The 114370-nt window shown below is 44.7% G+C and overlaps 1 protein-coding gene and 2 long non-coding RNA genes across 4 annotated transcripts; 2 read left to right on the top strand and 1 right to left on the bottom strand.

Annotated features, from left to right (window-relative positions):
• Positions 21086-80970, bottom strand: ARHGAP20 (Rho GTPase activating protein 20). 2 transcript variants are annotated; one of them, XM_021380100.1, is made up of 15 exons: positions 80622-80970; positions 70751-70836; positions 53523-53693; positions 47564-47716; positions 45712-45753; positions 44330-44414; positions 41472-41549; positions 38212-38278; positions 35793-35975; positions 30109-30287; positions 27099-27260; positions 25760-25869; positions 24843-25032; positions 23944-24055; positions 21086-22215 (listed from the first exon to the last, which is right to left on the bottom strand). In XM_021380100.1, the coding sequence occupies exons 1-15, from the start codon at positions 80952-80954 to the stop codon at positions 21152-21154; spliced, it is 3015 nt and encodes a 1004-aa protein (XP_021235775.1). In that variant the 5' UTR covers positions 80955-80970; the 3' UTR covers positions 21086-21151. The 2 variants fall into 2 exon arrangements, with proteins under 2 accessions (XP_021235775.1, XP_021235785.1); XM_021380110.1 differs by having other exon boundaries at positions 47564-47713.
• On the top strand, positions 27272-31115 carry LOC110389528. Its single transcript, XR_002433279.1, has 2 exons — positions 27272-27909; positions 30357-31115. It is a non-coding gene; the product is annotated as an uncharacterized LOC110389528 (long non-coding RNA).
• On the top strand, positions 81124-87101 carry LOC110389525. Its single transcript, XR_002433278.1, has 3 exons — positions 81124-81208; positions 82701-82787; positions 84273-87101. It is a non-coding gene; the product is annotated as an uncharacterized LOC110389525 (long non-coding RNA).

Below are 114370 nucleotides of genomic sequence, written 5' to 3'. Positions count from 1 at the left end.
CTGACCCTGTCCAGTTACAGGACAGGATTTGTGGTACTGGTGTTTCTAGCCTTGTGGCAGGACATGGCTGCAGGGTCAGCAGGCACCAGAGGCAGCTGAGGCCCTGGCCGCTTTGGCTCTGCCTCCAACAGGGTTTTCTTCCCACTGATTACAGACTCCTAGAACAGTTTGGGTGGGAAGGGACATTAAAGCCCATCCACTTCCACCCCCCCGCCATCCGCAGGGCTGCCACCCAACTGCTCAGGCTGCCCAGGGCCCCATGAACATGGCACTGAGTGCCTCCGGGGTTGGGGCATTCATAGCTTCTCTGGGCAGCCTGTGCCAGCGCCTCACCACCCTCTGAGAAAATAATTTTCTCCTAACATCTATCCTAAATCTCACCTCTTTTAGTTTAAAATTGTTCTCTTTATCTGCCCCTGTGAAAAAGTTGATCCCCACCTGCTTGTCAGCTCCCTTTCAGTACTGGAAGGCCACAATGAGGTCTCCCCGGAGCCTTCTTTGATCCAAGCTGAACAAGCCCAGCTCCCTCAGCCTGTCTGCAGGAGAGGTGCTCCAGCCCTCTGGTCTTAGATTCCTTGGAGATGTCATTCGAAAAAATCCAAAAACTAAGGAGCAAATTATGTATGATGTTTGTGAAGGCACACAATTTCAATAAAATCATCAGAAGATTTTACACAACAAATTTAGCAGGTACTCAAAGTTTATGCAGCTGCCCAACCACCTCTGCCCAAATATCCTGGCTTTATTGGTCTTTTTGACGTTTTGGAAATCAATGCAATGTTAAAAAGATCTTTCATAACCTGTAGCATAGGGTCACTTTAGGACATCTTCAGCAATTATCAGATTTGGAAAATGTTATGAGCCAGCTTACCAGAATTAAGTAGTGCCATGGACTGCTCAGCCTGGAGAAGAGGAGGCTCAGGGGGGTCCCATCAATGTCCATAGAAAACTGAAGGGACAGGGAAAAGAGGACAGAGCCAGGCTCTGCTCAGTGGTGCCCAGTGCCAGGACAGGAGGCAGTGGGCACAAACTGGCACACAGGAGGTTCCCTCTGAACGCTGGCAGCTCTGCTGTGCTGTGCAGGTGCCCAGAGCCTGTGGGGTCTCCTCCTTGAGGATCTTCCAAAGTCACCTGGACGTGGCCCTGGGCACCCTGCTCTGGGTGTCCCTGCTGGAGCAGGGCTTGGGCAGAGGGACCCAGAGGTTTCTGCCAGCCTCAGCGATCCCGTGATGTTGTGATCCAGTGAAATACAAGGTGCAGCCAGAAAGCAAAATCCATTCAGCTGCTCTTTTACAGCCCTGTGCATTGAGCTGGGGCATTACACCATGGTCAGGCCTTGAACATACCTTTGCGGGATATTCAGTGTCTCTCTGATGAAGAAGCATGGTAGTAAGTACACACACCAAGCATGAAAAGAGGGCACGTGGGCAGTGTTCAGTGGGCAGGTGGAAGCTGCGGGGTGTGAGCAGGGGGCTGGCGGTGCTGGGGCAGGGGAGGCTCTGGGGGGGAAGCAGCTGGGCTGGCTGGGCCGTGTGTGCTGGTATGCACAGGCACAGCGTGCTCTGGCAGGAATACTGCAGCTTTCACTTCTGAAACAGCACTGTGACTTGTATCAAACGTAATTTATCTCAACGTTTTTGCTAAGCCAAAACATTGTGGTCTGTTTGTTTTGGAGGGACGGGGCGCATGCCGTGAGGACGGTCTGCAGGCTTTTTCCTTCCGTCCCTGGATTTGGGTCAAGTGTTTACAGATTGAGGCCGACGGTCAGAGCAGCAGCCAGCGAAATGTGTTCCCAGGAATGAACTCAAATAACGTGGGTCTCCCTTCAGGCCTGACGTGATGACAAATTTTCGGCACCCTCCTGTGTCTAGAGGAGGAGGAGACGCCCCATCCCGTGGTCCTGGGAGGCAGTGCCTCATATGGGAGCTGCCAACCAAAGCTGCAGGTTGGGCGCACAGGCAGCACTGGGCTTGGAGCCCGCGTCCATCTCTCACTTGCGAAAGATTTGAAGAAATGATTTTGCTGCACAGGCATTTCTGGTACCTGACCCTCGGAGGAAGGTTAACTTTACAAAACTCCAGGACCCAGGGGTCCAGCTGGAAGGAAGCAGAGATGTATTAAACCCGTTATTTATGGTGAGCGCGGTGCTTCATGGTGCTCCAGGAGAGGCCCCAAGCTGCTCAGCTGACAGTGCCCATTCACTGCCCATAGAGGCAGTGAAACGCTGCAGCAAATGCCCTGTGGTTACTCCACACTTTTATCCCAATAATTAATTCCTCTTGCCAGGTAATTGGTTTTCCCTCTTCGCTGCTGTGCCCAGCCTCGTCCATTCGTCCTGCGCCAGAGCTGTGGCCACACATCCCCACCTGGAGCATGGGCAGCATGGCAGGAACCCTGTGTTCTCCAGGAGCTCCTCAGACTTCAATGTTTCATCAGAATAACCTGGGTTATTTAAAATACAGAAGCATTTTCTGCTTAAATGTGCTTTTTTCCCCCCCATGCAACCCTCAGATGCGGGCTGCTGGAACTGAAATTGCTGGAATTGCAGCAGAGGGACATCCCAGCCCCTGAGCCTTCTTCTCATTGAAAGATGAAATGACTGCAATCATCATAATTAAGCTGGAAGAAAGAAGAACAAAAGTGCTGAAAGCTGAAGCAGTAATCCTGCGCCAGCCCACTGTCCCTCTGACAGTCATTAATCCCCTGGAACTGAACCTGGATGAACCTTCCCTTTCCCTCCCAGCTACCACATGCCTCATTTCTGTGACACCACTTGTTTTCTCTCACAGCTCTTTTCCTCTGCTGTTGAACATTCCTCTGAGATGAGGCCTTCCACCTTCATCCCTGGCCAAGCCCCCTTGCCAGCTCCCTGGGAGGTTTGTGTCCATATGTTCCTGTGTTTCGGAGCTGCAGCTACACCGGGATCCTGCATCCTCTCTTTCCCTTCCTTCTCTCCAGTCTGAGTTTTCTAGGAAGGAGCGTCCTTCTTCCAAGCCATTACCAGCTAAGCCTGGGATGGAGTGAGAGCATCCAACTGGTTTGGATATGTTTGGTTCAAAACTTGGTCAGATAGAGCCTGATGCTGTGCAGCTGAAATACCACCTGTGACCTGGTACGTCCTTTGGCTTTTTAAAGGTCAGGTGGGACAGACTGCTCCAGAAGCAGAGATTTCAGTCCATCATTCCATGGTGGACAAAAGACTGGGTAAGAGCCAGCAGTGTGCACTTGCAGCCCAGAAGTCCACCACCATCCTGGGCTGCATCGAGAGAGGGGTGGCAGAAGGGAGAGGGAAGAGATTGTCCCCCTCTGCTCTGCCCTCGTGAGGCCCCATCAGTAGTACTGTGCCCAGGCCTGGGGCCCTCAGTACAGGAAGGATTTGGAGCTGTTGGTGTGGGTCCACGTGGAGGGCCACGAAGATGATCAGAGGGCTGGAGGACCTCTCCTGCAGAAGACAAACTGAGGGAGTTGGGCTTGTTTAGCTTGGGGAAGAAAAGGCTCTGAGGAGACCTTGTTGTGGCCTTCCAGTACTTAAAGCAGCTTACAAGAAGGAGGGGAACTGAATTTTTACAAGGTCTGATAGTGCTAGGACTAAGGGGAATGGCTTTAAGCTAAAAGAGGGGAGATTTAGCTTAGATGTTAGGTTAGAAATTCTTTACTCAAATGGTAGTGAGGTGGTGGCACAGGCTGCCCAGAGAAGCTGTGGATGCCTCATTCCTGGAAGTGTTCAAGGCCAGGTTGGATGGGGCCCTGGGCAGCCTCAGCTGGTGGGTGACAACCAGCCCACGGCAGAGGGTAGAGACTGGATGATCTTTCAGGTCCCTTCCAACCCAAGCCATTCAAGGAGTCTATGTATCTGTGAAGTGCTTGGAGGCTGTTTTGGTGAAATGAAAGCAGACTGAATTAGGGAAAAGGAAGGAGGTATACATCTGATATCTATCAGCAAAGATCAGTCAACACTGAGAAAATTCGTATAGAAAAGGTCCTCCACCTGAACGTGTGTCAGATTGCTGCTTCTCAATAGCATTTGTTCGTAAGGAAATAGTACATCAATAAATCTAAAATTTGCCCTATGTCAGTGATTTTGTCCCCAGCTGGTTGGGGTTCTGAAAGTGTTTTTGTTGCTTTTTTTTTTTTTTTTTGCTTTGCTTTGCTTTGTTTTGTTTTTTTTTTTTATTGCTGCTTGTGTGTTTTTCAAATATTGTTTCCGCAAGCAAGGATTTACTTGAAGAATTGGTTCAAGGGTTGCTCTTAATGTCGAGTTTCTGGTGAGATGAATGTGAGCCAGTGTGTCCGAGCCTGACATGAGCTGTGTGGCCACCATGGTAACACATTGCTATAGAAGGCAAGACTTGTGTCCTACAGAAAGAAAAAAAGTCTGAAAAAGCTTTTCAGAGATCATGGCTGAGAAAGAGAAATAATAATTGCTAGCAGACCACCTAGTTGGAAAAATGGCCATGTTTATTATAGAGAACCAGCCCTTCCCTTGAATCAAAGCAGCAAGTGCCACTCTGAAACCTGATCAGAGCAATGGCTTTACTCCAAACTAAGGGTGTTATTCGGTTAGAGAGGTTGAGGGAGTAAGAGTAGTTGAAATCTCTCAGATTGTAAAGAAAATACAGATCATACAATCATAGAACCATAGAATCATTTGAGTTGGAAAGGACCCTTAAAGGCCGTCTAGTCCAACTCCCCTGACATGAACACCTACAGCTCCATCAGTTTGATCAGAGCCCCTTCTGGCCTGACCTTGAACGTCTCCAAGGACAAGGCACCCACCACCTCTCGACCTGGACAGGCTGGAGAAGTGGGCCCATGAGAACCTAATGAGGTTTAACAAGGCCAAATGCAAGGTGCTGCACTTGGGCTGGGGCAATCCCAGGTATTTATACAAACTGGGGAAAGAACTCCTCGAGAGCAACCCTGCAGAGAGGGACTTAGGGGTCCTGGTGGACAAGAAGCTGGACATGAGCCAGCAGTGTGCACTGGCAGCCCGGAAGGCCAACTATGTTCTGGGCTGCATTCAAAGAGGAGTGGCCAGCAGGGAGAGGGAGGTGATGGTCCCCCTCTACTCGGCTCTTGTGAGGCCCCATCTGGAGCACTGCGTCCAGGCCTGGGGCCCTCAGTACAAGAAAGACGCAGAGCTCTTGGAACGAGTTCAGAGGAGGGCCACCAAGATGATCAGAGGGCTAGACCAACTCTTCTGTGAAGAAAGGTTGAGTGAACTGGGCTTGTTTAGTTTGGAGAAGAGAAGGCTCCAGGGAGACCTCATTGTGGCCTTCCAATACTTGAAGGGAGCGTATAAAGAGAAGGGGGAACGATTGTTCATGAGGGTGGCTAGCGATAGGACAAGGAGGAATGGTTTTAAACTGAGACAGGGGAGATGTAGGTTAGACATTAGGAGGAATTTTTCACACAGAGTGTGGTGACGCACTAGAACAAGTTGCCCAGGGAGATTGTGGATGCCCCGTCCCTGGAGGTGTTCAAGGCCAGACTGGATGTGGCTCTGGGCAGCCTGGTCTAGTGGCTGGCACTCAGCAGGGGGGTTAAAACTCAATGATTTTTGAGGTCTTTTTCAACCCAGGCCATTCTATGATTCTATGATTCTCTCTAGGCAGCCTGTGCCAGTGCCTTACCATGCTTCCTGTAAAAAATGTCTTCCTTATATCCAATCTAAATGTCCCCTCTTTTAGTTTGAACCCATTTCCTCTTGTCCTGTCACAACAGACACTACTGAAGTCTTCCTTCTTACAGCTCCCCTTTAGATACTGACAGGCCACTCTCAGGCCACCTTGCAGCCTTCTCTTCTCCAGGCTGAACAGCCCAGGCACTCTCACCCTGTCCTTGTGGATGTGTTCCATCCCTGGGATCATTTTTGTGGCCCTCCTCTGGACGCACTCCAGCAGGTCCACATCTCTCCTGTACTGAGCGCTCCACATCTGGATGCAGTACATTTTTTTTCCATGAAAGCTCTTTCGGTTGAGCATGGCAATTGCCCATGGCTTTTGGTATTTCTACTGTGAAGCTGCACCTGGATCTGTATTAGCTAGTTCCGTAGTTGCTCTGGCAAGATCTGTCTCCATTTGGTGTCTGTTGGACATGAGGTATCTTGCTTTTGATGGTGAGATTGTATGAGTGGGAGTGCCTGGAGGGCTGGAGAGGCTGTGGGTAGAACAGGTAGTTCCAAGGAAAGTTATTTCAGCTACTTTGTAATTAGCTAGCTTTCTTCAGGATGTTCTCAGAAGGAGAAGGAATCTTATGATCTTAGGTGGGAAGCTGTTTTTTTTTCCCCCGTCAGTCTGCGTGAAGTACATAAATACTCAGATACAATCATTTTATCATATCAAATTAAGGAAATTAGAGTGGGAGGATTAGAGAAAGTTTTAATTACCTCTGTCTCTGTATCCAAGGTTTTTCTGTAATGAGGACAAATCTTTTCACCTCCATAGAAGAGCTCACAAGGATCTCCTCTGCTGAGCCCCAGATGCTGCAAACCCCATGGCTGTGGCCACATCTGCTTGCTGCAGCAGACAGATTGACTCTTAATCTCTTCAGTTCAGGATCTTGGCTTGTTTTAGTTGTCTGCATATGGAGAGATTGGTACTGTGCACCTCTGCTCACAGGGCTGTGTAACCCCTGCTGCCTGTGCTGCCCGTGGAGGGATGCTGCAGCTCAGGAACGGTGGGAAAGCACACTGCCAGCCTTTAGCATTAAGGCCCCATGTAAGGGTGTGATGCATTTATCCCTCCAGCACCTTCCGTTTGGCAGTGTCCACAATGACAATGCAGGAGGAGAACTGATCTAGGGAGTCTCTATGGTTCATTTATTTCCCTGTCATCTCTAGTTCTCTGGTGTTGGCCTCATTTTTTTTTTTTCTTACATTTTTAAGGACCAGCCTGGTACTTCACAACACATTTATCTGCTGCCCTGGGCTTGCTGTGCCTAGCTGTGGCTTAGGGTGACTCTGCATCTTATATCTGGTGGATGTCTGTGCTCAAAATTTTTACAAGTCCCAGTTTTAGCAGGGACTAAGCAAAAAGATGCCTCAATATGTCATAGAATCATAGAACCATAGAACTGTTTGAGTTAGAAGGGATCCTTAAAGACCACCTAGTCCAATCCTCCTGCCAGGAACACGGACACCTACAGTGCAATCAGGTGCTCAGAGCCCTGTCCAGCCTGACCTGAGTGTCTCCAGTTATGGGGCATCCACCACCTCACTGGGCAACGTGTTCCTCCTCTGCTTAAACATTGTCCTTTGAATGAAATATGAAGATCCACCCAAATTTACCCATAGTCTCTTGTTTCGTACAGTTTACATTCGTAACTGATGGGTGAGGTCAGTGTGTGTGTGTGTGTGTGTGTGCTGCTTTCCTTTTTTCCATATTATTACAACCCTCTTCACAATGGTGACTTCTTTCTGCCTTCAGAAATGATCTGTGAAACATGGCCACTATAAATATGATAGAGTTGAGAATGCAAATGTGACATTCACTTTTGGAGCCAAACTTCAAACAGCAAATGGGGTAAAAAGGGTAATACATTAATTGTGTTATTTAAATGTATTTAGTGGATATTGCTGATCAGTAGTAATGACATTATTGGGAAGTTTTTGTTACAGTGAAAGATAAAAATAGAATTAATGGCTCCTGAAGACAATTACTCTTAAAACCATAGCTTGTTCCCCATCTCAGGAGCTCAGAGAGATGAGGGAGCTCTTGAATAGGGCCAGAAAAGCTGAATAAGAGGAGACGTGATTCTTGCTCCTGAGCCAGGTTTCTCCCTGATAAATTCCACCAACCCACCCACTCTTTGCTCTTTCCCCTGCTAGATGAGAAGGTCACCCCTGGGCAGCCCGAGGGGTTGCAGGGCACCTACGCACGCAGTAGCCACCTCAGTAGTTCAAAGCAGGGCTTACGTGGTCGGTTGTGGCTGCCGTTGCCAAGGGGTGGGCTGCAGCCTGCTGCTGGCGAAGAGCCCTTGGGCAGCTTCTGGGATGTGCAATGCACCAAATTTCTCCTGCTTTTCTCTGTTGTGTATAGGCTGCTTCTGGAAGGATTGTGACTGCCCTTCAATGCACTTCACAGATGAAACAGAGGTAACCATGTCTGGAGCCAGTCCTAAATCCCACCTAAAACAAGATTTTATCTGAATTCCACCTAAAAGTGCCAGAATTCCACCTAAATCCTAAAGAATCAGTTAGCTATCTGCCTCCTTCCATTCACTGTGATAGCACCAGTTCAGCTGGTGTCTCCCTGCTTGAACCTCAGATTCCTTGTGTCTAAAGTTGGGAGTGGGTGAGTACTTGCAGCGTCCTGCTTCGGGTGCTCCTCTCTCCCCTGTTTTACTGCGGTTGCCGCTAACTCTGAAAAGCCTGAGAAGTTGCTACCTACTTGTGATCTCTCAGCTGACACCACCACCTGCCCTGGAGATCACAACCTGCCAGTTAGATGGATTTGGAAACTTCCCACAATGAGCCACTTCTTTCTCTGATACAGGCACAACTAAAGGAAATGCATTTTTGCACGCTTGCTGGTGAAACATTAATGCCTTAATGAGCTCTTCTTTGGGATGGCTTGTGTGATTGCCTTGAACAAAATCAGTAGTTGTTATGGACTTATGAGGCTCGCTTGGACGTGATGTCTTCTGTACCATTAAGGCAGGTCCCCACATAGTCATGAACATCCTTTCTCTGTACCATGTCCCTGGGGCTGTTGTGGATGGCAGAGCCTTGGTTTGCAGCACTTCCTGCAGTAGGATTTGCAGTAAAATGGTGCAGGGTGGCTCGGAAGAAAATCTGAGGTGGCAGTGACCAGGTGGCTTTCAATGTGAGTTCAAACTGAAAGGGATTAAACCAAAACTGGAGGGTTGCTGTTGGTGCTGGGGGAGGGACACCGTCCCACCTTGCTCTCTGCACTGCTGAGCAGCATCCCCAGATGTTAATGAGCACAAGAGCAATTTTGGCCTCAGAGAGCCCTGCAGCCTCCCTGACAGAGTGAAACAAGCTCTTGGCTTAATGAGGAGATGGGCTGAAGGCATTGCACTGTGGCTCACTCATTAGCCTGTGGCAAGGAGGGATAAAGCCAGAGATTTGCCTGGTTAATCCTCCATCCAAAGCCTCTGCAAGAAGGAATGAGAAAATGAAAAGATCTGAGAAATACCAATAAATTGGATTGATGCGGTTCGTCAAATGCATATTATAGAAATGTTTGAAGATCTCCCTGAAATTATCATCTTTTAGAAGAAGACTTTAGGTAATTACAAAGTCCGACAGGCAGTGAGTAAGCAGCCCATCCCCACTGCTGGCTGCCCACTGGCACAGCTGTACCACGTCACTTCTCCCCTTCCCCAGTGGAGCATAATCACAGAATCACAGAATCGTTTGAGTTGGAAGAGACCCTTAAAGGCCATGTAGTCCAACTCCTCTGCCATGAACAGGGACACCCACAGCTCCATCAGGTGCTCAGAGCCCCATCCAGCCTGACCTCGAGTGTCTCCAGGGATGGGGCATCCACTACCAATCTGGGCAAGCCTGGGTGAGGATCTGCTGAGGAGTAAAGCTTGCCATAGAAGTGTCTTTTCTGGCACTCCTGAAACAGAAAAGAGAAACGTTTCATAATCTCCAAAAGGAGTATTGAGAAGAAAGGTCCCTGTTTATTCTGCATGTGAGCCTCACATCGCTCTGGAGAGCCCCCTGGCTTCATGGAACAAGTGCCCTGTGCAGCTACCCAGCACGCTGCTCGAAATGGGACCTGGTGCTCAGCACCTTGCTTGCTGGGGACGGGAGCCTGCTGGGAGCCCACAGGCTGCAGAAAAAAATGGGAGGACTTGGGGACCCCCAGGAGATGGTGACAAGTGTTCCTCCCCGTTAATGCAAATGGATCCTCCAATTGTTGTTCTGAAGGCAAGCCGCTGAACAGATTGCTCTGGCCTTCACGTTTTCCTGCATTACAAGATGAAATTGCTCTGCTTCTGATGCATTCCTCTCCTTGTTTTAGCTGATTTCTCTGACACAGACACTCATCTCTTTTTTTGCCCTGTTGCCTTCTGTTTGGTGCACAGCTGACTGCCAAGGGTAGACACTAATGGTCACTGCTGAAGCATCTCCTCAATTGGCCTAATTAAAGAGGAAGAGTTTACTTGATGAGACATAAATAACTGATAAATTGTGAGCTCCTGTTCTGGTAAAAAGTTACCCAGATCACCTGTGAGAGGCAGAGGAATGACATCTGGGGGGAAAACATGTGTCCCCCACCCAGCCCACTGCTCTCTTGCTCTGAATGCACACGTGTGCTGGTGGCTCAGAATCTGTCCATTTCAAATATAGGTAGAAATTTGAAAAAAAAAAGTATTTGATTCAGAACAATCTATTGAACAAACAGAACAAATAATAGAACAATCTGTTATTAAAAATGCTTATTGTCTGTCTCTTCTGCCTGTCTTCTGAGCAGTTTTCTTTTTAATTTCTTACTCTGGGAGTTGCCTGGATAGCAGGAGGTGGAGGAGGCAGTGGATACCCTCTATCTGGACTTCTGATGCCGAATAGCACAGCATGCTTACAGTGGACAGGAAACGTGGCATATACAAAAGGAGCACTGGAAGAGCAGTCACCAAATGAGAGCTCCTATGGGTGTCTGCTCAGGAAGCAGCTCCGTGGGGCTTTCTCCTTCCCTGTTCACTTCTACATCTCCAGAGAGTGGCTCAGTTCTCCAGGTGTGCAGACACCTGAAATTAGGGTTCTACATCTTGAAACAAATGCCAGCAAGAAAATCAAATATCAAAATGACCTGACAATGCCTGACCTGCACTAATAACAAGACACCAGCAAGATGAGGTTCGGCCCCGAGAAGCTGTAGGATGTCCATCACAAGACCAGCTGTCTGTCACAGAATCATAGAATGGTTTGGGTTGGAAGGGACCTTAAAGCCCACCCACATCCAACCCCTTGCCATGGGCAGGGCCACCCTCCACCAGCTGAGGCTGCCCAGGGCTCCATCCAGCTTGGCCTTGAACACCTCCAGGGATGGGGCACCCACAGCTTCTCTGGGCAGCCTCAGCTGGTGACTAAAGAGTTTCTTCCTAACGTCAAACCTAAACCTCACCTCTTATAGCTTAAAGCCATTCCTCATTGCTCTATCACTATCTCCCCATGTAAGAAGGCAGTCCCCCTCCTGCTTGTAAGCTCCCTTCAATTATTGGAAATCCTGGGCTCCAGGCAGACCTCTTTTCTTCCAACTGTATCCTAGGCAGCTATCTCTACAGAGACACATAGCACATGAAATCCCTATGTCCTGCCCTTTGCCAGAGGTACATCTCCCAGTTCAGGACATGCTGGTCCATGTGTCACAGGGCAGTAGATGATGGTTCTGTGTGCTCCTCCATGCAAAGCCTTGGAAATTTCTCAACGAGCAGAAATGTTGTAGAAAATCACGTGGAACTAAATGGGACATTTAATTCAACATGAAATGAAAGTCAATGAAAAGTTTGACTTTTTTTCTCTTGATTTTTTTTAAAGTATGTAATAAATCTGTTGTAAGATCTGACATAGAATTTCATTTTGCTTTTTTCTTCCAAAATGTCAGAAGAAAACATGGACTTTCATTAATAAGGGGAGGAAGACCTTCAGTGCTTTTTAAACTGAAATGATGAAGCAAAATTGATGTGCACTTATGAAGTATTTCAATTGAACTTAAAATTATATTTTCTTTGAGAAAAATATTTTGACCACAAATCTTCACCCACTTTTGTTTGAAACCCACAAAATCACCTGCAAAGAGCATGGTGTGAAGACAAGCTGTGCAACCACCGGACACCAGCCCCATGCCTCCTGTTTAGCTTGCAAAGAGCTAAGATCCCCAATCTCTCCCACAGCAGTAATAATAATTGCCAGTATTGCCAAGCATTTGCATTTCTAGTTTTACTAAAGCTTGGCATTTCAGATGAGAGACTTCCGAGAGCTAATTAGCACACAGACTCATTAAATGCTAGGAAATGCGATAGGTAGATGGAGCATCCAGGCTGTTAACCCATTTCCCAAAGGCAAATGCAACTCTGCCTCTTTCAGCTCTAACCAGAGCGATCCAAATCCTTGCAGCTGCTCCAGGAACCCCTTTATAGTATTGACCTCTTCTTGTGCCGGGGATCCTCAAGCTGTGGTGGTGAGGTTTGGGGGGCAGTGGCACATCCCCTCCTTGCCGTTCCAGCCCATGTCTGCAGAGAGAAAGGAAACTCGAGGGAAGAGATGGCAGCTCCATGCTCTCATTCTCCTCTTACTCTTTCTCACAACATACAGAAATGGATGTGGCTTCGTGTGGAAGATAATTAATGATAGTAAATAATATTTCCTTGTGCTAGGAGTGAATAGTGCCCTCTATTTGGACATCTCATGGTGACAGTGCTCTGTATTTAATTCAGCTTCACAGTAAAGGCTCACTGAATTATTCATTGCAAGTAAATGATCTGAAGAATGCAGCCTTTTTTTTCCCGTTGGCCAACCCCATCAGCTTCCTCTGCTGCCCTTTCCTGCAGACAGCAGCATCCCTTCAGCAATTTGTGCAGCCGACCCTCAGCGCAGGGCTTTTGTTAATTGTGAGCATGTGTGCGTGCGCTGGGGGTGGCAGGAGGAGGGTAATGACCTGTGTGTCCTGCTAACGGGGCGAGCGAGAGAAACGACAAAAAGCCATGCTGAGCACGCTCCTCATCTGTGAATACACAGACACACACGTACACATACCCAACTTTTCACACACTGGGGATTAGAGTGCATGGTGCTGTGTGGAGTCCGGAGTGGGATTTCATGATCTTTATGGGTCGCTCCCAACTCTGGACGTTCTGTGACTCTGTGATTTTACACATGCTCCAGGTACGACCCGCAGTAAGTCTATAAAGAAGAGATGCAGATGGCACACTCTTGGGCTGATTTTGGTGTCAGGCTCCATGTTACTTACCAAACTCATCCACGTTGTATTTGGACAAATATAAACCTCTCCTACACAGCCTTAGCCAGTAAAAGGCAGAGGGCTGTCCCCCAGCTGTGCCCAAGGAAGGAGGCAGAGCAGGTGCCATCTCCAGCCCCAAGTCTGCATGGGCTGCCCTGTCCTCATGCTCCTGGATCCCACCAATGGAAGGAGTTGCTGCTCCGAGGTATTTGGTCAAAAAGCTTTGATTTCATCACTGTTTGTGATGTGTCTGGCAGTGAAGCCCCCGGGTTGAGTGGCACTGGGCAGCCTCTCAAGGACAGCTCCCATGGGGTCTTCCAGAGCTGCGCTCAGTGTGGAAGTTCCCTCTCCAGCAGCCCGAACATGGGACCATGGCAATCCATCATTGCATCTCTGGTTTAAGTGTCATGGAAAATAAATACAGGATAGACAGGCAGGAGTTTTTCAGGCTTTTCAGACAACATTTCAGTTTGCTGCTTTTTGTTGTTGTTTTGTTTGTTTCTTCTGAAGAATAAGGTCACCTTTGTAAGAAGGCCTTGTTTTTCTGTTGAAAAAGATCATTCCAAGTGTATTTTTTCCTTTGGAAATACATAAGCTGACAGAAAAAGAAATCTTATGTGCATGTTTTTGTCAGTTCCTTGTAATCAATAACACCCACGTAAAAGAAAAAGCTGAAATTGGGCATCAGCAAGGGAACAGGCTGAGACTGTAACATTTGGGCTGACCTATTTTGTACACATTTGCTGAGAAGAAAATATATGACAACAATCCAGGCTTCTGCCTCCAGCCTGATGCATTACCTTGGATTGGTTGGGTGCTCAGATGAATGCCCCTTAAGCACTGTGTGAAGATAGCACTGAGACACGCTGACTGGGGTCCTGGCTTCACTGCCATCAGTGGGGACATGGTGCTTGGGAGATGGCATCAGCTGGGGACATGATGCTCAAAAAAATGGTTAGAATCAAGTTCCATCATCCTGAGAATGAGTCTCCTAAACCTGCCCTGAGGACCCTATAATATGCCCCTGTAGGATGTGAGATGTTTTCATTTTTGTTTTGACTTGATTGAAGAGTGAGAGGCTGACAGTGATAAAATAGCAGAGCTTTCAATAACAAAAGGACTGCGTGTTCCTTCAATGATGGTGACAGTGAAGGTTTGGTATCTGAGCTACTTTGTCTCTGGAAAAGCAAGATATGTCAGGGGCTGGAGGCTTACTGGTGTGTAAGCATTACACCACGGACAGTCTCTTTAGCAGGGCCTGTTGTGATAGGACAAGGGGAAATGTGTTCAAACTAAAAGAGAGAAGATTTAGATCGCATTTAAGGAAGTTTTTTACAATAAGGGTGGTGAGGCACTGGCACAGGCTACCTGGAATGGTGGTGGGTGCCCCTCCCCTGGAGATATTCAAGGTTAGGTTGGACAGGGCTCTTAGCACCTGATGGAGCTGTGGGTGTCCCTTTTCATTGCGGGGGGATGGAATAGATGGCCTTTAATGTTCCCTTCCCACCCAAATGGTTCTGTGATTCTCTGATTCATTAAATGGCAGCCCCAGGTGTGATGAGCACTCTCTTCTATGAGGCAGAGGATCCCCATGCCACAGTTTCTCTCAGAAAACAAAAGGTGCAATAGACTTCCTTCCATGGATTTGGCTTATTATTTATTCATGATTTTAGGAGAGTAATGGATATTTCCCCCTACAGCCGGTGCCTGCATTGCTGATATGGCTGTGAAGAGAAGGAAGTGTCTGTGAAGCAATTCAGGGAGAGTGCATCTGCTTGATGTGAGTGTCTAAACACAGGCAGAGAGGAGCTCCCTGTGGGCTCCCTTTGGGCACCTACTCCATCGTGCTGACCACACTGGGAATGCAGGCAATTTCCTGAGGGGAATGCTGCATTAATGCTGGGCTACACCGGGTACAGGTGGATTTGCATTACCTCCTGCCTGACACCTTCCCTTTGCCCGTGGTACGGCCTCAGCCTCTCCTCCCCTCGCAGACACAAGGAACATCTTTGCGGGCAGGCGAGGCCCAGCCCTGAGCAGGGCACCTTCCAGCCCTGCGTGCAGGCTCCCTGTCTCCTGGCTCATTTCATGGCACAGAATTGTTGAAATAAACCCCACGCTTTGGCTTTGTTATATTTCAGGGCCTGATTCTGGGATGGCCATGGAAGAAAACTGGATTTGGGAGCGTTCGTTACTTTATGAAAGCCTACAAATTCCTAGCAGGATGCTAAGTAAAGTCATACATGGGCTGTATTAACGCTAGAAATATTTTGGAAAGACAGGCCCAGCTAACAGCTGGCTTCACAAGGGGACCTGTTGTGCCCCCACATTTTGTGGGTCTCCCAACCGTGCAACAGAGCGGGGTTTTGTTCACAGACCTGCGGTTTTACGGCCTGTTTGAAGGTGAGAAAGTGAAGAATTTACATAGTAAACATTCTTGGCGAAGCCAGAGCCTCCAGTCTCTGTGTGATAAGCTAATTACTGTGCTGCTGAGTTTACACACCTCAGACAAGCATACTGTAAACTCATGTCCCAAGGCAAAAAAAATGCAAAAAATTCAGACTTTGGCTTTGCCAAATGGTTTATTGGACAAATTCTTCATTTTTTTAAATCTGGACAGAACACACAAGTACTGAATACTTTTTCTTAGTCCTTACCACAATAAAAAAAAATATTTGCTAAGTCTCTACTTTATAAAATAATAGATAGATTTCTGCAATAGAAATTAATATTTAGAATGGAAACTTGATAGGGAGCAATTTTTCCAGGAACGCGGGAACATCTGGTATGGTCTCTAATTTATTTAGAAAATAGGCACGTGGCCTCTTGCCTAGTGAGGAATTTAAGCACATAGATGACATTATTGCACTTCTCTGGGACTATTTACACATCTAAGCCAAGCCCAAGCCCAGGCATGCTGCTAAGGTTCACCTTGCAGACACTTAATGCAATGGAGCTGTGAAGGATCAGGAGCAGAAGTCCTGTGGGGAGTGGCTGAGGGAACTGGGATTGTTCAGTCTGGAGAAGGGGAGGCTCAGGGGAGACCTTATCGCTCTCTGCAGCTGCCTGGAAGGAGGAAGTTGTGGTGAGGTGGGGGTCAGCCTCTTCTCCCACATAACAGCAATAGGATGAGAGGGAATGGCCTTAAGCTGCAGCAGGGGTGTTCAGGTTGGACATTAGGAAAAATTTCTACTCAGGAAGAGTGGTGAGACATTGGAACGGGCTTCCCAGGGAGGTGATAGAGTCACTGTCCCTGGAGGTGTTAAAGAAACATGGAGATGTGGCACTGGGGACATGGTTAGTGGGCATGGTGGGGATGGGCTGATGGCTGGACAGATGATCTTAGAGGCCGCTTCCAACCTTAATGATTCTGTGGTTCTATGGAGAGGCACAACATCATTTGGATGCTCACCCTTGGAATGGTTTCTTTTGGGCAATGAAAATTCATCAGAGATTGTATAGCTCTTAGAAATAATTAGTAGGAGTAAAATTTACAGACCTGGTTTTGCCTCTGCACATTTCTGTAAATATTTAGTAGGGAGACAGCCATGGAAGTGTTCAGATGGGCATGAGCAATGAAGTGCTTCTTTCAGTGCTCTGATCCATGGTGACTCATTTCTGCTTGAAAAGGAGACTGAGGCATGAACATCATTGGCTGCCTGCTCACCTTAGGACCCTCAGAGTCAAAAACACTAGTAGAAACTGGACAGTGGTGTCAGACATGCATTTTGTAACCAGCTGTGCCAACAAAGCACCCAACCACTTCCTTCCTCCATCTTCCTGCCCTGCCAAGCTGCCTTGCTCAGCTCTGCAACAGGGACAGCTCGTCTCAGTGCCTTCAAGGGCATTTCAGCCAAAGCTGGTTTGTCCAAGTACAATATTTTCTGTTGGTCACTTGCATTAACAGAGGAGGAGGAAAAGGATGAGGAGTTGAGCCTTCCTTCCCCTGTAACATCAGAATTACAGCTGCCCTACAGAGCAGATTTGCAGCAGTTTGACGGAAATAGTTTGTGACAAGAGAATCAAGTGCAAAGAAATAATTTCTGCATTGAAAACACCTCTCTTACATAGGGTCACTGAATGGCTAAATTCTGAAATATTCAACGTAATGCGGCTGGCAGTAGCTACCAGACTGTTTGTCCTCGAGGAACTGCTGACATTTGTAGCAAAGCCATTAAGAAATCCAGACAAAATAAGGCCTGGAGCAAACCTACTGTTAAGGAAAAACCATTACGGAGTGAATTGTACATATTTATAAAGCACAAGTGATGCCCAAAACCTTTAGGCTCTGTGCGACAGCCACATCCTAACAGAAATGTTCAGCACCTTTAACCAACTGCATTTCCCTGTGGACACTGGTGGATTGATTAGTTTATCTCCACAGTGGCCTCCATACAGAGATGCTGTCAGCTCAGAGAGAAAAGGGAAACCTTCTGTGAGGGAGAGGAAGCTGTCTGGGATCGCACTTGCTCGGGGCTCTATCAGCCAGCAGACATCATGGGAAAGGCCGAAGTGTGCTTCAGTTGGGTCCTCCTCCAGAGGATCCCTCAGACCTCGTGAACACATCAGGTCACACAGTGATGTACGTGAGGTCGTCTCCCGACTGTACTGTGGTGTTTGGGGTCCAGGGTGTGTGTAGCTGTTATGTACTGAAGGAAAATACATGTCATAGGCATACAATACTAATATAAAGACAACCTGAAGATTGGGTGTAAGGCACAGCTTTTGCTGGTTTCTTAGAAATTTTTTAGATTCTTTTAAGAATCAGCAGCACTGTCTGTTCCAAAAGACTTTATTTAGGTGTCTGAGCCAGCAAACTTTTGCTAAATTTCCCCAGTCCTGATGAATAGCAGTGAACTGCTGGGATACTACTATCCTTCCTCCAGACGTGACCTATGTAGAATTGCAAACCCCTGTCAGGAGGTTGGACCAGAGACCTCCTGAGGTCCCTTCCAGACTAAATTATCTTGAGCCCCTATGTTTTTATGGATGAAATTCAGGCTCTGGCAAATAGAATAACCATCTTTGTGCACATACTGCTGTGTCCTTCCTAAGATGATGGGAGGTTTGGATTGGGCACTAGGAAGAATTTCTTCTTGGAGAGAGTGGTAAAACACTGGAATAGGCTGTGCAGAGCAGTCCCCATTCCTGGAGGCATTTATGAGACGTGTGGTTGTGGCACTAAGGGACACAGCTTAGTGATGGGTCTCAGTAGGTCAGGTTGATGGTTGGACTTGATGATCTTGAAGACCTTTCCCAACCTAAATTTTGTTATGGTTCTATGATTGTAAGACCAGTCACGTAAATGGAAACGGAACAGAGGAGGCAGGTAAGTGCCAAATATCACAGAGCTCACTGGGAGCAAAGCTGGAAATGAAATGTAGACCACCAAATCCTGGGGCAACAGTACATCTCCAGAACAAGGAAGAAGTTGGACCAGCAGGTGTAAGCAGAAGCCTGGTGATTGGAAGCATGGCTGAAGGACAGCTTCACACTGAAGGTCACTTTCCTTTTAGTATTTCCCAGATTATTAAAATATGAATCCCATCTCAGCTCCCTGGGGTGCTCAGGGGAAAGACCAGCAGAGACCCCGGTACATCGACATAGGTTCCCCAACAACAGCACACCTGGAGCAGCCACATACTGGAGTCCTCAAGGTCACATCTGACACTCTGAAAAGGCTCAGTAAAATTTGTTTTAGAACTTAATAGCATTTAATTCCTTTAGTAAGCACCACAGACAGTGATTTTCTCCATTAGTGCTCATTTTATGACTGCCACAGAATAAGCCTTGTGCAGCAGCAGGGTGTATGTCTTTCAAGACAGGAGTGTGTATTAAATTGTGCTGGGTCTGCATCCAGCTTGTTCACCATATGTTTAAATTTGAAAGCACTCTAACATTAGCTACAGCTCAAAAGCAGACACATAATTTGTTTCACATCGAAGCACTCTTGGATATACTTTTACTTCAGCCTAGCAGAGATAAATGACTTGCTGGAAGATACCATTTCTAAGACAGAACATTTATATTGTAGAGCCTAGAGATTTTTCTAAAGCTTTATTATTGTTGCAATGAATCAGCATTTGCTCCTTGATGTAATCTTGGCAGCGTGGCAATATACTTTCTGCTACTTTGAAAAGAAATGCGGAGTAGCTGTTTTATTTCAAAATAACATCATTTTTTTGCTTTGAAGGAGGTACATGTGCAGAGCTATTAGATGACAGGTATCAAAATACACACAGGGGATTTTGCCTTTGGAAGGTGACAATTACAGACCAGATTCTGCACAGTACCATTTTTATTAAAATAGCTAAATATGAAAAATGCGAAAAAGAGAATTTGCAGTGAAATACTTGAGGTTGTAAGCATGCTGGGATAGTACCAAGTGCATGGTATTTTATTGCATTACGAGGTTGCCTACAAACGCCTCTCTGCTCACTGATATAACCACGTGCAGGGTTAGAGACCCAACCAGCAAGTCTTCAATTCTGTTTTTTCAGGTAGGGATATTTCTAACTTTGTTAATACCCACCCTCAAATCTGCTGGAGATTATCCATTCTGATACAGAGCTAGCAATCTTTGTAACTGATAACAGCTGGAAATGGCTTATAGCACTGGGCAGTGTTTGCATTTTTTCAGAAGTGCTGAGCAATTGGGGAGCATAAGTACCTTTACCAGAGCGTAGTTGAACAGAATAGGACCTGAAACTCCAGGACTGGCCAGGACAAACCTGCAGTGGGGGAGGGCTTTTGAGAATGGAAGGCTAATTAATGCATTTATGCAATTTCAGAAGCACTGTATGCATGCTCACATGCCCAGATGTGTTTTCTTTAATCTTGTTGTTTCTTCTTGCCTTCTCCGTAATCCTGCTGATGTTAAAGAGTAGGTATTGCTCCTCTCCTTCCTTTCTCCCTGCCCTAATATCTATTACCTGAAGCTATCTCTGGACCTCCATATTGGTAAGAGTGTCCCATTAGCTGGAAACACTCTTTTTCTCCGGAGGAAGAGCACAAGGGTAGGAATTCCTGTTTGAATCATATGAAAACTGCCAAAAGTTAACAGCATGATGGCATGCAGTATGACTGATTCCTCCCAAAAAGGAGGAAAAATGCTGCCATCCTTCTCTGGGCAACATCCACAGCAGCATCACTGGGACTTTTGCTTTGGCGATAGCTTGTAGAACTAGAAAAACCACCTGAAAACATTACAAAAAATATAAACTGAATGGATGACATAACAAATAATATTTAATATATAGCATCGAATGCATACACATCAGTACCAGTGCTGTAACAACAAAACAGAACTCATAAAATTAGCAGCAGTTTTTGCAAGTACAAAAATACACATTTTTTTCAGAACATATATAATAGCAAAATTTATCAGGATATATTATACAAACTCAAAGCATTTAGATAATGCAATACTTTTAATATATTATATGATGTTTTAGGTGCTGCATAATAAAATTACATGTGTTCTGCTTGCCATATATAATGCCATTTACAGCGATGTTAAGAAACTATTCACAACTTAAACATGAACAGAACAGCCAACGAAGCACAATAAATGATTGAACACACGGAGTTGGGAGGTGTTAGATACAAGCTTCAGCATTTATCTTTACATATTTTTGAGCTTATTTCTTTTCTTTCTTTTGCAGCACAAAAGAAATAACTACACCTATCGAACGTACCTCAGAAACATACAGAAAACAATACACTTGTTCCTTGGAGGACAATGAAGGTCATACCTATCAGTTTCAGAACAGTAGTATAATACCACAGTTATGGGATCTACACTGACTTTGCACGCTACGTCAAACCACACACGACTGGGACTCACATGGGCAAGGCTCAACACACGAGTGGTCATGGGGAGTCCCAGCAGGCACCCTGCTGCCCGAGGGGCCCTGAGAGCAGGGTGCTTTCTTACTTAGTGCCTGGGACCTTGTCAGATTTTCAGGAGGTTTCTGTTTGCTTGCTTTCAGCAATTTGGATTATTCTTACAATACTCTTTCGCAAAGCTTTATGTAGGAACGTTAATGGTTTCCTAGAAAAAGAAAACCCATGAGTTCAGGGACTGCTCAATTGAATTTGAACAACCTAGATATTGAACTTAAAATGAACACGCATTAACACTGAAGGCATTTTCTTTACGGTGTTTATTTTAAGTGTTAAGATTCCTCTGCAAAAAAAAGCTTTGATCAGTCTCTTCAAACTTTGGATTGTTGCAATCCTCTCCTAGACCTCCTCTTTGATCTCAGATCATGAAGTCTGTCTCTTCCTGCGACTGTCAGAGGTAATGGCTGAATGTCAGGCTTAACCAGATAGCCATCGACTCCTTCGGGAAGTTTCAGGGATGCCGGCCTGCTGTTGGGCTCCAGCAAACCCCCCTCAGCCAAAGCCTCAGTAGGCCGTGGAGACGGGGGCACCCTAATGGGCGCAACCAAATAGTCATCAGGGGACTCAGCAGCAGTCTCTTCATGTTTCTTTACTGGCTGAAAAGTGCTGATATCAAAAGGGGAGGAGGTTTCAGTTGGGGTAAACACAGATTGGTCTGAAAACTGAGAGAAAGCACTGTCCAGGGAGCTCATTGATGACAGAGATGGAGATGTCCCAGGAGAAGACAGGCTAGAAGAGCTAAATCCTGAGCAAATATTTAATCCTTCTGGCGTTGGAGGCAGGAGGCAATGGGACAAGTCTTTCTTTTCAACATTTTGGTTTGTGTTGTCACTTTTACCAACGTTAATCCCTATGAGCAAGCTCTGATTGATAAGCTTTTGTCCTTCCATTTGCAGTGACCGAAGCTGATGGAGATAGTCTTCATCTTCGTAAGAGAGGACAACATCACAGCTGGCTTTGCGTGCTGCCTTCTCGTGACCATCACCAGTGTGGGCAAAACCGGAGGCAAGGAGGCCGATGGCGGGCTCTGAGGAGCGCCTGTGTCTCCGTAAGGTTTTGAGGACACCTGAGGTAGTTGCTGAAGTGAAGCCCAATGCACTGGAGCAGAGAGACTCCTTCTCCGAATTTTCTTGCGACGAAAACTTACGGTGTACCTCAACAGAAATTGTCAACTGTTTTGATTTGGTTTTACTTTGGATTTCATCCACCTCAGTCTGCTCTGAATCGCCATCACTCAGGGTGAAGACAGACTCCCTGCTCCTGTTATCCTGATCTCGGTTCTTGATCCAGTCGCTGGAAGAGGAATCGGCTTCATCATTTGCCTCGTTTTCCAGGCTGTCGTAGGAAGAGTCATTCAGATGGAGGGAAGCCACATCTGCAAGGACAAACCAAGTGGTAGCATGTCAGTGACCGAACAACCTTGCTGGCATGCAGCTGCATTTATTTTTGCAAGTATCCTTTAATTTTAGGAACATTTGCCATTTATTAAAGTCTCTTAAAACAGAAATGTCAGTAATTTCAGAAAAAAAATACTGTCTAAAAAAACTTGAAAATAGTGGTAAGTTGCAGGTCAGCTAAGAAACACAGGGTAATGGGACAAATAAGGTTTCTTTGTGTTTTGGTGTTTTGTTCTTTTTTAATGTGAAAGTTTCAGTAGTAAAAAATTCCAGCTTTGAACAATACTTTATATATAGAATATTAAATCAGAAAATTATTGTATGTTTCTGTTACTGAACAGTGAAAACATCATTTAACCTTTCCTTCCCACTTCTATACAACTGAAGAAAACAGGGCATACTTCATTCAGCTAAGCCGTGCACACATGTACCCTGTTCCATAGACCTGATAATTGGAATTACATTAATCTCTTTTGCTCAGGGCTATGCTAAGCTGACTTATCTCACATTTGCAGCAAACTGAGTTGAGGTATGGGTAGTTATCATGCCTCAGTGCCTGCCTGAAAACGTCCTCAGACACATTAACCTACCATGGGTCTGAGATCTCAGTCCCACTACACCATCACAGCTGAGGCTGGCAGGGACCTCTGGGTCCTGAGACCCTGCAGCATTTTGGTGTCCCTCTGTAGTACTGTCTCCAGCAAGTCCATGTTTCTCAGGTACTGAGGGGGCCAGAACCGGACCCAGCACTTCAGATGTGACCTCACTGGTGTTGAGTAGAGGGGAAGGATCACCTCCCCTTGCCTGTTGCTGATACTCTGCCTAATGCAGCTGAGAACACCATCAGCCTTCTTAGCAGCAAGGGCATATTGCTGTCTCAAGGTCATGGTTCTACATTTGGGTGGAGGGACAGGTCAAATTTCACCAAATTCCACTGGAGGTCGTGCATGAGGAGTTTTGGACAGCAACAGAGTCAGTCTGGTGTGCCAGGACAGGTGCCATTACCACTTTCAGTGTAGGCCAGTTGTACCAAAATCTATTTTGCAGAAATCCGGCTTTACAAATCATTTAAGGAAAGACCTGAGCCTCCAGTCAAAACTGATGATCTGAGAGGTCAGGTGAGAAAAAGAATGATATTCTGGAACATGCTGCATATCAGCCAACTGCTCTGCTGATCATTTTCAGTCCCTACTTCTATGACTTCCCTGTGCTAGAAGCAAAATCTGCCTGTTTCATCAAACATCTGGAGAGCTCTCTCTTTTGATAATAAATGATGCTTTCAGCCCTAATATAACAGAGTGAGAAATGTATTATAACTCTTGTTGATCACTGACTTTCTGATATACTGAGAAGACACTGTCTAGGACACAAATTCAATATTTGAGATGAAATCTTCTCACTCTCTCCCCCTCTCCTTCTTTCTTTGTTTCCTTCCCCCCCACTTCCCCATAAGTTCTTTCTCCCATTTTGTCAACATAGTGGCTCAGATGACTGGAATAGGAGCAAGGGATTCTTAGGGAGAGCAGTTCGTGGTGTGGCTTAGTTCTGTGGTGAGCTGAATCACTGAATATCACCAATACTTTCAGTAAGGAAAAGACAACAGCAGTATATGGGAACACCATGTGGAGAGGGAACAGCCTCCTTCCCTGGACTACGATCGATCTTTGTCTGGCTGGGATTAGCTAACAGGATCAAAACTTCATTACCTGAGCCATTTTCTCTCTTGCATGTCATCAGGATTTCTCCAAAGAGGGAGTTAATCTCCTCTCCAAAAATCTTGCAGCAATTCTCAGTGAGGAACTGCACCAGACTAGAAATCTGCAACAAAGGAAAGGGAGAGAGATGTCCTGTCACATCTTACATCATTACATTCAGGGCATACTCATCATACAGAGGAGGAATACAAGCAAGCTACTCATCTATTAAGTGTTTAAAACAGTCTAAATGGAGAGGCTCACCTCAGAAGACCTGTGGCAGACCTTCCCTTGGTGGCCAGCCCTGAGCACTTGCCATGAGCCATCCCTGAGCTCTCTCAGGCATGCTGAGCTAGGGCATGCAGGGACGTGGCTCTGCAGGTGATGAGCAAGAGCCAGGGAGAGCAAAGTGGCACCTCCTGAACATCATCCTGCCTTGTCTGCTGTGTCTTGTCTCTAGAGTTGTTTTTACTAAATGTTTCCCACATCATACCAAATTCCACGTTCTTCAGCAAAAGAGTAGCTGGTAGATGGCATTCATCCCCTGTTATATCTTTCCCTGATGCCTTTTGCAGTCCTCTCTCCCATCTATATCCCTTTGTACCCTTAACTAGGGTGCAAATACTACTGGTTTTCCTGCATACATCTTTTTCATTTTCACTCTGTCCTGTTAAAATCTGCCACAGCCGGGGATCTTTTTGATGACAGAAGTCCTCTACTAACACACTGTGTATTTCTTTATGATGTCTCTCCCCTTTTCTCAGGCAGATAATAATGGATTTATTCTAGAGCCCTGATAAGAGGATGAGCATTGATCTGAAGAGGTACCAACTATTCTCACCTTTGGAACCAATAGACTGTTTGTACAGGAAGATGGTTATTTGTGTTTGCTACACTGCAGCATCTCCTACCTTTTTTGTGAATTCACTTTCTATATCAGGAGTTGAGGAAGCAGGAGGCCAGAGCAGGCTGGGTGCAATGCAGATGGCAAGATTAAATGCATTCATTTGGTTCTCTTCAGATCGCATTTCTATACCATGTAGTACTCCAAAGATGTAACGTAGGAGAACAACATTAGCTCTGGGGAGTTGCTCTATTAACCTGAAAGCATATACAAATGTCATTCTTCAAATTACTGACTAGAAAAATTAAAAACCTTGAAGATAACACTGTATTTCACCTAAGTTGCTGGATACTTCACTGTTCACTTAACCAAACAGTTCAGTTGTCACTACCCACCCTCTAGTTGCTATAGATATGTACGCATGGAAATATGCACCAGGTCCACTAGCGTACAAAGCTCTGTTTCCCATAACATGAACTTTGCCCACTTTCTGCTTGGCATCTCCTGCAGTGTGGAGGCTTCCATTGTCACTGAGCTCCAGTGCTTCATTTACAATTCCATCTTCAAAACAGTCACTAAAACTTGAGATGAATGAGGGGGAAAATATGAGGAACTGATTTTTGCTCCTCTTTCCCCCAGGGTCCCCATTTTCCCTGTGGATAACTCTGGCTTTGGTATCAGGCAGAAAACCAGGTCTTTGACATCATATTTATAAATACTACAAATGTTTTCCGTGAAAGGATATTTCTTTTATTTACTTGCATCCACAAAAGGCAGAAACCTGTTACAAAAGAGAGTCGGGATTTTACCCCATACAGGCTCTCCATTAAATATATATATAAGTTTAAATGCTCTGTCATATACAAAGATATTTTAGCATTTATTTAAATTTGTGGGTTTTTTAATTGCAGGTTTTGAGTGGAATGTTTGGGCTTCCACATTCTGGGATATCATTTTATACGAAGAGAATATAAGTAACTCTACCTTTGGATGCTTTTTATCTTCTCTTCATTATTTCCTTGATCCATGACAGAGACCCACTTATCACAAAGCTGGGATGACAAAATGCTCCCTGGGATGTTGCGAAGAAAATCCTTATCCAGAGGAAAGAAGAACAAAATGTGAACAGCTGTTCTGGAGGGTGGGAGGAAATAGGAAGAAACTATGCAGATACAAGAGGGTGTTTCAGTGGGGCAGCACTAACTGACAAGAATCTTGATCCACACAGCAACCAAAACCAGCAGAAAACCGCCTCAGATAAAGAAGTACTTTGGATTATGCTAAAAGTGACTTTTCTCCTGACCTGTCCTCACTCTTTCTTATCAGCAGAGGTATTTGGATGCTTCATCTGCTGTTGCTGAATTGAAAAAACCCCTGTAGTGGGTCCAGTTATTTTGATACTGTGTGTCTGCATTTACTTATCACTTGAATTCATCTGTAGCCCCTGTTTATTCCCCTCAGCTGACAACTTTCAACACCAGCAGACCATAAGCACTCCCTGCCTGCCTTCCTCTGAGCACAGTCCCTTTTGGTAAAGGAGTATTTACACTGGTCAGGGATAGTATTCCAGCTCCTGCCTCCTAATACCGCAAATAGTGGCAGGTAAACTGCTGCAGCTTGGGAAGAAACCCAATTCCTGCTTCCCAAATCCCAAATCCCAGCTTCCCCAACAAGTTAAGGTATGGGAAGCAATAGTTCATACAAATAACACAATCACTCTTAATGTGATGACAGTTCCCATCCTCTTAAATGCGTATCCTAAACTACCAGCAGCAATGCAGTGGTACCTTACCCACAAAAACCTCTCATGTGGCAGCAAGAGAAATGCTTTCTTTGTTATACTTCTGCTATGTCTTTTTTTGTCCAAAGCAATGTTTGCTTGAGAACGGAGATTACAATTTCTTTTAAGCTAAAAACTACAGACAAACAGACACACTACAATAAAACGTGAAGATAGATATGCTCCTTGTAGCTGATATTTTACTGAAGGCTTGTGATGCTTTTTGCACAAGCAACATCGCTTTTAACATAGAAGCTTGTAAAAGCTAATCCATGAGAAAATGAACTGAGATTTTTTGGGCAGCACTCGCAAGGGTCTGTAGTGAAGCTATTACTGATGAATAAAGAAACAGGACTGCAAATCTGCCTTTCTGGCACTTAACTGACTTTCACGTGAGGTTAAGAGAATTATGTGAATGTTCCAGCCCACTCTTCTTAATTCAGCCTAAGTCCTCTCCATCCCTGGCAAAAAGCCCTACTTGTTTGTACCCAAGATCTGTGCTGCTCTCACCCAAGAAGGCAGAAAGGAACATTCTTCATATACCTTAAACAAAGATGCTGTCACAAATATGGATTCGCAGGCTAAGTCCACTTCAGCGCCTGAATCAAGCTTCTCCTTGAGCTCTTTGCAGGTTTTTGCACTTCCAGAGCGTCTGAAAATGCCCTCAGTGGAAGGGCCTTCTTGGTACAGGAGGGAAAGCATGTCCTAAACAAAATTAAAAGGCAGAGAGGCTTTCTCAGAAACAAGTTTTACCACTGTAATGTGGTTTTACCACTTTGGTCACAGGCAAAAACCTCTGAGTCCTCAAAAAGCTCTCTATTCCCACACAGGTCAAGGCCAAACTGCACAGCAAAGCTATGGCCCGGGGCGCTGATTTTGGTAGACACCGTGCCACCGCTGCTGAGCACTGACCTCGAGCACGATCTCCTCCAGGATCTGGGCAAGTTTTAGCCAAGTCATTGAAACAAATAAACACTGTGGTATGGGAAAAGGCTACTGTCTACCTAATGCAGTGCCCTCTGCAGGAAGACAAAAATCCTCCCTGCTCACCAGCCTGTTCAATCTTATCACTGATCAGAGATGAAGATTTCTGCTCCAACTGACAACTTGACGTCTAAAAAAAAGGAGATTTCATCTACTTGGAAAGTGATTATTTTGTTTATATCCACCTGCGATTCTTCATCAGATCAGATCTGGATTATGCCCATTCTGCAATTTGGGAGAGGAATGGCACCCTGCAAGCTCAGGGCTGCTGGTGAGGCCAGCTGCAGGCCTGGACTTGGCTGCTGGCTCGTTTGGGCTGTCTCTCTGACACGCTGATCACCTCTCCAAAGATCTGCTCTAAGAAAGACAGGTAATGGCTTTAAGTTGCACCAGAGGAGGTACAGATTGGGTATCAGGAAAGAATTCTTCTCAGAAGGAGTGGTGAGGCACTGGCACAGGCTGCCCAGGGAGGTGGTGCAGACACCGTCCCTGGAGGGGTTCAAGAAACATGTGGATGTGGCACTGCGGGATGTGGTCAGTGGGCATGGGTTGATGGTTGGACAGGATGATCTTAGTGGTCTTTTCCAATTTTAATGATTCTGTGATTCTATGATTCTAAGCAATGTGGGAGTTGTCATGTTTATCTCTTCTGAGGGAAAACACATGCACACAGTCTCTGTAACTATGTGCATGCACACAGTGGTCTGAGGACTGAGTTATCAAAAGGGATGGCAAGAAAAGGTGAACTGGGAGAGAGCCTGACATCACAAAACCAAGTCACTCTAGCAGTAAAGGCTAAGCAAAGGCTTCTGGCTTCTTTCAGAGTCTGAGCCACAAAGCAGGTCTTCCTGGCACACGTTAATGCAGATATCACTAATGGAAGCTGGTTTTTTAATCTTTACTTTCTTAATGTTTCTCTCTCGCTCCTGTAGATGTGGAAAGTGATGTGTGTGCAGCAGGAGCACCTCTCAAGGCAGCAGGACTCACGTCCTCAGCTTTTCCATTTTCTTTGCAAGGATTTACAGCTCTGCTGTCAAAACAGCAGTCCCAGTGCATAAACAAACACCTTTAAAAATATTTGGAATAAAACAGCCACAAGATAAAAGTAGGAAAAAAAGTAGTAAATCCAAAAGATTACACGGAGGAAGCTATTGGTGTAAGATAATTCAGTGAGGCAATGGCTAACAGAGAGCCCTTCAGCTGTGAAAGCAAGTTCGGAGCTTTGCAGCAGAGATATCAAACACGCCTGCAGCATTCATTCCTAATATCTCCCTTCTCTTGCAGATAAATCCCACACAGTACCTCAGATGAAGTTTTCCATTCTCCAGAGATGCTGCATGAAATCAAAAGCAAGTTATATTTTGTGGCATAAACACAGTGTTCTAAGATTCAAAACACAAAGTCTACCAAGCTCTGATTCTATACTTAGTAACTTTGCACTTTTTTCAGATACAATTTTCCTAATAGTTATGTTTTGGAGAAATTTCCAAAATGCAGCTTTGGCTCCTCTCTCAAAGGATGAGAAATAGACCAGGTCCTCACGAGGTTCATCTCTAGAGGGCTTATTTAAACAGTGATAAAAATTTACACTGCCCCCTCAAAAGAAAATACCAAACCCACACTCTCAAAAGACCTGAAAAGTCCTGGTGTGATTCACTGTTCAGGAAATGATAAAGCAGCACACCAAGCACAAGCTTTGGAGACAAACACATCTGTTACTGTAAACTGATGTAACCCCATTGATTTCACATTGTTCCAGCTGGAAGTCAGCCTGCTGAGATGAGGGGCTCAATCCTGCCGGGCTCATGGTGAGCACTACTCCTATCCCCTCGGCAAACATTTCAATTGCTGCATCAACAACAGGGCAGTCCTCAGGACACCTTCCTGACCCAAAATCATAGAATCACGGAATCATTAAGGTTGGAAAAGACCACTAAGATCATCCATTCCAAACATCAGCCCATCACTGCCTTACCACTAACCATGTCCCTCAGTGCCACATCTCTACATCTCTTGAACCCCTCCAGGGAGGGTGACTCCACCACCTCCCTGAGCAGCCTGTGCCACTGCCTCACCACTCTTTCTGAGAAAAAATGAGGACTCAGAGTGCTTGTCTGCCCTGGGCTGGGTGTCTCCAAGAAAGGCTCTGAAATGGTTTGAGGGCAGGTGGCATTTCTGTGCAAGCATGGGCTGCCTATGTTGGACAGCAGATATCACCTGCTTGGGGCTGAGGATTTTACAAAACCTTGGGAGTGACTTGAAAAGTATGCATGAATACGGTGTTTATTTGTACCGCCTAAGTGAGGATTTGGGAACCAGCCTTATAGTATGAGCTGAGAAGCAACAGCCCAGAGCAGTCACATGTTTCTCAAGCTGTCTGGCATTAACCAGGCCTGACCACAGCACATGTTAAAAACCAAAGTTTTTGCTGGGAACCATAAATGAGGTTTCCTGCTGTTTTCTCTGCTTGAGTAATTGCAGTGTCCCATTTCCACAGCATCACCACATTTTCATTGGCTACACAAATAAATTCCACCACTGTAAGAGCCAGCCCTGTGCCTGGACTCACCAGGAGAGGCTTGGGCAGGTTGTCGTCCTCGCAGATGGCTGTTAGCAGCAGGCCAAAGAGCTTCCCAGGGGCAGCAGATGTCGAGGAGAGGGGTGCATTGTCCAAGTGGGTGCCTGGGCCACGCCAGAAAGCCCAATTTATGATTGATCTTTTCCTTTTAAATGACTTCTGGCTCAAGTCTGGGAAAAGAGAGAGGTGTTTATTAGAAGAAATGCATTTCAATTCTAATTCCAGTATTTGCTTTGCAGTGGTTGTCATGGTATCAAAGGAAAAAATGTCATGAACTGAACCAACATCCTGGCATCCAGCTCGGCCTAATCCACCATGTGCATACCTGTGCGTGTGACTGCGGCCCAACCATGCTCTCAGGAGGATCACCAAGAGCCACGCTGCACGACCCAACCACTGCGTCAGCACCTTGGCCTGAGGACTTTGCATGCGGTTGGCCTGTGCTCAGGGCTTCATTTCCCATCTGCAGGTGTGAAACCACAGACCCTTCTCTGGGAAAAATGCATACACGAACACCACCGGCCTCCCCTTGGCTGACGGTCCTGAGGTACCCTAGCTCCCCCCACACTGCGACAAGCTCAGTTTGTCTTCGACTATTGTCACATATTTCATGACACTGCTGATTGAAGCTCTTATTTGCAGTGTGTAGAGAAGGAAATACTGATGTTAAGGTACAAGAAGGCTTTTTAACACAACCTCTCTGAACATTAGCAAGTTAAATGCTTCTTAACAGCACATGGGAAACTGTTAAGGGTGGGTTGAGACCACTGATGAGGAAAGAGCTAAATGCGAAAAACTTATTCCGGTACATTTTTCCTTTTCTAGAAATCTTCAAAGCCAGTTGGCTTTGATTTAGTTGCTCACCTATCTTATGCACCTTTGTATTAGCTGGTTCTTTCCCTCAGACATTCTGTTTTCTGCTGTTGTGGAGGGCAGAGGGTAGAAGCAATGCTTGCAGAAGTACAGATTGCAACATAATACCAGATTTTTCTCTCCTATACTTTGTTATGCATGTTTTTAGACCGAATTATGATTTTTGTTATACATCATTCCATTCTGGAATATCACGCTCCCTTAGGGAAGGGGTGGAAGGCTTTTCATTAGAGATTTACAGGATGAAAAGTTACAGTTTAACTCAAAATGTGAACATATGAATGCTAAAGCCTGATGAAAAAATCCTTTCATAAAAAAATAATGAGGATATACATTTTATGCAGTCCAAAGCTCCATGAAATATAAGCTTGGCAATGTCTGTGGCTTTACTTGACACATCATGTTTTGGGAGAACATAAGTACAACTTTCAAAATAATAATTTTTCTTTCAGATGAGCAGGATATTAGCACGTGACTATGGCTTGCTCCACTTGGAGCTCTAGATATATGATCACAAATATAGTTTCATGTTTTTTTTTTCTGGCAGCTCTATAGATCTCAGCAGAAGTAAAAACTAAGGAGAGATTCTATTCTGGAGAAAAAAAGAGTAGCAGAAATGAGAAAAAATAGTCTTAAAATTAGGAACTTTTCCTAATCTCTCAACTCTTGAAATGGACAATGTGAGCAAGGGGTAAATGTGACTAAATGCAGCTCTTCTGGGACAGGAGGCAAAGCTTAATCGGTGTTCTTCAGCAGACCAGGTCAGAAACCAACAACTAATGCCAAGCAGCGAAATGCCACCTCACATACAAAATCAGCACTCACTGAGCAACAGAACTCGTCTGTTTACCATCCCTATTTCAAAGTGGGGAGAGGTGTCAGGGAAAAGAGCAAATGGGAAGAGGAAGATGTACACTTTCTCTTCTTGAACCTGTGCAGAGTTACATTTGGTGCACAGCCTCCTCCCAACCAAGACAGATGCAGGTTATCACTCTGTGGAAGACACAGCTCCCATATGGAGACACCAGCGTGCTCCCCAGGGCCTGCTGTGGTGGGTTATTCTAGCCCAGAATCAGAAGAAAAGCAACACCACTTTGGTTGCCCATCTTGCTTGGAGCTCACAACAGCAGCCATCTGCCTAGGAATCAGCTGGGCTCGTATCTTACGCACAGGGAATTTGGTCTCTTCATTGGCAGCGTCTCAGCTGCACAAGTGCTGATTTCCTCTTCTCACAGACTAATCAGGAACTGCCAAAGAAAACCTCAGATCTACTTAGAAACACAGCGTCCTTCCTGACCAAATCCTTTCAAACAGTTTTCAAAGACCTCCTTTCTGTATTGAGACCAACTTGCAGAAAATTTACTCTCTCTTTTACCAGATGATTAACTAACAACTTGGATGACAGACGAGTCACTGACAGCAGTCAGCTCGTTCAAGTCAAACTTGAGGCAAATTAGCATTCACAGTATTTTTTAGACATGCACTCATGAACATGACTTAATGGCTGTGTTCAACAGCTAGGTGCTGGTTCTGTTATGCGTTGTAAAGCTGGAGGAGGGAAACATTGTGGTGCTCCTACGCAGTAAATTCTCCTGTAGGTTTTCCAGCTATCTTGACAGAACTGCTGATACAACTGCAGCAGTACAGTTGGTGTCCACACAGCTTTTTATCTCACAGGACAGTCAGTTGTCAGTTGTGTCCACTTGTCACCACCTGTACCGCCTTACATGGTTCAGCCAGGCAGTTTCATAGAATCAGAGAATGGTTTGAGTTGGAAGGGACACTTAAAGGCCATCTAGTCCAACTCCCCTGCATTTAACAGGAACACCTGCAGCTTGATCAGGTTGCCCAGAGCCCCATCCAGCCTGACCTCGAGTAACTCCAAGGATGGGACATCCACCACCTCTCTGGGCAGCCTGTGCCAGTGCCTCACTACTCTTACTGTAAACAACTTATTTATATCCAATCTAAATCTCCCCTCTTTTAGTTTGAAATAATTTCCCTTTGTCCTATCACAACACACTCTGCTAAAGAGTCTGTGCCCCTTTTTCTTATATCCCCCCTAAGATACTGAAAGGCTGCTCTCATGTCTCTCCAGAGCTTTTCTTCTCCAGGCTGAACAGCCCCAGCTCTCTCAGCCTGTCCTCATAGCAGAAGCTTCCCCTTGGTGTGTCCAGTCCAGCAACACCATGGGGGTGGGCGTACCACAGATGATGGCAGGAGGAGGATGGGCTGGTGGCACACAGCTGCTTGGCGTCACAAATGTGAGATCCTGGCCAGGGTAACAAGTGGTTAAAAATCATATGGTTTTGAACTTGCCAAGGGTGCATGCCATGTCTGCACTGGCGTTACAGGGAGAGGTGGCTGAAGATGCTGCTCAAACTTGGCTTCCAAGTTTCTGGTTTTATCACATTTTCAGGAAAAATGAACAGAATAATGTTCATTTAGAACAGAATAATGTTAGTGCTCAGGTAGCACCACCACCAGAACAGCAACCACTTGCTGAGGAGCAGGGATGTTCCCTCCTGCCTGGGATGAGTTTCTCTGTAGGAGGGTAGGAGTGTAATACAGCATATGGGCATCAAAGCATGGGCACACAGACCCTCCTCCCCGTAAACTGCCCTATACTTGGTGTTGTGCCCAGTGGTCACCCAACAGTCCCTCACTGCTTGGCTTGCTGACCTGAAGACAAGCCCCAAACCAGATCATAGCCTTGGCTGGCACACAGAAACCTTTCATCCTTTTCCAAAACCAAAACAAGTGAGAAAGAGGTGGGAAGAGCACAATGAACAGCAAGGTGATCTGGTTTGCAACAGCCAGACCGATGCATTACTCTAATAGGTTCCATCAACCATGGACTGGAGCAGGTAAGGCACAAGGACCCACAGCTTCTCCTCCAGCCGTGTGGCCTTGGCCCTGCTTAGGTCTCACAGGCAGCCCCAGTGCCAGGCCGCCCCCCACCTCACAGCTCACACCGTGCTGCCGACATCACATCTGTGCTGATTTGCATTCCTGTTTTCTCTTGCCAGTCAATGTCAGCTGCCAAGCGGGGCCTGTAAACCTAATTACACCCCTCTGCTAGATTGCCTCATTCTTGAAATATGCTGTGAAGTAATACATGATACAAATTACTTGGAGACGGGGGGTGAAAGAGTGTGGAAAGGAAATTAATTTATATAAAAACGCAATCAATTTCCGGAATAATTTGTAATAGGCACTGATATAGCCTTGCTACATTTAATTTCTCAAAACATTACAAACGGATTCTACCCATACATTTTGGGAGATCTTGGCTATTGAGGCTTGCAGAGTATAGCAGAGTGCACATATATTATTTTTATTGATATGGAGACATTAACAGGGAGGAAGGGCAGAATTCCCAACTAAGCTTAGCATGATAGTGTGTAAAGCACAATAAAAACACACTGTGGGATGCATCCTCGTCACATGGTGTTTATAGCCTAACGCCCCAGCCCTGTAAAGATCTGCCCATATGTTCTATCCGTGAGCAGTGAGCAGTCACTGTATCATTGACAACAGAGTGCAAAACAGAGAGCAGGTGCTCATATTTTTGCAGGACCAAGGCCAAAAGCAGAAGAAAATATTACTGTCCTCATCTTACTCAGGGAGAAGTGAAATAATAAAGAAGCTGTATTCCCTCACTTCGTCTTGGTGTCACAGAATCACAGAACCATGAAAGTTGGAAAAGACCACTAAGATCATCCAGGCCAACCATCAACCCATCTCCACCACACCCACTAACCATGTCCCTCAGTGCCACATCTCCACATTTCTTGAACACCTCCAGGGAGGGTGACTGTACCACCTCCCTGGGCAGCCTGTGCCCGAGCCTCACCACTCTTTCTGAGTAAAAATTTTTCCTAATACCCAACCTGAGCCTCCGCTGGTGCAACTTGAGGCCATTACTTCTCATCCTATTGCTGTTACCTGGGAGAAGAGGCTCACTTGCACATCACCACAACCTCCTTTCAGGCAGCTGTGAAGGGCAGTAAGGTCACCCCTGAGCCTCCTCTTCTCCAGAACGAACAATTCCAGTTCCCTCAGCCACTCCCCAGAAGACTTGTGCTCCAGACCCCTCACAGCTCTGTTGCCTTTCTCTGAACACTCTCCAGGGCCTCGATGTCTTTCTTGCAGTGAGGGGCCCAAAATTGAACACAGTACTCAAGGCCTGGCCTCACCAGTGCTGATTACAGAGGGACGATCTTCTCCCTGATCCTGCTGGCTGCACTATTGCTGATACAAGCCAGGATGCCATTGGCCTTCTTGGCCACCTGGGGCCATCTGGGCACACTGCTGGTTCATGTTCAGCCAACTGTCAACCCCAGAAATTCATGCCCAGGCTGAGCCATGAGAAGAGTACTGGACAGGGAGGTGGGGAGTCCTTGGTACCTCATTCAGACAGGAGGTGCTGAATTCTGTGCAGAAGTGAAGTCTTGGCTTCTGTACCAGACAACCACCCTGCCTTCCCACAGAGCACAGAAAGGGCTGCAGGGAGAAGTTCCATTAACAGACTTACAGAAACCTGCAGGGGTCTTTCTTTTGCTGGTTTTAGAGCAACCTCTTGACAGGCAGCTTGTCAAATTGTAACTTACAAAAACGGCACATGGGCAACAGCATGCTCAAACTGGGGAGAACCAGGCAGCAAAATCCCTGCACAGCTGGCACAAACATCTGCCAGCTGCTCCTCACTGCCCACCGTCCATCCCAGCACGCTGGCTTCGTCCAGCACTGCCAGGCCGCGGGCAGGCTATGTGTTTGGGAGGCAGCGGCAGACCACGTACCGTGCAGCGGCGGGCCCTCAGCCAGGCGGCTTGGCTTCAGCACAAACTGGCACTGCAGCTCCTGGGGCAGCTGCTCCGTCAGGAAGGAGCCCTGCAGCTGCCTGGGGCAGGCACAGTGCTTCGAGCCGTGGGGCATCGCATCACGGATGTGGCTCATCTTGATCCCAAAGGGATATTCATGTCCTGTGCAAAGAGAAACTCCCGTCATGTGGGCTGGACGGATGGAGGCTTGCACAGCTCCCATCTACCTCAGAGGAAAAGCAGATTTTGCATGCTGGTCACAGCAATTTCTTAGCAACCTCAGAACGGGCACTTTTCTGCATGTTTACACTGGCATAAATCATACATGGGCTGATATGGAGTTACTGCATTCAGAGTAACTAAACAGATGTAAAAGTACCATCAGACCTACTACAGCTGTATCACATAAAAGCCCATCAGAAAAACACAAGTGACTGTTTGTGCATTCAGTGTTTATTCTTTCTCCTGCTTTACGTGTGATGCTGAAGGTTTAGGTTCTGGTTTCTCATGTGGTTCTGGCAAGAAATGAGATTTTGGGAGCAGTCATCTGTCACATTTTAGCTGAGCATGCAAAACAAAAAAAATCCAGTATGAAAGTGGTCCTCCCTGCCTCTGCACAGTAATGAAGCTAGGAGAGACACAACTGCATCTCCTGCCTGAGGCTGAGGAAGGAAACATGAATCCCAGGGCTGCTGCAGGTGAGCTGCATTCAACAGCACCTTTTGGGACTGTGCAGAGGCAATCTATTTCTGGAGGAGCTTTCAAAAATGCTGGCAGAAAGATATGTTTTGAACTTGTCTAAACACATGGCAGCTAAAGTATATTAAATCTGAAATGTATCAGTTAATTAAATTAGTTATCTTGTACTTAAATTTGAGTGCCGATAGCGGAAGTAAAGCTATTTGAGTCTATAGGTAGGGTGAAACTGAAATATGGTCAAACTGATTCAAATGTGCACCTCTGATAAAAGCCAGCCTTATCTGATAAACCTTCATGTAAATAACAGGCACAGCATCAGTTTAATGTCAGATTCTTCTTTTCCAAAGCTTGTACCTCAACCTTCCAGTGAGAGAGGGTCAGTCAGTTAGAAAGGTCTTCCTCATTTCTGAATGCTCTGGCTCTATATTTAAAACTACAATTGTGATTTTATCTGACTGAGCTACACATAATAGTCTAAAAGACAAAGTTCGGTACATTTCAAAGACAAAATAATTTGCAATGTCCATAAGGTGTGCAGGTTAGACATGTCATAATTATTAATGCTGTCTGGCTCCAGCAAAGCATTTGTAGCTAAGGATGCTTTAAGAAGGAATGCTAAGATCTACAGGAATTAGATTTGCAGGAGAACAGAAATTCCACATTTTTTTTTCTCATTCTAATTGTGTGTGAACTCAATTAATAATAATATGCTATATTGCATAATGGATATTGTAATGCCAGACTTCTGTGGATGAAAGGTTCTTAATAATGGGAGGGATTTGTTCTCAGAGAACCACAGGCCAAAATCAAATCAGCCCATCCCATCACTTCTCAGCTTTGGGTTGGTTTCTGGTGATAGAATATTTAGAAAAGCATTTTAGAAAGTGAATAAGAGCAGTTTGCTCCTAGTCAGAGGGGAGCTGTCAGCCAGTAAGAGAATCACAGAATCACTGAGGTTGGAAAAGATCTCTAAGATCATCCAGTCCAACATCAACCCATCCCCACCATGCCCACTAATCGCGTCCCTCAGTGCCACATCTCCATGTTTCTTGAACTCTTCCAGGGACAGTGACTGCACCACGTCCCTGGGCAGCCTGTGCCAGTGCCTCACCACTCTTCCTGAGAAAAAGCAAGAAGCATTTCCTAATATCCAACCTGAACCACCCTGGTGCAACTTAAGGCCATTCCCTCTCGTCCTATCACTAATACAAGTCTTCAGAAACACAGGTCTGCAAAGGACCACTGGAATCAGGTGAGCTGTGGAAACACAGAGCAGTTCTCAAAACTCTGCTGAGCTGTGCTGAGAAGGAGAGTAGAGTAAACAGTGCTATGGGACTGTAGGAGGAAATATGGCAAAGCTGGAGCAGCTCCACGGGAGGAGGCGGCTGAGGGGAGAGGTTGGCTCTGGGAAAGACAGAGGCTTGTGCAGCCAAAAATAGCAAAAACAGTGCAGGAATAAATGAGCTTTTTCTGTCTCAGTGAATATGACACAATCAGACACGTTGCTCTTCAAAACTAAGGATCAGCATCTGCTTAGCTCCCTAAATTGGCAAACTTTGTGACAGGGAAATAAGAGGAAGAAAGATGGAAAAAAAACAGAAAAGGAAACTGCATGTCAGTATTCTCTGCATTTCTTGCTTCCTTCAGCACTAAAAACAACAAGTGAACGCTGAAAAATAAAATGATGTCTTCAACATACCAATAAGAGGGTACGGGGCGTCTTCTCTTCCTGAAATCACCCACAGCTTGTAGTCTTTTTCAGAGCCCTTTGGAAGCAAAATCAAAAATGAGCTTGCCAGCCACCACGAACAAGTTAATGTCGGCTTTCTCACAATATAACGATAACCTGAACCTTGCCACTGCCATCAACAGAGCCCCATTTACTTCCACAGTGCCCAAGTTTGCCACCATGCAAGTTTCTGAATTCTCTGCCATAGGGAATGCAGCCCCCTCACCTGCACCCATCCCTTGGTGCCCAAGGGACTCCTGGCACTCAGCACTGCCCCAGGCAGCCTTGTTGGCCCTGCTGCGCGGCTGCTGGGGGTGCAAGGGCTCGGGAGCATTGGAAGGTGCTTTAAGGCTGCTGAACCCTCTTTTATAATTCACAGTGGGGAGGATAAATTTACATCAAAGGAGACAATTTCCAGAGGATTGCAGAATATGAGCAACTTTGGGCAAAGCCTGTAAAACTGCTGATTTGAAAGCACGTTCTAAATATTGCCTTCAGCATAAATATACAAATCAATGTCACAGCTTAGTTCAAGGAGGAGAATAGCGCATTATTTCAGACATGAAAGTAAGGCAATAGAGACAGAAAGAATGACATTTAATACAAACCACTTTCAGGAGGAAGGGCAACAGCAAGTGGATAAATACACCGTATGCAATGTGAACTATTGCACCTCAAATGCCTTTTCAGTGAGGATAATTAAAGTCCGAAAGTTTTCTGGCTACAAAAGGTGATAAATACCCCAAAGCAGTATTAAACTCGACAATTCAATCCTACCTCCTTTTAAAGGGATTTGCCCACTATCCGGCATTGTCTGGACCTTTATGCAGTGTCCCCAGAGCTCCTGAGACTCTCCTGCTTGCTGCACGCACCGCTGCAGTGCCGATACACCCCATTAAGCCCGTGCGGTTCGCTCGCTGACTGACAGAGCTCTCTGGGCCATATTAGCACTGCTGTTAAGTCAGCTAGCAGGAGGCAGAAGGAAAATAAACAGGCTTTGGAGACATCTCTGGTGCCTCAGGGCAAGCCGCCAGGAGCAAATAAATACAGCTGAGGAGCACAAGAAAAGTATTTACTTTTCCTTTTGAATATATATATATATCTGAAAGGGTTAGTTACTGGGAAGAGGGGGCAGGGAAGGGGAAGAATCAGGCAGTGCTCATCTCCCGATTGCAAATGTTGTCCTTTATGGGCTTTATGAGACCATTGGTCACTGTAACTGTGTTCCAGAAAAATCAGCAAGCATATCTATGGAGCTGAGGAGCCCAAGACCCTTCTTTCTGTTCCCCTTGAACATCAGGGAGAAAGGCTCGGTGTCATTTTGCAAAAACTGGTTGTTGTTATACCAGAGAAACCAGAGGTAAAAACCCCGATGCATGAAAACAGAGCAAGCTCAGCCAAAGTAACAGCCCCGTTAACCACACAACACGGGAAATGTAGTTTTTATAATTGCTATTGAAAAGTCATACAGCTCCTTTCAAGTGGTTCTCTCTGGACATAAAAAGCCCCTAGAGATGGTGCATAAGGAAAAGCTCCCTCGCAGTCAGAGCAGTCCTTCGGGGGAGCTGGGTGATATATAGACCACAGCTTAATTTATTTAGCTCGTCTGATTTTATTGCTAATCTGATGATCTGCCACTAATGAAAAAGGCTTTATGCTATGCAGATGCAGTGAAAAGATGCAGTATATTACTCTGAGCAAATGATTCCATGGGCAAGATTGTACATCTTGCAGAAGGCTTTCTTTTTTTTTTTTTTTTCCCACTTGAAAGAAAAATGTAAAGAGGAGGAAAAGCTTGATAGTGCTACATACAAAAGAACACAGAGCTGAAACAAACCCAGCTCCTCCTTCCGTGCAACCCAAACAGAACATTCTTTTTTTGGTAATACCATCTTCCTGATTTTTCTGTAAAAGAAATGAGGAAGTGCAAATGACACCCATGAAATGGGTAAAAATGAAATGTATCGCAGTGCAGACTCACAGCAGTAATACAGTGCAGTCTTGATTTTTGGCACAGACTGGGGCAGACAGTGGGCTTGATTTTAACTCGCATCATATCCTCTTCACTTCTGTGAACTGCAGAGCTACCTCAACTGGACAGACCACGGGATCCTGAGCTTGAGCCACAGCCCTGGTGTAAGTGGGATGTCGGAGCCATAACAGAGCAGAAATTACTGTGCCCAGGAACAACCAAGCTAGCAATGTAGTCCTCTGGACACACTAAAAGCCTGTACAAATTAGGGATTAGGAATGCTAGGGAAGGCAAACTCTGAGGTTACTCTAACTTGGGCAGGCGGTCCCAAGAAGCTTCAGGGAAGCACAAGAGTGGCATTTGGTCATGTTTGACTTCTCACACAGGGCTGCAGTAAAGGAAGCCCTGTCAGATTCTTTGCATCTAGATCAACATAGCCACCAAGACCAACACACTGAAAAACATCTTGTTACCCAGGCAGCCGACTGATAGGCCAGTAAAAACCTGTCATCCAGGAGCTTCTATGACCATCAGCATCAATCAGAGCCATGCTGTGAAAAGATGGGATAAAAGGGCTAAGGAAGTCGGAACTCTTACCCATGGCACTGATTCCTGCTGCCACCTGAGGGACTTCCTTTTCTGGTTTAGGGGAAAGGGAGCCCGTTGTTTAGGATCTACTGGGAATTGCTATATGTACCCAGTGCACTATTTTGAGGTAGCTCAGGTAGTTTCAGGCTGTTACTTCAACTGGTTGTATTCAGATTTTGTGCGATCACTTGGTTACTCTCATATCTCATGTGACACCAAAGATCTGTGGGTATTTACAGGGTCTGATCTGGACACTTGAGAGCAGTGCTCATGCTTGTAGTCTAGGGACACAGCTGACCACACATTTCTACGTATTTTGAAACTGACAGACAAGCAGGTTTCCTGCTCACACTCAAGTATGCAGAAGGAGCTGCATCAAACTCTCATTTTTTGTATCAAGACATCTCCTCTTACGCATCAGCAAAACGGATTTAAAAGCAACTTCAAACATGACTGATTCATTACAGGGATGGGAGCCTTATCCAACGCTTCTAAGGTGTTTGATGATCTCTGGAGGTCCGTATATTAACAAAGTATCGCTTCATTTCAACAACACTGAATTGCTAATGATAAAGGTTTTAAGTTATGTTCATATCCTAAATCTTGGAAAAGGTGCAAGAGAAGATTTGATTATTAAAAGTGACTCATTGAAACCAGTGCAAGTACTTACAGAAATCCCCAGCTGCTGCAGGGCCATGAGAATGACATCATTGGCTGTATCAACATTGGTTACATTTAGGGTTTTTGACTGTGAACAGAGAAAAAGGAGAAAGGCAAAATGGCATTAAAAATTTGGATTTGCACAGAGTATCTGAAGTTCAATAACTGCATGATTCATTGCCAAAACAAAAGGGAGTTAAAATTTTGCTGAATAAGTATGTTATACTGCAGAGAAAGACTCAGCTGCCTGAGACAGAGGTCTGACTCCTCTGCCTTGTCACACACTGCCTGTATTCGCTCCCTGCTTCCCCAAGAGCTCCATCAGAAGGGCACAGTGCCATGTCTCCTGGGGACAAGATGCATGCATGTCTCCATTGAAAAGAAAGGAAACATTTCAGTGAGTTTTTTTCACTGAAAAAAGACGTCTTCATATCAATTGTAAATCACTTCCTTCCCTTTCTATTGAAGAACTCCTGGTAAGAGAACACTGTACATAGGCTGTTCTCTATATCCTTTGCCACTTTCTATGTAGTCTTCACAAAGCTAGATCTGGCTTAATACCAAGACACTTCCTTTTGGGAATGTATCCCCCAGTTAAAAACACTGTCCCTCCAGCACCCTCCTGCCTCTGCTCAGCAGCAGTACAGAAGAGCACGGTGGGCACAAAGGCCCACTTTCTACATAGCAACGGTGAGACTCAGCACCTGCTGCCTGGTACCAGGCTTCCTCCCGCACCATGGGACACTGCTCTGCACCGACACACTGCATGTCACACATTTCAGGCACGCCAGGATTAACAGCATTCCCCACCCCACTGCAATGCACAGCACCACTGCCATCACCTTGCATAGGGAAAAGCAGGTGGGGAGAGCATGTCCAGAGCATCGTTCGCCAAACCTCCCAGACATACTCAACGGCCCAAAGAAAGGAGGGTGGCAGAGCCAGGATGTCAGTGCTCTCTGCCAGTCCCATTGCCTGCCACTCTGTGCAGAGTATCAGTTTTATACTGGCCATGCGATGTTTAGGTGAAACAGCCGCCTGACATTCTGCATTTAGACAAGATCTGAGCTGTACGGTGTGTAAGTCCCTGATGGTAACAAGCTGCCATGGCAATCAAAGGAAAATAGTGAGAGTACTGTACATCTTGCTTGAGGACATATCTGAATGCTCATACCATAAAAAATTTAGCATTTGCCCAAAGCACTGACATCTGGCTCTCAGCAGTAGGTCAGTACATTTGCATAAGTTTTGCTCTGGGCTAGAATATAATAAAACGGTTTATGCCTTGTGTTTACCCTTCCCTACCCTCCAAAAATGAAATATTTCTTGGACAACCCCAGCTGCTGTAGTACAGGCAGCAGAGTGCCATAACAACTATTTGCATCACAAAGTTTCCATCTGCTCCTCCACAGCTTTATTACTGGTAATAGCTAGGCTGCAGTGTGTCATTTCTAGGACTGTCAGGATCAGAAAACTATATTTGGCACATGAGCTAACTATAACAAAAGAGAAAAGATATATCAAATCCCCCCAAACAACCCTGGTACAAGAGTGTAACACCTGGGTGCAGGTGCGTTTTATAGACATTTACACCTGCATCCACCTTGATGTGCAGTCCTTCATTTGAACTACCACAATTATTGTTCATTAACATTTCTCTTAGCAACCCAGTAATTCTATCATAATTCACCTTAACGATTTTCTGAAAAAGGCAGAATTCTTCATGCTTCTCTTAATGCAGGTACAGAATTCAGTGTTGGGCAAAGACCTCCAATGAAGTCTAACTTCGGTGAAAACTTTCACATCCTTGAAAATGCTCTTTATGCTTCTGAGCATTCTTAAAAGTACCATTAGAAAGAAAGGACAAATGTCTAAGAAGCCAAGGAAGAATGGATGGATTATCACTGAATACCAGTGTATCGCTGGGGAACTGCCTACCTAGAAGTATTTCATATAAATTCGTTAAAAATGGCTCAGTAAAAAATGTGCAAACCGCTTTGTGGACAGTCTTTCTCTACCAATTTACTTTGTGCCCATAATGAACCAAAATCCCCAAGATGATGAAAACCACATTTAAGGCAATTTCAGAGTGTTCATATACACAGCTTTACTGATTTATGGTCATTACAAACAATAAAACACATTGCAACTTTGCAGAATTGAATGAAGGCAGCTGTGGGTTTTAGATCAGTTTTAAAAAGCAAAAAAAGGAACACTGTACATGCATTTCTTAAGATGTTTATGCATAAGTTCTTTTAGATGTGTTTTTGGAGGGTTTAGACTTATAGTCTTTAGCTTGTGTGTTGGATCCAGTACTTAGAATCATTAAGGTTGGAAAAGGCCTCTGAGATCATAGAATCATAGAATCATAGAATCATAGAATTAGCTAGGTTGGAAAAGACCTACAAGATCACCTAGTCCAACCATCAGCCCATCCCCACCATGCCCACTGACCACGTCCCTCAGTGCCACATCTCCACGTTTCTTGAACACCTCTGGGGATGGTGACTGCACCACCTCCCTGGGCAGCCTGTGCCAGTGCCTCACCACTCTTTCTGAGAAGAAATTGTTCCTAATATCCAACCTGAACCTCTTCTGGCACAAATTGAGACCATTCCTTTTCATCCTATCACTGTTACCTTGGAGAAGAGGCCAACCCATTTTTTACTAAGAACACTGTCTTTAAAAAGGAACTCGCTTAGTAAAGACAGGAAGCACACATTTCAGGGCTGCATATGCCCCATCTTCTAAAGGGGGGCAAGATCCTTAAAGGAGGTAGTAACCCAAAAGAACCCTCCCATCCCTGAAATCCACAGGATTTCCAGATGATGTAGATTTATGCCCTTAGATTAGCTCAAGAGCACTTACATATGCACAGGTTCCAACATCCTTTGCAATTATCTTCAGAGGAATGCTTTTAGGATAGTCTTTTTCTTTCTCTTCCCTTATTCGACTGCCAAAACAAATGCAAAACAAGTGAATTTTTAATACAGTAAACATAAAGACCAGATTTAAATAGCAATCAAGCAGAAACTGAGTAGGAAGCAGATCATTTTCAGATCTACTGCAATAGAAAGATCTCAGAAGAAAGGAAGGCCTCCAGCATGGTTTGAAAGGGACACTGCCCATGGTTCCTAGTAATGCCTTGTTGTGTCCAAGCTGCTACATTACACAATCAGTGTAAACAGCAGAAGAACCAGATTTAAAATCCACATGTAGACTTCCCTGCAGTTTTCATTTTAAAGAGCCCATCAACATGGCATCACTCTGCTTTAGAATCATGGAATCACAGAATTGTTTGAGTGGGAAGGGACCCTTAAAGGCCATCTAGTCCAGCTCCCCTGCAATGAACAGGGACACCTACAAGCTTGATCAGGTTATGGCATAATTCAGTGATTCTCTGAGACCACGACAACTACTTATGAAGGATGTGAATTCCAGAAAAGAGACACCGCACAGGAGGGACTACACAAGTAGGCCTAACTATGAAGAACGGGCTGCACCACAGTCGGGACAGTTTTAAACAAAAACTGAGCAAAAACTACTAATCACTGTGATGTCTTAGGCTGTACTATCAGCTTCTGCTGAAATCAGTTGCAGTTCACTGTCCAGAACAGTAAAAAGGACTGAACAAGAGAAGAGTGAATTACAAATCCTCCCCAGCAGGAATGATTTGACCAACCCTGTGAACTGTAAAGAATCAAATGCAGACAGAAAATTTAGGTGTAGAGTAACCAAAATCACCTCTGGTAGTATTCTGTTCCACACGTTCACTGAGATGAGAGCTCTGTTTACCCAGACCCTCGTGTATATCCTCTGGCATGGGGAACATTTCACAAAACCAAAGTTAGCCCCACTGTTCTCCACTAACAGAGGATATGGGCAGCCATGAGCAGCAGTTAGGTTAGAATAGAGGTTCCTGAGCTGGGCTTGGTTAGATAACATCAATGTCAGAAGAGCCACAGCCTCAACTAGAGTGAAGGTGGCAGCAGTGAAGGAAACACATTACAAATAGCTTCAGTTTTCTGTTGGGCCATGTTCAGAAACACGGAAAAGAGTTTCCTCCCTGAGTAGCGACTGGTGCATAAAGGGTACATGCAGCCTTCAGCAGGGAGAAGGTGTGGACTAACTTTTTTCTTACTTTGAAATAGCTTATCTACAATGATAGCATTTGCACCACCACTTAGGAATCACTGGTCTAGATGGATGGGACTTTTTTCAGTGCCTTCAAAGACTCTATAATAAAGTACCTTTGCAAAAAGGAGAGCCATGTTTCCTTCTGTTCTGCAGACCTGCAAGAATTATAGAAAAAGAGGGACAAATCAGCTGTCATTCTAATAGCAAAAGAACCCCTGTTCAAACCACAGTGAAATGGACTGCTTCTTGGTTGCAAGTTCCACAAATACATACAAAAAATAAAAGGGTTTTCAAGATTTGAATGAAAAACCCGTTTCCCTGCAAAATCAACAGGAAAGCCTGCCAGGGAGATCAAAAGCTCCAGCTCTTATCTTGATCACAGAAATCAAAGCTTTACCATGAATTCAGTAAGGAACTGATGTCCAAAGAGAAGAGCAGTCCACTTAAAAATGAAAGCTTAATTTAAAAGTATAAAGGTATTTCCTCAGGTATATAGGCTTCTTTCCATTTTCACTGTTTATTTCTCTTTTTATTTACTACTTAAATAATACTTTACCATCAAATTATAAAGTACACATAAACCACTGCACTTAGAAATGCTTAACTTTGAACTTTTTTACACTTATCTTGTTTTGACACTTTCAAGGATACAAAACTACCCAGGTAAATGTAGCTAACAATAGGACAGCACAAGGAATTAAACCTAATTTTGTGCGAACTTCCTTGATCTAAATCCTGCCCCAGATGGAGTAGCTGCTACTCCCACTGCTACTTATGCAAATCAGGTTCTTCACATTTTCAGAGCAGGCATTTAGGGAACTACAAATCTACTGAATGATGCTGCTTCAGGGGCATGCGCTTCACAAACACTAAAACTGTGATTCTGCTTTGCCTGCTTCAGTTCTGTAGGATATGCTATCTACGGACTCACACATAGTGTTTTAGATTTTCTATGTGCTTCCAGACATAAAATAATTTCCCTTCAGTAGATCTCTGACTCTGGATTGGTGTTATTGCTGTCATACTCGCCTACTTTCTAATAGCTATAAAGGATCACATACCATCTCCAGATCAAAGCTCATGTTTATTGGCAGGAGTTCAATTGCAAATCAATAGAAAACTTCTGCTTTGTTCCAGGATTATTAAGGAAAAAAAAAAAAAAAAAGAAGTCACAAACAAAACAAACAGCTCAACAAAGAGCAGTTTGTGCACAGCACTCTCTTTGGATATGGACAACATGACATACAAATCAAGCCACATGCGTCAGCTTTTGCTCTCGGATGGTAATGAGGAAAATGCATTTTCCAAGATCCAGCCACTAGCTGGGATTTAAGGGTGACAGAGCCTTCCGCTGAGAGTGAAATTAGCCTAATCACTGACAGTACCTCTCTATAGCCCTTATGTGTCCTACAGCCAATGCTGCAAAGGTGAACCAAAATCTTTCAGTGATTCTGCTTCAGGAGGAATTTTGACATTTTCTCTGGCACAATTTAATGAAAAAGAGAAATAGGAAAAAGTCAGTATTTTGCCCTACGTCTCCTCCAGTACACGCACTTCTGCTTGAAATTGTCCTGCAAGGGTCTCTTTGATCCTATCATTAGCTTGGTGTTTACTATTTCTAGTTCATTTTATTAATTAACTGAAGTGTGCGACCAATTAAATCCAAAAAAAAAACAAAAAGAGACTTCCAGCTGAGCAAGTCTGCAGCACAGACAGTGCTTTGCCAAATCACATATTCTCTCAGATTTTTTTAAGTGATAAGGGAATACCACTGCTACATTTGCAGAGACTGAAGATGGGGCATGGAGGGTGACCTGCTCACAGCAGTAGAGGGAACTACTCTAAGAATCGATAAATTCTTTGTTCCTATATTCATTGGTGCTGAAATGACTCTATGGCTGTCTCTACCTGTCAGCCTAAAAACATTTCAGTAACTTGCTAAATAAAACGTACCTTGTTTCTTACCTGAAATTTGCCACACAGTTTGTGGTGGGCCAGCCCAAAACAAAGGACCTTTCTGGGTCAGTGCTGCCTTCGCAGACTTCTTCTGTACAAAATGCTGTCCACATCTCACAGAGACGTGCTTGGCACTTTAGCTTGAAATGAGAGTGCGACCTGCTGGAAGAAATTCACACATTTGTCACACACGGGGATACATAACAAGACAGGTTAAATAACTTAGAATTTCCTCTTGCTTTGGGCACATCTGAGAGGAATTGATGGAAAGAGCACTTCTGCTTTAGTTAAAGAAATCAATATTTTGTTTGGGTTGCATGTGAAAATATAACAATTTCTGATCTAAATGAGATCAACAGAATTGATATGTGAGATAAATAGGTTGCCTGTGGCATCCCTTGACATCTTGCTTTCTGTCAGAAAACTGCCCATGACTGGAGCTCACCTCCAAATCCCAGGCTGGATGTGGCTCTGGGCAGCCTGGTCTAGTGGTTGGCAACCTTGCACTCAGAAGGGGGGGTTGAAACTAGATGATCTTTTAGGTCCTTCTCAACCCAGGCCATTCTATGATTCTGTGAAATTTCACCACCAGGCAAAGTCACTCTTCGAGTGACTTTACAGTATAGTACGATCGCTTAGCTCCAAGATCAACAAGTATGGTGACTGCGAATAGCAACACCTTGGCCAGACTGAATAAGCTAGTCCTCAGGAAAGACTTGACAGCCCAGATCATGTCAGGCCTCCACAAACTAGCTACAGGACTTCACAGCATCACAGGATGGCTAAGGGTAGAAGGGACCTTTGGAGGTCATCTGGTTCAAGTGCTTCCTGACATTCAGAGGGAACCTCCTGTGTGCCAGTCTGTGCACAGTGCCTCCTATCCCGGCACTGGGCACCACTGAGCAGAGCCTGGCTCTGTGCTCTTTGCACCCTGCCTTCAGGAATTTATAGACATTGATGGGATCCTCCTGAGCCTCCCCTTCTCCAGGCTGAGCAGTTCCAGCTCTCTCAGCCACTCCTCACAGCAGAGGTGCTCCAGTCATCATCTCGGTGGCCCTCCATTGGACTCTCTCAGTATGTTCATATGTCTCTGATACTGGGGGGCCCAGAATTGGACACAGCACTCCAGATATGACCTCACCAGAGCTAAGGAGAGGGGAAGGATCACCTCCTTTGATCTGCTGGCAATGCTTTGCCAAATACAGCTAGGAATACTATTTGCCTTCTTCGTGGCAGAGGCACATTGCTGACTCGTGTTCAGGAACACTGTTGACTCATGTTCATCTGTCCATCAGGACCCCCAGGTCCTTTTTTGCAAAGCTGTTCTCCTGTGAGAACACTTCCTGTGTTCTCAAAATATCTACTTATTTACAAAGAAGGTATCTTACATGATTTTCCTAAACTTCTGAAATTTAGCTTTTCCTGTATTTTATCCTGCTTTACCTTAAAGTACATTAAAGCCATGAGCCAGCTGTGCTAGCAGGGAAAGCCTGAAGAAGAAACGGTCCTTCCTTGAAGGCCCTTCTAATTCAAGGACTGCAAACAAGAGCTTGTCAGCTCATCGTGCTGTTGCAAATGTGGATGGAGACAGTGCCAGGCAGCATGGTGATTAGTGCTCTATAAATAAATATGCCAGGTAAGCAGTTTCTTAGGACTCTGGTACACAAAGACTACCTTCTTGGAGATTAGTCTCGTTTACAAGGTATTTGATTTAGAATAGACTGAACTAATACGGTCTGAGGCATGAAAGCACCTGGAGTTTGCAGCTTTAAAGAGGACTGAGATGAATTTACAGTACCTCAATTGGTCCAGCTGACACTGTGCTAACAGGTGTCTCTGGACAGAGCACTGCTGATAGCCCTGCCACATTCACAGAGATGGAAAGGAAAGGACCTCCAGCACACACCACAACAAAAAGGTGCACTTGAATGAGAACGTTATAAAATAGGTTAAAATACCTTCTCAAGTTCATGTATTTTTTAAACCATATCATAGTGTTTCCTGCCAGCTGCACATTTCAGTTCTCTTTAAGCTATTACACTTCGTTACCCTGTCCAAAAGAAGCTTAGAATATTTCAATATGCTCATCATCAAGCCAGTTTGTGATCTAACAGATAAGATGAATACAGAAAGGGCTGTAGCAGACTGTCCACAGAATGAACTGTAAAAATGGAAATTTACAGCTAAATACAGACATGAATTCTAGTGTAAACGTTAATAAATGGGTGCTTGGCCTGACAGTACCGTTAAGACTGGGGTTATCCTGGGAATAAGCCTGCCAAGGCTCCCTTTCTGCTCAATGCCTTTTCCCCAGTATTCAGTACAGTGAACTCTCTACAGGCTGCTTCACTTCTTAGCATTTACAGTTCATAAAGCCAAGCCCCTGCAGTGCCAGCAGCAGGTGTTGGCAGGGTGAAGCACAGAGCTACTCTCCCCGTTGTTCCTGATGTATATCCTTACCCTATTTGCCATGCCTAGTCACAGCTCTCAGCTATCATCAGTATTCAAGTGGCCTGGTTTCTAGAGGCTCTGAAATGGGAGCCTCCATTAACATCTAAAGGGCCTGAGGTATAATTGTATCTCTATCTGCCACATCCTTTCTGCAGTTCGTGGCTTCTCAGTGTTGGTGAAAGGTGGGTCGTCTATTTAAGAGCCAAGGCATTACCTCTAGAATTGAATTTATCATTACTGACTAAGGTAGAAGCATGGCTGAACACTGGATAAATGGAAAGACTATCTCATTTTTTAAGATGATTTTTATCTACGATCTTTTTTTTTAAAGCAGTCCTGTAAATATCAGGCAGATCCAATTTGCACAGAAAATTCATGCTCATCAGTGGTGGAGGTATTGATGTACCCCAAGTTGTCTTACCTCTGCAGAGCAAACTCAGTTCTTTTGGCTTTCTGTAAGTGGCAATTGGATACCTTGAGGCCGTTAACAGATGGAAGATTAACTTCTCACTAGATTTGCTAATCTTCTTAATAGGACCTTCTGACAAAAGCATTAATGGAACTAGTGGGCAATCGCTATCGTAATTCCATGTATTTACTCAACCATTAATTTCTCTGTCCAGCCAAGTTTGGAAAATAATCCTAAAATGAATGTGTATATGTGTGTGTATGTGTTACGGAGAAGAAAGAGGAAGCCATTTCCTTCCCTTACAAAAGCTTATGTGAGAAACCTTGATCAGTGAACTGAAACATCCTTGAAATATTTACTCTGCCGAATTAAAATACACACTCTCTGGAAGAAATCTAATCAGTAAATGGAAAACAGCATACAATTTTGCACTCTTAGCATTGGTTTAGTGAAAAGAAAAAAACTACCCTTCCAATCAATTAATGCACAGCAATCCGCACACGAAGGCATTAATTGAAGGGACAGGAGAGAGACAAGCACAGAGTATTAGTCTTATTTTTCATAAGCTGGGTTAATGGATGAACTGAAAAGATAACAGTCTGCATTTCAAAAACGATTAGAAAGTATCAGAAAATGGACCAATAGGCACCTTGTCCAAAGTCACACCAGATCAGCTGTGGAGAGGACTCACCTCCCCACATTTCCATGGGAGCAATGCCAATTTGTTCCTTTTAAGCAGGAGCACAGTGCTGGGCAGGACTTCACTCAGCCAGCTTAGAGGACACAAGATATTTATTGCTCTCTTTAGAAAAATGTATGCCCATTTGTTGATCACACGAAGTCTAATCACACTTGAGCTCCCTTTGTGCAGTGACCGGCTACCTCCAGCTCAGTTGGCACTGGCAGTGTGCTAAGCTGCACCTAAAAGCCATCTCTTAGGTGTGTATATGCTCGAAGCTGAAAAAACTGTCTAACGGAAAGAATATTACAAATTTTTAGCACCTGCACATGGAATAACTCTGAAGTTAAGTCAGATTCAGCTGTACCATCAATTCTGTCTATACATTACCCTGGTGACCTTGTGGCCTGCCTCTGCATCCACTATTGGAAAGTCAACAGCAATCCCTAGTTACAGCTGCAGAGCAGTACATACCACTCAGGTTTTCCCTCTAGGAATCTGCAGTGGTGTTTTAGTGTGCGGTACCTTTAAAAATGCTGATTTTCATATAGTGTTAATTAGTGACAGCTCTGATGCTTTAATTGCTGACAGGGAAGCTGTAGAGAGAACATCCCAATGAGTTCTTTAAAATGCATGAATATAATTCAAAATACATGAAGCGATATCACTCAAAATACTATTTTTACCATTTCTAGCAAAAATGTGGCTTATTTCTCCCCTTTTTTTCCCACACACAGAAGCACAACTTGTCCTGTTCCAACTTCATCAAACATTGCAGACTCCTCACCACATTAAATCAAGTGCTGTAAGAGCTGTTATTACTCCTCGGGGACCATATTTTGGAGTGGTGACACAGAGCAGGGCTTTCTGACGCCACTGGGAGCCAGCCAGACCTGCAGGAATGCACAGACTGGGGCTGACCGGGTGGGAGGGGCTCACCTCACCTGGCTTCAGCCTTCCACAGCTCAGGAGCTCACACCTAAGGTGGTGAGATGATTCCACTGAGCAGTCATTGGGAGCCCTCCCCCCTCCACTGCTGATGCTCTTTTCTAAAGGAGTGGGTTTGCCAGAGGGGTGCTGGCTTTCCCCTGGTGACACAAAGGAGCCTACAAGCTCCTTGTGAATTGCAAATACATAGCATTTGAAAGCTTAAACTAAGCGAGATGAATCCCAGCCTAAACACAACACAAACAAATGCAGTAACAATTCTATTACTGCTACTGCTGGTAGAACAGTAAGATGTCCTGTAAATATCACAATGTTCACCACCCACCCTTAGCAGAGCCTGTTTAGATACAGTACACTCCAAACTGTCACACCACATAAGGTGAAGGAGCTCATCTGGGGGGTTGCATTCAGTGTGTGTGATTCAAACAGACACCGCTCAGATTTCTACTGAAAACACAGATTTATTCTGGCTTTTCCCAGCAGTCTCTGAAACAACTGCTTAAGCAAAGAGACGCATTGCAAAAGCCCAGGATTCACATCGAGATCACCCATCCTGTGAGACTACAAACAGTGCCTAGCAGAGAATGAAGCTGCTTCAGGATCCTTTATAGTTATTTCCCCATAACAACAAGCGAAAGCACCCTCCAAAATTGCCTTAAACTACAAATGCTGCATGAAGCTGGCATGCTAGACACAGCTTGTAAATCTGATTTAATTGTGAATGGTAGAGTGAACATTCAGAGCTTAGCAGCAAGCCTGACTGCACAGGAGCTCAGCCCAGACTGAGCACTGTTTCCCATTCCCATGCTGCTCCTGGCACACCTCTGTGGTACTGCCTGTGACCTCTGTTCTTAGGCAGATGCTCATCAGCTGCTCACCACCTTTCTTCTCAGAAAGAGTGGTGAGGCACAGGCTGCCCGGGGAGGTGGTGGAATCACCATCCCTGGAGGTTTTCAAGAAAAGGATGGATGTCACACTTAGCGGCATGGTCTAGAGTGTTCACAGGCATGGGTTGATGGTTGGACTAGATGATCATAGTGGTCTTACTAACCTTAATACTTCTGTGATTCTATGATCACTGGAGAGCATCAAAGCAGCTCCCAGGAAAGCGTGAAAGCCCGTAGCCTTTCTCCGACACAGCAACCCCACAGGACTGAAGATGACCTTCTAAAACAACTTTCAGCTCAAGGCATTCTAAAGGACTGAGCAGTGGTGAGTCTGTAACACTCATTTCCCAAGGCAGGGAACATGATATAATGCAATCAGTGTATGCAAGAACATCTGCTACTGCTCTATGCTGTGGCCTGGACAGTATGGGATCTAGGGTCTACAAAAGTGCCTGCTGAGGTCAGGCACCTAACTCATGTTGGCCAAACAAAAAGCTGCTTTATGATTTAGGGGAGACTTACTACCAAAAAAGCATGAAGGAATTCCTCCACTGAGAAGAAGGGCTGCTCTGTAGGAGGGGATGCCATACTCACTTGGACTTGGCAATAACCAGAAGGTCTGTGAAAAGGAAGAGGTGTCGCTCCTGGGTCTGCAGGCCTGTCTTCAGCTGCACGTGGCCATCGAGGAGGAACGTCCTGTTGTGGCACATGAAGGACTGCACAAGGGGACATGCCTCCGGGCTGATGGGGGAGAAGCAGCCTTCCCTGCAAGAAGAAACAGAGGAAATAAAGGACCCAATTCACCCAGATGTCAGTGAGTGAAGACCGGGCAGGAACTTTTCACACCCACTGCAAAAAGGTCATTTATTTGACCACGTTTCTGTAAGAGGTTAGAGGGACACTGATGACAATTCAGATGTTTGATTTTGACACAAAACCTACTGGGGACTGTCCTTGCTCACTCTTTTACAGCACAAGCACATGGACAGCCTTTAGCAAATGACAATGATTAAAATACAGTCTTCTCCATTTTGTCTATTTGTATTAGTCTCCCTTTGTTTGAATTCTTAGAGAAAATACTGCACTTTCTGAAGGCTCTCCATAAAGAGGGCTCCCTAGGAGCTGGTTGCAGAGTTTCCCTGGGTGCAAGTTTCCACTGGAAGGCCAGAGATGTGGCTTCCAGTTCTCCCAGCAGATGACAGAACCAAATCTGGGCTTCCTGCACTCTGGTGTGCCTCACCTAAGGAACTTCTGGATTAAAGCCAGGACTCATCAGCATTTTTTCTCCAGATCTTGTAGATCTGACTTTTCAATTATTTGCTTTCCCTAGAGGTGTTTCCAAATGAAACCCATCCTTTTGGTTGAACAAACAGTTCTGTTTTTATTCAAATATATTCTTCATATATTATTTAACAAGAAAAAAATAAAAGAAAAATCAAGCTAAATCTTGGTTGGATCGCCTTGGCAAGAAAAGCCTGAATTGAGCAGCTTTGAGCTTACAGTTTATTCCTATCCCCACTGGAATGAAAGACAAACTCCTAATGATTTTGTTGAGAGAAGAAATGGACATTACAAAGTGAAAGCCTCAAAACACACAGGAGAGATATGAAAGAAAACAAGAGTGAGCAGAGAAAATCTTCGAAGAAGATTACAAGCCTCCTTGCACCTCCCTTAGAGCCTGGCCGATTTCCCAGCCTCCTCTCCTTGCTGCCTGTAGCTGGATTACTCAGGAAATTATTAGGAAATCCTGACAGCAGGGAGAGAAAGGATAAGCTCTGAGATTGGCCTACATTAGCAGGACACACTTTCACTGATCTGTAAGGGGCCGGTGAGGATCTTGGTTTTTCTGTTTTCCCCTTTCTGGTTGGGAGCCTGAATTTTTGAAGGAGTTCCTCAACTTAACTGACAGTTTCCCTCTTGTCTTTAATTACCTACTACTTTATGTAAGAGAGAAAGAAGAAAAACAGCTTTCAGATGAATAACGCAAACTTAAACTTATTTGATTGCTCTTAAGCAGAAGGGGTGCTCATGAGTGCGGAGGTTAAAAAACAGAGAGGAGCTTTGCTCCAACACATTGGGTGTTGCTGACACTTGCTGTATGGCCCACAACATGCCACTTGCATGAGAATTCACCAATCCAGCAGTTCATTGGTGACTGGTAGGTTCCTGGGAATAATTTCCTACACTTCCTAGCAGCACTTGGCCCAGAAACTTTAACAGAAATCAAGAAGGATGACCAGTCCACCTGTGCAGAAGTCATGCACGGCCTTTATCTCAAAGGTCAAGTGGGGAAATACTCACTTATATTTGAATCCAGTAATGACAATAGTCAGAGCAAAACCTTTCATGTTCCACTGCCGCAACGAAACCACTACGAACATTCATAAAACCGTACTCAAGTTCCCACAGGCTCAGTCTCAAATATTTCCATATAGGCAACTCAACTTGGATCATCCCTGTTTCCACATTTCATTGGCCTGATTTGTGATCCCACAAATTTGCTAAGCAAAATCTTTGTCACACAAATAAGCAAAGGAAGGTGCACTAGGTTTACTGATGCCAACAAGGGTCAAACAAATGGAACTTGGTTTTAGAAAAGGAAAATGCAATAATATAAATCAGTTATTTCAATGAAATTTGCCCTTTGACTCAGTTCTTTCCATGCATCTCTATCATCTGAACTCGAAAAAAGATTGACATGCTTTAATGGAGTTTACCTGACAAAAAAAAAAAAGTGAAAATCTCTTATTTCTTGGAAACAAAGCGGAAGAAAATCAAAGCTATTAATTCAACCAGGCCTTCTAAAGCCCCACAGCTAAGGAACATGGGGGAAAGTCAAAAGCATCCTTTTGATCCTCTCAATTGATGTTCCATTTTTCCATTTTTAAAAGACATGAAGGAAACACAAGTTTTGTTACATTGAAGAAAATGCAGATAAGCTACAACCTCAGGCACAGGGATTTATATAAGAAGGTAATGTTGATGTTCAGTTTTTAATGGCTCACTGATTTTTCAGGCCGTTAAATGGGTCTAATTTAAAAAAAAAAAAAAAAAGCTAAGCACTCATGTATACACTCTTCAAAAATTCATTCTAATAGAATTATGCAAAAATCAGTACTTACGCCAATGGGATTTATGATATCGTTAAAAAACTAAGTCAGTGATCTCTGTCCTTCTCTGAATTTTCTGCGTTCTCCTAAATTCATTCTAAGATCAATGGGACACCACAAAGCAACATCTTTCCAGTCTGAAAAGGAAAAAAGTCTTCATCCTTGTTCGTGAAGAAGGAACTGTGAACTGACTTCTGAAAGATGGGGTTATCCTGCAAAGTCAGCAGTCAGTCATGTTCTGCTTCATGTAGAAGCCAGGCTAACACTGACATTTAGACGGCATTCCCATTGTACCTATCTAGCCTCAGTTGTGTATTTCTTCACAAAGGTACTATACTGGGGTCTGAAATTTTCATGCATGGTTTTAACCAAGAAGTAAATTTTGTTGTTTGAGGATATCTACAGAGGGACTCCCGAGTTATTCAGGAATAGATTAAAATCACTCTACTGCCTGAAATTAGTGAAAAGATAATTGAAGACTTTTCTCCTGACATTTTCAGGGCCTAGTTTTTACACCTATTATTTTTCAAATTAATCAAAATAGGCATTTTGTTCCTTTTTTTTTTCAAAGAACAGCGATTTGAAAGAACACTTCAATTTTGTGGGTGTATCATATGAAGCTGGAAGCTCTCAGTAGTCAGCCAAATGCAGAAAATACATCCCCCCTGCATTCAGCATGAAAGCAAACACATCCGTGCTCACTTCAGCAATGCTGTATTTACCAGAAACCACAAAAGAACAAGCAATACTCCTTCTTCCCCCATTGGAGCTTCCATGGGGTTTTTCAGTAAAACAGGTATCTGAACAATATGATCCCCAATGTGTTTATTTTAATTCTTAGTGTGGTGGAGATGTCAGCTTTATTGCCTATTTGTAGTGAAAGCAATGGAAGAAATTATACATACCCAAAGAGATTTTAACAGCCTGTGTTAAGGTGTTATTAAATCCATGATACAAAGGTCATGTATGCTGCTGGGAAACTTCCCCTTGATTCCAGTGGATGATGACTTCATCCTATCTATCATTTAGGAAAGCAATCTGTACTCCAAGGTACCAAAGCTGGAATGAGCAATTGCAGGTATCTCAGCTACATGATAGTGTTTTCACACACTGCTTGTGCTCCATCCTAAACCTCACACCTTGTTTTCATTATTGTCCTCTGTCAGAACTTTCATTCGCTGATGACAGCTTCTGCAGCTGCAGAAATGAATTTCCTCTAAGGATACAGTCTCAATGCTCTCTTCGTGGCTGATTTCTATGCAGGTAAAAGAACACTGTTTTTTAACCTCTCAAGTCATAGAATCATAGAATCATTAAGGTTAGAAAAGACCACTAAGATCATCCAGTCCAACCATCAGCCCATCCCCACCATACCCACTAACCACGTCCCTCAGTGCCACATCTCCATGTTTCTTGAACACCTCTGGGGATGGTGACTGCACCACCTCCCTGGGCAGCCTGTGCCAGTGCCTCACCACTCTTCCTGAGATGAAATTGTTTCTAATATCCAACCTGAACCTCCTCTGGCACAACTTAAGGCCACTATGTCTTGTCCTGTCATTGTTACCTGGGAGCAGAGGCTGACTCCTACCTCACCACAGCCTCCTTTCAGGCAGTTGTAGAGGGTCATAAAGTCTCCCCTGAGCCTCCTCTTCTCCAGACTGAGCAATTCCAGAAGTCCTTCACAAGAGGTAGGTGAGAAAAGCAGAGCAGGAAAATGGCAGCTACGCATTGGGTTGGAACACAAGGCAGCCTAGCCAGGTGAGAGCCTGCCCAGCAGCTACATCTACATCGAACCTTTCCAAATTCCTCCCAAAGTGAACAAATTAGCCTAGGTTCATTTCACACATAGGTGTATTAAATAAAATATTTTAACATGTGTAATATTTTTGCCCATTCTGATGCCCAGCTGAAGATCCAGTTCTTCCCAGTTTACCTGGCTCTTCCCAGTTTCATCCCTCCATCTGGAGAGCTTGCAGCTGATGGTATAAACCCAATTCTGTTTTAGCCACAGGTGACACAGCCCACCAGGAAGAGCAGATGCCAGTGCTCACAGCATTCAGAGACCACAAGATTATTCTGTTTATCTCAGGGACTTGCTTTGGACTGATTTAAAGAATCAGCAAATTATCTTTAGGAAAAATACAGCTAATTAATTTTCAACGTCTGCATTTACTTTCTCACCACTGAGTCAGAGTGCTGGACTGGAGCAATCCAGAGAGAGAAGCAGGAGCTCTTCACACCCTCCCAAGGCTGGGGAAAACAGCAGCTATCTGCACAGTCAGAACTCTATGCAGCCCAGCCCACATTTCAGAGTTTTGCCAAAATGAATATATCAGTCAGGGCCGACATGTGATTTGTGACCAGCAGACACCCATCAAAAACAATTCTGATCTAGAAAAGTTAATTCCTGTCATTTTTTTTAACAGAGCTTATACTGGAAATCAGGTACTGATATTTGCATCTTCTTTCTGTGTCTCCTTCTTTGACACTTAAGTTCCTAAAACTTCCTGTCAGGAGAAAATTCCATGTCAGCTTAACAGATGTTAGCTTCATATTTTTGCTAATGACACTGGCTTTGTTAACAGGAGCTTTGCAGCCAAGATTGTTTACTGTTGGAAATCACTTAATGCATAAGGCATATTACCCACATTTTGTGCTTAGAGGGTATTTTGCATCCAAGATAACAAACTTGTTAAGGTATTAACAACGAGGGCTCTTCATCCTGGAGAAGAGAATGCTCCAGGGGGACATTACAGAGGCCTTTCAGTACCTGACGAGGGCCTACTGGAAAGCTGGGGAGGGACTTTTTGTAATGGCATGTAGCGACAGGACAAGGCTTTAAAACAGAAGAGAGTAGATTTAGACTAGATATTAGGAAGAAATTCTTTACTGTGAAGGTGGTGAGACACTGGAACAGATTGCCAAGAGACATTGTGGATGCCCCCTCCCTGGAAGCATTCAAGGCCAGGCTGGATGGGGCTGTGAGCAACCTGGTCTAGAGGGAGGTGTCCCTGCCTATAGCAGGGGGGTTGGAACTAGGTCATCTTAAAGGTCCCTTCCAACCCAACCTACTCTATAACTGTTCTTTAATCAAACAAAAGAAATCAGCTTCAGAGTGGTGTGCAGCCCTGTTTTCCCTGAGACGAGGTGTGAATAAAATCCAGACCTTTAACACTTCAGTGAGCACCTATCCGTGTCCCACAGCTGCTTAGAGTGCACTCAAGTGTAGTGTTAACATTTCAGGACTTCAACATCTATCTAATTTCATCATAAATGATAGTTTGGATGTGTGTCATACTGTATTCTCGCCAACCTGGCAGTGCCATGATAACAGATCATCACATTCTATGTGTGAAAAAGAGAAAAGCAAAAAATGCAGAAAAAGAAGAGGTTTTTTTGTACATTGAAACCTAACAGCCATGCCTGGGACTGAATGCAAGACAACAGCAATGGTCCTGCTTATGCTGTTGATGAATGTAGCCTCCGTCATGCTCATAGCTCACTGAGGCACATTGCTTGAAAAGAGTCCCTGCCCATACTAGAAATGCTGGGGGTGCAACTGGTTTATCACAGCAGATCTTCTGAAATCCATCAGCCAGGGACTATGTCTTTGAAGAATGGCTGTGGGACAACCAAAGCCCTGTGTAGGTACATAACATTTTCTCAAATCCAGCTGCAGATGCAAGGAGAGAAAAGAGGTGCCCTTATGACACGGCTTCTGGCTTGGCACAAACTCACACACCACTTTATGGATGGAAGAAGATGCTGAAGATGAGGATGCCAGCAAACAGGCCTGTTTCCCACCCACTGCTCTGCCTGCTCTGTCCCCAGCAGGATTCTGCACGACCACACCAAGGCTCGCTGGCTTCAGGGCCAAGTGCTCGCAGCTCATCTTGCCATGAACAAGGCTCCACACAGACACAGCTCACCCACACAGAGCAATCCATAGGCTCAGAGCCCTACTTAGACAGGTAGATGCAAAAATAACAATAATAATCCACTGCATTTTTAAAGGTGCAAACCGCATGCTGCCTTCTAGCCACAACCAGTGCACTGGGGAGTCAGCTGCATGCCCAGATCTTCCACACATCTTCCCAATTCAGCTTCTCATGATTTGGAGTAAGCTTTTCATCTAAGCTTATGCAGCACTTGATTATAATAAATGGTAATTATACCTGCAGGGGAAAGCAAGCACAAAATGTATCAGCCTGGAGGGTAGGAGTGTTTTCCAGCTTTCCAGGAAGGTGGTAGGTAAAGGCTGAGAGAAAATCAGAATGATGTTGTAATCTCAAACTGACTATTTATAGAAGGGACTTGGACACACAAGTATAAAACTCTCTTAATCACACATGTTGCAAACTCATTTCTGAAAACCTGCTGTCAAAATGATCCCCATTCTGCTAAGGGAGTATTTATGAGGATGCATGGCAGGCTTGCTTGCTGTTATCTACAGTGAAGCTCACAGAGTTGAAGCAGCACTCTGTGAAAACAGAACAGCATCCCAGAAATAGCAAGTCTGCAGCACTCTATTAAAATTCTCATAGGCCATCACTAGTGAGATCTACTCAGATTTTTAAAGAGTATTAGTTATTTTCTAAGCACTAAAATGTCTGCTTGTATTTGTGTAAGTGTGCAACTGGTTGCAACTTCTTTACTGCTTTTCTGCTTCTGAAATCCAGTGGGCACGTTATAATTCATAGAATCATAGAATCACCAAGGTTGGAAAAGACCTACAAGATCATCCAGTCCAACCATCCACCTATCACCGATAGTTCTCACTAAAATTCAAAATATATTGAGAAAATATTCCAAATGAAATTATTCTAGAATTCTGAAAGTTGTTTCCTAAGTATCTGGAATCATGTTTGCATGATGTCAAAATCTTGTTAAAAGTAATAAAAGCTATTACAATGAATCAACATGGTTTACACTGCTTGTTGGAGGTGCCAAAGCGTGTAAGTGTACTTTTCTACTGTAACCTTCCAAAAATCAGTAAACGATTAAGACTTGCAGTAAAATATCAAATAGCTGTAGGGTAAGAAGCATTGTTAAAAAATGTTTCAGAATGGAAGCTTGGCAGCTTATCAGAAAACAAGTGGCACTTAAGTAATTTCTGCATAGCCAAAGGACAATATTCTCTGCAGAGCAAATGTATATTACAGCGTGGTGGCTGGAGACAGGAAACACCCTTGTGGTTTGGTTTACTTCCAAGCTCTTCTTTTTTAATTATTTTATTTTAACAAACAGCTGCAAGGTGTTTACTCTGAAAATTTAGCATAAGGGCAACATTCTCTAGTGGTATAAATTAGCACCACACGTTTCAGTCATATTTTGCCTATTTCCACCAGAAAAGAATTTAGTGCAAGTTATGTAAACCCTGGTGAAAAGCTCTTGCAGTGTGGGTGTCCTCCAGTCCTGACATATAGCCCAATTGGAGACCACCAAGTCTAAGGGGTTTTGGTCCAACTCCTCCTGGGAGGGGGAGAAGTGTAAAGGAGGACCTATCCATATGCACAAGTCAATGAAACCTGTTTTGGTCTTGGGAAGAACTGATCCTTTGTTTCCCTAGTGCACTCTCACTACTTTGGAGTGTCTCATGGCCCACAAGAAGCCTAGAGGAGTCTTTGCCACCTCCACACTGGCTCCTTTCTACCCATTCCATTAGCATATAGGAGAGCATTCTGGGGTTCCAGCTCCACTCATGTCTCCCTAGATGTGTCCAGTATTATTTTAGTAGCCTGAAGGGATGAGGATTATGTCCTACCGCAACTTTTTGGGGGAAACAGCAATCACAACTGGGACATTTAATCAACTTAATCACAATCAGAACATTTAAAAGCCTAGCTCAACTCAGCTGATTGTGAGTTACATCAAGGATGAAATTAACCCTTCCCCCAAATGGGGGTTTCAAATATCTTCTCGCAAAATGTACTGCAAGAGTTCAGTGTAGGTCATGCACTAGCCAGGAATTCTGGGCTACCAAAAATAGCCAGGACATGCTGCAGAGCTCAGCAGAGACAGGCCTTGTCAAGCCGAGGTGTACATATGAAAAGCTTGGTGGGAGCATCTTTAGAAATCCCTTCTGGCCCATCATTTATGGCTGTCAGTGAGCCTGTGTGGAAGCATCTGCCAGCAGCTACACCACTGTCTGCAGCTACCTGTTACACAGGCTGTAAATGGGCAGTAACAAGGCTCTTGCAGGACTGTGTCCTTTTAACAGGGAAATACAGCAATTTCTAGGTGACTGCCTGAAGGTTTATTGCCTGCCTAACACCTCACACAATTATCAGGTAATATCAGGGGCTCTGTTCCCAGTCTTTGAAAGTCCCGTTGCTCAGCAGCAATTCCCCATTAGCCTCTGATTTGGCCATTCTTCAAGAAGTGGCTCACCAAGGCTCTTTCCCTCAGCTCATGACACATGTGGAGATTCTGCAGTTGTGCAGCAACAAGTTTTAAGAAGAGCATTCAAAACAGTGCAAGACTTCAAAAAAATGTGGCCAGGCAAAGCAGAGGTAGAATCCACCAGAAGCTGCTCTCTGGATGCCCTTTTTCAGGAGAAACTTGCTGATTGTAAACAAAGTATTCACACACAAAATGACCTATAAACACTCAAGCACTGCCTTTACAAGATAAGCCCCCCCCCCAGAGCGGTCCTTTGGGACCACTTTCCTATGAGGGATGGCCAATATGGGTGCCTGTGTCAGATGGGATTGTCCCTTCACTGCACCTGTCCTGACTCTAATGGGAACAAATCTGGCTTCAGTTTGCCTCAAGGGCTTTCAGTCATATTTTGATACTAGTACTGCAGCATAGGAATTATCCTATTACAGTGAAGAGATTATTTGATATGCTTGCCACTACCAGCCCTTGCATGTGTGTGACCCAGATTCCTATGGACAGCCAGCAGACACATCAGTGGCAGCCACACGCACCTGTTTACCCCTTACAACAAGCTGCCTGCACGTGCAAGGGTATTTTGGTGGGTTAGTCAGAGGATTCTACTTCACTGGTGGCCTGTGATGGGGGAAAGAGCTATTAGAGGGCTCTCCACATCCCCACACCTGATGGTAATAAGTAATTACATAAGTGGGAAGCATGCAACTACTCTGAGCTATGAAAGGCTGAACCTGGATGTGTCAGTGAGCAACATGCAAAAAAAATCCTGGGTTGCATCACTCTTTTGGAAAGTGGAAGACGAGCTGCCTGAGGAAGGAAAGAACTGAACCTGGGCAATTCATTTCCAGTGAAGGCACACAGGCTTCGTGGCCAGCAGCTTCACAAAGAGCAGAGGTGTTCAGTGGGGACCTGCCTAGTAAACAGGCTAAAAACATCCCTTGCTTTTGTCCAGGCAGGTTAAATAGGGTCAGCGAACTGGTGGATGGGGTGCCTCAGGGGCCTCACACATACAGTGTTTAGTTCTTTCACATTGACCCGTTTGGTGCTGCCAGCAGTCGTGCAAAAGCTGAGGAAAAGTATGGGGAGCTTTCCTGTCATCTGGGAAGTGCCTAAAGACCAGAAGCACTTGGGATATCAGGCAGCCACCGAGGAGGTGTTTTTTAAGTGATGGCTTTAAATTCAGGTACCTAAATTATTCCCATGTCTTGCTCCTGAGAGCATTATCCTTCACTGGATCTAGCCCGTGGTACTCAAGCACTTAAGACATGAGCAGAGAAGAAATCCAAAGATAGATTGTTGTTCTCACAATGTGATTAAAAACTCCCCCCCAGCAGCTCTGTACACCATGAGAATGCAATTGGAAGAGGAGATGCGATGCTCTATCAGCCAGGAGGAGAGTTCAATGCATATTTAATGCTGGCCCTTGTCAGAGGTGAGAGCACCAGAGGCTGCACATCAGCCTGCACATCATTAGAGGCTTTCTGCTTGTTTACACAAGATAAACGGCCACAAAGAAGTCTGAGCAACTCAGTCCTGTGATTTCCTCAGGTATGCTACTGCCCAAACTGCTTGGCCAGACTGTTGTTTGGCAGAGATTTCATTGTCTAAAACCAGGGATACACAATGGCTGGACAAGGGCTGCATTTTGCCAGATCTCAAGGCTTAATCCAAAAAGCCCCTAAATGGGCTGAATCCAAAAGCAGACATGAGCAGAGAGACATCTGGATGAGCACTCATCCTGCTGAGCAGTGCCCCCCAGCTCCCTTGTCTTCAAATTGTCACAACTCCATCCAAAGGGGAATCGGCTTAAAGCACGGGTGTTAAACTATTAGTAATTTATTGTAAAATTAATCCCTCATTTAAACTCCAATCCTTCCGAAACCCTGCTTCCAAGCCTGCAGTCTTTTTACCTTTACTCCCTTTCTTTTAATAACAAGGCAGCAGATCTCTGAGAGCCCCAGCTCATTTCAATCTCCAGATGTACAAACATCGTTATAAGCCACTTTGTATGTAATAAATGAAGACCTGATGTGTTTTATCAAAAACAAACATATGCACACATACACACACATGCTCACACAAAACAAAACAGAAAAAACAGCGGGGCTACAGGAATGCCAGTCTCAGAGTTAAAAGGCCATCCGAGGCCTCAGAAAGTTCACTTTGTTCCTTGTTAACAGTTAATAAAATTTTATCCCCAGCTATTACTACATAAAAATAACTTATGCATTCAAGCACGTGGTTTAAAGAAACAAGACTCCAGTGCCATAATTAGCTTAAATCACGGATGAATTAGAAATATTATAAAAATGACAACTAGTACTTTCATTGAATCACAAAATCATAGAATCACCAAGGTTGTAAATGAGCTCCAAGATCATCCAGTCCAACTGTCCAGGTACCACCAATAATTCCCACTAAACCATGTCTCTTATTACAACATCTAAACGTTTCTTGAACACCTCCAGAGACAGTGACTCCACCACATCCCTGGGCAGCCTGTTCCAATGCCTCACCACTCCTCCTGAGAAGAAATTTTTCCTGATGTCCAACTTGAATCTCCCTTGGCACAATTTGAAGCTATTCCCTCTCATCCTATTGATAGTTATGTGGGAGAGGCTGACATCGCCACAGCCTCCTTTCAGGCAGCTGTAGAGAGCAATAAGGTCTCCCCTGAGCCTCCTCTTCTCCAGAACGAACAATCCCATGTCCCTCACCTGATCCCCGTCAGACTTGTGCTCCAGGCCCTTCACAGCTTCGTTGCCCTTCTCTGGACACACTCCAGGACCTCAAAGTCTTTCTTGTAGTGAGGGGCCCAAAACTGAACACAGTACTTGAGGTGCAGCCTCACCAGTGCTGATTACAGAGGGATGATCCCCTCCCTGCTCCTGCTGGCTGCACTTTTGCTGATACAAGCCATTGGCCTTCTTGGCCACCTGGGCACACTGCTGGCTGGCTCATGTTCAATAGCATTATTGTCATTATTTTAATTAAGTGTGATTAATTTAAAAAGGAAGAACAATTTGAAGAAAAATAGCTTTGTCTTTCCTAAACTTTTCACTATTTGTACACAAATTCATGTTTCCTTGCCTTGCATATGGAAACAGGACATAGTGAGGGGAGAACTCTGGAGAAGTTCTCATTCAGAGGTTTATGTTCATTCAGGTAAACATGGAATGCTAAAGCATCAGAACTTTTCATGAAACAGAAAATTTCAGAAAAAAATCCTAGTCCAAAATGTTGAGATTTAATTAAATCTGGAAATTAAATCCAGAAGTAAATGGCTCTTCATTTGCATTGTTGGATGAGACTTCGAGAATATGATTTTTGCTCCATCTTGATGACTAGAAGCTTGATTTCTAACGAAACTTTGACCATAGTGGCAGCCCTTGCACTTCTCACAAAAGAGAAGCCCTGAAGTTTCAGAACAGGCCCTCAGCCCAGCGGGCACCGTGCTGTCTACACTCCTTCCCTCACAGTGTTGTTCGGGGGCTACGTGGGAGCAAGTGCCACAGGAGCTGAAGAGATGGCGGCTGCCTGGGGCCTCTCCCTGCGACAGCCAGTGAACAAAGCAGCGAGGCGCTGAGCTTCACCAACCCAATGCACCTTGCAAAGATTACTTTGTGGAGGAAAAATTAATTGCTACCATGGAAACGAGTGAAGAATGAGGAGAATGATTACAAGTGAAATACCTGCTTAACAAGTTAGTTACTCATAATGAACTTATTCCCTTCCTATTCACAATCAGATTTTTCTGAAACACCAAGCACTCATCTTGCCTGTGAAAAGGAGACAGTTAAGGCCTCCTGGCAATTTACATTTATTAGAAGTCCCTATTTTTGTCTTCAACCAGTCACATAGCTTGGATCATCCACATATCTTCTGACTAAAACCCTGAAAACACAATGTACAAGACTTCGGGAACACTTTGTATTTGACTTGAGCCAAGTGGAACGCATTACTAGATTACACATATGATCTTCGTTATCTGGGATATTTAGCATTTGGCACTGGCCCCTGGAAGATAACACATGAGAGTCATCTACTGTGCATCAGGAGAAGAAAGAGCGGCTTCTCCATGAGCAGCTCAACCCTGTTTCTCCCTACAGAACAGGAAAACACCCTTGGAGATTTCTGAAAAACCCAGTTTATACCTTTAAATTCTTTGACTGTAAAATCCAAATAATAAAACTGGGGAGGGCTGACTTTTTAGGTATTTCCTTTTCAGGTTCTATAAAGGTTTGCTTGTAAAACCATTAAAAATGATGCCTGATTTTATTTTAAAACCAGTCCTGCTTCTCTCTTATACAAAAATAATATCATAAAGATGCTTAACTCTGTAATAAAGAATAGTTTAATTGCTGATATTTTAATGTCTTTAGCATGTAGAGGCACATACCTATAAATGGTCATGAATACTAAGCAATGTAAAATCATATTATTAAAGCATGTAAATAATTATATTATTAAGCATGTAAAAATATCATTTTCAAAGATCTGGTGGGGGCGTGCACGAGGAAAAGGAAAGCTGCCAGCAAAAGCAAGACAGAATTTGGCTGTCTTGTCAAGTATTCTCCATATGAACAGAAGTCTGCCAAAGCAGAGCAGAAACTTGGTAGCTTGGGCTTTGTCACATGTGAAAATTGTTTTGAAGGACAGCAGAACAAAGGATGAAAATTTTGTTTGAAACAAGTCTTTATTATTAATGTCAATTATTTTGAGAAGACAAGACCTGATGCTTAAATCAAGGTCTCAGACATTTATTTTCTGTTTCAAGCCCATAATTTGTGTTGCACTGAAGTATATTATTAAGTTGTGTAGTTTTCATTAAAGGACATAAAGAAAAAAAAAGAGGACAATTACAACTGTGCAACAGGTCCAGGTCCAAATATAACCAACCCAAATCCTTTACTGATTTCATACATATTAATGTAGTTAACAATCAAACTTTCTGCATCTGAATATCAGCCAAGAAAAATAGCAAAAGCTTACTCTTTCGGTGTATTTTAGAATAACTTTGCTTAAAGTGCTTCCAAAGAGGACATGTGATGATGTGAAACAGTCCTTGCATGCCTATTCATCACTACTTTGTGAGGAAAGATAAACTGTTCAGAGAAGAGGAAGGGAAGCAAAACCAGGAGGCAATGAATAGTCTGCATATTTTCATCTGTTGGAAGTAATGGTCCAAATTCCACTAGAATATCTATACTATTTACTATCCTCCTTGCTGTCTACAATTACAATTGAGTGAGACAGGGATTGCAGTGTGGTTATACATCTGTACACCACTGCGCCATTCACAGTTGTCTCAGAATTCCTCCACAGGCAAAGTATCTTGGCTTTTATATGGCCGATGTGGCAAGGCAAGTTCTGTAAGGAAGGCCTAACTTTCATAAAACCAAATGATATAGCTGAGGAAAAAGAAGACAAGTTTTTGAGCACACAAGACTTTCCAACTTCCTTCTCTTTCAGGACTGAAGAAGAGCACGGCAGCACGAAACAGTGTCCGCTTTTTCCAGCTTGATCATCGCATCTCACCTACATCCTCCTGCCGTAAGAGCTACAGCAACACAACCATTTAAAAAACTCAATCTCCTAATGCTAAAACAGCCATCTCCAGATGTCACAACAGTTTCCTTGAACATTAATAAACTCTAAACTGCCGAAAGGTAGGTCTGTCCAAAATGGCTGCCACCACATTTTATGAAAATGCCCGCTATATAATCCAAGGGCACCTGACATATAAAGCAGTGTAAAAATACAAGCTGACTTGTGCTTCTAAGTATTTCCTGCCCTTTTAAACTTTGCACTTGTTCATTAATTTCAACAAATGTTGAAGTGAGCCAGCTGCTGAGGTGAGAGGATTCATATAAATCCCTCACAGATGTATGCTAACTTCAGATAGGAGTTTTATCATCTACAAGTCATTAATCAACCATTAACAAGTAAGTGTAATGGAGTCCCGCTATTAAGGTTCACTGCCAGAGAAGAATAATGGATTTTGCAGTCTGGCTGTGTCTACAAGAAGGGGAACTAAGAACTAAGACAGCTCTGAGATAAAACATTTGGAGGAGATTAGAAAGCACGGGAAGTCATTTTGTTGCTCTCTAGCTCACCTTAAGAGAAAGCACTTCACAGGAGTTAAGCATTTACACAACAAACTGAGTGGAAAGTTCAAACTCATCCATCAGTTTAGTGATGAAGAGGAATGTGTTTTGCACAGCCAAACAAGGAAGTCAGGCATAGGTGAGAATTACTGCTCCTGCGAACAATAATAAACACTACATCATCTAGAGTGTTACTCTCTCACTGATAGGCTTTGAAGCTACAAAATCACCTGCTCTGGCCTCCAGGGTCTTCAGACTTCACCAGACACCTCTTGCTAGGACCACAGACTCCAGCCGGAAACAAGAGGAGCAGCTAAATTGCTGCATGCCTCATGCAGAGGACAGACAGGGCTGAGGCAGCACCTAACATCTCTGGAAGTGGCAGGATCAGTCAGGCAAGGTGCTGCTCTTCCTGTAGAACAAGGCAACATTTCCCATTCTTCAGTCCTCTCCACCACAGAGTTTCTGCCAACCGGCCATAGAAAAAGAAAAAAATCCTTCTGCACACTAAATCTGGAAATAATTCTGCCCTGGACTATGCAAGCAAGACATACTCACGCTTTAGAAACAGTGACATATTCTTAGGTGCAAATTATGTGGTGAGTATTATCCCACTCAGTGGCTTCTCCAGCTATGGCCAATTTATGATACTTATGGAACAGACAATAAAGCAAGAAAAAAAAAAGCAGAACTGAAGAAAAGTGTCTACGCCTGAACCCAGCAGGCAAGTGACAGAAGCTCTGAAATATGAACTTTGAATATAGTTCATTTTTTTAGTATTGAGGACCAAGTGTTAAGACAGTTTCAAGTGAAGACAATTGCCCCATCCCTGGAAGTGCTCAGGACCAGGTTGGATGGAGCTTTGCGCAACCTGGTCTACTGGAAAATATCCTTCCCTATGAGACAAATTAATCTTTAAGGCCCCTTCTAACTCAAATCATTCTATGGTTAATGATTCTATGACTCTAGGATTATGGGGACACAAGTGTATAAACAGTAGGAAAATCTAACATCCAAGGGCTGAGGGATTCCATCTCTCACCCCCCTGTGCCCTCCAGGTATTTCTGCCTCTCATAGCCACAGTCCATCTCTAATTTCAGAATTTCAGATACATATGTGTGATCTATGCCCAAAAGGTAGTATCACGACTATGAACATAACTACAAATACAATGAAATAGTAGTAAATGGAAAATAAATACAGTAGTACAGACCATCAAAACATTTCAGTAATCCCATGAAGGGGTTACAGAATACCAATTCCACTTATTTTAAAGACCTGGAAACAAAGTAAAAAAGAGGCCACAGAAGAAATTTTACAGCCAGAACCAGAACATGCTGCTGGCTCTCAGCCCTAAGCTCAGGCCAGTAGACTACACAAAAAGGTGCAAACACCTTTAGAAATTCAGTTCTCAGTTTTCTCTTTCATGTCATAGCCAGTAAAAAGACATGCAAGTAGTTTCAACTCATTTTCCTTTCCTATTTTGCAACTCTGATGTTTCCACAAAATACTTCCACAAGTTTCTGAAATTCTGTGTGATGACAAATATGAAACAAGGTATTAGTTAGATCAAATACAGAAGACTTTCCAAAGCTCACATACTGATTATTTAACACAACACAGTGTAGGAAAAAAATATTCCTTACAAAGCCATCCTTCATTTTCCATCAATAACGTTTCTTAGTAAAGAGCTCTACACAGCTGGATGCATTAACAACCTACCAGATGGTTCACTTCTTGATAAACACTTATGTTTCGTAAGTTTAAAGTCTAATGAACTGTAGTGCAGGAAGATAAAAGTTATGTATGCAGAACGGTTCAAATGGCAGGTCAGAAGAGAGAGCTGGACAGTGGAACAGTTCCATAGAATATCCCATTTCTATGGTAGCTTTACTTTAGGATGGGAAGGGAGGAGAAACGGCTGATCCTGGCAGAAGACACAGACATGAAGTGCTGAACACATCACATTTACACACACACACATGCTCTCTCTCACAAGCTGCTACAGGAGAAGGATAAGACAAAGCTGAGACTACCAGATCCTGGCCCTCAGCGTTCTCCTAAACCAGCAGGGGCTTCCAGACCTCTGGAGAGAGTGCAACATAACAGTCCCTCACAGCTCAAAGTAAATTGTACAGTCCTACAATTACCATGCCTGAGTTATACCTGGTACAGCATGTACAACCAGCAAAACTCACTGACTCACCTTGAGACAGATCTAGATCTGTTAAGTGCTTTGACAAAGATCAACGATGGTGCAGACTGGCGTCTTTGGGCCAAACTCTTCATTTTCTGTTTGGAAAAAGAAACAAAAAGAAACCATAAGTGAGATTTGGAACCATTACTGCATGCATACAGACTTGTAGCAGCCAAACTCCGATTTCAGACCACAGGAAAAAGGGTGAGTTATCACCATCAGAAACCCTGGGATTGGAAAATGGTTGCAAAATGTCATATACTGAGAAAAATAGGAGCATGGCCTGAAAGCCAGTGATACAGAAAAGTTGACAATTAGCATCCATACAGAGATACTCAAAGTACTGCATAAATAAAATAAACATTTAGAGCTTTTCCTCAATCACTTTTTGACCCATAAGAATCTATTGTACTTTAAGTGTTATCAAGTATCCAGATGATGGTTCAAATTTAAAATACTCAATACATTTCTGTACCAGGCCTGAAATATACTATAAATTAATGTTTGGATTCTACCCACAATATTGAGCTACATTTTTTCCCAAATCTTTAGAATCCTAAAGAGGTATGAGCAGTTTCCTTCCCTATTAATCTAACTGGAACATTGCTTCTATCTCTCAATAGTCATTAAAGATATTTTTTTCATTCCTGATCATGCCTGGGAGAGCAGGGCAGTTCTCAGAAGGCATGGGAAAACTAGGAGGGAATGGGAAAAAGGAAACACGGGGAAAGCAGTAGGAAAAAAAACAACAACAAAGCATAGGTAAGAGATGGAAATGTCAGGAGCTATCAAGGGAGCATGGATTCCCACTGAGTGAAGTTGAATACCACAGTAAAAATACTGAGCAAATAGACAAAGCTGTTTTCCCTAGAGGCAGAAATTTTCAAAAGCATGTGCTGGAGACAGAAACACACATTTTGCTGAATAGTAACGTATTCATCACCACATTGTCTCCCTCCTGCAGCCAGAAATAGGACTAAGGTGTGCTGGCCTGAGCGCTGGAGCTGCTGTAGGAAGCAGCGGTGCAGCCTGCTGCTGCCAAGGTGTTTGACCTTTTCCCTCACAGACCCTCCATCAAAGCGCAGTTGTTACCTTATTTTGCTCAAATATTTTTCATAATAAACTGGTGAACAAAAAGAGGGGTCTGAGCTCCTCCTGAAACCCAGACAGAGCATGTGCTGTGCTTGTCCTTCACATCAGCCTGCACACCACTGAGAGCACACAATCAGATGAACCTCTGGCGGTCACTGCTTGTAGGTAATTGCACAGCAAGATTTTCTTCCTTTACCCTAAATGTAATCACTAAGTTCCAGGAACAGACATGTTTGGGAACAACTGATTCTTCTGCCAATTTATGCTCAGGATGTGGCACACATTTATTTGGGCATGTGCATGGTTTGCTCCACTCTGAGAGATGAAATCCCACAGAACGATGTGTTTTACCTTTGACAAGTGTATTTCTTTCACTCATTGCAGCGCATTTGTTTTTGTCATTATTTGGTTCCCCATTTATGTATGTCTTTATATATGCTCATTTTGTTAGATACGCAGCTAGAGCTATTATACAACAATTGTTATAAATTCAACTGTGTAATTTCAGTTCAGCTTTAAAAATGATCTCACCTTGCTGTTTCTTTCATTAAGATACAACTTTCTCAAGACTGACAAATAAGGCCTGGGAGTATTTAGATGTCTTCTGTCCAACCAGAAATTAACTGAATAATAACTTAATAGATTACTAACAGAATAGATTATACATTTTTTTAGTGAATGAAATCAGTAGATCTTACTGCTGGCAAATATGAGAAGCTGCTAACATTTGAAAAAGTAGCATATCTACAGATGAGAAGGCATAAAGAGATCTGTGTCTAATAGTCTACAGAAAGCAAGCCACAGATTTTACTCAACCATCAATTTTTGTAGGAGTTTACATATAAAGCATCAACTCCCAATTATAAATTTACTGAAAGTCTCCTTTTGGGTAGGTGGCTTTCAGGGGGTGGTTTAAACTGGAGCATCTCAGCTTCTGTGAACACAGTGGAGGTTTGGTGATATTTCCAGAGAGATCTTAAATCCTTTAACTGCTCAGGTCTGAAAAGAAAGCCACTGAAAAAATGCAGTATTTTAAAATCATTGAAACATTTAAGTTGGAAAAGAACCCTAAGATCATCAAGTCCAACCCTCACCTAACACTGCAGGTTCACCACTAAACCACATCTCTGTGTGCCATGTCCACACATCTCCTAAATACCTCCAGGGATGGCGACTCCACCACTTCCCCGTCCAGCCCATTCCAATGCCCAACCACCCTTTCTGTGAATAAATCCTTCCTGACACCTAATCTAACCTCTCTCAGTGCAACTTGAGGCCATATCCTCACATCCTAGGCTGTTTCTGCATGTATTAAGGCCCTGTCCTTTCATCCCAAATGTCTCTAAATTATTGCCACTCTTTTCACTCTTGGGCTAGCAGTGCTGGATAGTGCCTGTGAGATTCCAGCCTTGACTTAAATATCTGAGGACTAAGGACTACAGCATATTTGATTAAAGCTCAAGTGACTCAGGAGGAAATCCCAGGAGGCCTCAGGTCCGACCTTTCCAGACTTGCCGAGAGCAGGCCTGTCCAAGCCGGGCACCACAGCCAACGGTCGCATTATTTCCAAGGAAGAGATCGCACAGCCTCTCTGAGCAACCTCTTAATACAGATAGGGCTTACAAAAGTAGAGCCGTAAGATACAAAAAAAATCACTGATGAGATTTGGAAAAGGAAAGTTTTCACAGCAAAAATGAAGTGAGTCAGGTCAGCCATACGCAAATAAAAATGTTACACAGAGACATTAACGATAGACAGAAAGGGTTGTTTTGTTTTTATTTTGCCATGTACAGAGTCTGAGAAGAGAAAATAAGAGGCCATCATGATGACTTGACTTGTTTTGAGGAGGAATAGGACAAATTTATTTTTGGCTAGGTTGGACCCACATGTCTGCTCCCCTCCGTCTCCCTGCTTTTCCATGTGCAAGGATGTCACTCTGGCAGTGCAGAGAGGAGCAGACACATCCTGGACAGCTGCAGTGAAAGCAGATGTTTGGGAGCAAAAGGAGATGCAACGACCAAGAATCCAAGCATAGGACACAGAGAAGCATTTCACAATGTGTCCCAAAACACAACCTCCCATTTTTTCGTGTAAATATTAGAAAGGTCAACACAGGGAGAAATCCTCATACTTGCTGGCTGAGTCACACCCATGTGAAATGTATCATAAAATCAGTATCCTTAATTAATGTTTACAGTGTGCCAGATGCAAAGATTACCATCTTGTATCAGTCAGGACAAAATAGAGTTATCTTTGCCTTCCTTGTTTTCAAAAGCCTCAGTTCCCTACCTCCTCCCCTTCAGTTCAGGTTTAACTTCATACTTTCTGCATTTCTGGTGGTGGTTACCTTGATTTCTTTCTTAACAGAAACAAAAAGGATTGCTTCTGTGGTTGGACTGGGGATCCAACAACACTTCAGTGTTTGGCTAGTTGCTCATCTGGTATAAGCAGATGTAGAGCTATAGATTTCAAAAGAATGAATTTCCACAAGATAATGATCAGACCGGTGCTCTGAACCACTATTTTGTAAACTGAGGTGGTAGGTGGTTTGTGAGCAGATCAGCCCACCATACTGAGGATAGTAACCCTGCAAAACATTACTAAAAATATGCTGTGTCTCTTCTTGAATCAGAGCCCTTACCAAGAGCAGGGTTAGAGTAAAACTTTGACAAGTATCTCACAAGTCTGTGGCTGTAGGAATAATCTGCTTCTGACTGCACACATTCAGCTAATTTGGCTAGCGGCTGACGAGGGTATTGATACTGTATAGAATTTATATAAATTATTATATCTAAGAAACTGATCCCCATTCCACAAAAAAAAAAAAAAAAAAAAAAAAGGAAGCAGCAACATCTGCATGAGATCTTCAAAAAACCATCAAACCATCAAACTGAAGATAAAGCACTCTCTTGTGATTTGTGTGTATCGCTTAACCATATCAAGCTTGGAAAGAGAATGGCAGAACATAAATTAAATAAAGAATGCCTGAAAAATGCCTTTGTAGTCAACTGAGAGAAAAGGACATGTTCAGTGAACAGTTCGTCTGTCCTGGTTTAGTTGTGCAAAGATGAAATGAGTCTTGACCTAGAAGAGCTGATGTCCTCCACTGAATGCACAAGAAAACTAGGGTGACCAGCAAGGTTGAATTAATCAGCTCAATTCTCTCCTTGGTATCCGAGCAAAGGACAGGGAACAGAAGAATTTGTAAGCTTAATAACATACAGAATAATTGCCTTCGTAGTGAATGCTTTGAGCTTAGGATGAGAAAATGATATTACCTGATGTCTATGTAAGAGATTAATATATGAAATAGTTGAAAAATGCACTCAGTTCCTAGCTGGCAGGTGAACACAGCAGAAATGCCTCCTCAGCAATGTGCAGACACTTGCTAAAACCCTCCCCAGAGATGAAAGGATTTCAGGCTCCTGTCTTACAAGCTCGCTCCAGAAGTGGGTCACGGCTGGGATGTGTGCCCAGGTCATTTAACTGGGTGACAGGGGCAGCTCTCAGATGGACCAATACCTTGAGCTGAGGATTGCTCCCAAGTGGCTAAGCTCTCCCTCTCACTACTTTATTTTTCTAGTGAAAGAAAGTCTGATTTTAACAAAGCCTGCTATATAAAACTATCCAAGTTAATAACCATGAGGGATTTCCCATGCAAACTCTGTTCTTGTTGTCTCAGCAACAAAACATATCTGTGACACACATTTCTGGTTTAGCTAGACATGAACCAAAGCACAAACACAAACCTTTACAGAGATCTGTACAACAAAGTTTAGCTAACTGCTTGACAAACAGTGAAACATCAAAACAATACTCATCACCCAGCTGTTAATTTTCAAAGACAATTGGGCATCGCTATTTCCCCTGTATCACCAGGCTTCTTACAAGAAACAATAAATTCCATATTCCTCCATGCCATAATCCAGCACTTGTTAGACTTACAGTGCACGGCTGCCCAAAAATACCAGAAATAACAAGAATCTCTTATTCTTGGGTAGGGCAAGAAATGGCCCTACAGTGACCTGTAACATTCCTGAGCCCTTATAAAGAGGGTGAGAAGATGGCTGCGTGTGCATGGCTGGCTCAGGAGGCAGAGTGTGTGCCTGTGTGCCTGAGAGACAGCCAGGTCCCATTTTCCATAACGGCAGAGCAGGTGACAAAACTATGTGCTTATGTTTATGCTGGCAGAATACTTGTACTTACATGGACTTTCCTAAAAGAAAGCTATTTCTGGATGGATAACTGTGGATAAAATGATTGCAGGAGCACAAGAGGAAAGAACTACCAACAGAAGTGAAGAGAAAGCTGGTAATGGTGGACCAGCAGCTGCCGATGGAGACCAAGGTTAAGATGGAGATAAAAACTGATGAAAGAAACTGTATGCAAAAAATGTCCTACCAACTATCTCCCACAAGATACTAATCTTTGGAAGCACAGATAGAGATGTGCTGGCAAGATCTCACCCATTTACATGAAAAGCTGCACATGTGGAAGATTATTAAGAACATGGAGAAGGTCAGTGTTGAATATTTAGCCCACGGGTCCTTCTGTCTGCTGCACTGCATCCACAGTGCTTGGACCAGCGACTTCAGATGCAGTGCTTTTGATGGATCCCAAGTTTTCCTACCAAGCCGCACACAAAGGAGCGCTAGCACACAGACACGGTTTTTGCCACAGTTTCTGTACACCAGGCTGTTCTTAGGAACAGTTCACTGATGACAGAGGGAGTATCATACAATCACAGAATCATTAAGGTTGGAAAAGACCACTAAGATCACCAGTCAGCCCATCCCCACCATGCCCACTAACCACGTCCCTCAGTGCCAGATCCACACACTTCTTGAGCATCTCCACCACCTCCCTGGGCAGCCTGTTCCAAGGCCTCATCGAACAGACAAAGTAAACAGACAACAATTTGCTATATCCTAGGTCCCATATGACACGTTGAGTCCTTCTCCTTCCTACCACCATGATGCAGTACTTACAAAACCCACAAAACTAGGAAACTTAAGAGCTAGATTGCATTGTTTTGTACACAATTTTCAATTTCTCACATGAACAGACAGAAGGATAGCTAACACTCATTCTGAATTAAATAGTAAGGCTAATAAAAGGCACATCACTGTAAGTCATCACCATTCAGCAGTGCCTACCAAGGTAGTTCCATCTGAAGGACAAACGTGGATGACTTCATTAAAACGGGTTTTTCCAGTTTTCATCAGAGATGCTATGGGGTGTGTCTGCAGGATGACAAGAATTGTCCAATCTCCAACACTTCACAGAAGTGTTCCTGAAAAGCTGAGATTTCTGGTGGTGTGATTCTGACTGCAGCCCCCCCATATAGTCAGCCACAACCACAGTAAAGAGGACAGAGTCTCAAAGGAAGGAAAAATCTCAGCCTTAAGGAGCTTTATGTCAAAAACCATATATATATAAGGGCATGAGACCAAGGTATCATCAAGTACAATGGCAAACACATTCTTGATTCATCTTTGCAGAGTAAGACAGAGGACAGGGTGAAGGTTATGTGTTACTGCCTTTACTCTTCCAATTCAATTTGCTTGAATTTTATCTATTTAGTACACGGTTGGGAACACAGCTCTCCTTTTCCTGACAGTAAACTGTTGCCGTATGTGTGATCAGAATTACAAAGAAACATTTTTATGGTGATAGAATATCATGTTTTAAGCCTCCACAAATACTATTGTACAAAACGGTTAAGTTTTTTGTACACATTGTATGAGTAAACATAACAAATTGCTGAGCCTCACAAAAATTATAAGCAGTCACTTGAAATTTTCAAGGAGGCAGCAAAAAATCTTAAGAGTGATTGCTTACGTTACCAAAGATTGTCTTGTGTAAAATATTCAGTACTAGTTGGAATCTAACTCCTCTAAGAAGGAAGAAGTGAAACACCAGAAACTTATAAATACAATTAAATGACCGCAGCTGTTACTGCTGACACAGATATACTGGCACAGAAGACATGCTGAATCGTTTGTTTTGATAAATTTGTACAAATAAGCTTTATCAGTAAAATTACTTTTACTCATGTTACTTCAGCCCACTTCAGAGTTGCATCAATTTACTGGTATTGGTTACTAAACAGTCAGTACAAAACTTCTCTGCTGGTCAACCAAGCACTGTCCAGTGATTCCAGTTAAGTCCAGTAAAGGAGGGAATCTGACCCAGAATTTTCCAAATGGATGAATTAAAACACCCCGCTTCAATGTCACCTTCCAGAAGGGTGTCTTGAATGCCTTACAAGCATTGAACAGGGAGAAGTTCCAGTGTTTGTGAGGTGTGCTGGCATTTCAGATAGCTGTACACATAAAGAAAAGGAGAGGAGGCATTTGCAAGACAGTGGTTTAACTGGTCCCACAAAGCACATGGAGTGAGTCCTAGACAATTTCTATCTCCCAGTCCTATGACATGATCCTTCAGCTTTGTTGTGACAGCTGAGTGGAAGATAAAATAGGAATTCGAGCGATCACAGAACAATGCAGGAAATCTCAGCAAAATACATTTGATTTGGGAAAGGTGTAATTGAAATAATAAAATAAAAAGGTTCATTGGTGGCTCGTCATTCCACATTTGGGGGCATTTGTGTCACAGAAGTGTTCCTGGAGAGCTGAGATTTCTGGCACTATGTGGTGTGATTCTGACTGCAGCCCCCCAGCTTGCTGGCCTGGATATCAGAAAAGAGCACAGAGGCTCACAGGCAGTGTGAATGTTAAATACATATTTGCAACAATATCTTTAAACTTGCCATGCTGTGTCACCAGTATCAAAATTGATCTCTTATCAGCACGCTCTTCCACACAACGGCACGTAACTGCTACAAGCAGTGCAGTATCTCCTGTAATAACAAAGCCTTCTTGTTTTGTCAAGAAGTGCTGTGCCTTAGCACTGTGTGAAGCTCAAAACAGAGGTATTTAGAGAGTCCATAGCGCATAAGGAGCAAAAAAGTATTTGATCTGCCATTGAGATCCTGCTTCAAGCAGAATTAGGACTAGCCCAGTGTTGAACATGCATGAAGGTAAGGACCTTCTTCCCAGCCAAACAGAGAGGCAGCGTGTCAGGAAACTCCAGGGAGCACTGGGACTGTGGAGAAGCACAGGGGCTGGACTGATGCTTGTGGCTGCAGGATTCCCTGTGTAACCCCACTCTCTGTGCCTGCATGCTGAGGAATTCCAAGAGAGCTGCCAAGATCTGTAAAAAGTAACATCCCCGCTCCCTTGTCAGCACTGGCGAAAACAAGGTCTGCGTTCCTTCGATGGGAGCAGGAACAGGAAGCACAAGTGTTGCCTTCAGTACTTGTCTTCAGAAAGCTGAATCATAAAGAATTTGTAGGAGAGCACTGTTCATCTTCGCAGCACTTGAGCATCCCTTCTCATTTCAGGTGATGTCTGGCATCAGGGCAGCAAGGTGCGTGGTGCTCTGTCTTCAGCAAAAATCAAAGAAGCAGCAGGAGAACAATCAAAGCCACACATTTAGCTGTCTCAGGTTACACAGCAGTATTGGAGAGGGCAAGCATCCACTCCATCCATTTGTCCAGCAGAAGACACTGCACCCTTTCGTGTAGGTGTATTGCACTCCCTCTTCAGAAACTTATCAAATCGAGGTGTAGGCAGAAGTCCAGCCAAGCACTCCCCAAGCAGCCATTTTGCACTCTACTTGTGCCCTGAGAGGTCCCTTGGGCTGCAGCCAGGTGCATGCCTTGGTGGGATGAGACACACAGGGACATATCCCAGGGACTTATGTTGCAGCCCAGAGAGATGCTCTGGACGAGGAGTGGAACTGGGGCTCCCCTCGGCCACAGAGCACCAGCCATCGCTCGCAGCAGGGCTGGGCACAAGCTACCGTGCATCAGGTGAACAGTTTTAATAAAGGACACCATAACCTGGCCATGTCCTAATCCTCCAAGCGTGTTTGGCAGCCAATGACACTACTCCTCTAAAGGCAGACAGAGCATAGATGTAAATGGCACTGTGAAGCAGAATGGGTACAGCAGGAAGGCACCCAGCCCCACTTCGGTACAAAACCACTACGGTACTTGTTAAGCCAAGGAGAAAAGAGTTCCCCTTCTACATAGTGGGAAGAATGTGGTTATGGCAGCTCACTCATTACAGCACAGTGTAAGGCAGAAATGAGCACTTAGCTGCACTCAGAATGAGCATTCCGCACTTGATCGTGTCAGATGCAGCTGGCACACCGAACAGCTTTTACAGCCAGTTGTAAGCCTCTCTTTCTCCATCAGTCATGACAGAGAAGGCAGAAGGCACCTCTTCGGGAAGTTGCCTTCCCATTTCTGCCATCCAAAGCACGTGTGGCAGCCCCCAGCACCCCTAGCTGGGAGCAAATCTTCCCTACTCGCTCGGCAAATTCCAAACACCCACCCCACAGAGCCCCCCAGCTCTCCTCAGGACACCCGCACAGCCGAATCACCGCAGCTCCCAGGACACCCATACCGCACAGACCCCGAGCTCCAGCATCCCGCGTTCCCCAGCTCCCCGGGTAACCCCGGACTCACGCCCCCAGCTCCCCTGTACCTCTACGTGACACCCTCGCGTGTCCCCGGTCTGAGCCACCCGGTCTGAGCCACCCGGTCTACCGCAGACCCCGACCGCCCGGACACGCCTGCACCGAGCCCTCCCGCGGACTCTCCCGGTCTCAGCTCCCCCCCGCGCCGCCCGCACCGCCGCGGACCCGGATAGTGCCCGGTGACGAGGACCGGGGCGGGAGGTGACACCTTCCCGCACGATCTCCCGAGGAGCAGCCTCACCTTCTTGCTGTCGGCGGCGGCGAACGCTCTGCTCTCGCCGCTCACCGAGGATGAGCGGCCGGGCCCGAGGTGCTCCTGTTGCGGGGACATCACGTCCATGCGGCCCCGCGCCGCCGATCTCCCGCCGCGGCGACACTGCAACCGCCGCCGCCGCTGCTGCCGCCGCCGCTGCCGCCGCCCGCACCATGGACAGGGCGCGCCGCGATGGCACACGCCCCCTCGGGACACGCCCCCTAGACTAGCCACGCCCCCCGAGCGAGCCACGCCCCCATCCGCTTCGCGCCCGGCTTTGCGGTGCGGGGAGAGATTGGGAGGGGAGGGGGCGACGCGCATGCGCCAGCGCACGGAGCCGTTGGTGCGGTCTCGTGGTTCTGCGCGTGCGCGTGTCCTGCGGGTGGAGGGGTGGGTGGGTGGAGGGGTGGGGGATGCTGCAGAGAGAGTGGGTTATCGTGCCCTGGAGCAGGAGCGTTGCGTGGTCCCAGGGCTGTGGGCATGTTCCGTTGCCCCAGGGATGGTTGGGGGGCGGCGTCATTCTAGAATTAGGGAGTGTGGCACTGGCCCAGTCGCTCTCCCACTTCCTGCACGAGGTGAGTGCAAGGCAGGGTCCCCCCCAGAAGCCTTCCCGGGGCTGTCAAGGGGATTCTGTCATTGAGCAGGGAGCTAGGAGCCATCCGGGAGGGAGCCACTGAGTGAGCACATGGGTGTGAGTGAGCTGTCAGTGAACCTGGACTGAAAACTGGACAGAAGCTCTCTCTCCCTGCCCTTCTCCATTTAGAAGGGTATTTTTCTCTCCAGCCTTTGCAGCAGTTGCAGGTTCCACATGCATTTTCTCATGTGCTGAGCACCAAAAAAAACAGGCAGTAAGAGAGATGCCCTGCCATCTCATATGCAGCTTTCCTTATGTCCACCTTCTTCCTGTGCTGGGATTCGGTCCAGTTCTGTAGGGTTTCTTTCCTGGTTCTGGATGCAGCAGTGTGCATGGTAGCAGCCACTCCTGCCATATACACCTGAAGCAGTGGAGAATGGCAGTGGTTGGTTCTGCATGATGCCGCCACTTCAGCAGGTTGTTTAAGCCCATCAGCTCCATGGGACAGTGCTTGGGTGATCCCATTGCTGAGATTGATGTGGGCATGTGCCCTCTGCATGTATGCTGCTTCCTGCAAGTTAGGGGAATTGTGTGGGTGCAAGCAAAAGGCATATGAAATATTAATGCCTAGGATGCAGCCTGAGTGCTGCTGCCTCCTCACGCAGAAGCACTGAGCTTTCCTGGGCCCAGCAGTTCACTGTTGCCTAACCAAAATCAAATCCACATTTATGAGCATTTGCCCAGTTGGTGATAGCCTTTGGGTAACACCGTGCCAGTGTGTGGGGCTCAGAGAGCTGCCAGGCTGCCCCTGCTGTCCTCAAGGACAAGAAATAGAATCATTGAATAGAATAATAGAATCTTTAAGGTTGGAAAAGGCCTCTAAGATCATCTAGTCCAACTGTCAACCACCGTGCCCACTAAACTATGTCCCTCAATGCCACATCTACACATTTCTTGAACACCTCCAGAGACGATGACTCCACCACCTCCTTGGGCAGCCTTGACTACTCAGTAAATTTTTCTTAATATCCAACCGGAACCTCCTCTGGCACAACGTAAGGCCATTCCCTCTCATCCTGTGGCTGTTACTAGGGAGAAGAGGCTGACCCCGACCTCACCACAGCCTCCTTTCAGGCAGCTGCAGAGAGCGATAAGGTCTCCCCTGAGCCTCCCCTTCTCCAGACTGAACAATCCCAGTTCCCTCAACCGCTCCCCATAAGATTTGTGCTCCAGACCCTTTGCAGCTCCGCTGCCATTCTCTGGACACACCCCAGGGCTTCAGTGTCTGTCTTGCAGTGAGAGGCCCAAAACTGAACACAGTACTCAAGATGTGGCTCCACCAGAGCTGAGTTCAGAGGAACAATCCCCTCACTGCTCCTGCTGGCTGCACTATTGCTGATACAAGCCAGGATGCCATTGGCCTTCTTGGCCACATGCGCTTAGACATTGGAACTCGCAACATTTCCCATTGTTGGATCTGTGTGGTCTTTCAGCTGCTGTGTCCAAACCTTGACAGCGCCTGGTCCAATGCATCTGATTCGGGGCAGATCCCAGAGCAGCTGCAAGAGGACTGAGATAAGGTTTGTTGGGGTAGGGAGGAAGCTGTATACCATGACTATTCAAAGCTCGGAATATATTTAGTGGCTTCACACCCTGTTCCCCAGAAACATTTGCAAGCAATGGTATTCTTGGTGACAGTTTGGAAATTAGGCAGTGAGTATGTATTTATTTTGCAAAGGAAATGTTGCATAAGCTTTCCTAAATGCTCACACATGCTTTGAGGTGTTCTTTTGTCTAATCCCATAAGCGCATTTCTTAGAGTGTTTGTTGAACACTGACTGTCACCTGCTTGCTAAGATAAATAGATCAGAATCCTGCCATTTGGTTAAGGGAGAAGGGAGAGGCTTCTCTGCGCACCGTGAATGCAGGTTTGGGCCCACAATACAGGAAGGGCATAAAGCTATTAGGGAGTGTCCAAAGGAGGGCTACAAACGTGGGGAGGGGTCTGGAGGAAAATGAGGACAGGACATATGAGGAGCAGCTGAGGTCCCTGGGTGTGCTCAGCCCGGAGCAGAGCAGGCTGAGGGGAGGCCTCATGGAGGCTGCAGCTCCTCACAGGGAGAGGAGGGACAGCAGAGGGGAAAAGGGGAATTTGGAGGAGAACAGGATGGGTGGCTGAACAGCTCCATATCATCGTCACCTGGGAGTAGTCCCACTGTAAATTAGAGCATTCCTTGCAAACGACGGCTAGAAGGCATTGCCCTTCTTTTCTGGAATTCAGTACATCAGCTTGAGGGACAGGTGGAATTCTTCATTCCTCATCTTCACATTATTTGCTGCTACTCTGTGCCAAAAACGTTGTGGTTAGCAAAGAGCATCTGCCATGCTCTGTGGTCCCTGAGGGCCTTGACAAGAGAAAGCCTAGGAACAAAACCTTGTCCTTCTCTTTTGGTGGTAGCTTGCTAATAAAATTGTTAAGTGCTATGTAAGTAATTGCTAAGTGGAATTCACAAATGCCCAGAAATTCGGACCATGACAGTTAGTAGCATTTTGTCCACAAAGGTTAGCATTAACAGAAAATATCCTATTCTGTCCCTTCCCAAGGGAAGGTCCCAGAGACCTCCAGGTTTCAGGTTCCTATTTCAGGGCCAGGGGCCAAACCCTTCTACCCCTTCCACAACTGCTGCCCGGACACCAGGAAGGAAAGACTGTCACAGCCAGGCCTTGTGTGATTCTGAGTATCCATTTCAGCCTTATTACATATGCCGTGTGAAATTGAGTCCAGTGCATCAAAGAGAAGCTTGCCTTTGAAGGGCTGCATGTCTCCTGCATGCAAATGCTGCTCTGATTTAATTAAGCTTGATTTTATAATTGGTGTAGTTAAACTGGTATGATTCTTTTGAGCAAATAATGACTGGCAGGAGCACCTCAGTATGCTTACAGCCTCATGTCAACAGAACCCATCAGTAAGTGACACTGGGGTTTCCTGCCATTCTCCTTTTCCATGTTTTTTCTGTATCTTACTCTAGATTTTTATGCTTTGTTTCCTTTGTTTGCATTAATAGGCTCATACGATTGCTTATTTTGGGCTTCTCTGCACTGGAGATTTTCCTGTGGTCACTGCCAGAGCACAGCCCTTCAGCTGGAAACTGTGAGGCAAAGTTAAAAGCCACTGACTGGATATTCATCTGGAGAGACCTCGCACAGAGCAAAATATTAGACATGAAAGGATAGCATTTTGTTTAAGATAAGGTCTAATCTCTTCCCTTTGTGAGCAAAATTTCTGAACCAAATCTGAGCACTCACACTCACAAGTTAAAGCTGTTTAACTTTCGCTCTCAGCTAGGTGGGCAGCAATGCAAATACCCAGAGCTAAATCTGCATGGCAGTCCTGAGCACAGCATGCAGATGCAGTAAGGGGGAGGCTGACTACCAACAAAATATTCAGGACCCGCATCTGATTAAGTACAGTCTTGAACTTTCATAGACCTTGCTGTGTACCCATCACACTACATGACTCCTTGAAAAGCCACAGTCTGCAGCATTTTACAGTGATGCTCAGCAGTGGGACTGGTTCCTGTTTATCAACACGTTCTTGAGAAAGACATCCTATCACTTAAAATTTGATGAGAGTATGTTAGAAGATGCTTGTCCCAAAGTTCTTGTTGAGAAGCATGACTGAGCACACACAGCTCATAAATAACCCTTTCTTTATTGTTGTTGTAGCTAGGTGTTGCTGATGGACTCCCTGGAGCTTCACAAAGCATTGGCCATGCAAACGGCCAGATTCCTGGTTTGGTGGGTTGAGGCACAGAGTAATAAATTGCATAATGTGAGTAAGTTGGCATGTATGTTCCCAGTGAGGATTATACATCCATAACTGGAACCTTTATGGTAACTAGAATGGGAAATGATTGGGGTTGCATCAAGAATAGAGCACCTTTGTTTTACGGCTGATGGGACTTGGATTTATTGGAAACAGAGGGCAGACTGTTGACATTGGCTGTATAGGAGACATGAAGGAGTCTCCCACAAACAGAGGACCCTTCGAGTATACCATATCAGTCATCCATAAAAGTTATCACTTTATCATCCTTGCTCTGGATTCATTGCAGGCATCAGTTTCTCTATTTTACAGCCTAGACAGATTTTACTTTGAGTGTGTTTAAGAACCCAGAGGGCCATATTTTTTGTCAGTTTGTGTTTTTAACACGCTGATGGATAGTATTGCGCTTCTGGTTCCTCCCTGAATTTACAGTTTTCCATTCACCATAGGGAACTCTCTTTTCTTAACAACCTGTGGGACTGTTGAGCTGTGAATGACAGAGATTAAAAAATTATGGGCAAGATTTTTCGTTGTTCTTTCATGACACACTCCATTTTTTTCACTGCAAGAGTGGGATGCTTTCAAAACTGACTCAGATAAATAAAAAATGAGCTAGACATCCTCCTGCAGACAGGGACTCTGAGAGGAAATAGCTATATATTTCTTGTACTACTTGTTGAATTACTGAATATAATCTGATGGACATATCTTCAGCTTCTGTAAGCCAAGGTGGGAGCTTAAACTTCACTGCACTACATCAGACGAGGATTTGGCTCTCCTGCCTGTCTCAGCCTCTAACCACATTGCTGGTGGTTTACAGATTAAACGGTCCATCATATGAGGATGGAAATTCCTGGATCTGCTAGCTGATATGCACAATGAGGACTGTCAGACTCCAAAACAGGGTCTGGCTTTTGCTGCACTGCAGGAGGGTTTAATTCCTGGGCTCCCACCAGCAGCAGGAGACACGTGGACGATGCCACCACCACTGCCATGCTGCAGCTCCCACCTGCTACTGCCAATATCTCAGCGTTTTAAGAGAAAAAGCAATGGTTTTGAAGTGGATCTAAGCTTTTCCTGACACCAACATTGTAATTGTAAGAAACAGATTTACAAAGGCCCACAGAGGATCACTTAACGACAGTGTCAAGCAGCTTTACCTGCATCTTTCCTGAAGGACATCTGGATAACTTCTTCAGAATTTGTAGTGGTGGGGATTTGCAGGCTCCCCCCTGAGCCTGTCTCTGCATTGTCCCTGCAATTAGAAGCTTTTTCCTGATGCCTGGCTGAAATCACCTTCTCTTCTGCTAAGCCTATTACAACTTGTCCTAATCCCGGGGAATACAAAAAGATTCATTCTTTCTTCCTTAGAGCTACCTTTTACAAATTTGGATACTATCTCACCACAATCCTCTTTTCTAGTCTAAGCAATAACAAACCCTTTAGCTTTTCCTTGCAGTTCATGAATTCTGAACCTCCGATCAATCTTGTTCTCTCAGTTCTTTCCATCTGGTCCATAGCCTTTCTAAACCACAATTTCCAAAGCGCAGTACGTTTTGTTTGCGAGGACCACGTGCACATGTTTCACTTCCTTTCACACCCCACCTCCAAAACAACTGTTTTCCTGCTTTTTTTACTAGCTGCAGAAGGGAGGGTACAGGGAGGCTGGCAGCCCAACGTTAGCATTTTACAAAACATTGGTTGTTTCTCGTGATGTGGAAAGACACATAGCAAGGAGAAATGAATTAATTTCATGTTTCCTAAGTGCCATCATAACTGCTGAAACCACAAAATGTATGTAAAGCTATTAAAATATTTGAATAGTGTAAGTTTAGGTAAGATTTCAGCAGATATCTGTACTGCGCTTGTTTCTCAATGTGAAAGCTGTGACCCAGCACTTCTACTGAATCAGCAAGTTATTGGCCCTGTTATTGAGAACAGTGCTCTCAGGCTAAGGGTTATTGCTTTTAAGTTAGCACAAAGGTGATCACCACTGATGTGTATACGCTTGGAGGGAAAACTAAACCATTGGATAGTAGAATCATAGAATCATCAAGTCATAGAATCATTTGAGTTGGTGGGGACCATTAAAGGTCATCTGGTCCAACTCCCTGCAATGAACAGGAACACCTGCAGCCTGATCAGGTTGCTCAGAGCCTTGTCCAGCCTGACCTGGAATGTCTCCAAGGACGGAGCATCACCACCTCTCTGGGCAACCTATGCCAGTGCCTCACCACCCTTACTGTAAAAAACTTCTTCCTTATATCCAGTCTAAATCTCCCTTCTTTTGCTTGAACCCATTTCCCCTTGCCCTATTACAACAGACCCTGCTATAGAGTCTGTCCCCTTCTTTCCTATAGCCCCTCTCCTTTCCTTATAGCTCCCCTTAATCACAGTGGGCTTGAAGTATGTTAGTATTCAGGCTTCAGAAAAGAGTTTGTAACAGTATTAAATCCCAGACCTTCAAAACAGAAAAAGTTTTGTAAATTCTTTTAAAAATGAAATTTTTATAGATGACAAAGAGGGGGGAAAACAGCTAAAAAATGCTCATTAACCTGTTTTGAAAACAAAATCCTTTCTCTGGTAGGAGTGAAAAAGTTCATTGCTGTGAACGCTGAGGGTTTGGAGCAGTGGTGCAATAAGAGGGGTGGAGTGAGAAGGGAGATGCAAGGCTGGCGGTGCGATGCTGCTGGTCCCCGAGCCAGCTCATGCAGTGGGAAGGAAGAGGAGGTCTTGGTGGGATGTGTGGTACCATGACAGCAGCATGGGTGACCGAAGAGGCTAAGCTGCCCAGGGGTACAAGTGTGCTAGCAGATAGCCATAGACATGGGTGTGCACAGCACTGTCAGTACAGCATTACTACACGCTGCCAAATTCATGTCAAGAAGATCATTGTGCATTTGTTAAACAGAAATGTGAAATAGCAGTTGTCGGCCTATCCTGTTGCTTCTGCTGCCTTTCAGGGTTTGCTGCTTAACTCTGCACAAAAGAGGTTTGCGACCGGCTCACAGACTTACAGGTCAGTGGAAACTGTTGATCTTGAAAAGTTTGTCAAGAAAACGAGTGAGTTATGGGCTTTGGCCAAGCTATATGCTTGCTTGACCAGTTTTGGTAACCAAGGCAGCAAAAAAATCCATCTCAATGAAATGAAATTAAAATGCATATAAAAGTACAGCCTAGAATTTGCAGGATTTTAATGCTTCACAGTATGACATTATGACACACATTTTAATGTTCTCAGAACATTTCTGTGAGTTTCAAAAGGTTGAACTGACACTGATGTCACATTATCCACTTGCTCTAAAATACATGCTGGCCTTGTGCTTTATTTAATGCTTTTCAATGTTATTTGGATGCCATAATTTTACAGTTACCTCACTGGATCGATGAGGAAAAGTAAAAAGCTGCCAGATGAAGGTTATTTCATGCACTAAGTCATCAGCAGCCCTGGCTTTTCCCAGCTTACCTTCCTTCTCCACCTGCACGCAAATGCATTAAAAATGTTCCAGGAAATCTCTGCCTCTGCATTAACATGTGAGATGCTCGTAAATCATATTTCTTTAATTGAGAGTTGTAATCTGATGTTAATGAAGACTCTGGGGCAGTGCTGAATTTGGGAAGGGACCGGCGCCAGAAGCTGGTGCATGTCCACAGGCCTCCAGTGTTATCAGTGGAAGCCTTTGGAGTTACATCAGTGCCAGAGCTTTCCCAGTCTTCTCTATTCAAAAGTTGCTATTGGCAGAATAATAAAAATCCCCCATCGCATCTTGTGAATAGTTTACATTGCAAATTCCTAAGGCCTGACTGCTGTGGCGTGCGGGTCCCAAAGCACAGTGGTGTTGCAGTTGCCCAGTTCAAAGCCTGCTTCCCATTTGCTGCAAGGCTCTCTCGGATCTCTCCAGCAATGTAAAAGACTCCTTGCATTAAATGAAAGATCTCTTTCATTGAAGGCCCCCTTCCAGCACTGGGGAGGTGGAAGGAGGCTTGAATGCAAATGCAAAGTTGTGCTGGAACCTTGCAGGAAAATCTGGGAGGTGCTTCTCTGTGAGGCACGGTTGCTTTCAGGGCACAGAAGCAGACCCTGTGCTCCACAAGTCCTAATCTGAAGAATAATGTCAATCTCTTGGTTGTAACATAAATCCTGTCTTTTTCATCCCAGCAGATCAAGATGACCTGCAGATTCATTAGCCCGGATATTGCAGCCCCTACTTCTGCCTCCTGCTCAAGCCCTCTGCATCTCTCCCCTCTGCCCTGGAGTGACCACACTGGGTTTTGAGGCACTGGGCTGTGGATGTGAGGCTGTGTGGCATGGCCAACTGCGCAGTACAGCTGCCTTGGTGAGGAGGACAAGCCCTCCCAGGTATGTCTTCATCCAGACCCATGCAGGTATTTCTGTGCACTCCGTATCTTGGAGACTGATATCAAGGTGATCCTGGCTCGCCAGCCTGTGGATTTGATTGCCTTATTGCTTAATTGGCAAATAGGAATTGATAGCTAATTGGCATGTGAGCATTAACAAATGAATAATGTGCATAACAATGGGGATAACAATGGTTTTCTCTGCTGGAGAGTTGCACCTAAAGGCAAGCTATCGCAGCAGGCTGATTGCAGAAAGCTGCTTCTGTTACGCAGTGCTTTCGATACTATAAAGTATGACTGTAAAATAAATGTCTTTTTCTTAGGCAATAATCGTGTCCTGCTGCTAAATTTATACCTATGGTTTCCAACGTACATAGGTTGCTCCAAAAGTAATACCTCCTATTTAATGGAAATTACAGCAGATACAAAGAGCACCATAACACTATGTGACAGAGCATATTCTCAGCTACAAAACACTATTTTTCAACACAGTCACCACTCGCAATGAACAAGAGCCTGCATACTGCACTCGTGAAAATCTGCACCAGCAGAGGTGGCTGGCCCACTGCTGCTGTCACCACTGCTGAAACACACCGCCCACCACCTTGCTGTTTGATCTCCATAAACATTCAGCAAGCATCAATGAATGTCAGTGGGTGCCATTTTTTTTCTGTGTGGAGGAATTCAGTGACACCCCTTTGCTTCATGCACACTTCCATGCCAGATGCCAATTTGTCAGACTGCCCCTCTGCTGCCTTTTGTCACACAGCCACAGCATGTAATGGAAGAAGGTTCAACCTCTTCTGCCGTACCACCACTGTCTGCCTCTGATGTCATGGGCCAACATAATCACATAGGAGGCGTTACTTTCAGAGCAGCCCTCATAAAATTGCTTTCCCTTCTGGTCTATTTGTTGACTGATGTGGAGCAGGTCTGTTTTGCCTGCTGGATGTGGTGCTGTCAGGTGAGAGCTGCCAACTCAGGAACTCTCAGGGCTCAGGTGCCACTCAGCACCCCTCGTGGGGCATCACCCATTTGCAGGTCCCAGGTGGTAGCATTAAATCAGCTGCAGTGCACACTCACATACTGACCAGCAAAGAAGTGGTGTTCACTTCTAGGTGGTACCGAGGAGGTACTGGAGTAAAAGGTCAAATCCTCACAATACTGTACTCACCAAATGGTCATAAGTACAGAAGTAAAAATGAAGTGTAGCTCAACAGAATAGTTGTGGTTGATATTAAGTCACTGGTATTTTAGCTGCCCTGCATGAGGGACAGTGGAGGTGGTATATGAAAACCTCTGAGAACTTTGATCTTGCTTGACTTCAGATTTCAGGTTTTCTCTCAGCATTGTCACTTCTTCCCTTTAACCTCCTACGGTTACCTACAGCAAGGAATACTTTCTCAGATGTAAAAACTGCATTTTCCTCTTGCTTCATTTTTATTAATTGTTCACTTTTCTAATTATCTCCTGGCATTACTCATCTGTTCTCAGCAGTGCTTGCGCCTACAGTGCCCGTGCCTGCAGGGACATGGGGACAGCTGACAGCAAAAAACAGACTGCAGGCTCAGTTCTGGGCACAATATTGCCCCAGTCTGTAGGTGTCTCTTCCTAGCCTTGCCTTTCAGACCCAGTTTTTCTGTAAGAATGAATCAAAGGCCGATCTCTCTGGTCCCTTATGAGGCTTCTCTACTCACTGTGTTGTTATTCTTTATAGCACTGTGTTTGTAGTTCTCCAGCCAGCTTTCAGTCCATGTGACAATGTTCATTTCCAGGCCAATTCTAGTTATTATTCTTTGGTGTGAGATACCCTATCATTTGCTTTACTAAAATCCCAGAATATTTCCTTTACATCATTGCCTTTGTCCAGTAATGGTAAAACTCCATCATAAATGTAATCAAGACTGTCTGGCAAGATCTTTTATTTAGAAACACATGTGGCTTATTGCACATAATTCCACTCCCCTCTTGATGTTTCATGACTACATGTTCAATCTCAGTGTTACATTATTGTGGAGGGAAGGGGGGAGACGTTTGTTTCAGACCTGACCAATCATTTATTACACATGTACACATTTACACATTTCCTATGATGCAGAGCACGTATGCAAGGGAGCCATGCTATTTTTCCAAGTGGTTTAGGTTGGTTGTTTATCATTCACTCTCAGCAAGAAGGTCATCCTTTCCCCCCAGATGTTTCTTACCTCTGCAAAATGAAAAAAAAAACTCTCCTAACTCAAATAACAGATCTAGTACTTGTAAAATATATTTACCATGCCAGTGCTGTAATTGTTTCAAGAAATTTCTTCCTGCAGAGCTGTGGTTTACCATCATGCCATGGCTTACCACAATTTAGCATAGAGCTGTAGCTTTTAATCAGAAAGCCAAGCCTTGGCCAATCTGAAAATGAAGTGTCTGGAGTATGGGTGTGGAAGATTTGAGAGAGATTTCACAGAATTGTAGGGGCTGGAGGGGACCTCCAGAGATCATCGAGTCCAACCCCCCTGCAGAGCAGGCCCCCTGCAGCAGGCTGCACAGGTAGGCATCCAGGTGAGCCTTGAATGTCTCCAGAGAAGGAGAATCCACCACCTCCCTGGGCAGCCTGTTCCAGTGCTCCGTCACCCTCACTGTGAAGAAGTTCCTTCACATATTGGTGCAGAACTTCCTATGCTCCAGTTTGTGGCCGTTTCCCCTTGTCCTGTCCCGAGACCACTGAAAAGAGGCTGGCCATGTCCCTTTGTCTCCCACACTTAAGATCTTTATAAATATTAATAAGATCTCCTCTCAGTCTTCTTTTCTCAAGGCTGAATAGCCCCAGGTCGCTCAGCCTTTCCTCACAGGGGAGATGCTCCAGGCCTTTTATCATCTTTGTGGCCCTCTGCTGGACTCTTTCCAAGAGATCCCTTGCTGCACTGACTTCTTTCAGCTTTTCATCCATTTTTAAGATTCTTCTCCTATATGCATAGCGTTGAGGAAAAGTGTGACAATTGGGTAACAGTAACTACTTTCCTGCTCTCAGATTCACCAGAGAAATTATAGTCACAGAATCACAGTATTGTTTGAGCTGGAAAGGACCTTTAAAGGTCATCTAGACAACCCTCCTGCCATGAACAGGGACACTACAGCTCAACCAGGTTGCTCAGAGCCCTGTCCAGCCTGACTTTGAGTGTCTCCAGGGATGGGGCATCCACTACCTCTCTGGGCAACATGTGCCAGTGCCTCACCACCCTTATTGTAAAAATCGTCTTCTTTATATCCAATCTAAATCTCCTTTCTATTAGTTTGAACCCATTTCTTCTGTCCTATCCCTGCCAAAGAGTCTGTCCCCTTCTTTCTCACAGCCCCCCTTTAGATACTGAAAGGCCGCTCTCAGGTCTCCCCAGAGCCTTTTCTTCTCCAGGCTGAACAGCCCCAGCTCTCTCAGCCTGTCCTCATAGGAGAGGTGTTCCATCCCTCGGATCATTTTTGTGGCCCTCCTCTGGATGCGCTCCAGCAGGTCCATGTCTCTCCTGTACTGAGGACTCCACATCTGGACGCAGAACCCCGGGTGAGATCCCATCAGCACGGAGCAGAGGGACAGGAACACTTCCCTTGCCCTGTGGTCAGGCCATTTTCAGCAGGGCTATGCTTCCAACCTTTTTGAGGTTTATATAAGTTATCTTCAGTCAGAATTTTTCTCTCTGTAGAGTCTGTGACTGCAGAGACTACTGCTAACTGCTAGGAGGGCAGATTTGGAAATAAACTCATTTATACATAACAGAGAACTGACAGGTACAAGTAAATAAATTATATTTTCATGTATTTATGAGCACAGGGGATGTGTATGTGTATGCATACACATTTTGTTCTTGAAAGTCTTACAAATGCATTTGATTGAGGAGATGAAAGATGTACATTCAGTGTGCAATGTAAAAATGAACTGGTTGTTTGGAAAGGGGTGGCTCATATTTCTGATATGTCTGAAGTCAGATTTCTTCAAATAGAGTCTCCATGTTTGCCTTCATAGCATGAAAACACCGATGGGACTTGCTAGAAAGATTTATTTTACTGATTGAAAGCTGAGTAGGCATCTCTGAGCAGCTGGTGGTAAGGACAGGAGATGGACTGAATTAAATCACTGTGATGAGCAGGATTTAAGGAGAAACAAATTTTAAAACTGACATCAAATTGCAGTTGTGACTTTTTCTCAGCAGAGACAGGCTGTCACTACTTTACGTAGATCAAGATATAAATCTTTTGGTTTGATACTGTAATAACCAAGACGTCAGAGACAATGTTACTTGATTTAGAGTTTGTGGCATCCACTTGACAAGAGGAGGTGAGAGCTGTGCAGTACTGGCACTGCCACAGTCATCACACCAGACATGGGGACTGAAATGGTTCATCTCTTTTCCTCATCATGGGATTTTCACTACAGACAAGTCTGCTCTAAAGCAGTATTTCACGTCAGTCTTCCTGCAGGCAAGGACAACAGCTGTGTGCAATTCAGCATTTTTGTATGTTTTGCTCAGAAATATTTTCAAGTGAGCTTTCTGCACTTGCACAGAGACTGTTTCTTACTAGGCACTGTTCCCTGTGTTCCCTGCTCTTGCTGAGATGTGAAGAGAGTCACCCATTAGGTGCTGCAGCTTTCCAATAGCCCAGGGATTGGGAATTCTAGTCATGTCTCTAAACTAAATTATCCTGTGAAAAACTCCTGAGTCAACAAATTATCTCAAAACTATTTCCTGTTCCGATAATGTAACACTCAGATGACTGAGTTCAGCTCACTGTAGTGAAGTCTGAGGCAGCAGATTGAGAAGTGGTGGTACCCAGTGAAAATGAAAGGGTGATGGCCAGGGGAAGCGACGTAACTGGGGAGAAATTGGACTCAAGTCTGAAGGAAATGTAACTCACTAAGCCCCTTATTAAAAACAAAATAAACAGCGCAAGAAGTCCAAGGCTTAAGATTTTCTGGATTCTGAGGATCAATTCAGTTAGGACTCTTACTCAAACAGTGTTTAACTGATAAAATTCAGCTATGTAAGTAACTGAAGAAAAAAACACATTTCCAACTGCTTATGGTTGTTGTCATCTACAGATAAACTAATGACAAATGGTATCTTAGCAGGCAGTTGTCTGTAGTGACCTTCCTTTCATGAGAAGAGGTGGAAGAAGAGATGGAGAAGATGTGGCTTCCCTTGTCCTTTCTAGGGATGCTTGGTTCTTAGCATGTTGTGTTTGTCTTCCTCATTTCTATCTCAAAAAACTCAGTCACTTCATACTAACCCAGGCCTTCTGGTTCATTACAGTAGCAGATCAACAGATTTCTAATGCCATACAACAGTAATCACATGCCTCTTTTCTCCATGGGGTAACAGGAAAATCTATTCAGGATGAATCAGAGGCACTATCATCTCCTTCATGTCCTGGAGGTTTGCTGCAATGCACTGCTGGCCCTGCAAGCTTCCCTAACCCCTCCTACTCACAACCCAGGGAGGCTGGGAGGGGAGACAAACTCCTGGTGTCTTCTGCCAGTCATGAGGGGAGTGCTAACCCAGTCCTTGGAGACAAGTGTCCAAATGGTGGGATTTTAGCGAACCCACGTTGCTTCCTCCCCCAAGGTCTGAGAGGGCCTAGCACACCAGCTGCTGCAAGCAGCAGTGCAGCTCCACTAGGAAATGGCAGCAAGCATTTGGCTGTGCCTTTGCTGGTGAAGGCAGAGTGTGGCCTGGCCCACACGGACCTCCTTGCTGGTGCTGCTTTGGGCCTGCTCCTTTGGCACCGAGCTCCTGGCTTGGTCTCTGAGCTCCAGGCATACCTGGAGATGCTTCTCAACCAAGCAATGCAGTGGTGTGGAGAAGATGGAAGCTATGAACTACTAGAAGCAGCAAACTTCTGGCTAGAGGAGGCAAACTGATCCTTTTCCTTGGTTCTGCTAATATCTGTCCCCCTACTTGTATATTCATCCCTACGAACGTTTCCTCTCTGAGAAATATTTTATCTGGCTAACAGATTGCCAAAGCCACTCCATGGGATATCTCAGACAATAAATCTGGTCTCAAATCCCCTTTCTTACTCTAAAACCTGCTTTTTTGGCAGATGTATGATTCTTACCTTCCACACTACATACTGTGATATTCAGCCACAGCTCAAGAGCGTGACGGGATCACTCCACACCACTTCCATCCCTTAGGCCTCTCTCATTAACCACTTAGGCAAGAGGTTAGCCGACTGCTGCCACTTCCACATCTGTGCAAATGTGTCCCATGTGTCTTGACAAAGCTGTCTGCTAGCTCAAAAGGCCATTGCTCATGGCACATAGCTACTTCTCCATGCAAAGGTCCCAGTTCCTCTGTTGTGCAATCTGTCTGATGTTCTAACATCACAGAGACAGTCGCTATTTCCTCACCATGCAGAGGACAGTCAGGTATTTTATGGAGTAATGACTGCAATTGGGCACAGTCCTCTCCAGTTCGTAGAAGGAAATAGCAACATGTAACTCCACTGCAAAAATACAAAAACTACAACAGCATCCGTACTCCAAGCAGCCATTACAGAGCTGCCTTTGTAAAGAAGATGGAAATTATGGCATTACTCTGGAATTGTGCTGCTGGGCTTCAGTCAGCAGGAGTGTCTACTTGTTCTTTATGTGAGTATGCAAGGTTAGGCACCTGGTTTGAAAATGTTCATCTCAGTTTCTTCTTGCTAGTTACACATTCTTCTGCTTCCTTACAGACATTTATTGATGTTTTTCCCTTTAAAGTGGTTTCTAAAGTCATTGTTCCAGTTTGTCCTGCCAGGCTGAGTGGCTCCTGGTGGCCCTGGATCTTTGGTCCCTGTGGTTGAAAGCCATCAACACAGCTTCACTGGAGCTGGCTTGCTCCATCCTGTGGGGTTTATACACTTGACAGCATCCAGCACTGAAGGGCATCTGCTTCAGTGCATCACAGCCCAGGAGGACGCATGGGATCTCCAAAGCAGCTCTTTCACACTTTGTCCCCTGTACTTTTCCACTTGCTCTCTGATGCATCTAACTTTATTTTTGAGATCTGCTAAATATACAGCCAGCCATAGGCTTCAGCAATCAAACCACAGAACCCAAACAAAAGAAAACTCATTCCTCATTTCCCTGTTTCACCCGCTACCAGACGCAAACAACATCTACCACACTTCCCCAATTTAAACATGCATGATTTTCCTGCCAGCTCCTGCAAAACAAAACCAGCATCCTCTCTTGAAAATGCCAGCCAAGCTGTGATGCAGCCCTGCAAATTTTGCCCCAGAGGCAAGCCTTTGTTCCCTCAGTTAACCAAAGAGCTGCTGCTAGTATCTTTTCTGACTGTTTTTCAGCACTATGCTCTGGATTCAGTGCCAATAGGATGGCAGAGCTATTCCTGATGTGTCCTGCACAGTTGGCACCCACAGCCTACTGTACCGCTGCTGGAGAGCTCTTGTATCACTTATCATCACCTGACTTCAAAAGAATAAAATCACCGCATCCTTTGATTGCTATACGTAAGTTTTCACATTTTTAGCAGCATATATTTTTTAAAACATGATATTCTGCAAATAGATTTACTATGCACAAAATGAAAGCCTCAGACCAGCAACCTCTGTCAATACATTATGAAAGTGAAGTGGCTGTAAATGATCTCTGTGCACAAGTTCACTTTGAAAAACAACTCCTTGATGTCTGTGGAAATCCACTCCTTTTAGGCAATTTCCCCTTTTCTGCAGCTTTCAGGCTAGCACAAAGAAGCATAAAGTAGCAAGTGAGAAATAACTGAGATCCAGCAAAACAACAGCAACCTTTTGGAAACAGAGGCCAGATCTATCTCTTCTCCATCAGTATTGTTGCTCTCCTGCTTCCTTTGTACTTTCTTTAGACGCTCAATCCCACAGAAGCCATTGGCTTCCCTTCTACTCCCCACAAGACTTCTCCCTCTTCCTTCACCTTTTACCAATTTACCTTCTCCTTCCCTGTGACTCTATATCTCGACATTCATTCATTAATGATCTGGACAATGGGGCAGAGTGTACCCTCAGCAAGTGAGAGGACTACACAGAATAAGAAGGAGGGGCAGATTTACCAGAGGGTTATGCTGCCATCCAGAGGGACCTCAACAAGCTGGAGAAATGGGGGTCCTGATGGACACCGAGCTGAACACGAGCCAGCGATGTTCTCTTGCTGCAAAGAAGGCTCATGGCATCCTGGGCTGCATTAGACAAAGTATTGGCACCAGGACCCACACGTCCTTTTCTGCAGACCAGACTTTCCAGCTAAGTGGCTCCGAGCATGTGCTGGTGCCTGGGGTTGTTCCTCCCCAGCTGCAGGTCTTTGCAGTTCTCCTTGTTAAACTTTGTCAGGTTCCTGTCAGCCCATTTCTCCATCCTGTCCAGGCCCCTCTGGATGGCAGCATGGCCCCCTGGTGAGTCAGCCACTCCCTCCTCGTTTTGAGTCACCAGCAAACTTGCTGAAGGTACACTGCCTCCTCATTACTGAAGATGTTTAAAAGACTGGACCCAGTGTTGACCACTGGGGTGCACCACTAGTGACTGGACTCCAATTGGACTTTGTGCCACTGCTCACCACTCTCCAGCTTCGGCCTTTACTCCTCCTTCACCCTTTCCCAAACCCCTAAGGCAGGTGATCCCTGTATTGTTGTACTCTTCCGTCAGAGCACACAGTGGATCAGCATCTCTGGTGGTGCCGGGAAGCTTCTGCTTCTCCACCTTCCCCACTCATCCCAAGAGCGAGTGCTGCAGCACGCCACTTGCCCATGGAAGTGCTTACATCCTGTGCAGCTGCTGAGGGTCGGTCCCTCAACAATATTCCACCATATGGCACAATGCTCCTCTGCTTTATCACGTGGAAAATATCAAGATAATCAGACCTGCCTAGCTGTGATTCATGTAACCATCTGTCTGGGCTTCCTACTATTCAAGTGCTGTAATACCCAGCCTACTAGCCAGAACATAAGCGGCCTTTTGCTGTCCAAATTTCTTAATCTAAACAAACATAAAAGGCCAAATTCTGATCTGGGCTCCATTTACAAAAATCTCATTTGTAACATTAAATGAATGAATCGGTATGAATCAGTCCAAGCATGGAGTTTGGCACAAAGTTTTCACACTGATTTATAGTGTCCATCTGGCTGCTCTTAATCAAGGAGAGCCTGGCCCAAGCGCAGTTTTTAAACAATGACGGTATACACAAAACTCACTTATAGCCACATTTGTGTTTGGTACCAGAACTGATAACTCAGCTATATCCCTGTTGCATCACATTTATATAGCTCTTAGGCTTTCAGACATTGGCCTGTCTGCCTTAAGTACGTCAAACGGGTCCCTGCCCTAAGTAGGTCCTCTGCAATGAGGGTGATAAACTTTTAGTGAAAGTTTGGCCATGGACAGTTTAACTACTTCTGAAGACTGCTCCTGTAAGTTGTTCTTCACCATGGTGTCTTCAGCTACATGGGAAAAACTGAGAGGTGAGCTGGTTGGCTCCCAGCTCTGCTAAATTACCACAGCATCGGTTGCATTTAGCACTACCAGAAATGTACCCTGTCCCATCTTGGGCATCAGAACACATACAATTCCCTTCCCCAAGGGCCAAGGAGAGCATCAGCCCCTGCTCTCTCTCATTAAATCCCAGACTCCGCTCCTGGCTACATCCATCCCTCATCAGATGTCAACGTGTGGCTTCATAGTGGAAGAAACTTTCCCATTGCCAAGTCTCCAAGGCTGAGAGCTGGGGACTCAGCAAGGCAAGCACAGCACACAGCTGCCTAGTGGCCCACGGTAGCTTGTGGAAGCCGCCCTGATGCAATCTGACACATACTGAAGAGTACTTTGAGCATGTAGGACATCACCCTGCGGAGGTCAAAGTGTGAGCAGTGCTTCCTCTTCCTGGAGATGCTCATGGACTCACACCTCTGTATGGTTGAGTGCTGGCAAACAACCAGATTGCAGCAGTACATGCTAGTCCTGAAAAGCAGAGGGTTTGAAACTAAAATCTATGCATTCTCTTTATTTGGAAAACAAACAATTCTTGGAGTTCCTTCTAATCTTTGTGCACAAAACTTGAAATATTTTAAGACCACAGTTCTTGAAATCCAGTGAGAACAAGACATTCATAGCTTGTTTTTAAAAAAATCATTCAAGAAATCTCTTTTTCTCAAGTTTTCAGAACAAAAAATACCTCCATTGAAACAACAGATCCTGCAGAATGGAGGTCCCCAAATCAGTCAAAAGGCACATAAATTGATGTGAACCTCTTAATTTTAAAACCTGAAGATTTCTGAGTGTCAGGAATTAGTGACACACAATTTGCATACAGACAATTAAATGAGCGTTCTAATCACTCATCATGATGGAAAGTCTTTTGGATGCTACCCACAGGACCAGTTATTTTTATAACCCTCAGCTGTTTTAAGTTATTTTTTGAATTACTCTCTCTCATTGCAGCTTGATGTTACTTAGCATAGGACTGAAAAAAGAAAATGTGCTATATCTAAAAAACAGGAAGAAGCAAGAGAAAAAAGGCCTAAGGTTCCACAAGCAATGTAGTCATAGCCACATTAGGCCTACTAATAATCAGGCCAGATAGCTCTGCTGGGGAACCCGTATTTGCACATTTGGCCTGTGTTTTTTATTCAAGCCAAGAAGGTCTCAAAGAGGGCAACAGCCCAGGTATGTGTGGAGTGGCACATTATCCCAATTCTGCCAACTCTCCTATAAAGAAGAGAAGTTGGAGCTGTGGTGTTCCCTCCACAGGGTCTTTCCAAGCTGTCCTGCGCTGTGGCTTCAGCATTACTCGACCTGGGCACACAGCTGGCAAAGGGAAGCTACCTGTGGAAGGTAGCTACTTCTTTGGAAGGAGCAATTATTTATTGGACCGATTGAAACTAATGGCTTAAATATCTTCTGCAAACAGCTGGGAACCCAAGAGAGATGTGGGAGCCAAGGGAAAAACCTCATTTCTTCTCTTTCCCTTGGCACACAAGCAGGAACCCTGGGTTCCCCCAGACACAAACTGAGTGCTCTGCTCACCAACCTCTTCTGCTTTCTGAGTCAAGCCAGCATCTGACATGAACTGGTGCCCAGTGGCTCAGGTGCTGTGTGAAGGCACCTTGGCTCTGGGCTGGCACCTTTTGCCATCCTTCTCCTTCACGATTTTCCCTGTATCTTCTTCACGGGGGATGACAGCAAAACAAGGGCTCCAAAAATAAAGGAACTTAAAAATTTCCCTGTTAATAGTATCACCTTTTCTCTGGAAGCCATTTTTAAATCCTTTTCAGCATTTTTCTGCCTATTCTATGCTGTGCTTTCTGACCTTTCAAATCAGTTTATTGTGCGATGTGGTGTTAAATGCACCCCTGGCATCTGGATGAACCATGCCCACTGTTTCCCGCTTGTCCACTCATCTGGTGAGCAAATTTATTAGGTATGACCTACATCGCTAGTTGGAGAGTGACTGTAATTCACGAGAGCCTCTCTTTGGCCTGGAAGACAAAAGCATGCAGCCCAAGCACTTTTGTAGAGGCAGCCTAATCCTGAAACCATGGTCTACGATCTAGCCCCACTCCTTGTTTCTTCCTCTATGAAGCAAGAGTAAAATCAAAGTCAGTGGAGTGACACATGAGTGATTCTGGCGCAGATGAGCAGATTCAGCACCATCATTTACGATGCAAGATTATATTATATTTGCTTTTAAAGTTCTACCACCTGGAGAGCTTCCTTCTCCCTCTTCAGTTAAAGTCTCATGGAACACTGCTGGAAATTCATGTGCTGTGTCTGAAACTGAGCCAGGTCAGCAACCACACTGAACCAGGAGGCATAAAGGCACATGGCTAGGAAGCAACTTGGGAGACAGCATCTGGCCAAGATGAACTGTGAGACATCCACACCATCCCAGGTGGATGTTTCTCTGACCTACCTTAAAAATCTCTCATTATCCTTACAATTAGGAAGATTTAAAATTAAATCTCTCTAGCTACAAATGTAGCTGATTACCTTTTCTGCGCCAAGATGCTCACGAGGGAGGTAAAGGACAACGGGCAAGCAGGTTTCTGAGTGCTCGTTGGTAATTTCTAAGGACGTGGGGTCAAAATACAGGCCAAATTAAGGACCTTATTACTACCCTGCTACACAACAAAATATAGCCACCTGTGTTTTGCGGAGGATGAGTACAGGCAGGAAAATGGGTGAGCATCCTGAGCAAGAAAGTGAGCACGGCTTCTCCACTGGTCTGTCCTATGGACTCAGGAGAGGAGTTTGCGTCTCTAACCTGGGAATGTCCCCTGTATATTCTGTGCTCGTTACTATTCAGTGTGATATCACCACTGAGAAAGAAAAAAAAACGTGAGTTTCCTATACAATAAGCCAATAATTTTCCCCGTGTTTCCTCCAAAATGAGAGCATACTTAGCTGAACACTTCTGTTGCTGACAGACCCCAGTTCTTGGAGAGCAGATTTCTCTCGCTGATTTTTCTGACTATCTCCAAGCTTGGTCCTGTCCCCCACAAACCAGGGATTCAGCTGAAGTCTTTCACCTCTCTAACCCTAAACCACACTGAAGCTGGATTCTGTACTTTCTCCTGCATTTTTGACATCAGTAATATAAACACCCAAACTCTTATCACTATGCAAAGATACTTATTGGTCTTTGACTTAAATTTGACCAGAAATGAGTAGTGTCACAAAGCTCTAGTAATGGCAATATTAAACACCGTGGAGCACGTTTTCAAACTCCTACGAGTCACCAGCCTGAGGTAACATCTCCTTGGAAACCTTTCAGCGTGGGGCCCGGCAGTACGTGGCAGCGATACTCCGTGTTGTGTGATGTGGGATGACTGCTGTCTGCTACAAGTATGCAGCAAGTCCATCCTCTATCCTGCCTGCTAAAGATTTTCAGAGCATTTCCTGTATTAGCCATTTGAGTAAAGGCACAAAAGGCACATTTGGATTGCTTCAGTGGGGTTTCAGCACATCCTGATGTACTTCACTAGATTTTTTGGAAGAACAGCCAGGCACCTAAAGTTGAGAATGTGTTTTGATTGTGACCCATATTTAATATTTAACTTGAATGAACTGGCTTTTTAGTGCCAGGATACTTATGGGGACATTTGTGTTTAGGCACCAAAGAGAAACTTTATTGCACTGGCTTGAACAACACTTTTTCATGGTATTTCCTTACTACTTTTTGGTAAGCCCACAGATGCATTTGCACACAGTAAAAGGAGATAACCTAAGGGCAATATGTGAAGCCAGGCTGCAGAAGGAGATTATATTTAGAGTTATATTATATTATATTCAGAGATTATATTTAGAATGAGGCAACACACCATATGAGATGCTGATAACTTAAAACATTATATACCAGATCACACTTTCAAAAAAAAAAAAAAAAGAAGAAGAAAAAAAGAAAAGAACAAAGCAATTTCCTTTTTTCCCCTCCTTCTGAAAAAACAGATTTATGCAAACCTTGGTCATGAACACCTGACCTTAGAATATCTTGAGTTGGAATGGACCAACATGGATCACTGAGTCCAACCCCTGGCTCCACGCAGCACCACCCAAAACCCAAACCTGATGTCTGAGAGCGCTGTCCAAATGCTCCCTGAGCTCCAGCAGCTCGGGGCCATGCCCACTGCCCTGCGCAGCCTGTTCCATGCCCACCGCCCTCTGGTGCAGACCCTTTCCCACACCCCCACCTGCCCCTCCCCTGACACAGCTCCATGCCGTTCCCTCGGGCCCTGTCGCTGTCCCAGAGAGCAGAGCTCAGCGCTGCCCCTCTGCTCCCTGTGAGGAGCTGCAGCCGCCATGAGGCCTCCCCTCAGCCTGCTCTGCTCCGGGCTGCAAGCACAGGTCCCTTTCTGCACAGATGTGGGCATGTTTAACCTTATGCACAATGAGTAATTCCCTTGGCTTTATATGCATGGGGCTAATTTGGGGAATGAGTCTCGTGTGTCTTTATTATAAACATAAACATGCACTCAGCATCAACATAAAGCTGTTCCAGACACAACCACTGAAGTGCAGCATGCCCTGACTCCTCACTGGTGTATTTTAGGATAGGTTAGAAGGAAGAGAAATCACTCACTCTGCATGGAGACAGCTAAAACCAGAACGCGTCTGAAAAGATCACGTTTTCTTGTTCATCAACCCTGGGTGTTCTTAAGTGCTTTACCTGTGCTCAGGAGCACGAGTTACAGCAAGGACATTTCTGGGCTGTATATAACACAGAGAGGTTATTTATTTCTATATATTATTAATGTCTTTTTTTCTTCAAGTACCTGGATAAAGGCATTGAAGTGTGGCAGTTTCTATCCCTTCTGGGTGGAGCTCAGCTCAGTAAAATGGGAAAAATCTAAGGGCTAGGCATGAATCATATCCCAACTAAATCCTGTATTTAGGGGTGCATTTCCAACACCCAGAGCTGCAGTGTGGACTCCCCCAACCATAGCATCCTCCAGAGCCACTCAACCCTGACTGGCAGAATACTACCTCTGGGGCTGGGAAAATGGATGGTATTTTGTTTTTCAACCCCCTTTTACCGCAGTGAAATACTTCCAATAAAAATAGGAGCTGTTCAATGTAAGTTTCCAGCATTGCCAAATGACAGCAGCACTGGGACTTCGCAGTTTAGAAAATCCCTTGTTCACCCTTATGTGATGTGTGAGATCATGGAAAGACAGAGCAATGCGCCTCTTGCCTGCCAAACACCCAATCACCATTTAAAAACTTTACAGCATCCCTTGGTGGATATATATTAGCACCATTTAACTATTTGCAGATATTTTCAGAGAAAGTAAACTGCGAGTATGAAAAACAAGAGATAAACAGGGCAACCCATACAGCAAGAAGAAACCATGCAAGGACGGAAAGTGAATCTTGAGAACCTATTTTCATCCCCAGTTGGGCATAGAACTTATCTTTTAGGTAAACGCAGGTTTGTTTATTACTGCTACTACTACTTGCATGTTTCCAGGGACAGTAATAGGAGAGATCATCATTCCAGCTCATCTGCATACTGTTAGGAAGGTGCTCAAGCAGAGCAGGTAAGTGCTGGTGTGCTTAGTGGGATCAGCTGGCCAGACATACCTACAGCCCCATGCCACAGACTGGAAAAAGTGCCAACGTGCTAATGAGTACTCAGGCATAGCAATTAGATCGTAAGCACTTTGGATTAGCACCATCTGTGCACTGCTCATACAGTACCTGCTACAAGAGGCCCTCAGTCCATGCTGCTGATAAGCTCCACAACATGAACAGCTAGAGTATGGTGAGTGTGCTTTTCCTGATCTCTGTACGTCTTTTTGGAGAAAGTGGGGGAAATGATCATTTTCAAAAGAACATCATGTTACCACAGCTCTTAGAGTAGCTCAGTGCTTGAACTTTCCAGCTGAGAAGCAGAGAAGAGGCATATGCAGATTTTTGGACTGGAAGGGAGAAGATGGACTTGAGACAAATCTCCGGAAGGCTTAAGTACTTTTCCAGGCGAAGACAAATGATTCATCACACTTCTAAAAATGGTTGTAGGCATAAATGCAAAAGTTGTAGCACAACACAAGTGAACAGATTAAGAGGGACATGGATGACATCTGTTCTAAGGATCAGGGAGAGCAAAAGAGTTTTGGTGCTGTATCTTCAGGGGACAGGCTGAAACCTTCCACACTAATCACCAAATCAGAATTTACAGCTCAAAACATGCAGGAAAGGGCAGCCGGGAAAGTGGTCCTGAAAACCACTGGGGTTCAGTCCAGAACTAGGGCAGCAGCTCATTCCCTCTGCTCCCAAGAGCCTTCTGGTCATTGCACCTTATGGCCTGGCAGCTCAGGATAGGAAAGGTTACAGAGATTTTAAAAAAGTTCCTGGGATAAAATTCATCTACTTGATTTTGTATTTGTAAGATGTCTCATGTTTTGCATTTGCCAGGGAAAATTGCCAAATTTTGGTGCCAAATTTATTTGAGCATTCAATCTACTAGTAATGAAACATCGGTTTTGAGGCAGAACAGTAATACAAGACTGTTAACATGGTGTGTGATGTATCCAGGGATATACATTATAAGATTAACTAGGTTACACAGATGTGATGCAAGTGCCACCAAGCATTGCATTGTCTTATGGAGGGACTGAGTAAGAATCTCTTTTTCATAAATCCAACTATGCTTTAGAAATCCAGCATAAATTAATAAAACTATGCACTAACTGTAGGTGATACATCTAACCATGCTGTAGGATCAGTTATGTGTAGATGTACTGATTGTTGTTGCTGCATAAGGCAGTGGCTGCACTGAAATCTTAAATAAAGATCCCAGTGACTTCACTGAAGACAATGGTTAATGCATTTTCCCACTGATTTTGCAAAAGTCTCATTTTTGAGCACTGATCAGAAGCTAAGAGAAGAATCATAGAATGGTTTGTGTTGGAAGAGATCTTAAAGCCCATCCAGTTCTAACCCCCAGCCATGGGCAGGGCTGCCCCCCACCAGCTGAGGCTGCCCAGGGCCCCATCCAACCTGGGTTTGAATGCCTCCAGGGATGGGGCACCCACAGCTTCCCTGGGCAAAGGGTCCAGAGATTTAGGTAGTACTTGAGGATTTACCTGCCCTCAGTTCCCTATTTCATGAGAGGTTTTTCAAAGTCTTTTGCAGACGATACAGAATCTATGTTCCCAGTCTCTCACATGAGTCCAGCAATTCCTTACCAAAAAAAGGGATGTGGGAAGGGAAGTACTCAGACAACAGCCTGGAGAGCAGAACAATAGAGAACTAGAGGCCCAGGCTGAGTCCAGAAGAGTGCTCAAAGATGATGGGCAAAACCCACACTCATTGAAACAGATATGAATGGAGGTTCTGGGCAACAGTGCCACAAGGTTTGTCTGCGGGTTCACTTGAGCTGGAATGGAACTGTGTGCCTTTCAGGGAGAGGAAACCTGCTAGGCTGCATCCTGTTTTCCTAACAATGTTAGCTGTTAGTGTGCTCCAGGAGAACTAGCAGACAGATATGACAGTGAGAATAATTTGTGGAGTGTCTGGCTTCAAATTAGGAAGAAGTGTTAGGGGCCCAAGGAACTCCATTATTTTTAGAAGATTTTTAGAACACCAAGTGATTCATTAGTTTTAAGGAGAAACAGGTGGTTAATGAGAAGCTCTCATTAAACTGGGCTGTGCTTGTTGGTTGCAGGATGCCTGAGGGCCACCTGACCTAGAGCTCATGTCCCAGGTTCCCTATTTGCACAGATCCACCAACCCTTCCACTCAGTCTGGAAGAGCAATGACAGAATTGAGAAGGGCTGTTTCCTTTCTACATGGGAACAAAAGTACATTTTGGGTGAGTAAAATGTGAAATTCTGCTGTCTGATAGACTCACCCTGTCCAGAAACCACAATGAGTCCCCTCCATACGTAGTGGCACAAGCAAACTGTGCACATGACTCTCTGCTTGCTGCAAGCACCTTGCTGGAGCCTGTGACAGCAAAGCCATGCTGTAACTGGCCAAGATTTCTTTCCAGGACTGATCCACATCCTGGAACATGGAGTCTCCTAGGCAGCTGGATATAGGTGGTCAGGCAGATTTTGGTTACCCAAGCAACTCACGTGTTATGATTCCTAAACAACCAAGATGTTGGAAGGCTGGGGGCACTCAAGGGAAATGGCTATGGAAAATACAAACAGTTTTCCAGCTACGCAGACACACTGGTAAGATATATTTATTGAACTGCTTTCAACTCCTCATCGTTCTCTGGCTGGCCAACTGATTATCAACTATCAGACCAGATATTTTGTTCTCCTGCTTTTCTTTATTAAATTCTAACACTAACAAAGGTAGAACTTGCCCTGAAAGAGGGCAAGTGAGCTGCTGGCCAGCCATGCCCCGCAATGTGCAGCACAGCAAGCCGTGTAGCTCTCCTCAGATGTGCTGCCTGCAATCAGCCATTCCCAGGTGCTAGTGGTTTCATTAGGCTGAAGGAGCTGTGAAACATCAGTTGGGATTGAAAAATAGGACGATTATGATTGCTAAAAGCCAAGGGCATCAGATACTGATGCTACACCAGCCAGCATTGCTCCAGGGACATCATTTTTACACAGATAGCAATGAGGCAGTGCCACAGGCTGCGCAGAGAGCTGTGAATGCCCCATCCCTGGAAGTGTTCAAGGCCAGGTTGGATGGGGCCTTGGGCAGCCTCAGCTGGTGGGGGATGGCCCTGCTCATGGCAGGGAGTTGGAGCTGGGTGGGCTTTAAGCTCCCTTGCAACCCAAATCATTCTATGATTCTCTGATTGCTGCAGCTAAATTCTCTTGCAGATCATCTTCACCATCACATTTTGAGATTTCAGTTTACCTTCACCTGGAAACAGTTTTGACTTGAGAAGTGCTATGTTCAATCCCACACAACAAGCTGATTTCCAACAATCTGCACTGGATGGTTTCCATTGCAGATCGGTGCCTGTAACCCCAATAACCTTCACAGCTTCTGATCTGAATCAGTTCCCCAGCTATTCAATTTGAGGCTTGTGATTAATTATGTAGGTAGCTCATGTTAATCAAGGACTTGTACCTGTCAGAATGCTCGCCTTGTGAAAGACTGTGTTTCTACAGTAAAGGTCCACCCAAGGAGAACCACGATGTGGAGCAAGTCAGGTAGAGCAGTGGTTTTGTTATAGCCAGTGTCATGTATTTCAGCTCTGGCAAAATTAATCAGATTTATCCTTTTCCTCTCTGTCTTCTTTGAAGTGTGTTTGCAAAGGTTAGCTGTCACTCACAGGATATAGCTCCAACAGAAATGCTGCAAATTACTTGAGATGCCCTATCAAAATATTTTCAAGGCAGGTTTTTTGGAAGTACTAGTACAATGTGAGTCACCTTTGAAGTCAGACCCAAAGTAGCAGCCACTGTGATAAGCAGGATAAATCAAATCAGTGGGTCTGACTCACAGCTCATATTCATCAATTTTGCAGTGATTTGTCTTTTCTGATAACTAGACTGCTTGCTCATACTCCACTGATTCAGAGGGAATTGCAGACCAAGAGGGCTGAGCAGCCCGGTGTAGAATCCAAATGAATATAAGTGACAAACGTCACAGAATATAGGACAATAATCCTCCCTGGTTCCTCACTGATCCTCCCTAGGACAAGGGGAAATGGCTTCAGACTAAAAGAGGAGAGATTTAGATTGGATATAAGGAAAAGGTTTTTTACAATAAGAGTGGTGAGGCACTGGCACAGGCTGCCCAGAGGAGGGGTGGGTGCCCCATCCCTGGACACACTCCGGGTCAGGCTGGATGGGGCTCTGAGCAACCTGATCGAGCTGTAGGTGTTCCTGTTCATGGCAGGAGAGTTGAACTAGATGGCCTTTAAGGGTCCATTCCAACTCAAATGATTCTATGATTCTGTGATTAATCTCTGTTAGAGGGGTAAAGCAACCACTGCCCTGAGCAGAGGAGACCACTCAGCTCTGAGTATACAACTGATCTGCAGTGTGCCAGTCAGCAAGCTAAACAGAGACTGCAAGCCTCCTCAGGTGAAAAAAAGATCACAACGCTGTCTTCCGCAGTGGTCCCGAATGCCCAGCTGCCAAAGCTAATGTAATAAAACAAGATAACAAAACCACATCTATATTGGTTTGCCTGTGGCCATGCAGACCTAAGAAGCCTCCACTAGTCCAAGTCTAAGGCAGCCTCTGGACACCTTGAGGCAATCTGTGCTCTTCAGAGATCTGAAATTAGACAAGAGGCACAGACTGCTCTTTCCTCCACCAGCCCCATGCTGGTCTCACGCTCTTCCCCCTTCTCCCCATTCTGTCCAGCATACTGGGCACCCACGCTTGTAGGGGGCCACATGCCTAAAAGCAGTCATCAAATGCAGTCAAACGGGGAAGGGCTCCATATCTCTGTTAGTTAACCAAGTATACCAGTCTCTCTCAAAATATTTAAGACCTAAGTCTGTTGGACAGGTTCATGCTTACTGAGGGTTGTGGTCTGGTTTGCTATGAAAATTATTGCTTTGCATATCCGCAAATGTATAAATGCAGGTTAGATACTCTGACACTTTGGTAGTGCTAAATTGATTATGGGCTGATTTTTTTAAATGATCCTGGAAACTGATAGTCTAACTTATCCCCATGGGATCTCAGTCCCAAGCCCTGGTTTTGAGTGATTCTGTATGGCACCAGGAGTTGGGCTAAATGATCCTTGTGGATCCCTTCCAACTGGGGATATTCTGTGATTCATTAATACTTACTAATATTCCAGCAATGACAGAGTATTTGGAGGGTCCTCTTTGCAACCTTGAACTGTTTCTTTATGGACCTTAGTATAGGCAAATGAAGCAAAAGACGAGCCACAGAAACTGAGGAAGACTCTTGTAGTTCAGGATGAGACATGGGATGGACAGAAATTTGATGGAATGTGATTTCCAGAAGTGGTTAGCAGATACAACTTTGGAAGCTGCAAGGAGGGAAATCCATCTGTCATGGGCTCTTACTCATTCAGCCAGCACTGGCCTCCTGCTGATTGGGCTGACAAGGTAAAAACTGCCAATATTCCAATCACTTTTATTAAATCAAGGCTAAATAATGATGCTTTGGACCCAATTCTAGAGGTAAGAATTGTGCCTCAGTGACAGATATGCTGCTCCTCCTTGAGAAGGCTTTTCTGGGTGAAAAAGTACTGATGATTTTGGGGAATTGTTATTGCCTAGGATGCTTGTGCTTTCAACTTCAGACAGATTATCACAATTTGAAGTGCGACTGCTTCTTGGCTACCAAAATTATTGAGACCCACATCTTAAAGTTTTAAAACACCCAAAGCAGAGGGCTCCAAAAAGCACATACTCAGGGAATGGTATGTTCAGCCAGCTCTGCAGCTAAGCAACATACTGATTTTTGAATAGTCCAATCCTTTTGGGATTTGAAAATTAGCGTATAAGCTTAAAATGCTTTTGATTAATTTTTCTTAGTGATTAATTGATCTTTAACAAAGGATATTGGCTCATAATTTACTGCAACATTGAGCAAATTACAGGATTTTGAACTCGTGGCTCTTCTCTGACCAGTGCGCTCTGTATTCACACTTAATACATCTGGTCTCCTGTTGTTGAGTGAAGGTCAGAGCTGAAGTTAAATCAAGACTAGAAGCAAAGACTATTGTATTTGTAATTAGTTTAGGATTTTTGAGGAACATCATAAATTTTGAACTTGTGCTCTTTCTAGGCATTATGTCACTGCTTAAGTTGCTCATCATTCATGTCATGGATTAGATTTTTGGGGGAGAATCTCACACTGCTAGAGGGCTGTCTTGTACTCATCCTAATCTGGAACGTTCAGTTCTACCAAGAAAGATGTGATGGTGCTTGGTGCATTAAGACAGGGAGATGACAAGCTGCCTCTTCACTTAATGAAGAAAGAATAAACAACTTGTGAGTTGGAGAAAACTTTACACCAAGTTGAAGTGGCCAAATCCTTTTTACTCCATTTTCATCACTGGAGTTAGGGGCAAAGCACCACTAGACCAATATCTTACACTTAAAAAACCCTTTTTATTGGAAGAAAACATGCAAAACCAGCTATTAAACATTCTCTATTTTAGAATAATTTTGACTACTACTATATTAATATCCAGTGTATTAATATCCAGAGAAGTAGCTTCCTGGAGCTCGTTAACAGGCACAAACCATCTCAAGATCAAAGTCTAATTAGTACTGCTTGCCTTAAACCAGGGTGAGTTTAATTTTACTGTCTGACAACAAGGTAAAAAGTGTCCTGTCCTCCAGGCAGGAATGGCCAGATAAGGGCTCACACAGGGTTCTGTGTCATTCTGTGTCAGTGCTCTCTGTGATGGCAAGCTGGACATGAGCCAGCAATGTCCCCTCACAGACCAGAAAGCCAACCATATCCCGGGCTGCATCCAAAGCAGCATGGCCAGCAGAGCGAGGGAGTGATCCTGGCCCTCTGCTCTGTGCTGATGGGGCCTCACCTGGAGTACTGCATCCAGATGTGGAGTCCTCAGTACAGGAGAGACATGGACCTGTTGGAGCACGTCCAGAGGACAGCCACAAAAATGATCCAAGAGATGGAACACCTCCCTACGAGGACAGGCTGAGAGAGCTGGGGCTCTTTGGCCTGGAGAAGAGAAGGCTGCGAGGTGACCTGAGAGTGGCATTTCAGTACCTAAAGGGGAGCTACAGGAAAGAAGGGGACAGACTTTTTAGCAGGATCTGCTGTGATAGAACAAGGGGAAATGGTTTCAAGCTCAGGGAGGGTAGATTTAGGTTGGATATAAGGTGGTGAGGCACTGGCACAGGCTGTCCAGAGATGTAGTTGATGCACCGTACTTTCAAGACTTTCAAGGTGAGACTGGATCAGGCCCTGGGCAACCTGATCAAGCTGTGCATGTCCCTGTTCATTGCAGGGGAGCTGGACTAGATGGCCTTTAAAGGTCCTTTTCAACTCTAGGTTCTATGATTCTTTGATTCTGTGATCCAGTACAAGAAGAGCTAAATCTTAAAGGATATGTTAACAATTTAAATCTTCTGTAGGATTAGGTGGGTCCCTTGGAACAGTGACAATTTAAGGGCAGACATGCTTCTGTAGGCCTAGAGGTTTTTTTGTTGTTTTTTTTTTTTTTACTGAGAATCTAGTAGCAGTGTAAAGAAATAACAAAGTTCTGAGTGAACTTATGGACTTTCCCCACTGGTATTAATTGATCACACAGTCCATGGATCATTGTGCAATGGAAAAAAAAATGGGGGAATTATTGGTATTATGGGGAGCAGCTGAGGGAACAGGGATTGCTCAGTCAGGAGAAGAGGAGGCTCAAGGAAGACCTTATTGCCCTCAGCTGCCAGAAAGGAGGTTGTGGTGAGGGGGGGTCAGCCTCTGCTCCCAGGTAACAGCAATAGGATGAGAGGGAATGGCCTGAAGTTGTGCCATGGGAGGTTCAGGTTGGATATTAGACACAATTTCTTCTCAGATAGAGTGGTGAAGCATTGTCACAGGCTGCCCAGGGAGGTAGTGGAAGCACTGTTCCTGGAGGTGTCCAAGAAACATGGAGATGTGGTTCTGAGGGACATGGTCTAGAGTGGTCACAGGCATGGGTTGGACTGGATGATCTTAGTGGTCTTTTCCAATCTTAATGATTCTGTGATTCAAGCTAACTATATGCTTAAATACAACACTTGGCAGCTCCTCAACTCCTCTTCATTGCCCTCTCCTGCTGCAGCAAGGGACTGCCCTGGAAATGGGATTCTCTCTGCCCATGTCCTCTCTTTGCTTTCTGTGAGCTTCCCTGGACCCTGAGGACCCCATGGTGAGGTGGTATGGGGAGGCAGGCTGGCAGAAAGTGAATTCCCCCAGATAAATGAAGAGCTGCCTCCTGTCATTTCTGCCTCAAACCAGCTCACTCACAGAGAAGCACCTAGGCCAAAGCAAGGAACAGTCTGGGTTGGTCACAGGGGACCACAGCTGACTTTTTCATAATCACATTGCTCAGCTATAGCATGAAATATGGATTTTCACAAAGACTCTATTTCAAAAGCCATTGGAAAGAAACGGTCTCACTGAGCAGATGCTCTGTGCACATGTGTATGTTTGTATGGAGGGGTAGATTGATGGTGTCCCTTTATGTTGTAATGATGTTTATACTCCGGATAATGGATTACCAGCTTCCTAGTGACAGTGTGCAGGCACCAGCCAGCAGTTGTATACTCACAGAGCACCATCAGCAATGCCAAGAGATGTTTCCTAAATGCTATGCAAACTCTGCTGCCCTTGCTGAAAGTAGGAATATGTTCCATCCTGGAAGGCCAACACCATCCTGGGCTGCATCAAGAGAGGGATGGCAGCAGGGAGAGGATTGTCCCCCTCTACTGTCCCTCATGAGGCCTCATCTGAAGCACTGCATCCAGATCTGGGGCCCTGAGCACAAGGATGTGGAGCTGTTGGAGCGAGTCCAGAGGAGACCCAGGAAGATAATTAGAGGGCTGGAGCACTTCTCCTGTGAAGAAAGGTTGAGGGAGTTGGTCTTGTTCAGCTTGGAGAAGAGGAGGTTCTGGGGACACCTCACTGTGGCCTTCCAGTACTTGAAGGGAGCTCATAACCAGGAGGGAGACTGAATTTTTTAATGGTCTGATAGTGATAAGACGAGGGGGAATGTCTTTAAACTAAGATGGCAGATTAGGTTAGATGTTAGGATCTGGTGGGTGGCAACCCTGTCCATGGCAGGGGCTTGGAACTAGATGATATTTGAGGTCCTTTCCAATGCAAGCCATTCTATGATTTTATGATTCTATGATCCTTGTCCCTCACTCTCTCCTTAGTCCAGCCATGGGCAGGGTTAGCTCCTGGTCAGGGGCAGACCACAACCTGTCCTGGCTTGAGCTGCAGACAGCCTCATCAGCACTGTGATGTCCATGGGAATCATCCATGCTCATGTGGGTTTTTCTATTGTCCACCAAGCTGCATGCTCCAGCATGGCCGTGCTCTACCAAGGTCACTGTGGGTGCCTTCGCCCAACGCTGCCCCTGCATGAGCAGGGCCTCCTGCGGCATGGCTCCTCTCAAAAAACACCCACTTCCTCCAGGCAGAGGTGGGCTGAGCTGTGCTCAGTGTTCAGTTGCAGCAGAGTGAACCTGGTGCAGCCCACATAGCTGAGATGTCCATTCCTGAGCAAATGGGTGATAAGTTGGAAAGCCACCAGAATCATACACCTACCTGCAGTGAGCAGCATGCAGTCACCCACAGAAAGGAGAAAGCGTTGCTCTGAACCGCGGTTAAGCAAAAGCAGCTTTACTTATAGGTGTGGCCTATGAAATAAATGCTGGCAAGTAATAAAACAGTAGGATAAACCAAACTCTTGTGGCACAGGATATATCTTCCTGCTTCCTACATTTCTCCTGCTACTTCTTCTAATCACCTGTAATCAGAATAGGCCACGCTCTTTGCACTTGAATTAATCAGTATTTGTAGTGGTTAACTGACCAAAAATAGAGATCAC

The sequence above is a fragment of the Numida meleagris genome, chromosome 1 (assembly GCF_002078875.1).
Source record: "Numida meleagris isolate 19003 breed g44 Domestic line chromosome 1, NumMel1.0, whole genome shotgun sequence".
Classification (NCBI taxonomy): domain Eukaryota; kingdom Metazoa; phylum Chordata; class Aves; order Galliformes; family Numididae; genus Numida; species Numida meleagris.
The sequence above is the reverse complement of the archived record's forward strand: the minus strand, read 5'-3'. Positions and strand labels throughout refer to the sequence as shown.

What these genes read in the sequence shown, in the direction of transcription:
- ARHGAP20 (XM_021380100.1), bottom strand. Translation starts at nt 80,954, where the DNA reads ATGCGCGTCGCCCCCTCCCCTCCCAATCTCTCCCCGCACCGCAAAGCC. An exon ending in CTGGTTATTGCCAAGTCCAA is followed by an intron (nt 47,717 to 53,522) that starts GTGAGTATGGCA and finishes AATTTCTTCCAG; the next exon opens with CAGGTCGCACTCTCATTTCA. An exon ending in TGGCTCTCCTTTTTGCAAAG is followed by an intron (nt 44,415 to 45,711) that starts GTACTTTATTAT and finishes TTGTTTTGGCAG; the next exon opens with TCGAATAAGGGAAGAGAAAG.